This window comes from Ruditapes philippinarum, unplaced genomic scaffold, assembly GCF_026571515.1.
Source record: "Ruditapes philippinarum isolate M1 unplaced genomic scaffold, ASM2657151v2 ctg2215_1_1_1_1, whole genome shotgun sequence".
Classification (NCBI taxonomy): domain Eukaryota; kingdom Metazoa; phylum Mollusca; class Bivalvia; order Venerida; family Veneridae; genus Ruditapes; species Ruditapes philippinarum.
The window spans coordinates 111,871-256,049 of record NW_026862127.1 but is presented as its reverse complement, the minus strand read 5'-3'; the positions used below and the strand labels follow the sequence as shown (position 1 = coordinate 256,049).

Sequence of the window (144,179 nt, the reverse complement as noted above, 5' to 3'; positions counted from 1 at the left end):
TAAAATAATGGTGGCTGATTTACGCCATGTCGTATTTCGCTTTTCAGCCATGAAAATGTAAAAAAATCCAACAACAAAAAACAAAAACAAAAAAAACCCACTAAAATACGAAAAAGTATTATTCAAAACTTTGTATTTCGCATATGCAAAACAACGAAAGGACGATAAAATCATGGGTAAATAGGACGTATAGATGTGTCGTGTAATTTGTATTACTTCTGTCGTGTCATTTTTGTATTTTCTGATCGTAAGATCAGTAAATACATAGCTAACACCCACGGTCTAACACCAAATTTCCTAACAGTCCTAACAACGCAAAGTAGTTCTCACTCAAAACTGCTTAAAAACCAGCAATTTAAAAGAAAGAATAATTTTTAATGTAGGCATTTAACGAATTACAGTGCATTAAAAGTTTAGATTAGTCAATAGAAATATGAGGTTACAATCACAAATTTCGCGGATGAATATCTTTTTTACCCAATGAAAAATGTTCGGCTATTTCCGTTAAGCTTCGGATTATCATGAATATCATTTTAATCAATGAAAATGCTATTTTTAGCTATGCCAATAACCGAATACTCCAGAGCGTAGTACACAAATAAATCTGACTGTCGAGTAGTGGAATATATACATGTCGGACTGTTTTGGCGAGAAGATTTTCGATAAATTATTTTCATCAGTGTTAAACTGTAACAATATCAGATACTAGTCTAACCTGCATGATTATTTTACCTTGACCTTTATACTATCAGTACTATTCCATTAATGCTTGAATGGTCAGGCGATTCCCGCCACTAGCCACTTCTGAGATTAAACTTGAAAAGCTCACATAGATCTGTGTTCTTACTTCAATCTATTCACATTTGTGAATTACTGAACTCCGTATCCATAATAAATATACGTACATAAATTACACAAGAAATATTACAGTTAAACAACACGTTTATCGTGAACAAAATACCTCGTAATTAATAAGGATTACAAACACGAAATGGAAATTCTCAATTTAGAATTACATAATGTATTCGTTTTTATTCAAGGTTCATATGTATAACTTCGCCGTGGTGCAGAGGTAAGCGGTCTCGTTGAGGGTGTGAAAGGCCTATGGTTCAAATTCTAGTCGAGGCAATTCTATTATTTTTTTTTTCATGCAAAATTCCATATGTAAATCTCAAACTGTTATAGAAGAAAATCAAAACGCTGTCGCTGCGTAAGATGAATAATAGTATATAAAACTAAACGTATACAGGAAAGTACATACAGATAGTCAGTATGATTTAGATTGCAAAGATCAGAAAATACCATAGAGCTGCAGCCCTTTGATTTATTTCGCGGTGAAATTGAATCAATGATGCACGAAGATGCGCGTCTGACTTTTCGTGGCGATTACGACATGGTGTAAATCAGCCACCATATAATATAGATATTAGTCAACTGCCTGCAATTCTTTTTATAAAACCTTTTGATTTGAATGAATAAGACTTAAAATGCAACTTAAATGCTCGTTGAACAGACGCTTATTGTTTTAAATGCCATATTGTTAAAACTTCCTTTAATCCTATTCTTCCTTGATGATTTCTAAATTTGGCTGACTTCTAATTGGTGGGTTCTGTAACAAACATTTTTAGTTGTTTTGAATTGACATCACATATAACATGTTGTTAATTAACTTCTCTCTTAATAATTATTCCCATGAATATTCTACATTATATATGGTCACTGCATTGAAAATATCTATGTGACTTTTTACACTTGCTAGGTTATTGCTCGGAATACCGGCTTATTGAAGGGTACAAATCATACAAGGGTATATCATACGAGGGTATATTAGAAGTGAAATATAATCAGACATGGGTCAATGTTTGCTTTGAAAACGTAACTGACACGGATGCTGAACATATATGTAAACAAGTGTAAGTAGATATGTAAAAACGTGTATGAATATATATACACGTGTATGTATGTATGTATACATGTAATCACGTGTATGTATGTAGACATGTTAACACGTGTTTGTATGTACATATGTAAACACGTGTATGTATGTATGTATGTATGTATGTACGTATGTACGTATGTACGTATGTACGTATGTATGTATGTACGTACGTACGTACGTACGTATGTATGTACAAATGTATGTATGTATGTATGTACAAATGTCTGTCTGTCTGTCTGTCTGTCTGTCTGTCTGTCTGTCTGTCTGTCTGTCTGTCTGACTGTCTGTATGTCTGTCTGTATGTATGTATGTATGTATGTATGTCTGTTTTTTTTTGTTTTGGGTTTTACGTCACATCGACACAGTATAGGTCATATCGCGACGTTCCAGCTTTACTGGTGGAGGAAGACCTCAGGTGCCCTTCCGTGCATTATTTCAGGCACGAACGGGCACCTGAGTAGAACCACCGACGTTCCGTAAGCTAGCTGGATAGCTTCCTCACATGAAAGAATCCAAAGTCCCTGTCGGGATTCGAACCCACAGCGGTGAGGGGCAAATGGTATGTATGTCTGTATGTATGTATGTATGTATGTATGTATGTATGTATGTATGTATGTATGTATGTATGTATGTATGTATGTATGTATGTATGTATGTATGTATGTATGTATGTATGTATGTATGTATGTATGTATGTATGTATGTATGTATGTTTGTAAACACACGTATGTATGTAGATATTTAAACACGTGTATATGTATGTAGACATGTTAGCACGTGTATGTATATAGATATTTAAACACGTGTATGTATGTATGTAGACATGTTAGCACGTGTATGTATGCAGATATTTAAACACGTGTATGTATATAGATATGTAAACACGTGTATGTAAAGAACATTTTAAGCTTTCAGGGATAAAGTCTCCTAATATGAGACCATGAATTATGATGGCATATTTCTGTCAACAGACATCACTTAGTTATCACTTCAAATAGCAGTCTGACTTGTTCATAAGATTAATAACATAATTATATCGCGGTCTGTTTGCTATGATGTTGAAAATTTACAAAATTCCACTGATATTTGTTTAAATGGGTTAAAACAGATTTTCCGGAGTTTATCTGTTCACAAATTGATACGGAACTAATTTTTTTCCTTACCCTGCTTATTATCTTACATGAATTTGTCCAGCTTGTATTTTGGAGCTGCCGAGTAATGAAGCTAATATTTCTTTTTAAGGCTGTTTACCCAATAGGAGCCTACACACTGATTTCTTGCTTCGGAAATGAAGAAAGTATTTTAATTCTATATAAAGAAAACCCAACAAAAACATGGCGGCTGGCGTGCCCCGTAGGCGCCCCTTTTTGCGTCTTTTGTCGTCCATTTTATTATCATGTGGTATTAAGGTCTCCATTTTGATTGACAAGTCTTGAAAATTGTACATGTCGCCGTCCAGGAACAGTGACAATAATGATAGTTAGTTATAGTTGATCAACCAACAGAATAAAGTCTGACCCACCATTAATTCCATTAGTAAATTATTGATTTGACAAAATATTCTGAATCTTTAAGGCTTTTTTGTACGGTATAACGAAGGTTATTTTTAAAGAAAAAAATTGTTGATTTTTATTTTTTGAATATAATTTAAGTACACGAGAGGCAGTACAACTAAAAGAACACAAATACGGTGATGACGTGTTCAGGAAACGTGTACGTGAGAAAAGGAGCATATTTTACCGGCGTTGTCAAGAACGTATGTCTTCTGAAAATAGTGAAATTTACAACTACCAATGTAACAATGTATTAAGCATTTGTTGTTATAATGATGAGTACCCAGGTTTGTTTATTCTTATTTTGTTATCTTATCTAATAAATGATTAATACGACGAGTAAATGTTTTGTCACATAATGGGAGACCACCACCACCACTACCACCACCACCACCACCACTACCACCACCACTACCACCACCAATACCACTACCGCCACCACCACCACTACCACCACCACCACTACCACTATCACTACCACCACCACCACCATCACCACCACCACCACTACCACCACCACTAATAATAATAATAATAATAACGATAATAATAATAATGATGATGATGATAATAATAATATTAATAATAAATATTTTATTTCAAGAACTCAACATACAAGTGTACATAGTTAAAAAACTTGAATATATCTTATTTTCATATGGCCTTCCACAAAAGAAAAAAGGAGTTATTCAGGAGATATTTATCATATCTATGTATAACAAGAAAAAAAAAACATTAGACCTCTCTTTATTAATATATCGATTTAATGGTTTAATAAATAAATTGATAGTTATTTTATATAACTTTCTATGAGAACGACAGACACTCATGATTAATATAGACTATAATGACGTTTTATGAGCGTTTTTTTCTATGATGTTCTGTAAATAAACTGTGTGAAGTTGGCAAAACTTCGGCTGGTCGACATGAAAAAAACAAAAACAATTTTCAATATATCGAACGGCGAACGCTATACGCCATCATGTAATAACGCTCAAATACCAAATAGTATTCATATCAACAAGGTAATGTAAACATTGAAAATATCAGAGACATTTTATGTGAAAATATCAAAAAACGTTTATTTGGTGAGTAAAAGTTATAGTTAAAGTTAATTATTTAGTTTGATGCCATATTATTTTAGACCCATGTAGTAACAACTGGAGTGAAACTGTGGCGTCACCCTGGTTTAAAACAGCAAGACGCAAACGCAAAAGTGTACAGCCTGGATACGATCAACTTCTCAAATATAACTATACAGACATAAACATAATGAAATCATGGACAAAATCTGCTCTTAAAGGTATATATATTTATCATTCATGTATCCTGAACAAGTTATCTGTTAACACATGCGCGTGCATTTATGCAGATTCACGCTGTTGCAGAATAAAATGAATCGTTTGTTTTGTTGTTTTTTTTGTGTGTTTTTTTTCTTTTCTTTTTTTTATTGACGTTGATATCTTTAATAGCATAACCACAGCATGTAAGAATGTGTTAATTGCAGTATTCACACGTATGCTCAGGCGGAAGAAAACCAAAAATAAATTCTTATTAGATAACGAAGCTGTAAACAATTCCCGGTTATTTGATTTTACATTGCAGTATTTATTTTTTTATTAACTGTTAGCCAATTATAAAACAAACTGTAAATATAATCAAGGAATTCGTTAAGATATTTATATGTAGCATTATGTGTCAAGTTAGCTTGCTAAATGAACAAACGCATTATAAAATGCTAACATCACAAGTCAATTTCCTGTTATCACAAGAAAGATACAAATTAAAGGTTCCCAAGAAGGTACAGTGATCGAAATTTACACGTGCTTGTAACTGCATATATACATATTGAATTTTATAGCCTTACAAAGCACGACACAATGATTTTTTTGTATCTACTGTGCGAAAATTACCATGCAAAAAATGAATAACTTTGTACGAACGCTTTTGGTACAAAACCGGTTTTGTACGATTCGAGCTGTATATGTGGTATTTTCAAATCTAGCAAACCACTCTAGATAGGTAAAACTTCTAATGGTAGTTTTTGTAGTTTATACCCCGAATTTAACACAATTCAGCCACCGGCAGGGTGTCAAGCAGCTTACCACTAATGGTGCATTAACTTCCGCAAGGATATGGTATTCTGCTGTACATGAGCAGAGGTACAGTGCGAATGTTCATGATCAATCACAACGAAAATTACCTGCACCGTCCGGGAATTGGGACGCCCGATGCACGGTCATAGGCTCTATCAATTGTATAACTTCTTTGATGCACTGAGTATAGGTTAGAGTGCATATTGGGTGTTCTTCGTAAATAAGAAAGCTAAAAAGGAGCGGAGCTTGCGAAGCGACTGTAGCTTTCTTATATACGAAAAACACACAGTATGCACTCTAACCTATACTTAGTGCTCGCCATTTTTTTAAGTGATTGGCTTAAAAAAAATGGCGAGCACTAAGTTGATAAAGATATCGCAGTTCCGTATCGCAGTGTCACAGGTTTTCGTAGCTTCGCCACCATCTACTCACGGTCGATATCATGTGCTCATTTACCAAGTTGTTAAATATGGTTTAATATACTTTATGATAATGCACTTACATTGAACACATAATTTATACACACATACATACATAACCTATTTTTCAATTCCAGAGATTTGCTATCATCAAGAAACAAACAACAGTCATGAAGGAAACTTTAATTGTTCAAACACGTGCGACGTGATACAAGATCTGGTCTTCGTGATGATTAGCACACATAATGTAAGTGTTTGACATTTGAAATGTTTTTCCTTAAAGCTTCAAACTCCTGCTTGTAAATGCATGCACTATACTTTTTCAGATGGAATATTGTAATTCAAGACTCAAGCAATACAAAGTATGAGTAATTTCATATGTCAAGTTTCTGATTTAATAACTTCTAGAATAATTGTTTACATTATATGTTTACAAAAAAAAGTTTGTCAAATCTCAATTATCAATTTCAATTCAAGATTTCAGCTAATAATTAGGCTTTGATAGAAGTAGGAGATATTCCTTTTTATATGTCAAGATTCTGATTTGAATAAATCTAAATAAGTGACTGTATCACAGGCGTTCGCCTCTAATTGTCAAATTATCATGAAATAATCTCCCCTTAATTCTTCCTACTATGATACTTTGATAATGCATATGTCAAATAAGTAGAAGGCCCTCGCTGCTGTCATTTGATTTATTTATCCGATGATCATCTCAAATTCGCCAAAATTTATTTAACTTATTAAGATCATTATTGCGAACTGTGCACCCCCCACCCCCCCCCACCCCCAAAAAAAAAAAAAAAAAAAAAAAAAAAAAATGTTTTGTAACGTATTGACGATTTAATTGACATATATGCATTTTCAAAGAATTATTTGACGATTTTCAGCGGTATCTAAATATATTACAGACACAATTTACTGACATGAAGATTTTACTCTGCATTTATAAATTTTCATTCTCAGAAAACATGCTGCATGTCAGCCAAAGACTATGAAAACGTCAAAAGAAACGTTTGTTCGGTCAAAAACCTTACAGTTGTTGATGGACCAATTGCTGAGGATATACAATGTCTCCGTAAGTCATCTGAACCGTTTTAGTTTGAATCCAGTGCTATCAGTCATATTAAACTGGTACACAGCTGAACCCATGTCAATATAATCACGCGGCAATTTCTCGATATAGGATCACGTGTCCTGTCTCATAACATACGTCATATCACGTGTCTTATTTCGTGATTGAAAATTGGAAAAAAAAAAACGTCGATAGACAACTTTGCGACATTTATTCGACATACCGGTTATGTATATGTTAGAGTGCATATTGGGTGTTCTTCGTAAATAAGAAAGCTAAAAAGGAGCGGGGCTTGCGAAACGACTGTAGCTTTCTTATTTACGAAGAACATCCAATATGCACTCTAACCGGCTTAGTGCTCCGCCAACTTGCGTTTTATAATATAAAACGTCCAGTTTATATAAAATCTGTTCTATTAAGATTTGTAACATGAAAATTTGAAAAATCCTCGTCGGTGTGGCTTAAAAAAATTGGCGAGCACTAAATCTTTATTGCGTTTCTTTGCCATGTGTTCTTCTGAATTGTCAAAATGCATAGAGGATATTTGTTTGTTTTGCATGTAAGATTGAAATATAATTTCACTGAGTGAACACCAGATGCAATATTTTCACGAGTGGCGTAGCTACGAGTGAAAATATAATAGTAGGTGTTCACGAATAAAATATATTTCAATCTTATATGTAAAACAAATAAATTTTCTTTTTATTTCATGCTTTTTAAGTGATTTTAAGAATTTTTTTACTGATTATGCCGCGTAACGTCGGGCATTCTCCTTTTTGACATCATCACATTATGACGTCACATCATCAATTTTTAAATATAGTTCTGTTAAATTTCTCTAATTTTGTTACATTTTTAACATGATGTATGGTGACATCGACTTTATTTTCCTAAAGAAGCAAAAATTTACGCATGACGGCATTTATTTCAGCCTGTTATTCCATTTAGTTATGATTTTCTTTTCATTCGCATTCAGATATAGTTCGGCTACAGTGAAAATTATATTTTATAAATTTCACTAGTGGTTAATCAGAATACAATCATCTGATATATTACAATAAAACACTGGAAAGCATGAAATGCATTGAAATAAATATCACCGTTTCGTACCATACTGCTCCATATCAGGTCTTCGCCTCCACCAACTTGCGGCCGTGATCACGTCTTCAGTTAATACCATTATGTATACGTTATTACTATGTCCTTACGTTGCATACTTATTATATACAATAATCAATTACAGAGGAGAAATGTGATGAACGAGACACAACCAACAGCCACAAAGGAAGTTATAATTGTTCAAACATGTGCAATGTGACCCAAGAACTGGTCTCCGTGATGTTTAGCGCAGAAAATGTAAGTGTTTAACATTTGAAATGCTTTTCTATGAAGCTATAATTTCCTGCTTGTCTTAAGTAAATGTATACTCTATACTTTTTCAAACGGAATAATCTAAATTAATTATCTTAATTCAAGATTCAAGTATTAAGTTAATTTTATGACAAGTATGAGTAATTTCATATGTCAAGTGTCTGATTTAAATCAAGCTGATTTGAAGTAACTCGTCGTTGTTTCGTCCGCTGTGAATATATAACAGGCATTTTCAATAATTTCATATATTGCAATAGCTGTTGAAAGCGGCAATCTTTTTTCTATCTGCCAAAATATTAATCTTGCAAACTAAATATTAGAGCATGCATGCGCTTCTACGTAGACAAGCATGTATATTCTCGTTTCATGATTGAAACAGAAGCACCGCTTAGACGGGGCAATATTCGCCCGAATGCAAATTTGTCTGAGTAAACAAAAACGAAAAAAAAATAATAGAGAACAGGCTTATTCACGAAACTTGACCTAAAATGTTTTATCTTAATTATAATTGTAGTTTTAAGTTTTCACCACTAAATGGTCCCGCTGGTTGCAGCATGTTTTACCCTTGACACATGATTCTTTAAACTTTTGAAGAGGTATACTAGACATGCTACGTACCAGATAGCTTAGCTCTAGGCACTTTAAGTACATAGAAGAAGACTTGTTCATACAAATCAAGTGGATCGTGGGGTAACAAATACTAACCCGAAGGAAGTGATATACATGCATATCAGTTTATTGAGGTACTCAAGGCATTTCAACATGTAAATATTTAAGCGCAGGACATTTGAGAACGTCAAAATAACACTTCAATGTATTTTCTTATACGTGGAATCAAATGACCCCCGGGGCCAATATAAACTGAATGAGAATGATTATTTATATCAGATTTAATAACGCCCAAAATGAGTGTAATGCTACAAGCTAAATATCTCTACTCTTGGCATTTTAGTTTCACAAAATATAACTTAAAAATGTATGTCACTAAATAAGTCTATGCAATTCAAGGGACCCATGGGGTTGGATAGAAATGATTAACAGTATTTGTGTAGATATAAAACATGCCAAATGTATTTGCTATTGGCATTGTTGTTTCACACTTAAATGTATATTTCTATATAAGTCTAAAAATCAAATGACCCCCGGGTTAGGGCCAAAATTGGCCCAAGACATATGATTAATATCAATTTTGTGTAGTTTTACAAGGCAACGCTTTATGTCAAATATCTTATCTCCGGGCTTTGAAGAGTCACACAAGAAAGCTCAAACGGGTTGTCCTAAATAATGTTTCTATAAATCAAGTATCCCTCAGGAGGAGGGAAAGGATCAATTTATCACAGAAAGCCAAGACCTACGTTCTGCAAATTGCCAAATTTTAAGTAACAATTATGTCCAATAAATTTTATTGCCTTCTATCTGTTCAAAAGATACAGAGCGGACACGGAATTTTGAAATTCATTGTGATCTTGACTTTGACCGTGTGAAGTTCAAGCATTCGCTCTGCACATCTCATTATGGTCAACAATTCTGCCAAGTGGTTTCAATTTTCTAGGTACAGAGCAGGCACAAAAATGCTAACAGACGGACAGACGACCAGGTGCATAACTATTTACGCCGAAACTTTTCAGACACATAAAAACAACGGTACCTAAATATATAACTGACATATTTACTGACATGTATTTTTATAATTCATTCTTAGAAAACCTGCTGCATGTCAGCTCAAGAGTATGAAAAAGTAAAAAGAGGCGATTGTTCTGTCAAAAACCTTACAGTTGTAGATAGACATCCCACAAAGGATGTTACGACGGGATGTGTTCGTAAGTTATTATATGACGCAATATCTTATGAAATATTTTTGGAATTTATAAAGATAAAAATATATTATTGTTGATTCTCAAAGAGTTGTAATATATAACGTCTCTGTTAATTATGCATCATTTACTTTTAGGAAATATACAAACATATATGTTTTATACAACCAATTTTGAACTATTCTTTAAAAAAAATCTACCAATAATTTTGTAAACAACAGACAGCATAATATATAGATTTATACACTTTAAAAGTCCAATATACTCAAGAAACGCTTTTAGTTTCATTACTTTAAAGCTTTATATTTGGTTCACTTTTATAATTACAAAAAAAAGTCAACAGTTGCTAGAACCGTCTTTCTTTGTTGTTGCTTCTTGGCGATAAATACACTTATGTGATTATTTTGTATGAAAGTCAAAATACTATACTTTGCTTCCATTTTGCTACTGTTATGACAAGCTAGTGTAAATTTAGTACTACTTCCTTCGAGTAATTAGTCGATACAGTATTAATGTCGTAGTTTCGAATCAAGCCTTAACAATTTCGTTGCCATATTAGGCCTTCGCCACCATCAACTTACGGCCGTGATAACGCCGACAATTACTACTGTATACGTTATTATTAATATGTTACACATTGAGTTTATACACATATAACATAATAATCCATTACAGAGGAGAAATGTGACCAACAAGAAAAAACTGAAAGTCATACCGGAAGTTTTAATTGTTCAAACACGTGCAATGTGACACAAGATCTGGTCTTTGTGTTGTTTAGCACAAACAATGTAAGTGTTTTATATTTTTCCCTAAACCTTTTATTTCCTGTGTGCATACTAGTGTGTGTTTTCTATAATAAATACATTCACTTTTTCGTTATAAAAATATTAATAATTGAAATTATCTAAATTACAACAGTGTCTAAGTAAATAATCGGCGTGTAATGTTGATTTATTTTTTGTTTGTTTTATTTCTATCTCAGAAAACTTGCTGCATGTCAACAAAGGAATATGAACAAGCAAAGAAAGACAATTGTTCTGTCAGAAAACTTACAGTTGAAGATGGACCAGTTTCTAAGAACTTTACGCTACGATTTTGTTTAGCTGCTGAAGTGATTAATGGGACGTTGTCCGTGGCAATAGAAGAGTGTAGCCGCTACTATCAGTCGTTCAATATCTCGGTAGATCGGGGTACAGTCCGCTTGATTTTTTTTTACATAATTAGTTCTTGCGAACCCATACCTTTGACCCATAGACAACCAAATAAATTCGAAAAAGATGAAATATGAATAAACATTAGTCGGGGTTTACATTTCACTTTGATGTTTATTTATGTTGGAAAATATTAACTATACAAAAAGTTCCGCACATATATATTTGTTCAGACAAGGAAAGGAAAAAGGACTGCTAAAACAGATACATGATAAGGAATCTAAGTTAAATTGTAATAGTTTAAGTATGTTTCGACCACAGCTGCCTAGGTCTCGTGACGCGGATTTAACATTTCCTACAATACTTTTATATTAATTTGCTAATGCTTTGAAAACATTTTACTATACTTTTTTCTAGCTTTATTGGCCTCCCCATGAGAAAACCAACGTAATGCAAAAATTTCACATTTTAAGTTTTTACAATTTTATGGAAATACGATAATTCCACACCGACACCTGCCTTTTTATTTTATAACTTGTTTCACGTGATTTTTTGCAGCAGGAAGGCGCTAAAATTTTAAATAATCACACAACCATTGAATACTTTTTCAATTTCAGAAAAAAAGATTAGGACAAAAAGCAATACGACAGAGAGAAGGTAAGAACTGGTAATATATTATACTGTTCATTGATGCATCTGTCTTTGTGAATTAATAGAAATAATATTTTGTACGACTACTTCTTAAACAATATTTTGTTGTTCAATACGAAGGGTGCGTTACTTATGCAACCTCACCTTGCATTTCTAAATCGTATTGCACGTGTTAGAGTGCTTCTCAAAGGTGAATTCAATGTGGTAAGAGTGTAAAGCAGAACGTGCTATCATGTGGTTTGAGGGAGTGAAGAAGAAAACATGATCAATTTTAGGCCCATAAAATAGTCCTTGCAATTACGTTAGATCTCGGTCTTCAAGTCTTGTCCAGGCATTTTTACGGAATAACAAAGTATCGAGCTCACAAGTCCAGGAAATAAAAGCCCAGCAGTGTTTTACATAAACAAGAGACTGCTCTTTACAATGTTTATATCCCGTTTCTTATTTAAGCCTGTTCCAACCCATCATTTCTGATAAACGTTGCCATGTATCTTCATTAAGAAGGTACCGGTATATCACGGCCAACACAACGTGACATTAAATCTGTTTCAATCACATCGACAAAGCAAATTCGACTTTCCAGATTTACTGTTTGAAGAGGATCTCAACCGTCATTTGTCATTGTGCATTTTCCAAACATAAATGTGCACCTGAGTTTAACCACTAACCTTCCGTAAACTAGCTTTTTACGAGATATCTTGGACATTTTTACTTGTACAGAAAGAATGACGTTTTTCTTTGCAAACATTTATGTCACCACGAAGACTATGAATATATCATAAATATTTTCATGTCTGAAATATAATTTTATTTCCAGTAAAAGTATAACAACAGGGGAATCACAGCAAACAGACGCTGGTAGGTTTCTTACATGATGTCTAAGCCAAATGTTTATTGTATGTATTCAATTTCCGACGAAGGAAATAACTTTTTAATACACCTTTTGATACGATTGTAAAAAAACTGAAATGTAATGGTATCGCACCCGCTGGGCTTCATATGCACGGAGGAGTTTAAAAAATACTTGATACAAATGATCATAATGCGCGCATCTAACTCTAAAGGTAAAAGTTAGCACTTAGAGTTCACAGGGACACACTTGTTCGCAGCAAAACTAATCTTATAAGAGGGATTTTCTTAAAATATATTTTATAATAATTGTTCACCAGAATGAGCTAGAGTTTCGCACTAAATATTTGGGCCCTTTTGACGAAGTTCTCGGTAAATGTAACGGTAATGTCTAGGGTCAGATGAAAATATGAAAATGTATGTAGGTACAATGTTGCAGTCTTGAAGTGAAGCATTATATCACAAATGATCCTGAGACTGAATATCACCAACATAATCTAGGTAAACATTTGTAAGGTCAAGGTCTCCAGAGATGGTTAAATATGAAGATGTTGTACAGAGCATACCTTGCATTGAAGTATCTTAGTTAACTTCTCATTAAATTTCAACATCACGAGACGGAGTGTTGCACATAAGAAGCAGGTCTTATGGCCAGGTCACACTTAATGATAAGAGTAAAACACATGTCTATCTTGAAACTATAACATACATACATACATACATATATACATACGTACGTACGTACGTACGTTACGTACGTACGTCCGTACATACATACCCTAACCCTCTCTGATTTCCTTTCCTGAGGCATTGTTCAATTCAAACAAATAACAAGTTAACTACCTTATAAGAAGCAGGTCAAAAACAATATATAAATAACTGGTCCCTGCAACTTTCTAACTCATCGTGATAAATGTAGACCGCTCCACAAACAAATGAAAACTTCTGTAGCATAAGACGGGCACAGTAAAACCCTATGGTAACTAGATAAACAGACTGACGAAAAAAGATCTGTATCAACCAAAATGTGTCTAATAACTGTAAAGACCGCGAAAAAATGACTGAATTTAGAAAACAACTAAATCAGTGACCCGAAAAATACAAATACATAAAGAATGACCCAACAGGTTAACCAATAAAAATTTCTGTATTGTATCGGTAATTAATAGATTTTAGATAAATCGAAAATACTCTAAATGTTAAACATTCTGAGGTGCATAGTTGTGCGCAAAATTAAGGTCATTTTGGTCAAGGCCTAGGTCGTATGAAAGGTTTCCTGTATATTGATTAAAAAAAGTAATGTTAAAAGATTATCTTTGTCGATTTTTTGATATGCAATTTAAATATCACATTCAGAAAGTATTGTAGGCTCATCTTAAAGGAAATGTTTTAATTATCATTTTCAGATGCTGCAACTAAAATTGAGCCATTTAACACGGTGTTTATTGCGGTAATAGTTACTGTGTCTATTTTTGTTGGAGCGTGTGTGGTGTTCGGTGTTATAGTTTGTCGTAAATTCAAGTAAGTTTACAACAAAAAACCTTATTCAGGCATGTGTTGATCAAATAATATTCTTAATATTGAGATAATTTTGGCCAGATATTCTAATAAATCTTTGCTTTTGAATTGACCCGATATCACTTTGAAATGCTGATTCTTTTGTCCATTTGTTGTTTTCGCTTTGATCACATGAATACTGTATTATTTAAATATTAGCCATGCTTGATTACTGAATACTGGGGATTTCAAGCTTATGGAACAAATAGGTTCGCTTTACTATGTTACATAATGCTTGCTTGTTGTGAGTAGTCGACAAAAGTAGCTTCGTGACACAAAGCGCCCATTGTACGAGAATATCTGAAACAGGGAAAGGTTGTCGAGCTTCTTCGCCCTTCTTATCCGCCAGATCTTTCCCTTTGTGACTTTTTCCTATTTCCGAGGCTCAAAAAACACCTTGCTGGAAGAAAATATCAAACTCGAAAAAAACTCAGTTCGGCTATTTTCAGTGTCTGGACAGTTTACCTCGAAAAGATAATGAAAACGTATTCAAAAATTTGATTAAAGATTTAAAACTTTGTAAACCATATGGTGGTGATTATTTTGAAGGGTTGAGATAATTTTTTGGCACTGTTTGTTATGCACTTCTGGAAATTGACCAGTTGCGCATTCATATTTGAACACCCCTCGTATTATGCTGTGTAAACATAGTTGTTTTCTTAAAATACTATTTCATTAACAATTGCAATGGTTTATTGTTCAAGCTCCATTCAAATCGTTTGTAATTTAGCATTCTATTGTGAATCCTAATGCATATTTTTTATTTCTTGAAATGCAGAAAAATTGAAAAAGTTCGCGAGAAGCAGCGGCCAAATTCCGTTGTTAATCGAGGATATGCCATGGAGGTGTTTTCCAATCAGCCGCAGTTAGACGATGAAGAATACACTTTAATATCAGACATGGAAGTTCAAAATATTTCAGCTGAGCAATTCATTCCTAAACTTCCTGATCGCGTTGTTGAAACTGACAATAGAATGAGAGATAAAAAAGCCGTCAAAGAGTCGGACGTAATAACAATTGCAGAGTACGGTGTTCCTTCAGATAATATTAGAGCCGAGTGTAAGATCTCACAAACTTCAAACTATTACATGACAACGTATGACGATCCTATTCGACTTAAAAGAAAAGAAGAACTTGATAATAATGATAAGTATAGTTGTAAAGATGACAATATGCATTCTAATGGTTCAGAGTTCGACAAAAGGGAAAGTGAAACAAATGTAGTACATTTAAAGAGACATTCTTTCAACAGTAATGTAGTTGATATACATAATGATTCAGCAGCAGATGAAAAAAGGTCCCCAGAAACGCGTGCATTTAGCTTGACAGAGAATAACGTTATCAGTGGTAAACTTGACTCTACACAGTCTGTTAAATCAGTACGTTCAAAACAAGATGAGGATGGGTATGAAGATGGTTTTGCACCGTTGAAACAGATTCCAGTTACTGACGAATCTAAGAATGATGGTGATCTTGAACCTGAATTAGAGAATAATACGAGTAAGTGTGAACAGAACAACGCTCATGATGGCGATGACTATGAAGATCCAGGGCTGATTGATGGTAAATACCGCAGCAACTATCCACCTAGCAAATTATTTGAGGAGCATGTATGCCTATCATGTCTTAAGCCGGAGCATTTGACACAACTTGGTATTAAGATTATTACAGATGATATGTACGAGAAAAGTAAAAACGTGCAAAGGTGTTTATCCGACCCCGTGCCAAGATCCTACTCTCGAGAAATCGACATTGACGGTTCTTGCTTTAGTGAACCCGACCGAAGCAATCATCCTAAACAGAAAGATATTGCTGATGATGAACAAGCAGACACCTTACAACAATTACATGTTGAGAAGAGAAAAAGAACTGGTTTAAATACAAGACGATGTAGCGTCTGTCATACAATATATGACCAGCTCGGAAATGTTAAGCTAAATGTTTGGGCTAAATGTACAGATAATGTGTATGACCAGTTTGGTAATATAAAACATTTCCAACATCGGAAACAAATCGGCGGGAAAAGGATGAATTCAAATTGACGGAAACAAGTTTTAGAGAAATAATACTAACATAATTACTAATTTATCACTTTTATATTATCTAAAATGTTCATGTATTAAAATTGTTGTAAAAAATATACGGTAGGGGATAAACAATGTATGTATCTAAACGTGTCTTGTCTTCATAATATCAAAATCTATTTATGTCAATTAATGTGTTTGCTTCAATTATTTCAGATGTCTTTGTCATTCTGTTATCATTAACATCAGATTCATATATTTTAAATTCATATTTGCAATTGTCATGTTTTTTAACCAGAATAGATATTTGAAATTGTCATATTCTTTTTTAGGAATACACATTTAAAATTGTTACATTTCTTTCCAGAATACACATTTGTAATGGTTACTTTTTTCCGGACTATACGGAATATACATTGTAAAATTATGTGTAAAAACTGACTGCTGTATTTATACCGGAATACTAAGTTGTATAGTTCTACCCTTGTATCAACCACAACTGAGCAATGAGTGTAAAATAACTTGCTCAAGGAAACAACCGCGTGTGCATGACGGGGTTTGTCCACACTTGAATATCGATCCCTAGATTACTAGTCTGATGCACATGATCTAATATTATCCCCTACCTGTCCCTATTACCTTCAAAATTATTATCTAAAGTCAATACCCACATTTGATATTCATTACAACAATAAAATGACACTATTACACAATTTTCATTTTACCTCTACAGTATTAGTTATACAAGGGCAGTAAATCTTTCGCCCTTCTAATGCTTTGATTCTACCCAAGTTTACATTCAATGTCATCACTCAACCAAATCTCTATATATTTTTAAAAACTTGGTCTCGATCAATAGAGTGTAGATATGTATGCAATGACTCTTCCATATTAAGCAGTGTTAAGTATTTTGTTTTATACGAACTCTGAAACAGCCGGTAACATGAAATCTGACAGAATCTGATTCACGTAAACATTGAAATTTTTCACTCACTCACTCGGCCATGCCGACAACTTTTGAACATACACTGTATACATGGTAACATTATTTGCAAAATGTTCACACGTTTAAACCACTAAAAATGTCTAAACGACCACAAAACAAACACACAAATAACACATTTTAAAACTTTATTTATATAGATCTAGATGATTTTTTATGAACCAATAACAACAATCAACAACTGATAAACAACCGGAAGGCATGCGTTTAGTGCAGATGTGGAGGAAAAGATGGAAAAAAAAAGAGTTCGACTTTTCGTCATTTGGAAAAAATTACCACTCGTCATTGATAAAGGAGACAATTTATATATCCGACAATCATTATGAGAAGTAAAGACTATGATGTAAAACAAGAGGACCATGATGGTCCTAGATCGCTCACCTGACCCATCGAGCTCATTCGAACAATTACCTGGACAAGCATTCTGACCAAGTTTCATGACAGGTGAGTCAAAAATGTGACCACTAGAGTGTTAACAAGGATTATCCATATTTGAGCAGTGTGACCTAGTTTTTTACCAAGGTCACCCATATTCAAACTTGACCTAGAAATCATCAAAACAAACTTTCAGACCAATTTCCAGGATACTTGGATCTAAACAGTAGCCACTAGAGTGTTAACAAGATTGTTTTATTTTTAGCTCCGGTGACCTAGTTTTTCATGCGAGATGACCCATGCTGGAACTCATCCGAGCAATTACCTAGACAAGCATCCTGGTCAAGTTTGATGATAATTGAGTCAAAACAGTAGCCACTAGAGTGTTAACAAAGATTTTTCTATTTTTAGATTCGGTGACCTAGTTTTTCATCCGAGATGACCAATGTTCGAACTCATCCGAGCAATGACCTAGACAAGCACCCTGACCAAGTTTGATGATGACTGAGTAAAAAATGTGACCACTAGAATGTTAACAAGGTTTTTCCATATTTGGGCAGTGTGACCTAGTTTTTGACCCCAAGTGACCCATATTCAAAATTGACTTAGAAATAATCAAAACAAACTTTCAGACTAATTTACAGGATATTTGAATTAAAACAGTAGCCACTAGAGTGTTAACAAGATTTTTCTATTTTTAGCTCCGGTGATCTAGTTTTTCATCTGAGATGACCCATGTTCGAACTAATTTGAGCAATTACCTAGACAAGCATTCTGACCAAGTTTGATAACAGTTGAGTAAAAAATGTGACCACTGAGGTGTTAACAAGGTTTTTCTATGTTTAGCTCCTGTGACCTAGTTTTTTTCATTCGAGATGACCCACGTTCGAACATTTATCCGAGCTAACACCTAGACAAGCATCCTGACCAAGTTTGATGATTATTGAGGCAAAAATGTGACCGCTAGAGTGTTAACAAGGTTTTTTTCTATTTTTAGCTTCGTTGACCTTGTTTTTCATCCCAGATGACCCATGTTCGAACTTATCTAAGCTATCACCTAGACAAGCATCCTGACAAAGTTTGATGATGATTGAGACAAATATAGGACCGCTAGAGTGTTAACATGGTTATTCTATTTTTAGCTCCTGTGACCTAGTTTTTCATCCGAGATGACCCATGTTCGAACTCATCCGAGCTATTACCTAGACAAGCATCCTGACCATGTTTGATGATGATTGAGGCAAAAATGTGACCACTAGAGTGTTAACAAGGTTTTTTTATTTTTAGCTCCGGTGACCTAGTTTTCATTCGAGACAACCCATGTTCGAACAAATCCGAGCTATCAACTAGAAAAGCATCCTGACCAAGCTTGATGATGATTGAGGCAAAAATGTAATCGCTAGAGTGTTAACAAGGTTTTTCTTATTTAAGCTCCGGTGACCTAGTTTTTCACCTAGACAAGCATCCTGACCAAGTTTGATGATGACTGAGGCAAAAATGTGACCGCTAGAGTGTTAACGAACAAGTGTGGACGGACGACGGACGACAGACGACGGACATTCAACGATCCTAAAAGCTCACCCTGAGCTAGCTCAGGTGAGCTAAAAAGTAAAAACAATAACGAAAACATTATATTTTAATAATAACTTTCAATTTATGATTTGAGAGGAGCTTAATTCCTTCCCAAATGAAATGAATTATTCACCATTCAGTTAATGCCGAAATATATAAACATATTAGCAAATATTTTAGAATAATTCCTAGAAGTTTTGAAAATCTCTCAATTATGTAAAAATAGAATATAAGAATGCCGTAGCCCATTCATGGTGTAAAAGCCATAAAATATCTGAAAACAGCTTATAGCTCGAATTAGAAATATGTGCATTCCACCAAAATGCTATTTGATGTATCTTACATTTCATTCTTAAAACTTTACAAAAAAGTGAGATGCATATCGAAATAATGAGACTAAAAGTATAATTATTCAGCCTGCCGTATGAAAGTCTTAGTTTGGTGCGCTTTTGACCTTTTACACTTTCACCTTGCCATATGAAAACCTTATTTTAGATAAACTTCCCGAGTTTAAAAATAATTAGACATTATTGAAACAACATTTGGCAGAATATAATTAAAGCAATATTTAAAAACATAACAATATAAAGAAATAAATAATGCGATTTCACTAGACCCCAACATACGCTGAGCAATTACATCATTTCAAGAGTGTGGAGTAGCAATCTTTATTGCATTCATTTCATGAAAATAAAATGTACATGTGTGTGTGTGTGTGTGTGTGCGCGCGCGCACGCGCGTGCGTGCGCGCGTGCTTGCTTGCGTGTGTGTGTGCGCGTGTGCATGTGTGAGCGCGTGATGAGGCAAACTTTTCGTTATCAGCATAGACCCGAAATGAAACATCGTATATTATATTTTGAAGGCTATCATCAATAAATGTTGCAAAATATGGTCAAACAATTTCATTTTACATTTGTGGTTATGCTTTATTTTCGTCGAGCTCTTCGTAGTTGCCAAACACATCCGGTTTTGTGGTGCACTGAAAATATAATAAAGAAAACGAGAAATAAATGACACGCAATTATATTTTCATTTACATTCAAGGTAAAAAATGTGCACACACACTTTTAAATAGTTGTAAAGTATTGTATATAAGATAAACATTGGCTTTAAGTATTGAATATAAGATAAACATTGACATTTAGTATTGAATATAAGATAAACATTGACATTAAGTATTGTATAAAAGATAAACATTGACTTTAAGTATTGTATATAAGATAAACATTGACTTTAAGTATTGAATATAAGATAAACATTGACATTAAGTATTGCATAAAAGATAAACATTGACTTTAAATATTGTATATCAGATAAACATTGACATTAAGTATTGTATATAAGATAAACATTGGCATTAAGTATTGTATATAAGATAAACATTGACATTAAGTATTGTATATAAGATAAACATTGGCATTAAAGTATTGTATAAAAGATAAACATTGACATTAAGTATTGTATATAAGATAAACATTGACTTTAAGTATTGTATATAAGATAAACATTGACTTTAAGTATTGTATATAAGATAAACATTGACTTAAAATATTGTATATAAGATAAACATTGACATTCAGTATTGTATATAAGATAAACATTGACTTAAAGTATTTTTTATAAGATAAACATTGACTTAAAATATTGTATATAAGATAAACATTGACTTAAAGTATTGTATATAAGATAAACATTGACATTAAGTATTGTATATAAGATAAACATTGACTATAAGTATTGTATATAAGATAAACATTGACTATAAGTATTGTATATAAGATAAACATTGGCATTAAGTATTGAATATAAGATAAACATTGACTTTAAGTATTGTATAGAAGATAAACATTGACTATAAGTATTGTATAGAAGATAAACATTGACTATAAGTATTGTATAGAAGATAAACATTGACATTAAGAATTGTATATAAGATAAACATTGGCATTAAGTATTGTATATAAGATAAACATTGACTATAAGTATTGTATATAAGATAAACATTGACTATAAGTATTGTATAGAAGATAAACATTGACTATAAGTATTGTATATAAGATAAACATTGACATTAAGAATTGTATTTAAGATAAACATCGACTTTTAAAGGTTTACTTTAAGCATACTAGCACATTTTAAGCTCGGGCTATGCAACAGATTCTTAAAACTAACCAATATGGTCCTATATGGGGAATCATGGTGGTGAGGTGAGTAGGACTCGAACCTATGGCCACTTGGCTAACAGACTGACGCCTAAACAACTAGCTAATCACTAGTTTGATATTTTATTGTTTGTGTGTCATATTATTGAATACTGAATTATTAAAACGACACTAGAAATAAACTTTTTGATAATGATATATATGTGCCTTAATATATTTGTCTTCTACTGTGTAGATTTGTATGAACTTAATCATACCAAATAAAAAATGAAATTGAATGACATAATAAATAATACAGAAAATATTTTGCTACTTTTTTATATAGAAGTAAACAAAGTACAAATAACACGTCTTGCTTTTAAATGTGACATGAATTTAAATGTAAACACATTAAAACATACAGACAATTTCGTGTTCACTCATCTTTATTTGAACCCAGTAAAATATATTTATGATATTTGGTTCATCGCTTACTTGTATCTTATATGAACAGAGACGTAGACGGATTTTGTGCGTAACAAAAAGTTGGCACGCTAATAACTTATTGGGTTCTTGTGTGAATATATTTTCAAATGTGTTTGAGAATTCTAGTTTTGTAAATGTTCATGTATTTATTTGTGAATTTAGATACTATTAAGTAACAAGAGCTGGTTCGGGGAGCAGTGTGCTATACTTTTCTCATGTATGATAAAAAGAAAAGCACAAAAGGGGGCATAATTCTGATAAACTATTTGGTATTTGTTTTCCCTTGATTTAGTTTGAGTTGGATATCTCTGATAATTTTTTAAAAAAAGATGAAAACAGTAAAGGGAGATAATTTAGCAGAAATGTTCTTCAGAGCCATCTGCACTACAGAAATACATTCCAAATTTTATAGCAAACAAGTATTCAAAGTTTAAAGTGAATATCTTTGATAGTTTTTGAGAAGTAAAAAAGGTTAACCAGGGCAAAAAACTAACTCAAAAAAGAGGCATAACTTTGCAAAATATTACGTAAGGATTATCTGCCCATGTGTTATTACATCCCATGATGATAATGCACAAGTAAACCAAGTGAATTACTTTGAAAGTTTCGAAGAAAATATACCGTAACATTCTATCTATCAAAAGTCACAGTGACGACCTTTGACCTTCTGACCTCAAAATTGATATGACAGTACAGCAGCTCCATATATGAAGTTTCAATGTTAAAGCTTTATTAGCAGTGAAGTTAATGACCATTAACGAAAACTTAACAAAAAAGATTAACCATCGTTAATGCCGACACCGTCGAGTGGGTCATGACAATACCTCGGAAAGGGCCTTTAAAATAGTATAGGAATATTGTAAGCTAAGTCAAAAACTGTTCAAATAACAACTTTTATTGATAAAAAGTTAATTCCACAATTTCTTTATTCAACTCTGTTTAACAATAGAATGTGCCACAAAATGCTCTTGTCACTAGTTTTCACGACTGTCAGGATTTAAAGCCAAAATGCAAACCCAAAACAGCCTGTCATAGCTACTTATATAGACTCTGAAATGACCAGGACTGTCACAATTGGCCAATCATAACATTCCATTTGGCCTGGCAGTCTGGCAGGAAAGACAGGAATTTCTTAAAATGGCAGCCATATTGACAGGAATAATTTAGAAAATGTAAATTAACAAAGTTAACAAATAACAAAATATGCAATAAACATTTGGATTACATGCCTAACTTGATGCACTTAATATCTGTACAAAAAACAATCATGGTTATAGCTTAGAAAATGAACTATTGATATAAAAAGATTCCAAGTGCCAGGAATTTGAATTTTCCCTCCTGACAAACTTAGAGGTCATACTGGTCATCAACATTATTATGAAATACAGCAATGCCAGCTAAATATTTGGAAATTAACTTAAGTCTTAGGTAAATAAAGATTACATTCTTTGTTCTTACATGTAAAATGGTAAGTATTTGTATATGTTTATGAAAATAAGGTCATTTTAAGTTTTGAATCAAGGTAGACAACTCTTATCGGCCATTTTGATGCCAGGATAAACAAAGTAAGTATATAAATCATTTCTTAAAGTGTAAACCTTCTTATAGTGCCTCATATAGTCCTAGAGCCTCAGAATGTCCTATATTATGGTACAAATACCTTCATTTATCAGGAAATTATCTAAGCAAATAAAAGCAGCAAATATGAATAGCTGAGGCAAGTTCAGGAATCCTGACAAGTAAAGTTCGGGAATCCTGGCAGGTAAGTTTGAAGCATTGACTGAACAGTATTACCTCACTTGTCAATAAATTATGCTAGTTTGATGTTCAAATTGTCATAAAACATATTTTGTTTTAAACTGATATATGCATTACAAGGTCCTATAGGTAATTTAGTTGATAAATATTCACAGTCCCTTACACTCTCCCCCTCTTAAAAAAAAAAATACTTTTTAAATGTTTTCTGTCTGGTTTTCTAATTTTTTTCTTCTGTATGGTTGATTCTCTCTGTCACATTTTTTTTACGTTAGGACACCACTAGTAGAAACATCTTTGTTGTCAATAGCATGGATACAATGTCAGCATCATTTCCTTATTAAATGAATTCTTGCAGGCTTTAAAGTTTAGAAAAAGTCTTTTCATTCTTACAGTTTTGTTCGGATAAATAGAAGTTGTTTATAAATCTTCCTCAGATGTGGGTAACTGAATATCTCCTTATCAAGATTTATCTGCATTATTTCTCCAATGACTGTCACAAATTTGTCTAGTAATTCATATAAGCATTCACTCATTGTTAGTTTTAATTTCTTAAAAGTTTTACTTGATTCCAAAGGTATCCTTATTATTATGTTTGATAAAGTGTATTGTTCACAGCATTACAGCAAAATGAGATAACCATTTCCGCTGATAATACTAATTATCGTTTCCGAGTACAGTTCCAAAAGACCTAAGAGATAGATACTGAAACCACTAACCAGGAATTCACTCCTAACCATTGCCTGTCAATGGTTTTGAATTCCAATGGTTAAAGCGATGCAATGTATAATTGCAAAAAGGTTCGCAAATAACCATAATTCACATAGTGAAACATGGTTGATCAGGCCATTTCCAACTATGAATTTCAACAACACCACAGAGAGCTCTGTGATTCACTTCCAAAATTTCACATTAATCTTGTCATTTCAGTATCAATCCCATTGAACCATTGTACATGTATACAGTAATTATGTATTACAGCTAATTCAAATCTTTGCTTTACTTTACCCTGTTTCAATTTCATAGAACCATAGTTTATGTATAATTAGTTTTAATTACCATTGTTTTTGTATTTAAGCTGAATGAATTACTGTTCATGTCTTTCTGATGCTCTACTTTGTATTATTCCTATTGAACCATTGTATCAAAACATAATTAATCACTATTCTTTAATATTAATGTCTTTCTGGAGCTTCTGGTGCTTTTATTTAACAGTCATAAACTTATAACAAATCAACAGTTAACTTCAAAATATAACCAATAATAAAGTTTAACAATTTTAGTAGTCCATAAAATTATGTTTTCACTTCCCACTTGTGTTTTAAGCTTTCTTATCCAAGTTGGGAAAGTTTTCTACTTTAGGACATTACTGATTTATTTCTTTATGACCAGAACCAAAGATACCCTCAAATGTTTCGATTATCCCAACTGCATGCCCAACTGATTTGCAGTTTTCCACAGTACATTTGTACTTCAGGTCTTTACCTAAGCCTCTGTAAATTGTGTGAAGTGTCATCAGCTCCTGGGCGCAAGGGTCAAGATCAGGATATGCTTTCCTTATCATCTGCTGGATAGCATCAGCAAACTGAGATGCACTTTCACCTGGGATTCTAACCCGTGCCTCTAATAGTGACAACCATTTTGACCTTTGATTTATACCACCAAACCTCTGTTCAAGCCTTGATATAAGTGTATGATAGTGTTCCTTCATTTCAGTGGGTAGGTGGCTATAAAATTCAAGTGCCTTCCCTCTAAGAGAGCCTGCCAAAACTAGAGCCTTTGTGCGTTGATTCCAGTTCCCTAACTTTGCACATACTAGTACATCAAACTGAGTGTGAAATATCTCCTAATCATTTTCACCTGTGTAAAGGTCTGGCTTCATAGTTATTGAATTGTTCTCATTTCTATGATGTATAGGAGAGAATGAATAACTTCTATTATTAGGCATTTCAAGATGTCTCTGCCTTTGAGCTTGTGATGGGCTTCTACTATTATTTCTGTCACCCCCTGCTTCTGAGTCATAGTCACTCATTTGGCCTGTTAATTGTATATTTCGATTTTCTTCATCACATGAGGAAGACCTAATATTATTTTCTTCTGTATTTGTAAGAACAATTTCACTTCCAGAGTCTGACATTATTATTATATTCTTTCTTTTGTAATTTCTTAATGGTGATTAACTTTTGGGTAGTTGCAAGTCCTTTTTGGTATTTTATATAAGTCTTCAAGTTCAAGGTCAATTCCAGGAAAAATGTAAACAGTTCTTTTAATCCTCTAATTCTGACACCAATTGTAAGCTAAGTCAAAAACTGTTCAAATAACAACTTTTATTGATAAAAAGTTAATTCCACAATTTCTTTATTCAACTCTGTTTAACAATAGAATGTGCCACAAAATGCTCTTGTCACTAGTTTTCACGACTGTCAGGATTTAAAGCCAAAATGCAAACCCAAAACAGCCTGTCATAGCTACTTATATAGACTCTGAAATGACCAGGACTGTCACAATTGGCCAATCATAACATTCCATTTGGCCTGGCAGTCTGGCAGGAAAGACAGGAATTTCTTAAAATGGCAGCCATATTGACAGGAATAATTTAGAAAATGTAAATTAACAAAGTTAACAAATAACAAAATATGCAATAAACATTTGATTTACATGCCTAACTTGATGCACTTAATATCTGTACAAAAAACAATCATGGTTATAGCTTAGAAAATGAACTATTGATATTAAAAAGATTCCAAGTGCCAGGAATTTGAATTTTCCCTCCTGACAAACTTAGAGGTCATACTGGTCATCAACATTATTATGAAATACAGCAATGCCAGCTAAATATTTGGAAATTAACTTAAGTCATAGGTAAATAAAGATTACATTCTTTGTTCTTACATGTAAAATGGTAAGTATTTGTATATGTTTATGAAAATAAGGTCATTTTAAGTTTTGAATCAAGGTAGACAACTCTTATCGGCCATTTTGATGCCAGGATAAACAAAGTAAGTATATAAATCATTTCTTAAAGTGTAAACCTTCTTATAGTGCCTCATATAGTCCTAGAGCCTCAGAATGTCCTATATTATGGTACAAATACCTTCATTTATCAGGAAATTATCTAAGTAAATAAAAGCAGCAAATATGAATAGCTGAGGCAAGTTCAGGAATCCTGACAAGTAAAGTTCGGGAATCCTGGCAGGTAAGTTTGAAGCATTGACTGAACAGTATTACCTCACTTGTCAATAAATTATGCTAGTTTGATGTTCAAATTGTCATAAAACATATTTTGTTTTAAACTGATATATGCATTACAAGGTCCTATAGGTAATTTAGTTGATAAATATTCACAGTCCCTTACAATATTAAAGAACGAACAAACCAACAAACCAACAAACCAACTAACTAACAAACCAACCAACCAACTAACTAACTAACCAACCAACCAACCAAAAAAAACCAACTAACTAACTACTTGGAACTATTTTATAATATTTCACTTTATTTATCTATACTGATTATTAAATGAATGGGTTATGATTTTAATTGATATTTCATAACATTATCAATACCTATTATTATTTTTATAATCATTATTATTATTATTATTATTATTATTATTATTATTTCTAACATATATGACTTAAAACTTCATGAAAAAGACTATGAAACCATGATATGTTAATTGATGTAGCTTTGTTTGATTGCATTTGCATTTTTTTAAGAAATAGAGCAGTATAGTTAGACTATGCAGTAGGTTGGCGACTTTATAAGGGCATGTTAAATAAGGCCTTACTGGACGCTTCTGTGAATAATTGTATAACGTGTGGACAATATTTAACAACTATTTACATGAACACAAGGATGATGACAACTAAAATATACTGTAACAGTATTCAGTTCGCAATATGGCATTTAAGTTGAATTTGCCATTAATCGTTAACATAAGTATGACAGGTAATTACTTGAATATAAGCATCGTCGCCAGTGTTAAACAAGGAAATGTTCATTGCTACTTAGTTACTTGGCATGGAGAACATGTACAGCACGGTTTCATGTTACTTGCGTTCACCTGTGCTGTAATCCAAAACATCCAAGTATGAAGAGAAGTCAAATAAAGTTAATAAAATATTTCAACATAACTGACCGTTGTCGGTTCGACCCCCCCCCCCCGAATGATTTTAGATTCGCTTTTATATATAATAGTGATGGTATCCAGTGAGCTCGTTTAGTTCTAACAATCTTTACAATACTCGTATTTAAGGAATTTGTTCTTACCTTCTGTACAATAATGAATAAAAGCAAATTGAAAAATGATGCCCCGGCAAATATCCAGAATGTTACACGTGCACCAAGTGTTTCAACAGAAATTCCACCGATCATGTGACCTGTGCCGGACCCGAGACCCCAGTAAACTCCGTGCAGGAACCCTTGTAGGTCGCGCAAGATATCCGACAGGTAAACATTGGCCATAAATACTGTTGATAAAAACTGACCAAATAACCAGCGGAATGCTAAATAACCCGTGGCAGAAAAGAAAAAAATAGAAACTTCATTCAAATGTTCCTTCAATTTCAATTAATGGGAATTGGTCCGTTTATTCACGAAACAGAATTCTGTAGGTGTGTGTCACTGTATGTTGCTTTTAAACCTTTAAGTTATCATACAGGTCTATAGGCAACTTTTGATGTAAATAGCAGATGTTCCGTACTACGTTTGACGTACGTCACAAAATTAGTAAGGTCATCTTCCCATCGCATGGACGCAAGCTTTAGGAAGGTACTAGGATATCCCAAATGCGTTTTTGCTTTGGCTACAAGTCTTTAGGTTGTCAGTCACGGACGTTTGTCCTTGATCTTTACTCACGATTGGCAAAAGTCAACAAGCTCCTATGTGGCTGGTTAAAATTACAGGTCCAGCTAGCAGCGCAGTGGAAATGTTCGCTGTGCCAAGTTACATAAACTTCGAGTAGACAATAACTTTTTCTAAAAAGATCACGTTTTGCAATAATATACATACCTTGTAACATTCCAAAAGTGCAGGTACTAGCACGGGATTATCTATCACAGCAAGACACGATAAACTACAGTTAACCAACGCAGACCTATAGCCAAAATAAGAGACAGCCTGTCTCTCTAATAAGACGAAATACGAAGCAGGAACATACACATTCCTCGAAAAATAAACCAAACGCATTTGCTAAACCCCCACCCAGAAAAAAATAAAATTTGTCCACCTGAAAAAGAAAGGAAAAAACTTCGTCGGCAAGTGTTTTAACTAAATACATTTTACATTACAGTTTGTTGGTTGTTTACGGTCGCTAAACAACACAGTAGAGGTCATATTGCGACTTTCAAGCGTTACTGGTGGAGGGAGACCTCAAGTATTCCCTCGTGCGCTCTTTCAGGCATGAGCGCGAACCGCAGAACTACTGATGGTCAGTAAGCTAGCTGAACAGCTTCCTCACACGAAACAATTCTAAGTCCCTTGCGTGATTCGAACCCACAGAGTTGGGAAGCAGTTTGTTTGAAGTCAACGACTTTAACTATTTGGCCGCCGCCCCATCTAGTAAAAATTACGAACACTATCGATTTGATTTTTTTATAGAATGAGAAGATAACTTTGTTAACTTTTACTTTATTGAACGATAGTTGTTAGTTGTTTACACTAGTCCGCGTCTTTCGGCCAGTATTTAATTTGAACTGTCCATAATTGTATTACTGGCTTTCAACATCAAAATACAGACATTTGGGGCGTGGAACTCAATTTCTCAAACAATTGACCGTTGTATGCCTTTGCTTACATCAAACTAAAATACCGGTAACAAAGTTTATTCACTTAATTGTATCCAGTGTTCTAGATATTATATACATACGATGTATTAACGCTAATTTCATAAACAAAAACATAATAAAAGCAGCGTTCATTAACTTTTTTGACCTTTGGTTCACTAGGAAATATATGATAATGACTAAATTACAGAATAGTTTGGTGAAGGCATATTTCTTGTTGATTTTGTTATCTCATGAACAACTATTAAAGCAGTTAAACTGTACAAGATTTGCATAAGATATGCATTAAAAAGTAATTGCCTTAGGGACATTTTGCATACATGTTGATATAGTGTACATCATGTAAATCCGTTATTTAAGATATCAACACTAAACATGAAAGCAAGCTGGTGCATACTTTCATCATTATAAACATATATCTATATAAATTTCTGTAATGTATGACGATATGAATGTAATATGGTCACATCAAAACATCCGGATTTTTTATGTAATTAAAGTAATTCGATTCCTTACACTTTCGTAATAATTTGGTCAAGTTCGCCAATTTTCGTGTGTAACTGTTTTATGAGCTTAAATAAGTAGGAACACGGGCATTATCAACTTACTGTCTTAGAACTGAAATAAATATAAACATAATCATGACCAACTAACTGTCTTATGAACTCAAGTAAGCATAGACATTATCATGACTTACTTACTGTCTTATGAACTTAAGTAAACATAGACATTATTATACTTACTGCTTTATGAACTATAGTAAGCATAGACATTATCATGACCAACTTACTGTCTTATGTACTAAAGCAAGCATAGACTGTATCATGAACAACTTACTGTCTAATGAACTAATATAAGCATGGACATGGTCATGACCAACTGTTTATCTTATGAACTAAATTAGCATGGACACGGTCATGATCAACATACTGTTTTATGGACTAAAATAAGCATGGACACGGTCATGATAAGCTTACTGTCTTATGAACTAAAATAAGCATGGACACGGTCATGATCAACTTACTGTCTTATGAACTAAAATAAGCATGGACACGGTCATGATCAACTTACTGTCTTATGAACTAAAATAAGCATGGACACGGTCATGATCAACTTACTGTCTTATGAACTTGAATAAGCATGGACACGGTCATGATCAACTTACTGTCTTTTGAACTAAAATAAGCATGGACACGGTCATGATAAACTTACTGTCTTATGAACTAAAATAAGCATGGACACGGTCATGATCAACTTACTGTCTTATGAACTAAAATAAGCATGGACACGATCATGATCAACTTACTGTCTTATGAACTAAAATAAGCATTGACACAATCATTATCAACTTACTGTCTTATGAACTAAAATAAGCATGGACACGGCCATGATCAATTTACTGTCCTATGAACTTAAATAAGCATGAACACGACAATGACAATGACCAACTTACTGTCCTATGAACTTAAATAAGCATTGACACAATCATTATCAACTTACTGTCTTATGAACTAAAATAAGCATGGACACGGTCATGATCAACTTACTGTCTTATGAACTAATCTAAGCATGGACACGGTCATGATCAACTTACTGTCTTATGAACTAACATAAGCATGGACACGGTCATGATCAACTTACTGTCTTATGAACTAAAAAGCATGGACACGCTCATGATCAACTTACTGTCTTGAACAAGCATGGAAATTATCATGCTAAAACAAGCATGGAAATTATCATGACCAACTTAAACTGTCTTATGAACTAAAGAAAGCATTGAAATGGCCAAGGCTAACTTACTGTCTCATGAATTAAAATAAGCATGGACAGTAATAATGTACAAATTCCGTACAATAATACCAAAGATTTGGCTGTTAGAGATCAACATTTTTGACTACATAATGATGCGGGTCGAGTCCAAACTATAGAAATATAAGCATTACATATATATTCTATAAGATATAACGTTCCCAAATATCTATAAAAGGGAATACATGTATATTCAAAATGAATTACATCATTACCTAAATTTTCTAAATGCCAGAACAAAAATCCCCATATAACACCGTTGCAGATTCCCGTAAAGAACATACATAGCAGCCAGGAACCATAGTGTATTGTCAGAAACATTTTAAACACTTTAAACGGGTTGGGTTTCGGCTTGGAATTATTATGATCATCTACCTGTTTCTGTGAAAAGAAATGAGATTTAAAATAATAACAATAATAATAATAATAATATACAATAATAATAATAATAATATACATTTTTTTTGTTGTTAAAAAAAATTATGTGAGCTATTTTCCATATTGCATAAATTATGATTTTTTTGTTAAGTTACAAATTTCAATCGAACTATTCGGACAACTCCCGATGTAATTCATCTGTTGTGGGCGATATTATTTTCCGACCGGTGACTAGGCTTAAAGCACAGGGTATGGTTCAAACATTGACTTATACGCATGTTGAACTTATCACTGTACACCGTTCCCTATTATGTGAAGCAGATTGGCTTACAGAAACAATCTAGTAATCCAGCGTGGTTGTTACCTGGTATAACAATTTAACATAAGACCACTTTGTAAGCAGTGCCAATGGCTCAGTGTTTAGAGCGTCCACTTGAAACAACAAAGGTTAATTCTTAACCATCTATTGGATTTTTTTCTTTGTTTTTAGCTTTATGGACATTCAATTCATCCTTGTTGAAAATCGCAATTGTCAAGATTGATAATTGTATACATCAAGATGGCTAGGCATCATTAAGAAATATGTAAAGATCCGACGATGGTCTCTAGAAGAGATAACTTTAGAAACATGTCTAAGCTCTTGTAAGAAATTAAAAAAATATATCAGTTTGACAATGTTAACAGTAACTAACTAAATTGCTAAGAATTAAACAAATAAACAATAAAAAATAAAGAGAAAAAGAAAAACAACTGAAAACAAACATTCTGATTTATTTGTGAAATCCAAAATAGTTTATGCAAAATGTGGCATCAGACATCTCCACAGTGTTGAGAATGGTGCCTGGCGGATCCATTTTGCGTATCAAATTGAAGTTAATGAATCTCATTTAAAGCCTAAATCAGTCGGCCAGTTTACAAAAAATAATATGCCCATGCTCTTTCCAAAAACGACCCAACTCTTACTTAAACTAAAAAATTAACATCGTGGTGAACTAGACATAGCTTTATACTGAAGATTGTGGAATGTTTTGACAAGTTCTTTTCAACGAAGGATCCGTTTGACATACACATAGGCCTTCTATATGTGTATGTGTGCCCTGTCTATGGGAAATCTTGTCAGAGTATAGTCTTAAGCCCGTATGCAAGTGAAAAAAAATTCAGTTTGATATTTAGCAGTAAATGAAATGTTAACCAGTCAGCCAGACAATGAGAGAAAACCCTAAAATAAGATTTTTAAGATGATTTTATAAGAAATGTTTATATATACATAAACACTAGCAAGAGGTTTTACATTTATTTCAAATTCAACGTAAATAGTTATCGAAATAAACATTAACAAAGTTTGAGATGTTTATTTAAAACAAAATTGAATTATTAAAACTATCAAGATCTTTATTTTGATTTCTTGCGTTGTCCTAAAACTAACAATGGCAAATTGCTTTCTTCGACCTTTTTTTCTCCATATATTCAATCTTGTAACCCATTCTAATAGGTTGGACTCCCATTGACGTTTCCTTTCTCCAAACTGCTTCAGAGCTCCTTTCTTACTTTTCTTTTTCCAGGTGCTCTGATATTAAGTTCATGGTCTCTGAAAATATTTTATAAAAGCGAAAACATTTCAGGTAAGAAGGATACAAATTCAGACAGTGAAATAACAGATTTTTGAAAATTTTATTTTGCACTTCGATGCATAGAATTTGAAATAATTTTCGTCAATAACAAAATAGAAGAGAGAAAATCTGCAGAGTGAATAAAAAACTGATCACAAAATCTAAAGATCAAAGGGATATAATAATTGAGAATAATAAAGTGACGGGCATTATGGAGTATTAAATTAGTAAAGCAAAGAAATCGTCACAACAGAAAGAAGAAAGTTAAACCACCAAAAATTTAAGCAAAGACCTATCCATAAAAGTTAATATGTTATAATTTAAAGTAGTAATTAGCGACGGTAAAATTGTCTTTAATCTTTGTAGCGACAATAATCTGATCGAGACTGTCACCAAATCGTACACATAAGTATCGAGACAAACGCATTTATATTGCTGACAACTCATAATGTGAGTCTCTACGACAAGTTGTAAGTAAATATAGCAACTATCATTCACGATACGGGCTTTTTCACAGACACAAAATTAGTAACTGTCAATTAACCTTCAATAACTTTTCCACTATTGAACCTAAACTTTTATTATATCGAGAAAATATGTGTAGGTCAGAGCACCACATGATTAGTTGTAAAAGTAAATGACTAACATATTTATAAAATATACTCACTCGGGCTTGTGTTTACATCTAAAACAGCCATTACTTCCGAACTACCCATTGCACTCGCTAAAATATAATCGGAACTATTTAATAAACGTCGACCCCCGCTTGATCCAAGCACTTGGTTAAAAATGGTCAGAAACAGGTGTAATTTTGTGAGAAAACCGTTAAATTATGTCAGAATTGGTTACATTGTAGTCAGAAAATGGTTAGACTGCAGTCAAAAAATGGTCGGATTATGACTAAAATAGATGTCAGAAAATGACGTCTAAAAACCTTATATCAGACCACTTTTTCGGCTGTCATCCGATGTCGGAACCCGACTTTAGTCTGACGTTCAGCCGACGTCCATATGGTTGCTGGGTCGTTCTTACGGCAATACGGTATATTGCTCATCGGCGTTAATTTCTGCATTATTTTTACATGTTATTATATACCTATACATTTTCTCCCTAAAATACACGCAAATATTGAAGCGCAAATACGCTTCAACGGATAGAAATTTCCGTATTATGTTAGTGACAAATACGGTACCATATATGGAAGTGCCGGACTATTTTTGACGTTGGTTCCGATCTTAGCTTTGTATAACGTTGCATTTGGAAACGGGAACCAAAATTATTAAAGGCGTGGCCAGTTTGTAAGAATTACGTATTCATCCGTCAGTCATGAATTTATTTCTTGACAACTACATTTCATTTTCTGAATAAAAGGAAAAGGTATATAATAAAAGGAAAATTATGTTGTAGTAGCTTTCTGAGACTATGTATTTTTCTACTCGCATCGTTGGAAAATTGATATCTCGCTCGACCTTCGGTCTCGCAAGATATCAATTTTCCACCGCTGCTCGTAGCAAAATACAAAGCCTCAGAAAGCTACTACAACATAATATTCCGTATATATACACGGTATAATAATGATTTACAGAAAATGCAATTTAATTAAACTGAATAAATCTGTTGGAAATAATATTGCATTACTATCAAATATTTGAGAAATAAAATCTTAATCATTCTTAATTAATATATTAAACAATAATCCTTATACGGTGATTTATTCTATAGAGTATATTGAATACTCAATACTGTTCAATACTGAATTTATTGCACGAGTTGAATAAAAGGCCAGAGGCTCGCATAATATTATTTCATTCAACGAGTGCAATAAATTCAGTAATGAACTTACACGAATTTAATATTCTATTAATCACATACCCAAAACAAAGACCGTTTAATGTGAAATAAGAGGAGCCATTTTTCATTGACGCGCCTTTAGTATAACGCTAACATTTAGCGCGTCTTTACACTAAAATTTATAGATAATGGAATTATTAATGAAGCACAGATTGGGTTTCAACCCAATTCCAGAACATCTGATCACATGTTTGTAGTGAAAACATTAATAGATAAATTTTTCAGCAAGGGAGCTAAATTGTATACATGCTTTGTTGATTTTGCAAAGGCATTTGATAATGTTATTCACTCCCTTCTTTTGTATAAACTATGTAATACTGGTATATCTGGACCTTTTTTCAACGTTGTTAAAAATATGTATTGCTCAAATGTGATGCACATAAAAGTTGGTAATAAGTTAACAGAAACATTCTCTCCCCAGATGGGGGTGCGTCAAGGGGACAATCTTAGCCCAAATCTTTTTTAAGATGTTTATTAATGACTTGCCAGCTGTATTTAATAGTAGTGATGACCAAGTGTGTCTAAATGATGTAAAAATTAGTTGTTTGTTGTATGCAGATGATTTGTTATTGTTGTCAACTTCACCAAAAGGTTTACAGAATTGTTTGAATAAGTTATCAACATTTTGTGACAATAATGGTCTTATAGTAAATCTTAAAAAGACAAGTATTTTGACCTTTTGTAAAAGTGGAAGGCTTTCTAGTGAGAAATTCTACTTTAAGGGAACTGAAGTTAATCATGTTAAAAGTTATAAATATCTCGGAATTATTTTTGCATCATCTGGTACTTTCAGTTACTGCCAAGATGATCTTTATAAAAGAGCACTGAAAGCAAGTTTTAAGATTAGTAAGGTTTTTGGTCAGCTACACCAAAATGTTGACACTATCATCCATCTTTTTGATCATACTATTAAACCCATTCTTCTGTATGGTAGTGAGATTTGGGGTATACCAAATTTAGTAGTTCTATTGTTAAAAAAACAGATTATGTGTTGTTGAAATCCTTTGGAAATATGTCCTGTGATAAGATGCATGTGAAATTTTTAAAATATATTCTGGGTGTACACAAAAAACATCAAATGAGGCAGTATGCGGTGAACTAGGACGGTATCCACTATTTATTGATGTAATATGTAGTTATGTTAAGTTTTATCAAAGACTGCTAAGTGGAAATGTTAGCAAATTACTATCTGCTGCCTTTATTGAAAGTCAAACATTATTTACGGATAATAAAGTTTGCTGGTTTTCTGTGTACAACATTGTTTTAAGCATTTAGGTATATCTGATGCTGGTTTAACCAATAAGAACTCTTAGTAAATTTTGTTAAACTCAAGTTAGTGAAAATGTACCAAACCAACTGGTGTTTGAATATCTCAGGTACTGAAGGGAAACTTAGAACATACTCTTTGTTTAAACAAAGGTTTTGTAGAGAAGTGTACTTTAGACATATTAAGGACAAAGATATAAGAACTTTCTTCACCAAGTTTAGAGTAAGTGCACACAGATTGAATATAGAAACAGGCAGATATAAAAAGATCCCAGTAAATCAAAGATATTGTAACTGTTGCTCTTCCAATCTTGTAGAAGATGAAATTCATTTTTCCATGTGTTGTACAAAATTTGATAGTTATAGAGAAACTACTATTTAGACAAATTGAAATATCAAATAAGAACTTTTGTATGTTGAATAATAAGCAGAAATTTGTTTGGTTAATGTCCTCTGAAGACCCAAGAGTCTTGAATGTCTTTTCTAAATACCTACTCGAAATTTATAATAAAGAAATCTTATGTTAGGTAGTACTATTAGTAATAAAAATTGTCAGACCATTGAATGTATAGTATTGTACTTGAATATCGAATGAGTAATTAGTGTTTTTTGTTGATTGTTTTTGATTTTTTAATACTGTTTTATTTATTTACTTCTTATTTTAACATTACTATGCCTGTGTTATTTGTTTTTCCAATAATACGAATTAAGCTTTAGTTACTTTTTTGTCTTCATTTCTACCATACAATACACAATTTGTTGGTTGATATATTTTGTTTCATGCCTTATGTTTTATGCTTGTGATTATATATGTCATATAGTATGACCCTTGATTGGTGAAATAAAATTATTCTATTCTATTCTATTCTATTCTATTCTATTCCACTAATAACGTCACGTCAAAATATATGCACGGCCGTGCAATACCATTTTTACGGAGTCGCAAAATCGGCACGGGTGTGTGATAAAATTGTTTATGTAATTTGATTCGTTTTTTTTTATTAATCTAACCGGCTATGTGTATAGTTTTTTTCTCTCTAGTGGAAATGAATTTACATAAGTCACATCTTTGACTTGTTTTCCAATCCAATATAATTTCCACTGTATTTTGTATATACTTTTGTTGTACAAAATATATTTTGTAAATTAATAAAAATTAAACGTTTTAAATTATGACTGATCTATTTTCTTTAAACACAATGAATATTTTATAAATATAAATGCATATTAAACCACAAAATAGCAATAAAATCTTTTCGTGAAACACGTGACAATGTATATATTGACTTAACTTTTGCACACAGTTTCTAACAAATTATTGTATCGTTTCAGTGTAATTAAATGTGCAATCATCTGGAAAATAACAAAGATCAACAGAAAATATGTCCCATTTTCCTGTGAAAATTAAACATATACCTGAAATTTGAAGAAAAACGTTGTAATTGTGCAGCAAAACATGCATCCAGCAAAGAAATAAAATGCAATATGATAATTGCTGAAAACAACATCAATATCACAAATTTCTTTCTTCCTTCTCATTGTACTGATAATTCCCCCTACAACCACCGACCTGAAATATACCATTTATATAATATATAAAATATCTGACTCTTTTACACATATAGCGGTTGTCATGACATATATAGGGAATAACTTTTCCTCGTATAAAATCAGCCGACCTGTTAGCTTTGGGCTGTGAATCTGGCGACTCAATTTTGATCTGTAGCGGTGGTCTGTTACACTGGTAGCAATGCATGTTTCACATGTCACAGACTTCTTTTACATGTGTAGCGGTTGTCTGTTACACTGGTAGCAATGCATCTTTCACATGTCTCAGACTTCTTTTACATTTGTAGCGGTTGTCTGTTACACTGGTAGCAATGCATCTTTCACATGTCTCAGATTTCTTTTACATTTGTAGCGGTTGTCTGTTACACTGGTAGCATGCATCTTTCACATGTCTCAGACTTCTTTTACATTTGTAGCGGTTGTCTGTTACACTGGTAGCAATGCATGTTTCACATGTCTCAGACTTCTTTTACATTTGTAGCGGTTGTCTGTTACACTGGTAGCAATGCATGTTTCACATGTCTCAGACTTCTTTTACATTTGTAGCGGTTGTCTGTTACACCGGTAGCAATGCATCTTTTCACATGTCTCAGACTTCTTTTACATTTGTAGCGGTTGTCTGTTACACCGGTAGCAATGCATGTTTCACATGTCTCAGATTTCTTTTACATTTGTAGCGGTTGTCTGTTACACCGGTAGCAATGCATCTTTCACATGTCTCAGATTTTTTTTACATTTGTAGCGGTTGTCTGTTACAACTGGTAGCAATGCATCTTTCACATGTCTCAGATTTCTTTTACATTTGTAGCGGTTGTCTGTTACACTGGTAGCAATGCATCTTTCACATGTCTCAGACTTCTTTTACATTTGTAGCGGTTGTCTGTTACAAACTGGTAGCAAATGCATGTTTCACATGTCTCAGATTTCTTTTACATTTGTAGCGGTTGTCTGTTACAACTGGTAGCAATGCATGTTTCACATGTCTCAGACTTCTTTTACATTTGTAGCGGTTGTCTGTTACACTGGTAGCAATGCATGTTTCACATGTCACAGACTTCTTTTACATTTGTAGCGGTTGTCTGTTTACACTGGTAGCAATGCATGTTTCACATGTCTCAGATTTCTTTTACATTTGTAGCGGTTGTCTGTTACACTGGTAGCAATGCATGTTTCACATGTCTCAGATTTCTTTTACATTTGTAGCGGTTGTCTGTTACACTGGTAGCAATGCATGTTTCACATGTCTCAGATTTCTTTTACATTTGTAGCGGTTGTCTGTTACACTGGTAGCAATGCATGTTTCACATGTCTCAGATTTCTTTTACATTTGTAGCGGTTGTCTGTTACAACACTGGTAGCAATGCATGTTTCACATGTCTCAGATTTCTTTTACATTTGTAGCGGTTGTCTGTTACACTCTTAGCGGATACATGTTTCATATGTCTTGGATGTCTTTTACTTTTGTAGCGGTTGTCTGTTACACTGGTAGCAATGCATGGTTCACATGTCACAGACTTCTTTTACATTTGTAGCGGTTGTCTGTTACACTGGTAGCAATGCATGTTTCACATGTCTCAGATTTCTTTTACATTTGTAGCGGTTGTCTGTTACACTGGTAGCAATGCATGTTTCACATGTCTCAGATTTCTTTTACATTTGTAGCGGTTGTCTGTTACACTGGTAGCAATGCATGTTTCACATGTCTCAGATTTCTTTTACATTTGTAGCGGTTGTCTGTTACACTGGTAGCAATGCATGTTTCACATGTCTCAGATTTCTTTTACATTTGTAGCGGTTGTCTGTTACACTGGTAGCAATGCATGTTTCACATGTCTCAGATTTCTTTTACATTTGTAGCGGTTGTCTGTTACACTGGTAGCAATGCATGTTTCACATGTCTCAGATTTCTTTTACATTTGTAGCGGTTGTCTGTTACACTCTTAGCGGATATATGTTTCATATGTCTTGGATGTCTTTTACTTTTGTAGCGGTTGTCTGTTACACTGGTAGCAATGCATGGTTCACATGTCACAGACTTCTTTTACATTTGTAGCGGTTGTCTGTTACACTGGTAGCAATGCATGTTTCACATGTCTCAGATTTCTTTTACATTTGTAGCGGTTGTCTGTTACACTGGTAGCAATGCATGTTTCACATGTCTCAGATTTCTTTTACATTTGTAGCGGTTGTCTGTTACACTGGTAGCAATGCATGTTTCACATGTCTCAGATTTCTTTTACATTTGTAGCGGTTGTCTGTTACACTCTTAGCGGATATATGTTTCATATGTCTTGGATGTCTTTTACTTTTGTAGCGGTTTTCTATTACACTTGTACCGATTGTATGCTCACATGTCTTGGATATCTTACATTTGTATCGGCTGTTTGTTACATTGATAGCTTACGTACTCATATCGGATATATATTTCACAAGTCTCAGATGTCTGTTTCACATATAACGGCTGTACTTTACAGTGAAGAGGCTGTGTATTACACACACAGTGGATGTATGTTTCACGTGTCTTGCTCATCAGTTACATAAATATATAGCGGTTTTCTGATTTTCTGTGACACATCGATTTGTTTGTTACACCTGTATGTTACCCTAAGCGTTATATGTTTAGATGTTAGCTTTCTTTACTTCCAATATAACACACATGTTACTGCATGTGTCATTCCTTTCAGCGCTGTTCACGGAAACATAATGAACTATACATGGTTTTAATAGTACATAAGTCTATATGGAAAATATGGGGGGGGGGACGTGTAGTGTATGATCGCATGAAACATAATCATATAACACCATTCTGTCATATGTTGCGGTTCAGACCGGAATATCAATCCCGATGGGACCCGCCCATTAGCACTGATATTTCGATCCGAACCGCAACATATGACAGATATTAATATTATTATTTTTTCTATTATTATTATTATTATTATTATTATTATTATTATAGAAGACAATCTATTATCATTAAAGGGACTCCACTGAGGTTTTTTTTACATGAAGGGGCCGGAAATAAACTTGAAGATTAATGCTTCATTTGATGTAGGTCCAGACCAAAAACTTGTGAACAAAATCTCAGATCATTCGCTCACTCTGTTTTGCTAGAATAATTAATTTTATAATTGTGAAAAATGACTTAAAATTGATATAATGCTTTTCGCTGAAATCGGGTTAAATATAGCACAAAAATACGGATAGCAATTAATTTGTGAGTAAATTTCTTAAATATTTTTGTATATCTTTCTGATTTAAGTGCCCCAGCTGATCTATGTATACGAGGTTCAAATTATGTTTTTATGCCTTTTGGACCTCATTTGAGCTATGTGTTAGAAACAAGAATGATCCTTTTTTAATTTTGAAAACAATTAAATTTCAAATAAGCAGTATCCCACAACGTAACATACAAATCACTCGAATGAACCCTTTCAGTAATCTGAGGTACATTACATGAGGGATCTCAGCTCTTATAATAAATTAAAACCTTAATTACAACAAATGTATGAAAATATAAAATTTCTTGGTCTTTTCTTAAACATGTGTAACTTACAATAACAATTATATTTCTATACAGTTTGAGTACAAATCTTGTCAAAAAAGTAGAAAACTGTTGAGTAACCTCGCTGTATTCTTCAACACTTGTTTATGTCTTTGGTCAGAAATGTCTGCTCTTAAAGGTTTATTCATCTACAAAAATTCTTGTGTCATGTTACAGGAAATTAAATCCACAAAACGTATGGTGTCTTGTTACAGTATCAAAAACAGTTACTCTTTGGCATATACTTGAGTCATCTTTTGCTTCCTTTTCTTTTTGGAAATCAGTATAATAATAGTTTTTAAGTATTTTGTATTGAAGTCAAAATATCACCATGCTTTATATCATTTGAACATACATTCGGTGAAATTTTCTTCTGGAGGAAAGCATTTCATATATTTTAAATCCATTATTTCACATCATAAAACACATTTTTTCCATTTCCCATCCAAGGAAACATACATTCATTTTTGAGGCATTGTGTTCATTTTAAATAACAAATGACCATAATTGGACAACACACCAGTCCTGCAGATTATATTGTTATTTAAAATTCATTATAATATTATTTAAAATGTACTCAACAATATACATTCATGGCAATTTCGATAAAAATACAGAACAGTTTAATATATAACTCTATTTAGATTATTCTTTAAATAATCATAAAGGGCCATTATTAAAAAAAAAACCTTCCTTTAGATCAAATTTGATTGTGTAAATCATTTCCTTACTGAATATACACATTCACAACTATAATTAAATCTAGAACATTTATGGGGAAATTCCTTTAAAAAAATCATATGACCATAACTAAACAAGACAAAATGACCTCATGTTGGGCCCAGTCAATTGAACTTTTCGTCATTTTCCGTCAAACTTCGGAAAGAACTATTATGAATAATAACCGAGAAATTCCGACTGGGGCCCAGAAAAGGAACATGACATTTGACTTGTAAAAGAGCAAGATATATAATCAAAATAAAATTAAACTATAATTAGGATTATTGTTTTAAACACAAGGTTTCAATATATTTTCAACTTACATGATTCCTAGACCCAATGATCCCCATGCTCTCTGGTGCCCGTATTTGTGCATGTCTTTATTTCCAAGCGTCTCGATACACCCGGAGTCCGCCAGAGCGCCACATGGTGATTGCACGAGCTCCCCAAGCACTACAAGAATCATGATCACAGTATAAACTCTGTAAAGATCAGCACTATCGTAAATCCAACCACGTGACTCCATAAGACTTTCTTCTGCAGTAACGTCCACACGTAAACGGTGTAAATCATTAAAATCGGCACGTGTGACATCTGTTTCAGTTTTGACTGACACATTTGTTATATTTTTGGTGTTACCAACAAAATCTCTCACATAGGGGCATTGAGCATCTGATATTTCTGCCGGTGGGACAAAACCAATTGCGGTTATAAAAGCTAACCAGCCTAATGCACTAATAAACAACATAATACGTCGAACACGAAACCGGTCAGCAAGTGATCCCCATAAAGGACCACTGAAAAAACCAATGATTGGACGAAGTCCGGATATAATACCAATTTGATTGGGGCTTAATCCTAATTGTTTATAATAAACTGAAAAATAAGGGAACACAGATCCGATCGCGCCACCGAAAAAGAAGAAAAACGACTTGAATTTAATTAAATGCCGCTCAATTTTAAAAAATTCAAAACAAGTTTGTTGGGATTTCAAATCAACTTTTTCTCCTCCCTTATGGATGGGCGAACCCTCATTTTCCTCAGACTGTGTCGGCGTCATTTCTATGTCCGTCGTCGGCAACGGGGCGTTGTACTCGACAATCCCCGGACCAAAGTCAAGATCCATCTTTGCTCTACCCTATTGTCTGCCTAGACTGTTAAATAATCTGAAAAATAATACTTGGAATATTTACTTCATGTAAAACAATAGAATGTCTTCAAACCTATTAAGCAACATTCTAACATCTGCATTACAATATTAAACCGTTATAAATTAATTTCAACACTTTCATAAACACTGTAATTTATTAGTCCATTTATATGCAAATATTATATGCAAATATTTGCTTGAATGAATCCGAACATGACCTCCGTATGTGACACTGTGACCTTTTAACTTTTTGTACTACATGTAATGACTTACCTTTGAACTTTATTCAGAACATTTATGTCGACATGTGTATTGTAAATATACGTGTGTTTTCCATTGCTGATATTTTATATGATATTTTAAATAAGAACACATGAATTTCTGCGGAGTGACACGATTTATATTGCGTGTCGTCAGTAAAATCCAAGTACATAAACATATTCACATCCATCAGCTTTACACTTCGGGACCTATTTCAGATTTCTTGCTTTGTTGCAAAACAATTAATTATTGACATTTCAAATGGTGAGACAACGTTTTCTTATCTCCGTGCAGAAATTATCGACTGTACAACGTCGTGAAAAAATGAATAAATTAAATCATGCGTTAACATGTTGTTTTCTTCGAAAGCTGTTACATAAAAGTTTATAATGGGTTGAATTTTTCATTTATCCATTGGTTTGCCTTAACAGACTTGAAAACATGCTTCGTTTTGAAGAAATACAAATATTTATATATCATTTAAAGTCTTGTATTTTTCTTTTAGATGATTGGGATAGTGCTGTGCGGTCATAGTTCTGACTTCCCCCTTTTATATAGTAAAATGAGGTCAAAAGTGTGCTTTTTAAATTTTGGTTAGATTTGTTAACGAATCCGATGCCTTTAATACTTTAATTAATTAAGACATTACGCTCGAATAACAAACTACCTACAGCTCGTACTTGGTAATCCAATCCACTACCACCAGTAAAGGAGGGAACCTAGTTGGTATTATGCTTTACTTTTGTCAACATTTAAATTTAATGTACTGCAAATGACAATTATGATATTCTGCATGAATGTGAGTGGAGCCCTGTGTGAGTTTTGTGATACATGGTCTGTGAGCCATGTGTGTCAGGTTAGTGTTCTGTGTGTTATGTTCGCAGTGTCCTGTTTGTAAGATCTGTGTTTGAGGAATGTGTGCGTAGTGTGTTGCGAATAGTGTCCTGTATGACAGGTCTGTTTTAGTAGTGTCCTGTGTCTGTGTGTGACTAGTGTGCTATGCCTCTGTCAGTAATGCCTTATGTGTCAGTGGTTACTGTGTTTCCGAAGTGTCCCGTGTGTCATAACAATGTGTCAGTAGTGCCCTGTGTTCTGTGTGGCAGTTTGTTAGTAGTGTCCCGTGTCAGTGATGTCAGTGTGTCAGGATACTATGTCAAAAGTGTGTCCTTTGTCAGGATAGTGTGTCAGTAGTGTCCTGTGTCAGTGTTACAGTAGTGTCCCGTGTTTGTTTGCTTTGTCAGTGTGCCAGTAGTGTCCTGTGTCAGAAGTGTCCTGTGTTAGTAGTGTCCTGTGTCAGTAGTGTGCAGTGTCAGTGTGTCTGTAGTGTTCTGTGTCAGTAGTGTACTCTGTTAGTAGTGTACTCTGTCAGTGTGTCAGTAGTGTGCTGTGTCGTTGCGTCAGTAGTGTGCAGTGTCAGTGTGTCTGAAGTGTTCTGTGTCAGTAGTGTCCTGCGTCAGTAGTGTGATGTGTCATTGTGTCAGTAGTGTGCAGTGTCAGTGTGTCTGAAGTGTTCTGTGTCAGTAGTGTCCTGTGTCAGTAATGTGCTGTGTCAGTGTGTCTGTAGTGTTCTGTGTCAGTAGTGTGCAGTAGTGTTCTGTATCAGGTCAGTGTGTCAGTAGTGTTCTGTGTCAGGACAGTGTGTCAGTAGTGCCCTGTGTCAGGACAGTGTGTCAGTAGTATGTTGTGTGTCAGTAGTGTCCTGTGTGTCAGGTCAATGTTTGAGCAGTATCCTGTGTGCCCATTTGTGAGTAGTGACATGTTATTCATTTCAGCGTTTGAGTATCTCTTTTATTTATTAATTCTAATCTTTATCATTTTAGTACGAATAGTGTAAGTATTTTAGTGGAGTAGCGGGGTAACGAACTCGTAACCCCTGGACTTGTAGTCAGACAGTGTTACCACTGCACCACAGCGCCCGCTGTGATAAATGACTATTTTGAAAGTTCCTTTAAACATTATCACATTAGTAAACAAGAAAATGAGATATGCCATTGAATTTTTACACCTAAGTAGTTAATATAGCTGTGTTTTACATTGGCTGACATTCGTGTCCTTGCTCGAGGGGTTATGACAAAAAAAAACTTTACACAAACGAGTAGTAAAAGGAAAATAAGAAAGACTGTAGACAGGCAATAAAAACTTATTTCATGCTTTCCAGTGTTTTATTGTAATATATCAGATTTTTATATTCTGATAAACCACTAGTGAAATTTGTAAAATATAATTTTCACTGTAGCCGGACTATATCTAAATGCGGATGAAAAGAAAATCATAACTAAATGGAATAACAGGCAGAAATAAATGCCGTCTTGCGTAAATTTTGCTTCTTTAGGAAAAGAAAGTCGATGTCATCATACATCATGTTATAAATGTAACAAAATAAGAAAAATGTAACATACCTATATTCCAAAATTGATAATTTGATGTGATGACGTCACAAGGGAGAATGCACGACGTTACGCGGCAAAATTAGTTAAAAAGTACTGAAAATCACTTAAAAAAAAGCATGAAATAAAAAGAAAATTTATTTCTTTTACATATAAGATTGACATATATTTCATTTGTGAACACCAGCTATTATATTTTCACTTGTGGTTACGCCACTCGTGAAAATATTGCATCTGGTGTTCACTCAGTGAAATTATATTTCAATCTTACATGCAAAACAAACAAATATCCTCTATATAACCAGAAAAAAATATGATCCGTTATTCGAATATTGACAATAAGAAAGCTGAAACTAATACTTGTTGTAAAAGATAAATGATGGTTTGAGACAAGTTTATTTAATCTAGTTTCACTAGTTAAAAATGTTTCTTTTGGCGGAAAATAAGGTGAAAAAAGTATGTTTAAGAAGCAAACCTCATGCTTATTTTCATGAACATTTTGAAAATGTAATGTTAATTAAAGGTAAAATATTGTGAACAAAGAATGTAATTTACATAAATGCAGGCAACACTTTCAATTACAAAATAAACGTCGAAATAAGCAAAAAGTCTTAGTTTTAGTTTATCAAAATCTTAGTAAATTTTATCTAAAGTTGTAGTTCTTTTTTTTCAGAATAAAAGTAACAGATATAAGACAAGATAGATAAATTCTACTAAATGGTATCACCCCGCACTTTACGTCGACCTCGGGAGTCAGTTGGTTATTCGCGTGAATCCCCAACTACCTACCAGTATGTAGTTGGCAATTCGGATATTGCATGTACACGTTAAACAACTGTTACGTTTACATAACAAGATATGTGTTTTCTATAATATGGTAACATCCTCTTCACAATAAATCGACCAAGGGACTCGGATCTTCGCGTGAATCCCCATCTACCTACCAGAAGGTATAGTTTTCCGAAATAAATGTAACAGAAATAATTTTATGAAAAGTAGGATTGATTCTCAAACATAGCAGGGGACTCAGTGGGTGCTGGCGCGAATCCCCAACTATCAACCAGAAGGTAATTGGTAATTCGAATATTGCATGTTTTGACTCGAAACCGAAAGAACTTTAACGGAATAAATATAACGGATATATAACAAGAAAAAACATCAAAACACCCTGTCTTCTGGACTGAGTTTGTTATTAGCGTGAATTCCAACTAAAAGATAGTTGTTTATTCGAATTTAACATGAATTTCTATATCATTATTTTATATAAAAGACATATAAGGCATCAGTTACCATATCTAACTTAAAATAAAGTAGCACACGTGTGACCACGCTTTATTATATAAAAGACAGCCTGAAACCTGAACTATGTCCGCACAGCATTATCACATGCATCTCAAAAGAAACATGCAGCACTTTAAAAGATAACATTCTTCCAAACGAACTAGTTTCTGAAAGTCAAATTCAGTCAGGAAGTGTAAAGCTGGTGCATGTGAATATCTTTATGTACTCAGGTTTTTTTTCTAGGATTTTTTGGAATATGACCCATGGAATTGGGAATTTCAGCGATGTTTTGTTAGAAATCGGGGAAAATTTGCATGACATAAATTTTGCAGTGATTAAATGAATGCCAAGAATCACTGTCTATATAGGACGGCATCTTCAAACATTCAAGCACCATAACAGTAAATAAGTCCTTATTGTCAAAGATTTTAGAATTTGTTATTCAATATTTTTATTTTGTAACTTTCAATTGGAATTTCTTTTCCTGTAGATTTGGAATATAATATACTATTTTCAATTGGGAATATGACCGAATATCGGCTATAAAATAAGGCCAAAAAAAAAAATCCCTGATGTTACTGTACTTGTGTTTTTTTAACGACTCGCAAGCATTCCGAAGTAAATCATGCGTCTTATAAGACTATGGTTAGCTTCCTAACGTCATCGAGTACTTGAGTTTTGAAGTAATGGAATTTCCGAGTCGTAACGCATCCCCTTTCAATTCCATATTCAATCTAAACAGACATTCGTATCGCAGCCATGTTACGCTAGCGACACATATTTGACCTACCAATAAGATGAACTATGATATGCTAATGTATGATCTATGTGTGAATCAATTCAGTACATTGAATTGTTCGAAATATGATACAAACATAGATCATTGAGAGTAAATATTGTTACATGTATAAACTTTTTGTCATATACAGGCAGTTCTGTATGTATTTGCCTCTTGGACTTAAACGTAATGGATTTGAATGAAATAAAGGTTATAACTTTTAAACTTATGTTTTGAACATTTTAATAAACACTGTTAAAGTGTTTGCACTCAACCATCAACGTACGTATAGCTAAACTTTCAGCACGTTTTAATAATAAAATAAAAGAACAAAAGTCAAATGTTCCCTTTAACAAAAACAACTTTTGAGGCAGGCAATATTTACTTTACTATATTAAACAATGTGCGCCCGCGGTATTAATGTTTTAACTATTTACTTCAAGATTATTGTTATTTTTTTAATTTGAAGAAAGTGTATGTCGCAAAAATTCAACAGTAACCTAGAAGAATAATGTTGTACGTGGTGTCCTTCATTAGTGCGAGATGTTTGTTTTACCTTTATAATAAGATGTTGTTAGTCAAAATCATTAAACAAACGATTGCCTTTTCGTTAGATTTAAGAAATGTTTATTTACTACCATTCTTTAAAAAGATAGAAAAATAAGCGTTTACCTTTCTAGTAAAATATGTAATCCCAACTTTCGTCATAGTTTTAATCTTAAAGACATGAAAAAAGAAAACAGTCCATTTTGATTATACAGTATGTATGCCTATGTCATAAACATGTGTGGAAACCCGAGTGTGACGAGATGTCAAATCGTGCGCGACCTATTCGCATACGGTCACAAAAACATAATATTTACAAATAGCTGAGCCATTAACCTTGAGGGTTTAACATATAAAAAACTTATCGGTGACATAGTGAGGGGGAAAAGGTCATTAAAGATCTTAAATACAATAACATTTAGATTTGCGTATCTTATTATAACACATTATGCCTCAGAAACAAATGAATTTTTACTTCTTTAGAAAGGTAAAACATGATTTTCATACTGTTTAAAAATTGTTTTAAAGAATACAGAAAAAGGCAATTAATGTGAAACGATTTGTCATGAGTAGAAAAATGTAAGCAAGGTGGTATTTTGAATTCCATACAAAAAACGAATTCAATATAACTGCCAGTCTTCTTTCGTACAGATTCGAATCAAATGAACACATTCAGACTTTGAACGTGAAGTATATAAGCTACAAGTTGATGTATGAATATAAACTTCTAATAAATAACTTCTCAATAAGTGTTGATGGGAAAACCTTTCATCACATTAAATACACATATAAAGTCTATTTGGGAAATTCCGTGTGCCACTACTACCAGAACAAATGTACCTTGCTTTTCCTTATAAATGTATAATACATGTTCTTCCATTATACACGTATATAATGAGGACTACATCTGCGAGAATGTCTTATTGTATCTGTTATTCAAAATAGCATGTAACTAAGAGTCAGGAAAAAAGATTTTTGACATTTCAATTAATTACATGTAGATATAAAAGGAAACAGAAAAGATACTGATTTCTTGCGTTTGATTTCAACCTTTTTGTGTAATGGCAAATGGTTGTAACGTGTATCAATTTTTAATTTGAATCAATCAACTTGACAAAGCAATACATTTCGCTGAGTTAAATTACCACAAACAGTGAAACCAGAATTCTGCAATCAAGCGTGTAACACATTAATACATTATTGTAAACAAGTCAAATCTAGAATTACACTATATATTCAAGTAAAAGAATGTTGCATCAAGGTAATAATTGCATATATATAGTGTGAGGAGAAAAACGATAACAAACCTTAGGTAGAAAATCTATATCCTAGATTCCTCATATATGTAAATGTCGGAGATCAATATATCAATGTGTACCTTGTAAAGGTATTCTTCCAATAGTATCATTCCTAAGGTAAATGCTTTGAAAGTAACACACTTTGACTGTTGTTCACTGAGACGCGCTTGTAACTCGAAAGTCCTTTATAGTATAGTGATATATGTTTGATACAAATCTATATTCTTACTAACAATTATATTTTTTCCCCAGCTGTGACATGGAGAAATGCAATAACCAGTTGTTGTATATTATAACAAATATATAATGAACGAGATTACATGCTCAACAAATTGCCTTTCCGTTAGCCAGTTAGTTGAACCAATTTCAGAATAATGAAACGAAATTGACTACAAAATTATATATATTATTCCGACAAATTTTCTGATAATATGTTGATATTAGTATATTATTATAACAGTTCCTGTTTCGCTCCATTATCCACTTTATTGTAACTTTTATGTTATAGTATAGGGCACGTCTGATTTATTTCTATCAATTGATGACCCAGGTATTATGACAGACGTGGCAAATAGCAATAAAGAAATAGAAAAAACAATGATATTTTACTGTTTAAAGCTAGAAATAGTAAAATAAATTAATCACAAGCGGTTGCTTCTACGCGACTTAATACTCGTTAAGCTTAAATTGACTGCAATAAAATGAGTGAAATGTGTGGACACATACCATGGTACATTACAGCATTTTGTGCGACAGCTGGACGCATTACTTTCCCAGTTATCAGAGTTAAAAACACAGTCTGATGTAAACAGTCAGAACGTGACTCCGTTATTTCTATGGTAGTCATTATTACAAACGTAACGAGGTATAATGCAGTGCCGCCTGGTTAACGCAGTAGATAAAGCGTTGGACCGCGAATCGAGCGAGCCAGATTCGATTCCTTAATGAAACAGGTCACATTCGTAAAAATCCTTTCTAAAGCTACAGTGTCACTAACAACCCGGCAGAGCCACAGCAGAGCCCCGGTAGACATCCAGGGTGGTCCTGGAACGACCGGTGTACGACCGGGAACAACCGGAGTACATCCGTAACTCTGCCGGCAACGTCCGGGATGATCCGGGAACATCCGTCATTCGACCCCAAATGGAATAAAATATTTAATATCACCGACGTGGTCCGGGATGATCCGGGAAGGTATAGCTTTGCCGGCTTCATCCTTAGCTCTGCCGGGAACGACCGGGGTTATACCAGGGAAGCACCGTATCTCAGCCGGCACAAACCGGGGATGATCCGGGGTATGATTCAGCCGGTAGAGCTACGGTAGAGCCCCGGTATATGCCGCCAGAGCATCGGTTGATCCCGGTAGAGCTCCGGCAAAGCCCGGATCATTTCAAAAGAAAAACGACAATTTGCGATGATTGCACTTGTTTGTATTAAAACCCTTCCCATTTCCCTTCTATCCAGTATGGCATAAGGATTTTTCAGAAAATCATCATGAATTCCGGAACAATATATTATATTAAATAAAAATTATTTATCAGTGTTATCATTTTCGGGCGTTTTCAATCCACCGGGGTTCTCCCGGGGCTCTGCCTTGATCGTCCTGGGCTCTGCCGGGGCTCTGTCAAGGTCAAACGGGGCTCTTCCGGTGTCATCCGGGAACGACCGGGGAAGCACCGGCATAAACTGTAGTTTCACCTGGGCTCTGCCTGGATGATCCGGAGCGCATCCTTGGTGGTAAGTTTGGAACTACCGTAGTGCTGCCGGGGTAAGTGTGACCGCAACAATAATTTCACCCCGGATCATCCCGGTAACTTACGAATGGTCCTGGGCTCTGCCGGGAGTAAGTGAAACCGCAGCTTAAGGCCGTACCTTTGCTCCAACTAATTACAATTACATTAAACTTTGTGTAACATTTTACTTCAAACAGAGGGTGAGGGCTACTCAGAAAACGCAGATATTTACTCAAGGAGTGCCAAAAGAGCACTAGTCAGATATACAGCGAGTTAGAGGAAATCAAAGAATTAGGTTTTAAAGCACGATTCATGTATCGTGCTATCAATTATAAATGTGCAGGGATATGGCTACCCAAAAGTTTCAGAGTAAAGCTAGTTTCAATATAAGCGCGCTTCATTTCATATTTTCGATACTGTATAAGCAAATTTCATTACATTATTCGTAAAGATCATTTCGATATAAGTGCGTCAAAGCATAATCTTTATTTTTCCTAAAATAGCCTTAGCAAATACATAGCCAATATAAACAATTATAATTACATTTGAAAAAGGAAGATAATTATGTAACAAGAACAAAATACAATTAAATATTGAAACAGACATAAGACGAATGGCACATTTCAGAACTACAAAGTAATTTAAATAAAGTTTACAATATTACTGGTGCATATTTCTCTTGATATCTATGATACGGATGTCACTACTTTATTAATATATTTCTGTTTAATAGATGTCACTGTCAAAAATTGATATAGAATTTTTTCTGTTGATAGTAATAAAATAAAGACTTCGTTATTCAAATGATTATAAACATAGCACTTGAAACTAATCAAAATTTCAAAAATGTCCGATGTTTTTTACCTGTATAAAAATTTCAATAAGTCGTTTAACTTATATTCCAGTTTAAGTCCCCACTCAATGTCTTTTTTCTGAAATGAAAGGAATTTATTTTAGATAAACTTGTCAGTCGGACTGGAGACATGTGTAAATAGATTTCTTCTAATTTAAAAGGAAGTGCCGGTTTATCTAAATTTATTAAGTCTATTGATACTAGTACCATAACCACGATAACGCTAGGTGGACGCATTAAGTACGGTGTTCTGATGGGGTCATTGTTTCTAATCTAGGCGATCTATTACAAACACAGAATACCAAAGCGACGAGACGATACACGGAAGCGACAAGACAATACACGGAAGCGACGAGACGATACACGGAAGCGACGAGACGATACACGGAAGCGACGAGATGATACACGGAAGCGACGAGAATATACACCGAAGCGACGATGAAAAACACCGAAGCGACGAGACGATAAACGGAAGCGACCAGACGATTCAGAGAAGCGACGAGACGATCCACGGAAGCGACCAAACGATACACGGAAGCGACCAAACGATACACAGAAGCGACGAGACGATACACGGAAGCAACCAGACGATACACAGAAGCGACAAAACGATACACCGAAGCGACGAGACGAAACGTAAACACAAACTCGCATCGTCTAATGGTATATCATATCTTTTTTCTGATGTAAAGAAAGACAGAGGGTGTAATCTTTCACTAACAAATACCGAATGCACTTTTTGACATCCAAAGGAAAGTAAAGTCTTTTACGTTTAAATCATTATTGAGGCATATGCATGACAGAGAATAAATTTGAAAATGCCATTTGGAGTACAATTATCGTCATAAGTAAAACACTTCCTACAAAAAGAATAATAAACATAAAGATAATACATTGTATATTGTTTACTATGGTAGCTGATTTTGTACGCTTTTATGTGTTTTGTTGGCGCTAGCGTTGTCGCCCTGTCTCAAGCGCAGTGTGATGCGGCTTGTTGTCGCGATGTCATATTGTTGCTCGGTTAGAGACAGGACGACAAGACAGCGCACCATTTGGCGCTTTATCGTGTTTTTGCTAGCGACAGGACGACAATACGAAAGTCCGACAACGCGCCGTTGGCGCTTTGTCGCTAACACCAACACGACACACCAAAGCGTATCAAATCAGCCGTTATAGTTTACCCTATATTGAATTTAATTAAATAAACTTAGTTTACAATCAGTATTACTATTGTTTAGGTTAGTAGCGTACGTTAGAACTAAATATCTGTTCTGTGTCTTCATAATTTTGTGAAAGAGGTCCTTCTCCGAAGATTGGCGGAAAGAGCAGCGAATTTGCGATTGTTAGACACTTTGTCCCATCGCGTTATTGAGTTATAATTTCTTCGCGTAAGAGCATCATCATATCATATTCTCACATTAATTTGTCGTGGCTTCATAGCATCGTCATGTCGTGTTCTCATATTATATTGTCGTCGCCTCGGAGTATCGTCATCTCGTGTTCTCATGATAACAGTTGTTTGTGTTGTTTCATAAGAGGATGGGAAAAATTGAAAAATGCGAGCCTCGTTTCAGGGAACTCGCAGTCATTGGGTGTTTTGGTCCTTGAATTCATTAAAATTATCGTAGCGGGTAGGTCTACAAAGGTTATCATTCACTGTTGGCTGATTACTTTTTGTCTCTCGTTTACCTGGCACTTTCAGCTCTCCTGAAATCTGACTGGATCATTGATTTCTTCTATTGTTTGTTCAACTCAACTGCACAGAAGTGTCTTAGTGACACCAATACCTTGATGTTTTTTAGCAGTTATTGCAATAATGTATTTGTACTTCAGTGAACACTTTGCATAGCCTACAATCTCCATTGCTGACATTTTCTTATATATCGGCACGGATTACAACCCCTCTTCACGTAAAAATTCACCTAAAGCCCCAGTCACATTAGAGCTTACGACCAGTGAAGACCAGTTCACGATCACCAGTGACCTCTGGTCGCGGACAATCTTTAAAACGTCTTACGACGGTCATCGATGATCTTTGACAGTCGCAGGTTATCTTATTTAGGTCCCACGACCAATTTCAGTCGTAGAGAGGTTTTTGAGCTTGCATAAAAACCTCCTTGCGACCAAACAGGTCGCTAGTGATCTTATAAGGTCTTAAGGCTTTCGCACGATGGTCGTTCGGAGGTGCGACAATCTAACGACAGTCTTGACAAATTGCCACTAGTCACTGATAATCTTAAGTAGTCTTTAGTTATCGTGTGATGGTCGCACGACAAGTTGTAGGTGATCGCATGTTAAGTCACGGGTAGTTGTAAGTAATCCCAGGCAATCTTGAGACCATCGCACGTTTACTTATGACCTGTCGTGCGATTGTCAATGATGACTTGTCTTACGATACTCGCGAAAGTACATTTATATGTGCAAAAATGGTTTCGGTCGCAGACAATCGCTGATGATCGTCAGTTTTACAAGTCGCCGGTGGTCGCAAGTAATCGTAAGCTCTAATGTGACTGGGGTTTAAGGGAAACACATAGTTAATACAAGTCCTATCTTGGCTTTCTTGCATTCCTCTACATATGAAAGCAGTGAGAGCTGTAATTCGTTGCTCTTCGATCGACGGATAAAGAAAAATTGAGACGTACAAGAAAGTGTTACAATAAAAAAAATTCAATCAGACAGGCACACCGTATTAAAGGAAATACCAAAATACACAAGCCACAGGGCAGATACCGAAATTAAAGGGTCAAGGTAGGTTGTTAGGGGCTGGGTTGACGCAAATGGAAAACAATGGGGTTTACAAAGATACTACAAATCGATGACGAAAAATACCAACATCTATAGGGCATCATCATAACACAACATATAACAATACATAAGACAAACGCAGAAGAAAGACAAACGGACACTTCCTCGGAACTGCCAGTTCATGTTCATGAGGTTTGAACCACTCTGCCGCCAGTTCCGTCTTGATTATATGTGATCTGGAGTTGGCTACATTGTACATGCATGTGCTTTCAAATTGAAGGTGTCAGGAAATCCACGGTAAGATGGTTGATAAATTGCTGAGAAACCAGGAACTTCTCCTGCATGGGCTGAGGTGTTGATGTCTTTCATGTTGAGAGACCGGTGTTAATATTGTTTGGACAGCACAAACGTTAAGCAGCTAGATTGTGAGAAAATGGTTGACGGTTTGGAGTTCGTTTTTTAATATTTCTTGTTCTTATTGTTACGCTTCTCGAACATATACTTTCTTCCAGACTTATTTGAGGATATATACTTTTGCTTAGAACATAATTTTTTGCGATTGCCGCTTTATTTTTATTCAATTTAGAACTGATCAAAAGTTAAATCGGTCAGCGCACCAAACATAACTGACATGATAACTGCTATTATTACCCCTCACTTTTTTCGTAATGCTAATTTCCCATAGGCATCTGAGAGTTATTTTTCCTGTTAATGCAAGTGTACCACGTGACTAAGGATTTTGTACTGTTACATAGGTAACAGTATTTTAAACAGTATAAAATCTGGTCACGTGGTCTATTTTCTAAATGAAATGAAATAAAATGGCCGCCATTTTTTTTCTCGATTTCAACGTTAACCCCGATAGGACATCAATTTCTTCTCTGAAGTAAGTATGAAACTCATAAAATTTAGTTGTTTGCAACCTGGTGTGCTTTTCGGGTATAAAATATCTTTTTATTGAATAGTCAAAAAGTGAACATCCGTTTTCAACAGAACTAATTGCAATGTAAATAATTATGTGTCAAATTGGAACATGCAGACGATTTAAGCATGCAACAAAGGATTATTTAACAATTTTAATCAGTGAAACGTTACAGATATGATGGACAGACACAGAATATCATATTTTTGTTACAGTTAGATTTAGTTGACAATTTCAGATCATCACAGTATTTTTGTTCGGGGTAATAAAATAAATAGCACATGGGTTTGTGAGTACGAGTAACAGTAAAAATATCAAAAGGGATGATATATACTGCAGTTCTAAAGCTATAACCTTATAATATACTAAGAATTGTTTCTTTTAATTTTGAAGATACATTATTGCTTAAAGTATACTTAGCTATCAACAAGATATAATAATTTGGAATTTTAGAAAGTGTAGCACGTTAAAATCGAAAAAGTTTTTTTTTCATGAGGTTACATCTTAAAACGATTGCCTTGTGTTGATTTCGAAATTTCCTTAATTTAAATGAATTTCGAGAGCCTAATTAAAGGGAAGTAAACGAAAATAAAAGAATTATACTAAATATCGTGAAGTTATAACACTTAACATAGTATTTTTATTTTTATTGTTGACTTTCAACTTAAAGCTGTCGTTTCATCTTCGGAACTGATGCTGCGATCTTTTAGGCGTATATACTGTAGTACATTTTTTACGAAGGAAGTGAGACGAATAAAGTTTTTTTTCTACTTTATATGGCATATGCATTAAAAAAAATATATATTTGAAAATATGAGAGTGGAGTTCTGAACGCTGTGTTTGTTTGTTTGTTTCAAAAATTGAAGAACTGACCTTCTGTGACATCAAATGTGATATTAATGGAGTCATATTAAGACTTCTAAGTGAATAAGTAAAAGAGAGAGCATCTAAACACAAAGCTATGTGATTTGTACGAGGGGGCATAGCTTCGAGTATGAATCAGATTGCCAAGTGTTTTGATGTTCTTTCTCTTTTGTATCATAGTCAAACATAAAAACATGTTCCCTGTAGTCACAATAGGAAACCCAAGAAAAAAGGAACCAATGATAGAGCATCTGAAAATGATATTTCTGTCGCTTTCCCACAATAAGTAAACCCCAGCAAAAATGAGCCAATCAATGGGCGTGCTCTGGAGTGCGGGTAACTAATACCTGCACTCCAGTTAACGCACCGTGCATGTATATGTATACGATTTAACTGACACATTTTCAACAGAAAGGTCCCTAAACTTTGATACAACAATCATTATATTCAATTCATTCTTTACATTGTTCTTGCACACTCATTGAAAGGCTTTACACCATGTGTCCAGTTGAAAAAACAATCCTGTGATTTTTTTACTTGAAAGACTTCCCTCTAACTTCCTCCCTGGCTTTTACTGCACATAAAATAAACAGTCTGCTGACAGCTTATATGACGAGTGCATGTTGGTTCATGAAACTAATCATGGCCAGCACTTTTACTCTTTAGCCCGTACTTGTCCCTAACAATAATGAATGGTTTTGTCCAGATTAAAGACTGGACAAGTCCATGTAAGACATAAAGTGTGAATAGGTTGTAAATAATGACAACTTTAATCATATGGGAAAATGTACTACAAATGTTTCTTTGATATTTTCACACAAACATGGAAATACACTATAAAATGATCAGGTCAAAATACGAACTGACCACACCACGCAAACACATTGAAAATAATGATGATGATAATGATAATAGTAAAATAAAGATAAAAAAAAAACAATGCCAACAGTTTGTCACATATAAAATTGTGATAGTAAAACATTAGCTTTTCGCATATGCCAGGGAAAAAACTGACATTAAAATTAAGTAGAATAGCACATTAAAATTTAAAAAAAAAACAACTGCGAAAGATCAAAAATACAATTTTCATCCCACAATTTTTTTGACAGTTTTTTCTTCGATTTTTTTAAGTGATTTTAAAATTGTTTTCCTTTGCTGTCTGGTGAATCATGTATAGAAATGTTTTGGCAGTTTTTTGTCTTTCTAAAAGTTCAACATACACTTTCATAAAAGTTCAAGATACAATACACCCACGTTCTTCATTTTTCTTCAGCTCCTCAATTTTATCAGATGCAAAGTACATGATTTGTCTGAGGGCAATTAAGATATGCGTGCTTGCTGCGTCATCAATCTCTATGTCCACTTCATAATTTCTGACCGGATGTATGTTTCCTTCCGGAATTCCAAACATGTTCGCTGCTGATATAACAGCATAGTGAACTTTGACGCTCCAAAATGTTTTCTCGGCGTCCTCGCGCACTTCTTGACAGAGTTCATCAATCTTGGTCAGAATCAAATTACACGGTATATCTAATAAAATAAATTACTCAAAATAAATCGATTATCCTAATTTATCCTATTCATAACATTTAAAATAGCTTTTAAAATCGATAAACCTTTAACTGTACATAATATTAGTTGTTTTGTTGACAAAGATTCGTTTCGCTACCCGTGGTCATACTTTATACTGCAGTAATACGATTTCCAATGCCACTGAAAGTGATGTATTCAAAGTTCATGAAATCAGAATGGATGTGAAAGAAATAAATATAAACCTAACCCTTGAAATGACAAAATAATTTCTTGAATAAAACATACAATGTAATCGACTCAGCAATTCACAAGCCAACCATATTTCATACAGACGGACGGGTGAACTGATAATCCAATTATAGATTTCCCATTTCTATGGTCAGTTTTCAAATGTGGTTTTACGTGTAAAAAATAATTCACATTTTAAAATTAAAAGCAAAATCAGAGATGGATTGTAAAAATAGGCGAAAAACAGATTTTTTTTGCACTTTGATTTTTTTATAACGTCACGTAAAGAGATCAACCAGTATTCGCTTAAACAGTCAGCAAGGATTTCTATAACTGTGGTTCTCTGTGACAAACACAGCTAAAAATGAAAAGAATCACTTACTGAGAGAATGTGCTCGTTCCTGGAGAGATGCGATCTTTGACATGTATGGCTTCATAATGGCTTCATCAACCATGCCAGCGTCTAGGACAAACACAACACAATGTATCTGGTCTTCTATTCGAGGCTTGGTGCGAAAGAACGGATCAGTCTCGGATATTTTCGATCGTGGATTGAACTGGAACAAGAGTGATCCGTCATGGAAACAATATAGAACTGTGACAAACATACAAATGAGGTATTTTAGATGGAATATTTAATTGTGATTAATCTATTCTATTTTAAGATTCTTATCACAGAACTAATAGTTTGTATTGCAGTTCGCGGTTCGTGCCCGAAATACTGGTAATGCGCGGAGGGGATAGTATAATAAAGTGCAACCACACTATATATTATGGTCTTGATGTTTCTATACTGCTTATTCAACATTTATGTTTGAGATACCTTGTATCCCCTTTTTATATGACCTTTAAGTAGATATACAAGGTCGTCGAGTAAAAGTCCACCTTCCAGCACGTGTTCTATACCCATACTGTCCCATAAACAACAATGTTGTACAATACCTTCGTCCATATACCTTTCGTACTAAAATAAAAAATAAGTGTGTTTTAGTCTTTATCAAACACAAAAATATACATTTGTTTAGACCTATCGGTGCACGTCAAGGGATATATATATAATCTTTTTTATTTTCATGTAGAATCGAACATAATTTTCTAAGACACAACAAGAATTTTCAGGATTCCTGATTCATTTACGTACTTTTTGTGTTATCTCTGGTACGGTTACATGTTTATAAAAATATTACTGTTTAACTTACGGTTGTAGTAAAACTTGTCTCTTTGTTTCCAGTGTACGCCTTGTTCACACGACGTCCCTTGGCGGTTGTAAGTATTGAGTTTATGAAGGAAGACTTACCAGCCCCGGTAGGACCAAGTAACAACACATTAGCCGGACATTGGGGCTTTATACTAATTATTTCGTCGACAAGGTTTTGGTAAGTCTGAAAAAAAAATATAAAAGAATAAGAATTCGTTTCAATTGATACATCTGATGTTACGATGACGAACAACAGTCATAAATGTGAGAGGCATTTCTCTAAAACATTCTCGGTAAGTCAGAGACCATTTATTCAAATGAAGTTATCAGAGTCTATTCGACCTATTGGGCTAACATCTATATCAAAACTGATTATATAAAAATACTGCTACAACAATATGACTGACAACACCCAGTTTAAATGCGACTGTAAAAGCATACAGTATCTAATTAAATGAAAAGAAAATGAATCTCTTAAAATAAATACCAATGGAAACTTTAACATTAATTTAAATTAACTCGATATATTAATAAGTAAAGAATGTTTATTGTTAAATACAAGATTTTTTTCAATAAAAGGGGGCGTTCACAATTTGACTGACAACACCCAGTTTAAATGCGACTGTAAAAGCATACAGTATCTAATTAAATGAAAAGAAAATGAATCTCTTAAAATAAATACCAATGGAAACTTTAACATTAATTTAAATTAACTCGATATATTAATAAGTAAAGAATGTTTATTGTTAAATACAAGATTTTTTTCAATAAAAGGGGGCGTTCACAATTTGAAGATCACCTCTTTAAAATAATGCCAGCTTCATAAATGAAAGAAATGCTACTTCAACAATTGAAAAGTTCATTTTAATTACTACCGTCAACGAATCTGAACGTTTATTCCTACATATTCAAAGTAATAAATAGAGGATATGCAAGATTTTTCTATAAATACATGGTTTATTTTCATCGAGTGGTATGAAAATAAATATTTCATGAGTGGCGGTAGCCACGAGTGAAATATGGTAATTTCCATGCCACAAGATGAAAATAAATCGTGTATTTATAGAAAAAACTTGAATTTTCTGTTTATTATATACATTTTTCTCTTTTTTGACATTAAAATTTGAAAGACTTTCCCTTAAATTTCGTGTACTGGCAGAATTTAAAAGAAAGTAGTCCAGCAAGACACCAGTGAAAATATGGAAAATATGTTTCACTGCAGTGAAAAATAAATTTTTACAGTGAAAATACGGAAAATGAAAATATGCATTTTATTTCATCAATATTTCTAAATATTTCATTTATAAGTATATAATAAACAAGTTGAATTATTTTAACATAATTTCGTGCTGAAATATCTTAAATAAATGTTGAGCGTAAAGAAAAATGTGGATTATATTTTTTTTCTTTTTATCTTCCTTTGTTTTCAAATTTCACAAATGTCGACAGCACGCTTCTTCTTTTCGGTAAAACTTCACAATTTCAATAATTAAAATGGCGCATATCTTTTATGAATCATGTAAGCCTAGATTATTCTACCAGGATCCTGAATACGTACAAATTGAGTTTTTCTCCATGGACTTTTGGTCAACGTTGGAGCGGACAGGTTGTTTGGTGTCCTAGATGATGAGGAACTAGCCGCTTGCGTTCCTGTATATTTAAATAAATTTATAGATAAAAACGCTTTATCTATCACAAACTGACAGTATTTTACATCTTAACCATTTCGTTTATTTAAAAAGGCAATTAGTTATTAGTATTTAATTCAGTCGAATATACTAGTATTATAGCTTCATCATGATATGCGCTACATATGTAGTAATTATGTAACTTAAAATAGAAAATGGAAATAACCCCGTTTTATTAATTGAAGTGAAAGTAGATTTTCTGGTCTAATTCCATGCAAGTATGCGTGCTTTACTTTTTTCTCTGTCCAAAATATATATTCATGGCTTTGTTTTTCATTTTCATAAAATCATACTTTCATCTTTATTAACTACCATATTATAACCTAGATCTGTTAATACAGTTTTGCAGTTTCGCCTTTAAATAGCCACGTAGGATTTTCTTTGATAGTACTGCATGCCGTAAAGCAAAGTAATTTAATCGATTCATGAGTATATATATGTAGAACTTAGTCAATAACCATTCTATCGAAGCCTTATTAAGCAATTAATTTTAAAAAAAAGTTAAATAAATTTAAACATAACTTTACCTTGAGCGATCCCCATGTTTTGAAATTGGTGTATCGTTCAATTCTGCATTTCCGGTTAATGATTTCCGTATGTGTAACAAGGTTAGCTTTTAAAAAAGCTAGTAGCGACTCGCTTCGTAATTTTTTTCAAGGGGTGTGTTTAAATGTAAAAATGACAGTTCTGTTAGCTGAAGAGACTTCAGCGAACATCAAAATAAAAGTGAAGTCAACACTGGCCCGGTGCCCGATGGCCAGTGTATATAAGTTCAGGCCAGTGTAAATTTAAGAAAATGTTGTTAATTATTTAGTAGAATAAATTCAAAACTGGAATTTGGGCCAGTAAATTCAAAATCTTAAACTCATTGACTGAAAGTGACATATAAAGTTCTCTCAGTTTAAACAAGATGAGTATGAGTATATATGAAGGTGCATGTAAACAGATAGAATGAAGAACCTATGTCTATGCACATTTACTATATGGCCTGTTGACCTTGACCACAAAATGTTAGATAGGTAGATTTCATAAAGATGTCTCTTTATACAAAATTAAGTTGTAATACATGTATGTTATTTAGTATTGGAATGAGAGGCACAAGTCCTAAAGTAAACACAAGGTGTCAATCAATTCAGCCAGAAAAGCCGGGATCCTATTAAAAAAATATAGGGATCCCGGAAATTGACCAGTCTAAGAAGATGTTTTTCAGATAAGCCGGGATCCTATTAAAACATATAGGGATCCCGGGAATTGACCAGTTCAAGAATATAGTTTTCAGAAAAGCCGGGATCGTATTAAAATGTAAATAGATCTCACGGATTGGCCAGTTCAAGTATATAGTTTTCAGAAAAGCTGGGATCGTTTTAAAACAAATAGGGATCCCGGGATTTGACCAATTCAAGAAAATAGTCTTTGATTTTTCCAATTAATTAGGCATATAATTATAAGTATTGTGATTTCCGCATTTTAAGTTTGTTAATAAATAGCTCTAAATATATCTATATTCTAAGTTAAATTAATTTAACGTTCATTATATACAATAAAAAAATTAACGTTTAATGGCCTTTCATTACGACAACAATCAACACAAATATAGTTCATTAGGTTTTTCCTCCATATCTTATACGATCCCGGATCCCGGGCGTTCCGGATCCCGGCCAGTAAATACATACACTAAATACAGGAAAGGATAAAATGACCGGAAAAAGGGAAAAATAAAAAATGCACAGAACCAGATGTACACTTATGTTAATTAACCAAACGAAAACTTACTACAGAGAAAACAGGTGAAATCGCTAAATCAGAAGTCAGTGTAAATATGATTTATTGAAAAGAATTCATAAAGACAAACATTTTAATCATCATTATATCTTTGCGCTCAAAACAATACTTGCTGATTTTTAAAAATGGCGTGAAAATTGAAGGTTTTTTGACGCTATGTAAGATTAAATTTGATTGGCTAAATAATTTTGGATCCTAGCCCTGATAGATAAATTTTGTAGAACGCTGGAAGCCAAGCGTCGATTAAATCTTTGGATGGCTTCGGAGTTTTAGGTTGTTTCTCAGTAAAATCCTACCGTAATACCGGCTCGCCGTGGCGAGCCGGCAAAATGATTGTATCATGGTAAATGGCATATTAAGATATATATAATTCTGAGTAATATAATATTATATATCAAATATAAATGCACCTTAGACGTCTTAAAACACCACTTTAAGTCAGAATTAACCTTATTCATAATTGGAATACAACGTATGAACTGAACAGTACAATATTTATATATGTAAATTACATCATTCATTTTCAGAAAACTTTGAATCGAAAGTAGGGTACCTATATTGTTGGACTTCCTGGCAAAATAATTATTTACACAAATGGATAAAAACTATGAAGATATTTTAGAGACTTTGAAGGTATGTAGGTTTAAGAACTTCCATAAACCAAATGATTCATTTATTGTTATTGCATTGACCTATAAATTTACTTTAGTTTTTACTAAAACTTTTCGTAAACTATGTCAGGTGATTGGAGTAGATCAATGTACTAGAAAAATATAACTATTTCTGGTGCTACATATAAAAACGTATTTACGTGTATACATACATACGAGAATACCATATAATAATGATAGGCTAGCAAAGAAGAAAATTAAAACCGGAAGTAAGTCAAACTACAATGTACTTTTACTACGAGTTGAGTGAGATATTGTGGTATTTTGTGTACTGTACTGTATGGCTATATATAGCCCAACAAAGTGGGCTTTTTTAGATAGACGATGGTCGCCCTTCGCGCCAGTATATTACATGTATGTGATCATGTATACTAGTATTTCATTGCATTTATGTGCTCCAATATACTGGTATTTCATTAATTGCACCATGTTCTCCTGTATGCTGGTACTTCAGTACACGTATGTTCTCCATTAAGCTGCTATTTTATTGCACGTTTTTACACCAGTATACTGGTATCTCAATGCATGTTCGTTGCCATACGAACTGACACTGCATTGTTCGTATGTGCTCTAGTAAACTGGACCTGATTGCACTTATTTGCCGTGCTCAAATATACAGGCATTGTATTGCACGTACTAGTATGTGCACCAGTATAACAGACAGACACTGCATAGTCTGCATTGTACTTATGTGCTCCTGTATACTGGCATTTCATTGCAAGTATGCACTCCAGTATACCGGCACAACATTGCACGTATGTCTTCAAATGCACTACAGTACACTAACACTACATTGCTCGTACGTGCTGCAGTAAACTGGCTTTTCATTGCACATATCGTCACCTTAGTGCAATAACTAGTTAACTCCTATTAAATTAAGAAGGACTTAACCCTACTGCACTAAGGTGACGGTATGTGCTCCAGTATACTGACATTGCATTACACGTATGTGCTTCAGTATATTGATATTTCATTGCACGTATACACTCTAGTATACTGGCCCTGCATTGCACGTATGTGCTTCAGTATATTGGTATGTCATTGCACTTATGCAATCTAGTATACTGGCCCTTCATTGTGCACGTATGTGCTTCAGTATATTGGTATTTCATTGCACGTATACACTCTAGTATACTGGCCCTGCATTACACGTATGTGCTTCAGTATACTAATGCAGTATTGCAGGTATGTGCTCAAGTATTCTGGCATTACATTGTATGTTTGTGCTCTGGTATTCTGGCATTGCAATGCATGTATGTGCCCTCACATATCCTTGCACATTTATGTATCCCCACACTGCATGTAATGCGCTTCCATATACACTGGCATAGCACTTCATGTATGTGCGTATAACATTTCAGGAATATTTATAACGAATTTATAATACTGCAAACTTCATTTGAAAAGAAAAAGGTGAGATGTCTTTATAAATTGACAGCAGTCGTGCATATTATTTATTATTAGTTATAAAGATTATTACCAAGTTATATGGCCCTATATAAACGGTTGTTTGGAAATATAACCCGAGCCGCTAGGATTATCATGTCGTTTATATAGTTTTTTTATAATACTGCACTTTGACCTTTCAACATATATTTAACAATGAACACAAAAGTGTTTCAAAGTGTTTACTAGTAGTAGTATATATATATATATATAATTGGACCGCTAAGATAAATTAATACATTTTTACATGCACGGAAACAGAATAATATTAAGCTCACTGAACAAGAGTTCGATTTGAAAATATAAATTTTGCTAAATCCTGTTGATAATTGTGAACCAGTTTCTGTAAATGAAGGTATAATGCAAGTGACTGGGCAATGGGACTTAGGGTTTGAACTTTTGAAGTTAAGTATGAACTGGGGAAACATTTTCCCAGATAGCCTAGGGTTCACTGAAATAGAGCCCACTTATGATCTGTAGATCTTTAAAAAATTACAGATAATGATTAGGCTCCATATTCCAGTAAGTTCTGGTATGGATTACTACTATCGTGTCATTTAAAAGAAATGTTTAATTATGATCACTTTAAAAAAATAAGTGATTTTCAGCTTACTGTACACTTTTTTTGTTTAAAAGGAAATATCCCATAGATTGTTGTAAATTAAATATTTTGTTAAGTTTTGTATGCATTACAAGTAGGGTAGATCTACCTTCAAATGATTTCATTTTTAAAAATAAAAAGTTGCTCCAAGTCCATGACAGGATGTGTAATATCCAAATTTATTGTTTCCAATTTTTACACTGAAATGTCCGATTCTTTTCTTCTCTGTGTGTATTGATTTTTTTTTAAGTTTTGACATCTGTCACATCAAAGGCACTCACCGCATACAGCAGTCATCTAGACTACAGTAGTTCAGAACACTGATTGGCTGAAAGAACTGTCAGATGAAATATACGTCATTTGGTGTATGTTTCACCTAAGGATTTTTCTATTTTTTGTCGGTAAATTATGCGTGACCTTGATTGACCTTAGAACACTTCAGACTTTAGTTAGACAATATTTTTTAGCATTTTAAAGGCTGTAGAGTTTCAAAAAGGATTTTAAACTGAAAAGTATGGATTATTTGTATTCTGTTTATTAATCATACTTTTGCTGTACTGCAGGGAGAAAAAATAATACATCAGTAATATTTTTTTTTTTTCACTATCTTTTACGAAAATTTACAATGATCACAAATACCGAATTTTGGCACAAAATAAAACAACAAACACTTGTTGACTTTGTAGCTATCGCCGGCAACGCCAATCAGCACATATTTGAAGTACACACCGCTGGTGTAATAATTATACGATAATTGCATTTCTTTTTTGAATTTTCACAACTTAATACTATGAAGTCAATGCATGATATAAAATTATTCAAGAATGTTTCTTCAGCCAAAATATTTTTCATTATATATCGCAAATGAGTTGATAGCAGTCACTGCACAAAGGAAAACTGGCGTACATGATACAAGAGCGTAGATTTTACCGGCGTGATTATTCTTTTCTTTCTTGAACCTTGCAGTTGTGCCAGTCTTTTTTAACACTTTTCTTGAATATTAAGTGATTCAATGATATTAATTCAGACAATTAAAAAAATTTACACAGCAATTTTTCAAGGATCCCAACGGAATCCCCAGCTAGGAATCACAGAGATTCCTCCCGACTTTTTGGGATCCTCGGAATCCCGGGATCCCGTTAATGTCGAACCCTGACTTCAACATATCATTATTTATGTAATGCTGTGTTAGATTAAATATAATTTTATTCATATATAATTCCAGAGTCACTCAGAAAGGAACAGTCATTTCATTACACAACTTAAGCAGCTGGATCCTAGTAACCAAGGTTATATGCGCTATTGGAATAGTATACAGAATAGATTGGGTAGACCAAAAAAGCCGACATTAAAACAGCATGATACATCGACAAACCCTGATTCTCCTCAATCCAATCAGACTGAGGAAGTAAATACTGTTCATGACATCATCCAGGTAGTGTTTTGTATTTTAAAAGTTTTCTTTCGAAATGAATGTTATAGTCTGAAAAAAGATATAACACAGGTCGGACTTGTATTTGTTACTAGACGGAAAAATATCGGTTTTGAGGATTTGGTATTAATATCATTAAATGTTAGGTGATACTGACTGTCGTAGGAACAAGCCTTGCTTTAATATATACTATACTGAATCTATTTAGAAAATGCAGGGTAAACTTAATACACGACCAAATTTTAACTTTACACCCAGACCATTTATGACATAATTTTTTGGTTTGATGTTTATATTCATATGTAATTATGTATACATGCACCTTTTATAAAGACTATTTGTTAAGCTTATAGTTTATATTCATATTTGTATTGCCAAAGGATATAAGACAAAGAATACAGATTCTTGATACGGAAACAGAACAAGTGGTTCAAAGGTTATCAGATTATGCACGTGTTGTATCAGAGAAAGCTGGAGGTAAGTGTTGAGCTTATTTTTGAATGATGTGTGAATATTTAAATACATAGCTGTAAAACAATTGATTCAACAAGAAGATTGTATTATTATTCTAGCTCGACTTTTTTGAAGAAAAAAAATCTATTGCAATAGTCATTGTATCGTTGACGTTTAAAAACTTTTTTTTTTTTGTTTTGTTTTGGGTTTTACGTCACATCGACACAGTATAGGTCATATCGCGACGTTCCAGCTTTACTGGTGGAGGAAGACCTCAGGTGCCCTTCCGTGCATTATTTCAGGCACGAACGGGCACCTGAGTAGAACCACCGACGTTCCGTAAGCTAGCTGGATAGCTTCCTCACATGAAAGAATCCAAAGTCCCTGTCGGGATTCGAACCCACAGCGGTGAGGGGCAAGTGGTTTGAAGTCAACGACCTTAACCACTCGGCCACGGACGCCCCTTTAAAAACTTTAACGTTGGTCAAATTTTGTTATTTCTATAGACTGCCTTTATACTTTTTTTGTTATTTCTATAGACTGCCTTTATACATGAACATAACAATCCTTGGATTGGAGCGAAAGTTAGACCAGACTGAACTTGACCTTCACTCTCAAATGAACTTGGCCTTCATGGTCATATATTTGAATTTTTCTTGATTTTAGCTATAATTGGTTTTATGAATGAGGTGTCTTCATACTGGAACACAACAATCCTTTGGACAAGACCTTCAACTAGACTAAAATGATTATGAGCCTTACCTAGCAATGATCTTAACTTGAAGGTCAGATAATTGAAATCTGCTGAATGTTTTGCTATAATTCGCTATAACTTTATTATTTGTGAATGGATTGACTTCATATTTGAAAGACAATGTCTTTAAGAAAATCAACTCCGTTTGACCTTTACTCTTTTTGACTTAAGAAGTAAGAAAAAGTCCAACGTGGTCACCGCTTTGTTAACTATTCCACTGAAGATTAAATTTTTAAGACTTAAACACAAATGCTAGTATTACTCCTGTTTTTATTTGATGATCTAGAGTCTACAGTCGTACAAGTGTATGAACGAGATGGGAATACGGCAGAATTTGTAACTGCATTGAAAAATAGACTACCTAAAAGATGTATACCTGATGTGATAGAGAAAGTGTCTGAAATTGACGTCAATAAACCGCTAATAATATTATGTCAGAGAAGATCTAGATTGATGCCAGATATAAACTACTCACTGGAACTTTTTGATGGTAAATTATAATATTCTGGTCGATTTGGTCTTAAAGGCACATTATGTCTCAGAAATGCTTTTATTTCTATTTTTTATGTCGGGTTATATTTTCTTAAATGTTACTCATTAGCCAGTTTACTGAGCCATCTTTTTCTTCCGTTGCTTTTTGGCAATAAGTACAGTAACAGTGATTTAGTATTTTATGGAAGTCAGAATACTACTTTGTTTACATTTTGCTACTTTCTTTACCAATAATTTAATCAGCACTACTTTTTCCAGGAAATATGCATCTCACATGCTTTTAAACCATTACCTAGACGTTATAAAACACATTTATGACCTTTTTACAAAAGGAAACTATTTATTCGTTTCTGATGCATAATGTGTCTTTAATATAACTGTCCTATTACTTGTTTTACTCTTGGTCTGTTTTAAAGGTCAGTTAAAGTAATTTTTTTCGTGTGATTCACTGTTTAAATGATCGTGTTTTTTCCACAGTCATTCTCATTCTAGAGGCTCATGTTTTATATACATGTACACAGTTCAAAATGAAAGAATTTAATTCATGGAAATTCTTATGAGCATTTTCAGAGGCCTTTATTGCATATACATTTTGTAGTTCTCATTTTAAACCATCCATAAACTTTGCTAAACGCCATCATATTAATACTCATATTTTATTATTGCCTATTTTGTCTCGAAATTGAATTAATTAGTTGATGTTTAATTGGATCTATTTCAGACCTGAATTCCTTTACTCGACTGGCTATTGTGATTATACACAGTAAAGAAGGGCACGCATTACCTACAAATTCGTCGCAGGGTAAACTCGACGATGACGAAAAGTTCAAGAATATATGGATTATAGACGTTGCATTCACGAATGTTTTGAAATTTTATGATTGTAAGATGAACAATGAGGCTATTACTGCGTTAGAAAACTTTATTAAAAATGATACACCCATTTAACTGTGATTTAGTGATTATGATAGCTTTCTTATTAAAATAGTGTTTATTGTCAGAGATAGTCAAACAAAACTACAATCAGAAATGAATGAATAATGTAGATCTTCAAAGTGTTGAGTAGAATATTGGTCTGGATTGTATATTGATAGATAATTAGTAAATGGATTTTAATTGGAATGATAAGCCACCGAAAGTGTGCACATATTGTACTTACAACGGTCGTCCATCTAGATAACCATTATCCACTCGCTGTTTATTTTAATTAAACTAACGCCTGTTTGTAATTGCAATTTTAGAAATGACTTTGAAATTTACAAAAATATCAGGCAAAGCGGATATAAAGAATAAATCTTTCATAGACTTGAAAGAAAAAACTTAAGATAGTAGTACTGAAAAAACTAAGATAGTAGCACTGAAAAAACTAAGATAGTAGTATCAAAGTTTTGTCTTTTTCTTTTGTTGTTACAAATAAAAATTGGTTGACGGTAGAGCCCGACTTGTCTTATAACATTTGCAGCGTCGGCGTGATTTAGAAACATACCTGAAAATTGTAAGCACCACTTCGAAGAAAAAAATACAGTTATTGTGGGGATCCTGTCAGTTTACATTTTTATGCCCCCCCGGGCATATAGTAATTGAACCGTCTGTCCGTCCGTCTGTCCGTACGAGGTTAACCTAGAACGGCAAGTTGGATTTTTCTTAAGTTCTACCTGTACCAATGGCTTCATATTTTACACACTTACTAATCCATACAAAGTATATGATCTGGGCAAGTTACATAACTATGGCTTTCATTTGCACCAAGTTATGGCCCTTTTCAGCACTTAGAAAATGAATAATGGTTAACCTTAACCGGCAAGTTGGAAATATCTTATGTTCTATCTGAACTAATGGCTTAATAATTTTCACACTTACTTATCAATACAATGTACATGATATTGCCAAGTTATATAAATGTGCCATCCTTTTTCCAAGTAATTTCCCTTTTTATCACTTTGAAAATAGGGCCTTGTATGGTTAACCTATTCCGCCAAGTTGGATTTATCAAAAAATTAACCTAATTACTTAATTTATTTAATGATATCTTTCATATTTGGTTGGTTGATACCTTTAACGGTCCTCTATTTTTTGTGGCGTTAGGCGTCTCTAGGTCAAGGTCAAGGTCACTTGTGTAAAAAAAATAAATCTAAACATTTCTGCTCATACAGCCTTTATTTTTAAGTTAATGTCTTTCATGTTTATAATAGTCATACCAAGGGAGGTCCTCTTCCTTTTCCTTTAGTAAGGGGTCATTTGGGTCAAGGTCAACAATGTCAAAAATATTATTTTACACTTTTACAGGTGTATTAACCTTATTCTATCGACAGATGTCTTGTATATTTTGTAGGAACATAAAATTGAGGTATTCTCATTTGGATTGAGGTAGGTGTCAGTTGGGTCAAGGTCACTAGTGCTAAAAATAGATTTTTACACTTTTGCTCATACAGCCTTTATTTATTGACAGGTTTGTATTATAATTGGTAGGAAGATAACTTACATGGTATTATTCCTTTGGATGGAGTTAGGGGTCAGTTGGGTCAAGGTCACCAGTGCTAAATAAGATTTTTTACACTTTTGCCCATACAGCCTTTATTTATTGACATATTTATTTAATATTTGGTAGGAAAATAACTTGCATGATATTCTTCCTTTTGATAGAGGTAGGGGTCAGTTGGTCAAGGGTGCCAATTACAGATTTCTACACATGATTGGTCTTCTTCATGAACTGCGATAATTTGCTTCCATCTGTTAGTAACAAATTGTTCTTTCTTATCATTTAAAAGTGTTAACAATTAATGAAGGCATTTACTTACCGAGTTTAATAGCTAAAGGCTTTTGAGAGAAATAATCAAGATGGAAAGGCTAAGATGGAAAAGAAACTGAAGGATTGAGTAAAACATGCTCAGGTGAGGAGACACATACAAATTAGCTACTTCACTCTCTAAAGTTAAATTATTGACAACAGTGAGCGCGGGGGCATTTGTGTTAATCAAACACAGATTCTTGTTTAATTTTTTTTGTTAAGGTCCTTTATCTCAGAAACTATAAAAGCTTTTTTAAACTTGATATATTTATGTTTATTGTCATTAAAGGAAGCCGTTCTAAACGGGCAAACAATCCTAAAATTATTTTTTTTTATTTTATAAGTGATGCTTATATTTTTTGTCCTGTTAAACCGTTTTGTTGAGGTCGATTTCCACAGAAACAGATGTCGATTTCCACAGAAACAGACGTTAAATTCACTTCCAACTTTGTATACATGTCTCGCACTATTTCAGAATAATCCTGAAATTTATTTTGCATATCTTGCTTACTTTTTTAAACGTCATTTTATCAAAGACTGTATGTCAAAGTTAATCGCAATAATTACAATAGACTTCGAGTACAATTGTACTTCAATTTTTTAAGTGTAATTCATTCCGTAAGGGCGAGTGAACTTAGTATGTAATTTATTTTTGCTATGAAAGATGTTATTTTGAAATTAGAGTTCTTGTTCACTATCAAATTTGGAATGCGGGTCAGACTTTGCATAATTATTTCCGTTTTTCGATTCAGAATATTCGCCGTTTTCAAAAACCATAAAAGCATTAATGCAACCTTGAAATAGAATCTGTGTTGAATACCAAGGGCATGTAAAGTCTTTCAAACACTTTTGCTTTGCTTAATTATTCCCCTTTTCTTTGTTGCTTTCATGTAAATTCCAGCACTGAGAAAAGCGCAGTTTGATGTCTGCAGGACATGTCTAAATTATCTATTTCATCTTTCAAGAAATAGATATAAAGAAGTGTATACATACAAATAAATATAAGAATTAAAACAATACCATCTAGATCTAGGTGGCTTTTATAAACAAAATAGATGTGATTATTTGGCAGTTTGTTTACAATATCAATAAAAACTCAACAAAGATCTACATGGGTTAATGGATCTACAGATCTATATAAAGAACATGAATCACAAAAGATACATACTATAGTATTCATATCTAGAAGTACACCTGTAATATCATCTATTAAAGCACCATATATTTACATCTAGATAAAATATCTTGTTGATTAATGAAGATAATGTTTTAGATTTTACAGTATTAAATTTTCTTAAGACGAATAGATATGATCTTAGGATGAAAATAAACATAGATCTACATTCAATAATCTAGATTAGTCAAGATTAAGAGTCTAGATATGTAAGTTAGATCTACTAAATTTTTTATGAGTAGGCATACTATATTCACACTCAAGTTTTGCTGTCCATTTCAGCGTCAAACTTGCAGTAAGTTGATTAATCACTATATAAGGTAGAGTATGTAACCAGATTATTACCATACTGTAGTCTTCATAAGTACATATAGATCTATATTCTAAAATGTCTTTGACAAAGCTTTCCTATCGCCATAAGGCGCACGGGTTTCATAAAACATTGTAAACTTCATTCCTCCTTTTTCTGGAATGAAAACTGCATCATCCGGATATGACGTAATTGATAACGAATTGGGTGACGTCATTTTACGGTGAGAAGACAGCGAAGTTGGTAACGACCTTTGACAGTGGCAAGTCTCAGAATACCTTCTCCTATGTGATGTCTTTCGTCGTGCACGGCGTGATTTTGGTATCTTACTTGGCACAACAAAGTCTGGATTTCGTTTAACTGTCTTTCCGTCAGTTGGCAAGGGTCTGGATTTTGGTGGATGGTAAATATCATCATCTATATAACTATAAAATACGTAAAACAAACACTCATTACTGTAATTTTAGGACTAAAACTACATATTTTTTGGTAGATCTTTATTAATATAGATATTGGTGCTACTTAAATTTATCAAACTTTATATTAAGTCATCTTGAGAAAACTATTAAAAATCTGTCGCGTAAATGTCTCATAATCGGTCTAGATCGAGATACAAGCAACAAAAGCTGTCCTCATATACCTGATTTCTGGCACATTCTAAGAGATAGTTGGACAGGTATTAGAATATAAGTAGAATCTATTAGATATGTCTAGATTTCTTTTCTTCCCTCTTTCATTCGTAAATATTGCACTGGATGAAATATAACATGATGCATATCCATAGAACCTAGATCTAATATATTAAGACTACGAGCTGGAGAGGTATGTGGCTTTTAAGTTGAAATGAAATCATAAAAATTTGTGTTCACATTCATTTATATTATCTAAATTTAGTCTGACATTTCCAATACGTGTTAATTAAATGACATAAAATTCAACAGAATATATTTCATTACTGTGGCGGTTAAAGCTGTCTTAATTGGTTACATTTACAAGAATAGTACATTGCTATGAATGAATGAATGATTGATTGATTGATTGATTGATTGATGTACTTAACAGAATTGACAGAATAAAGCATCTAAAAGCACCTAGACTGATGGCCTAAAATACAGTAGATCTACTTAAAAAATAAAATAAAAAAATGAGAGAAAATCGAAAAATGCAGATTAATTGTTAATAATTTAAAACATAACATGGGTTCTAATTTATAAAATAGAAAGTAAAGTGCATGTAAATATATACCGACACAATATTATAGATATAACAAATGTCCAGTGCATAGTATATTATCGAAAGATGAAAATAAAAGTTCTATATGAGAGAAATCGTCAGGTCTTGGCAATTTTAATGGTCAGTTATTTCCTTTCTTCCCCAATAATACTGATGGTCTGGTAAAACGCAACTTACATAATTGGTTCTTTTTCCACATAACGGCGTTTCCTGCTTTTAAAGGACTGTTCCATCGCTGCGTCTGTGTACTGTCGTAAACTAAAATAAACCATATGATAAATATTACAGATAAATAGCTAACTATACTCATAGTTAAATGACCTATCTTGTCGAAGCTAGCTTGAAGAAATGTCTCATCAATGTGTATATGTGTCCACACATCTGTGAAATAACTTCCCATAGAATGTTACTTCGTGGAAGGACCAACTCGCGAATGGACCTATAGAACAAAGAAAAAGCTGGTCTATGTCTTTTACAAATTAAATTATAACGATTTATACAGTTCATTAAGTCCAGAGCAACTTCCATCTTATATTGACAAATTTTAAATATTGTAAAACAATAAATCTGCCAAACACAGATAATATACCTTTCCGGTGTTGTATAAATGTCCGGGAAATACGGGAGCACCTGCTCTTCCCTGTTTCCTATGTACCCTGAAAATAATATAAGAGACAATGGTTGAGCAAACTTTTCAAACTATATACACATACATAATTACGGAGACATAATTATTATACTGTTACATTTGTATTTAAATCATTAATTTCTAGTCCTTGACAAGAAAGCATTTTAATAGTTACATAATTATGATATACACTGACAAGATTTAAACAGTAATATACCAATCTAGCATAATTATTTACCTTTTTGGTAAAGAATACACAGAACTACGGTCATAACAATAAGTATTAGCAATAAACACCCTAGTATGATAGCGGCCACAGCTCCGTCGTCTAATCCGCCCTCATCATCTTGTGCCGGTGGCCTAGTTAGCGTCCCTAACAATAGAAAAAAATTGACATTTTTTTAGTATTATGACGTGAAAGTGTTTAAAATAATCTTTTGGGGGCAATGAATTGTAATTCAGTGTTTGTGCATGAATTTATCCATGGTTTGACAAAAAAAATGTTCTCTCCTCAACGTAACATAATTCGCAAGATAAATATTCAAGTCACGACTTTGGACAATCTGTTTAAGTATAGCATGGTACCGGGCAAATTCATTGTTTACATTTACCAAAAACAAAATATTTGAGCCGCGTCACGACAAAACCAACATAATGGGTTTGCGACCGGCATGGATCAATACCAGCCTGCGCGTCCGCGCAGTCTGATCAGGATCCATGCTGTTCGCTTACAAACCCTATAACAAGTTGAGAAACTAATAGCGAACAGCATGGATCCTGATCAGACTGCGCGGACGCGCAGGCTGGTCTGGATCCATGCTGGTCGCAAACCCATTATGTTGGTTTTATCATGACGCGGCTCATTTTTCTTTTATATGTATATTTTTTACAAAATAGACCTCTAAAAGAACTAAAGGAATACGAATTAATTAACAAGTGAAGCCGACATTCATGATGTTTATATCAAAAGTATTTTTGAAGGCTTGTGAACTTTTTAAAGTGAATAAAACAAATGTATTAAAAAGGCAACATGAGGAAACAGGAAGTGGTATATAGCGTTTTAAATATTCACCTTCTGTCGTTGTTGCAGACTGACATATAGACGCGAGTGACGTCAGAATCATCAACGCCAACAACGGATACATTATGTGCCGTCTTACTCTGTCATCGGAGAGTTCTGAAGATATACACGGTACATGTTTGAATATTATTCAATTTCAGGAACCCCACTGAGGGTTTTATTGTTTTTTACATAAGGGGGTTCAAATGTGACTTCTGTATGTCTGTATGTAGGTCTGGTCTAATATGTGCAAATTTTTAGATCATTGCCCTACTCCGTTTTCCCAGAATAATTATTTGTTTTGCAATGACTAAAATTTATAAACGTTACAAAGCTTTTCACTCAAACCGGGCAAGATAAATCATGCAAAACATGGACTTTAAATTAAACTCTGAGTATATTTCTTTATTATCTATTGCAATCTTCTCCATTTAAAGGCATCACTTGAACTATGCAATAATTTGACCTCAGTGAGGCTCCGTTGAAACATATTTGAGCCGCGTCACGACAAAACCAACATAGTGCGTTTGCGACCAGCATGGATCCAGACCAGCCGGCGCATCCGCGCAGTCTGATCAGGATCCATGCTGTTCGCTATCAGTTTATCTACTTGTAATAGGGTTGGCAGATGCGCAGACTGGTCTGGATCGATGCTGGTCGCAAACCCATTATGTTGGTTTTGTCATGGCACGGCTCATTTTTTTTTATTAATTTATCAAAAGTTTGAAATCATACTATAATAATAAAGCATTTTTGAATATTTTTTATAGAGTAATAATTATTTTCTGTAATTTCTACAAATATTGAAGGCCATTCGTTCATTACAAGTTCGTAAACAGTTACTATAGTTCGCTATTTTCCTTAGGCAACTGTTAAGGAACAATACAAAATAATGTACGCGATATTCAAGGTTAATATACATGAGTTAACTTCGGTGTTTTGCCATTTTCCTCACCAAATAGATAATTTTTCTGTCGGGAACTTCACAATGTATACGATAACGTACGGAAACTTGCAAAGTTTGTCGAAAATTTACGATCAAAGTGCTTATTTTTTAAGACAGAATCACAAGATTACTTTATAGGAAGAGGACAGTTTTGAAAAGATACACCCAATAAATTTTCCTTAATAACAGTGAAGTGTATTATTAAAAAACAGTGAATTGTGTTAAATGAAATATCATTGAAACAGTGAATTGTTTTAAATGAAATTTTAAAATGGACTTATTCACCTGTATGATATTCGAGAGTACACTTACCAGATTTCATATTACCGACATATATAATATTTTATATGTCAGAAAGAAAATTAAATCAATCAATTTTCAGTGGAACCTATTCCATGTTTTCTAAACTCAATTTCTACTTATTCAGTCATTCAACAAAGGAACAAAAAAATATACTTACAAACTTATTGTTTTTTTCTCGGAAACACACACAAGACACGTCAAATTTTAAATTTTATCCGTCTACGGTTCTTTATCCTTTTGGTTTAATCTTGACGTTCCTTTTTTCGCAGACGCTATCGTATTTAAATATTTCTATCACTTTAAAATCCATTTAAAGTTCATTCCAACTGCAGTTGATATGATAGATCCGTATCTTATACCGTCAGTTTAACCACTCTAATAAATTTGCATAGACACTTTATAAGTTATTGAATACTTATACAATTTTAAAAAGACAATACATCGGCCATACTACAATTGAAAATATCATTATTGGTAATTCAAACCTTAAGTCACGTGGCTAACTTAATATATTTTAAACAAAAAGGGCGCGATTAAATTTTGGCAATGGTAGGTATTTTATTATATAAGATCGCCTTTAACTTTATCTCTGTATTAGAGTGATGCCCTGACTATACGGAATACCGTTAGGGCCATCGTGGTTATACTTTATTTTCCAAAGGGCGACAGTGCGATAGCGCGATGACGACAATACGACAGTGCAATGACGACATTCAAATAGTTCGATGGCGACAATACGACAGTGCGATGACGACATTTAAACAGTGCGATGGCGACAATACGACAGTTCGATGACGACAATGCGATGGTGACAGTACGATAATGTGACAGTGTGATGACGACAATACGATAGTGTGGTGACGACAATGTGATAATGCGATGGCGACAGTGCAATAACACTATCGCCGTGTCGTCATCCCACTATCACTTTATCACATTGTCGCCATCGCATGATCGTCATCGCACTATCGTATTGTCGTCATCGCACTGTTGCATTGTCGTCATATCACTATCGGATTGTCGTCATCGCACTGTCGCATTATCGCATTGTCGCACTCTATATTTTAATGTATAACCACGATGGCCCTAACGGTAGTCCGTACCTGACTGCTTGTTACATAAGATGTAACTAATTGCAAGTGATGATGAACAGTTCGTATGTTTGCGTTTATTTAGTCAAAAAAGTAAATTTACGAGTAAAAGTGGCTAAGCTGATGTAAACTTCGAAACACTCTTCGTAAATGTGAAAAAACAAATCTAACAAACACAGGTCTTGCATTTTCTTTTTTTTTTCATTTTCATCAAAATTTCGTTATTACACAATTATATAATCAACCTAGTTTACTTGACTGCTTAGATATATATCTATAATAAATAAAAAAAAAGACTGTATGATTAAAAATGGGTAATCTTGATGTTGAATAAGATGCACATAACATAACTATTCTAGATTCACTTTATTTCAGTCAATTCTAATAATTATGATAATTGTTTTCCTGATCATTTTTTTCAATCATTATAAAACAGTAGTTGTTGTAGTTTTTTAATATGTGAATTAGGAGAAAACGATTAAAGATATAGACAAAAGATAACAACAATGGTTTTCTGTATTACTCATCAAAATTCATATTAGATAATAAATTTAAAGTAAATCACAGGTAACGCGTTTATCTTGCTTACATTTTAAAGATATATATATATATTTATGTATAGTATGAATTCCCTGGTAATGAAGAATGTACATAATTATATATAGGAAAAACAGCTGCTCGACGGGAATATTGTACTCGTGTATCGATTTGTCTTTACATATAAACATGTACATCCTAGATTTATATAGATATATATATATATATTATGATAGATTTGTTCTCAATAAACATTTCAAAAACGGCAACTAAAATAATTAAAAATATTGACAAACTTTCATAGATTTTTACTTGCGCATGAGAGATAAGGTTTTAATAAAAAAAATAATGGAAATAATATATGTATATTTCAATGAAAGAAAAACAATGGAACAGAAGTACAGAAAAAATGTTGTTTTAATGTATTTACGATACACATGTATATTTGAAAACTTAAAAGTAATTTAACTGCAGATCATTATGTATATAAATATAATGCAAGCATTGATTTGATTTAACGATACGGTTGCCTCCCTTTAATCAATGCGGTTTAAAAATTTCAAAAAAGTTTTAGCGGCAGGAATTAAATGGTTTTATGGTTTATTAACAATTATAAGAGTAGTTATATACATGGACATTCAATATTCATTCATGAAACACGAATCAAATGACATAAATAATTTTACTAAATGTATTATAAATATGCTGTTATAGGTCTTCAATTTGTAATAGTTTTCATTTAAATAAACCAGTTGTCTCAGAAACGAATAATTTGCTCTGCGGTACAGCGCTTGTCTGTGAATCTGGCGACCTGAGTTTGATTCCTGGACGACGAAGGTCCATTTCGTTGTGATTGATCATGAAATCCTATCTACGGTCATTCGCATTGTACCTCTGCTCTGGCATGTACAGAATTAAACAGTTCCTTGCAAAAGTGCAATCAACTAGTACTGGTACTGGTAAACAGCTTAACAGTCTGCCCAGGAAACGATGCAGAGGCTGAACTGTGCTCTGGTAAATTTAATGTGGCTTACTGCCGTGATCCGGAGTGAAAGCTACAAACACAAAATTAATAATTTTATACTAAAAAGGGCAAAAATGAGTTTATAACGTTAACATAAAGGTTTTAGAGCATATTAGATGCTTATCACATGAAAAAGTAGCGCAAATGTGAAAGTATTTGTCATTAAAGTAGCAAAATGTAAGTATTTTGACTTCCATATAAAATACTAAATCACTATAACTGTACTAATAACCAAAAGCAACAGAAGCAAAAGATGATTCAGGTAATTGGCCAATGAGTAACTTTCGGAAAACTATAAGTAGACACCAAAACCAAAAACTTTTGAGAAATAAAAGCATTTCTGGGGCATAATAGGCATTTAATAGCAATCGTAAGGAGTTAGTTAAATTATCAGATATGACCAGGATTGACCCATAAATATTCGGACTTTTTCTAGTGTGTCTTCATCCTGCTATAGCTATGTATCCACGTGCCATTTCTTATGCAGGTCTTCGTTGACTGCCAGGGACGAGTCCGTATAGTGGCTTTAGAACTCGTGCGCTTTCTGTATACGTGTCTGTGTCGCGCAGGATTTTTAACATTTTCATGTGTTTCTTAAACATCACGTGCATTTTACATTCACACCAGAAACTAACTGACCAAGTCACAGACAATTGTTTTCATTGAACTATTGTATGCTTTGTTAACAACTTAACACTTTTGTTGTCCCTATCGAGACTCCGGAATGATCAGAAAACACGTGCGTGTTTATGCTCCAGTCTCGACTTGTGCATCTCATTTGCATACCACAGTATACATTGTCGTTCAACGTTGACATGCATAATTATTCGATTTTCTATTCTAGCTAAAGGTCTATTCTCGCCAGATAACAATCATTTTGCCGACATATACATTGAATATATTTATTAAAGTATGCAATACACTCTTATAATAGAAAGAATGTTATATATCATTTGTGAAGATATTCGACAGGGTTTCTAGGTTAAGTTAACTGCTGATGGTAAATGATTATTCCCAATGCAGACCTAGATCCTCCGACTTCTCCCTCTGCACTGTTCGCTATGCAGTCCGAACTTATTTGAAAATTTCCTTAAAATCATGAATGGTTTGTCAATAAACAAGCCCACTTAAAGATGCACGCCTCCAGATGAGCAAAAGTATTACGATAAAATCAATCCTGAGAAAAATGTACTAAGACTTTAGGAAAAGCATGAAGATTCAAAATTCTGGTAATAATTTACATGTTATGTGCCATTAATGACCGATTTTTCAGTATTTATAACTACATTTCTATTGCATTACTAACGCAGTAAGGGCTATTTCTGCATATTTTGACCTCTTTATGGTAATTTACATAGGCTGAAAGTGCCATTGATAATGTGTAAATTGCATTCTTTTGATAACTCCACAATATTATACTTTTAAATACATTTTCAAATTTTCATGAAAATTAGTATCAACCTGGAGGCGTGCTGCTTTAAAGTGAGAGTAGAAAAAAAATACGACAAAAGTATCAAACACTATGGTTTAGTTTATTTGTTTTGGGGTTACAGTAAAATTAGTACAAATTTTAAGACCCCATTTATTGAACAGTAAGAAGTTATTTTTACTTTACTTCACCAAATTAGATCTTAAACAAGTTGATGTAAAGTGAACGTCAATAAACGTAAATATCCGGGTATATATATTTATCCATTTTATACACGATACGCATGAATGAAGAAGAAAGAAATATTTCGATAAAGTAGTAAGATTTCAGTGTATATACTCTTCACTGTTAAAAGGGAAATATATTATAAACAATATATTTACATGACAAGATTTTATACTGATTGGACTTAAACAGCCATATGTTTCAGCTGTGTCGTCTGTACATGTTAGTATAAATTTTCTATCTCTTGTTTAAATGAATATAATGTATGAATTATAACAATTTTCAACAATTTTCAGTCATTTGTTGTTGTAATGGCAGGAGATAAAAGTGGATATCGAGGATAAAGTCATTTTAGGGGTATGTATTCATGTATAATGTTTTCAACTATAGTTGTCGGATAAACATGTATATAAATATAAAACTTTGTGGTTATTTATGCTTTTGCGTTCATGTTTTTGTCTGTTTATATGTTCTTATACATATATATTTCATTGTGTCCGTCTGTCTTTCTGTATGTTTGTCTGTCCGACTAGTTCAGTATTTGTCTTGTAATATAGACATCCGGCTTAAATACAAAGTACAACAATACAGTCAAACAATAGAGAGATAAATTGCAAATACACTTGTTGCTAAATGTGATGGATTGAATTATCAAATGATAATACAGTAATAAGCTCCTCCTTTCTTGTACTGATTGCATAATGTAACTATTTAGCTATTGACATTACTTTATCTGTTATTGTTGATGACACGAGGGAATGAAATAAATGATGGGAATGTCGATATAACCATTATCTTAAAAAAACAGCTATAATATTGTTATATAGGGAACAAAAAGAAAATGATAAGGCTTTCCGTAATTGTATCTGACTTTTTCAAGTTTGCTGATCCTCTTCTAGAGCATATATACTAGCGCAGATAACTCAAAATCAAGCAAATCGATACCTTACTTAATTTCAAATTATTTTTGTTATTTCAGACATCAACTATTTTTGTTATTTCAGTCCTCATAAACAACTCTCTCTACAGAATACAGTTTGCTATGCTTAAATGAGCAAATTTTCTTCAAAAACTTGTTCCAACATTTCACATCATTTACCCCGGGGTTCTATGATATCACGGTACTTAACGTTTTTATTCGAAAAATATTCAAATATAAACATCATACATGAATGAGATTTTTCTTCTTTTGGGTAATATCAGAGGAGGTTACTATGGTATTACGGTTATCCCCAAAAAATGCAAGTATGGAAGGATAGACGGGTCAAAATCTTATAATAAAGTTGTACAAAACTTCCAACAGTTAACTTGCTATAAAATTCAAACTAAATGAACAGACGATATGTCAGTATATGTGATTATAACATATTTTAATTGACTGTGTAAAACAATTACGGGAAATAGTAGTCAAATATTAAGTTTTATAAAATAGTTTTCTTGCCACAAATACATTCATTATTCCCCAAATTAAATTTATGGCAGATGAAAATGAATTTAGTGTGCCAGTTTTAAAAATATTAGCATCATCGTGTGTTGCTTTTACTCGCAGTCACATACCGTGATATCATAGATAGGAACTGGGTATACTATAATGGAATGTGTTGCATAAAATTTTAGTAAATTTTGCCCCATGACATCTTCACTGAAGTAATAAATAGAAATTTGCAATCAAATCAGGTGTTGCTTGCTAAAGCTTTATCTGCTCTTGACAAAGACCTAAAAAAATCACTTTCATGGCTGCTAGCTCAAAAAGTAGGAAGTTAAACCTCCCCCCCCCCCCCCCCCCCCCCCCCACGCAGAAGAAAATATTATAATAAAAAGATCAACATTTGCTTAAGTTATGATTATATGATTCCATTTAATCATGCAAAGTTTAAGAAAATTAAATTCATTAGTTTCGAATTTTATTCGTTGTCTATGAAACTAAAGGGAACAACCACAACATTAATGTTTATTTCAGTCATATCCGCTATTGCGCTGTTGATTGCAGTTTCTGTATTTGTAATAATTAAAGTTCGGAATAATATGAAGCAAACATTAACATAATAATATATAATTACAATTCATTCCTTTTTATTTGTCAGTATATATTTTTACAAAGGTACTTATGCGATTTTTTTTTACTTATTTGATAAAACACGGTTTAGATATTTCTTCGTGACATTTATATTTATAAATATGTTAAACCTAATTTAACTTTTTTACATGAATAAGTGCGTCTCATTTTTCTGTGACGTTTTACAATCAATAAATTGTTAACAAAACAATTCCTGAAAGACCGTTATCAAAATATTTATACGGAAGCGTGAACGGGACATGGTATTATTAATTTTGTCACGAGAATTCTTAATATTCTCAGATTTTCATTTAAAAGCTTCGGGTTTGTTCTGATGACAAGGAATTCGTGTTCTGATGAAGGATACTGGACCATACTGGCAATAAAGTAATAATTACAGATGTTTTGTCGTAGATTTGCTTACATTTCTATGTTAAATTAGCTCAATATAGACAAAACAAACATTACTCGCCAATTTACATAGTGAAAAGTTTTGTTAATACTTTCTTTCTTTCTTTCTGTACACAATGGCCCGAAAATGAAGCGTTGAAAGCTTTTCGCTCAAATCTGAAGAAAAAATCGATATTCAATTTAATTCTGATTATATTCCTTTTTCATTTGAAGATTTTTCAGTTTTAAGTGCTTAACATGATCTGTGTAAGAATTTCAAACTTTTTTAGGCTTTTTGAACTCAGTTGAGCTCCTTTAAGAAAATAAAATGTTATGACAGAGTTTGCTTGTTTCAAGCCTCTCTTAAAACATTTTTTACGAATATTTGAACGAGCATGTATCCATGGCGTTACGTGTTACGTCATTGTGAGATGTTCACGTGATTCATGTTATTCTTTGATATATTTTTTTTTTCAAGAAATGTTGTAAAGAAAAGATAAACTGGTTAAATGTAGGTGATAATGCCGAAATGTTATATAACAATATTCTATATTTGTACGAAGAATTTAAAAATTTGAATATTAACATAGAAGTAGTCCACATCTCACCAGAGGGTTTCGTAACAAACATAAACCATGAGTTTTTTCCCCTTTAAAATAGCAGTAGGAATTGCCTTAGGTTCTAAAAAAATGTTGGCATGGAAAATGTTAAGGACTTCATTCGGATAACAAATCTATAGATAAACTGTTATCATAGCGATGCCCTGTGATAATGCAGAGTTTTAAAATATCTAATATTTACAATATCATTGTTACAGGCTGCATCCCCACAGAGACGTATTATCTCAGCACATGTCGCCTTATTTTTCCGTTCAAAAAATTAGTTGTAAAATAACTTTTCAGGTGACTAGGAATAAAATGATTACGAAGGATGCAGGACCACGGCTTCTCTATATGGCGGCGGCCCTAGCATTATTTGTCAGAGGGGTCAATACCAAGGGTCATGATTTTGACGCACGTGCAATGATCGAGAAAATGAGCGCGCTACAGACTTACATGGAAGACCTCGAATTCATTGAAGCAAAAGAAGAGAGTCACGGTATAAGAGGTAACATATAACTTCTGTAATTTCTTATAAATGCTAAAAATACTCAAGATGATGCTAATTACGATCCTATGCGATATGAGTGTAAAAAGTTTTCTTTACAAGGCACTATATACAATATGATTTTTTTTCCGTTTATATTATTGTCGTTATGGTCTAGTAAAGTGCGGTGTAATGTAAAAAATGGCACACAGTACTTTGGATAGAAACCTCCCCAGTCAGCCCCAAACATTAAGCCGACTTGGCCCTCGGCTTCGGTGCGGTAAATGTTTGCGGTCAGACTGATCGATCACTTTATACCCGTAATGCTACGAGGACTTCAATGCTGTGTAGTATTTCTTAAAATGATTAACTCGGACCTTTTAAATTATATCAAGCTTTAAGCATACGTCATTTGAAATCTAAATGCCAGTAATTTTAGAAGTGTGCTTTCATTAAAATTTTGTTTTGTCAACATAAACCACTTATTGTCAGCTGAATCCTCATTTTCTGCAACGAAAGAAAAAAAAAAAGAAAATTTGGGATGAGGCATAATTTACTAACAGGCAGGTGATATGTCTGGTAACCATTATTTCTCACTGTACGTTCATGTATGGATACATCAGGCATCCTAATTAACATGTTAATTAATGTTGTTGTTTTACGTTTTCCTTTTGGTTGATTTAAAGGTACAGAGTCGGTTGCAGAAGAAACGCAGCGCAAAATTTGTATGAAGTTAAATGAGGATGGAATAAAGGTCAACAGCTTTGACGACTATCATGGGGAAGTCAAGGTCGACGTCCAAAACTGGGACAACTGTCTACGATTGTTGACCAATAGACTGACCATTGCTGACTGGAATTTTCAGACAGACATAACGGAAAAGAACGAAAAAAATGTCAGTACATCCTTTAACATTACTTTAAGGTTATTTTCTCTTCAGGAGCGTCCAAGTGGTTAAGGTTGTTGACTTCAAACCATTTGCCCCTCACCCATGTGGGTCCAAATCCCAACAGGAAATTTGGATTCTTTCATGTCATAAAGCTGTCCAGGTAGCTAACGGAACGTCGTTGGTTCTACTCCGGTGCCCATTTGTGCCTGAAATATTTCATGAAAGGGCACCTGAGGTCTTCCTCCACCATTAAACCTGGAAAGTTGTCATATGACATATAATGTATTCATAGTGTATAAACGAAATCTCTGTACCATGTCTTCCGGACCTATACAATTCGACATGTAGTAAGAGCGCCTTGTAGGAGCACATTTGTCTCGGAGCACATTTGTCTCACGAAGTGTGACCGATGTGTTCGTAAACATTCATATTTGCGACAAATTGGAAATGAGACAGATGTGTTCGACACACAATAGAAAGGACACTCGAAGCACATTTGTCTCACATTTATCCATAAAATTCTTAAAAGGTAATAATTATGCCCATCTGTATACCGGCTACCAGCCATTGTTCTGTGTTTTCTGTATTTATAATACCGTTTTTAGGTCACTTCCGGTCAGTCAAAAACTTCATGCCGCTGCATAGGAGTCATGTATTAAATTTAAGAATATCCATTTTCTGCATTTTCTACAAGTGCAGCATCTAGAACCTTAACACACATGCAGCAAGTCTATTCTTATCGTTATTAATTGTGATACGTTTATTTTCAATGCTTAAAGATTTATAAATAATTTATGGCACTAGAAATATTCTTAGCAAAAACAAGGTAGTATCTACGGTGGCATAAATGGGACATAGAATTTTCTTATTTATTGCGTGCGCACACGATAGCTTTTACGTGGCCACGCGATACTATTACGTGCGCACTCGATAGCTATTACGTTCGCACGCGTATATATGTATTCCGACTTTTGACCCTGACCGGGATCCTCACATGAATAGTTCGACGCCCCTTGTATGTGTCGAACCTACAGCGGTTAGGGGCAAGTGGTTTTTGAAATCACTCGACCACGGAGGCCCTTAAATGATCTACGAAAGAAAATAAGAAGACCATTTCACACGTATTTTGTTTTCATCAGAAATGTATGTATAATCAAAGTGCTGCAGCACTGAATGCGACGGACATGCAACTGGAGAGACATTTAGGCTTTTTTTAGAAAAAAACAAACAAAAATAAAACACAAAATATATAACAGAGAAAATTTGTTCCATACAAGTTCGAGATTTTTAGAGCAATATATTTTGTGTCCCAATCTGATATAATTCAGACTTTCTACTTTCAAGCATTTAAATACAGAATGAAATTTATGCCTAAAAACTCTGGTCAAACTTGTAAATCAGTGTCCTTATCGATTTATTCCAAGAAATGATATGTAAATAGAAAAAAAAACTGTCAACGAAATATTTCTAAAATAAAACCATGCAAATAAACTTCAAGCATAATATATTATACATGTGAGAATGTTATTTAGAATTGCTTCGTGTTATAACATAGTGGGCATATAGACAATAAAATATAAGTCATTTGTTTTTTTTTTATTTCTCTTGGATATGTCTCATTAAAAATATTTTTGGTTAAAATCATCAGCAATTAATAGTGTATTTTTAAAAAAAAAATGTATTTACAAGGGCCAGCTAGAGCACATCGTTTTTATTTTAATTAAATGTCACTTGTATTGCATGTAAACAAAGTAAGTATCCGCTGGTTTATTACATGCACTAATCGCCTGTCCGAAAATCAGCACAGGTGCAGCAGAATCTATTTTTAGAATAGCGAAGGTTAACTCATATCGTGACCTAGAAAAATATGTAAACAAACCACAAGAATCGGAAGTAGAACTGATATTATAACTTCCTTCATGAAAGACTACATGGTGGTAAAGTGTTGAAAAACCCTCTTGTTACATGCATTTTCAAAAATAGATATTTATACTAACCATTGTACTGTATCTAATTTATTAATAACTGCTGAATATTCAGCTAAACCCGCGGTATGAGTCACGAAAATAGTTCTTCTTTTATTAATGCGCGAGTTATTCTAGAGTCACGAAAAACTTTTGATTTGTTAATAATAATGTTTTGTATAATGTAGAAATATTTATTTCCTACTAATAATTTCTTGGAACTCAGAGCTTACACCTTTATTATAGTATAATTTGCTGTCCTACTTTTTCGACAGCGGTAAATCGTTTCGGCAGTAATTTGCATATTGCGCAATAATACTACGGGACTACAACGTTTTTATCAATCATTTGCGTTCATATTTTAACTTGGATAACTTAATTTGAAATTGAAAAGGCTAAATATGGAAGATTTTAAGATATCCCGACAAAGTATGGGAGTTTTAAAGGATAAAATTCATGTACTTTTTCTTGGGCTGTTAATCGGTTGAGGACACTGCGCGATTGTAGCAGACGAAATCCCATGTGTAGATGACTTAGCTCTGAACGCGCCTGAGGGCGCGTCCGTCGCAAAAAATCGTCATTTTCCAAGAATTTACAGATCCGCAATTGCAAAAGCACTTACAACATGCATGAATTCCTAAAATAATCCGGGTAATGACATAATTATGTAAAATCGGGCCACTCAGAATCGGGCGAGACGCGACATTCCGATGAGACACTAAGCGAGGCACGATAATGTAACACGAGATCTCACAATGTCGAAGAATTCTATACCATGAGATTTCAGAAAGGAATAAATTTTTACTTCTTTAGATAGGGCAAGTATGAATTTATTAATATTCAAATAATGATTTCTGAGGAAGTTAGATGCTTGTAACCTTTTGACTTCATACAAAATTCTAAATCACAATCTAAACTGTACAATCTGCAAAAAGCAGCAGATGAAAAATGCTTCAGGTACTTAGCCAATGAATAACTTTTTGGAGCTATAAACGTGTCATCAAAAGTTTTGTATCATCGAGCCTTCGTTGTTGCACCATCGTACAATCTTTGTTTCACCATCGTACAATCGTTGTTTCACGTTCGCACCATCGCGTTTTCATCAACGTATCATCGTGCCATCGCGCTGTCACCATTGTACCATCGAGAACGGGATTAAGTATGTTTCAGCGTTCGTCTTTAGGTTAAGCCAATCAATTTCTTGAATTAGAGATTATATAATTTATAAGTTCACTTTAGGTTTTCATAAAGAAAGTATAAGCAAACCTATTGATGATTACACTTGACATGAGTTAAAACGGCGAACCTCGATTCTAAAACGGAATTTCTGCCGCGGGGAAATATGTGACAAATAATTCATAAAAAATGACATGAGACAAATGTGCTTTCTTGTCCCTTAAAAACACATGAGACAAATGTGCTTTCATGTCCCTTAAAAAACTTGATCGGAGCACATTTGTCACACAAATGAGTTTTTTGGGGTAGACATTTGAGGTCCCATTTGTCTCATGTGGGACAAATGCGACCGCATCGGTCTAACGTAAGACAAATGTGCTCCGAGACAAATGTGCTCCTACAGCGCCTGCTACTTCCTGTCGCTGCAAGCCTATATATTTAAATAGTGTATCCTTGCGAAAACAGGAGATGGACTCGTTTATGTTTATATACTTTGATGTTGGTGCGACGTTAAACCCAACAATTATTTTCTCCTTTCATGTGTATCTCTAGATATTTGCGTAGTCTGTTCTCATCTACAACTTGTAGTTATATAATATACTTGTTATTTATGTAAACGGAATTAAGTTTATACTGGACTTTATTGTGAAATGGTCGTAGAACAAGATCCGTGTAAAAACCATACTTTACATACAGTCGGCATAATGTATGATTGTTAAACGTACACATATCAGGGCTAACCATATAAAGAAAGCAAGAAAATCCAAAAATATTCTTAATTCCTATATCTATCACCTTATGGTTGTCTATATTATAAATGTAATCAATAGTTTATCTGTTTTGTTTTTTTCTGTTTCAGTTAAAAGATGAAACTTTAGAATATTCAAAATGGAGCAAAGGCCTGGCCCGAGATGCCCAGCGTTATATCAATGACAAAAGATATTCATCTTTGAACCATGACCTTCAAAGAAAGCTCCGTTTCATGGCTTTTAATACGGACCCCATTGATGAAGATGAGATGAAGTTAGTACCTCACATTTTGGAAAATGAAAGTTCATACATGAACATGTAAAAATTAGACACATCAATTGTATAAAAAAAATATTAATATGAATTATTTTTTTATTTACAATAACTTTATTTTTATTGATTTAAAAAAAAATACTCTAAACGGTAAGCCAAACCACTGTTATTTCAAGTCAGGTGTTAGCAACTAATATGTGGGCGATTCTATGTAAATCAAATCATGTATCACATTTAGCTTTTTGTGCCCCCACGTTAGTGGCGGGCATTTAGATTTACCCTTGTCCGTCCGTGTCCGTCCGTCTGTCCGTCCGTCCTTCCGTCCGTCCGTCCTTCCGTCCGTCCGTCCGTCCGTTCACTTTTATGTCGCACGTAACTCAAAAAGTATTTGACCTAGAGTCATGAAACTTTACAGGAATGTTGATCAGCATGTGTAGTTGTGCACCTGGGTATTTTCGTCTGGATATTTTTAGTATTTTCAGAGTTATTGCCCTTGACTTAGTAAAATTTTGCAATTTTCAACTTGTGTCGCACGTAACTCAAAAAGTATTTGACCTACAGTCATGAAACTTTACAGGAATGTTGATCAGCATGTGTAGTTGTGCACCTGGGTATTTTCGTCTGGATATTTTTAGTATTTTCAGAGTTATTGCCCTTGAGTTAGTAAATTTGGCAATTTTCAACATGTGTCGCACGTAACTCAAAAAGTATTTGACCTAGAGTCATGTAACTTTACAGGAATATTGATCAGCATGTGCAGTTGTGCACCAGGTATTTTCGTCTGGATTATTTAGTATTTTTTAGAGTTATTGCCCTTCACTTAGAAAATTTTTGCAATTTTCAACTTAAGTCGCAAGTTTCTCAAAAAGGATTTGACATAGTCATTAAACCTTATGGGCAGGTTGCTCAGCATATTTTAGATTTGCACCTGGGGTTTCGCTTGTGGATTTATCTAGTATTTGTAGAGTTATTTCCCTTGACTTAGTAAAAAGATTGACAGAACAGTGGCGCGGTGGGGGCACCCGTGTCCTATGGACACATTTCTAGTTTATACAAAGATGATAAGATTTTCTGATTTTATCATTTTAGAGAACATGTTGACGCTCAATCAAACCTTCAACAGATTTACAGCAAAGCAACGGTTGAAGCTGATCAAAATGGTGCAGGTGTAAAGAAACTTAATCTAGAGCCAGAGTTAACAGAAATAATGGCGAAGTCGAGAGACTCGAACTTGTTGTTAGCGGCATGGTGGGGTTGGCGTAATGCTACTGGGCCATCAATGAGGGATGATTACTCCACTTTAGTTCGTTTGTTGAACAAAGGAGCTAGAGACCACAGTAAGTAATCTTAAGAACAATTCAATTTGTCTTATAAACGTTTATGTATGTCTTACAAGTATTAGCAACATATTATCTTATACAATAAGCAAACAGCATCCAGTAACGCCTTATTTTAACGTCATTATTAATATCAGAATAAAAATATTAATTTTGATAAAGAAAGGAAACGGATTTAAATGCAAGTCATGTCTTCACAGTCACCTCTCTTTATTGACTTTATAAAGATATCATAGAACTTCGTACGAGAGTTTTATTAGACATTATAATGATGCCACGTTACAGAGTTCAAGAATTACGCCGAGGCATGGATACAATCTCAATTCGATGATACTCCACACCTTGAGTCAATCACAGAAGAACTCTGGACCAGCATGCTTCCTTTGTACGAACAACTTCACGCGTACATACGAACAAAACTGCAGCAGAAGTACCCGGAATACAATCACATTTTTGAAAAAGGCGGTATTCCTGCCCATCTTTCCGGTAAGGAATACAGTTTATCAATAATTTGTAACACTCTGTATACCTTATGTTAGTTCCTTTTGATAGTATTTGATCTAACACTCGTGTTTCATATTACCTTCTATATTTGGAAATCACGTAAAACTAAACCTTGCTGAACTAAATGTGAAACATCTTAGGTCTTTACTGAGCGCATTTAACTTGAAATTGTGGCACAAGTAATGTATCAAACTTAAAAAACATCAAGAACAACTATAACTGAATTTTAAGAAGATGTCATCGGTGTCTATTATGCAGTAAGCCACATTGAATTTACCAGAGCACAGTTCAGCCACTGCATTGTTCCTGGGCAGGCTGTCAAGCAGTTTCCCAGTACTAGTTGCCTTCACTTTCGCAAGGAACTGGTACTTCTCATACACTCAATTTTTTTCTTTATTAATTTTAGGAAACATGTGGGCACAGAATTGGGAAAACATTTATGACCTTGTTGCACCATTTCCAGAGATGGAAGAACCTGATTACGACGCCGAATTAAAATCTCAGGGATATACTGTCGACAAAATGTTCCAAACTGCGGAGCAATTCTACAAATCTATCGGCCTTTACCCTATGTCACGTGAATTTAATGAGTTATCAATGAAGGAACGACCTGAAAACAAAGATGTAGTTTGTCATGCTTCAGCTAGTGATTTCTTCTCTGAGAAACCGAAGAAAGATTTTAGGTAAAATATAACTTTCTTGGACAAGAACCGATGAAAGCATTAAAACGAGAAAATTTTGCATTTGTTAAACTGAGCTTGTAAGCCAGTATATGCCCATTATGCCTCCGAAATGGTTTTATTTGTATTTCTCAAAAACTATTTTATTTTTTGATGCCCTTTTATAGTTTCCAAAAAGTTGCCCATTGGCCAATTGTTTCTGTTGCTTTCTGGAAATAAGTACAATTATAGTGATTTATATTAATATTCACGGAAGTCAAACTGCTATTTTGCAACTATAATGTGTATATAAGTGACGAATAAGTTCACTGTCATTTTTATTTTTTTCAGGTTATAAGCATCTTACATGCTCTAACCATTGTTTAAACATTATGGTCCCCATGTAAGCTTTTACTAAAGAAGAATGAATGTATTCGTTTCTGAGACAAATTACCGTCATGCCTCAGAAGAAGAAAGGGCTTTTAAGTATTTATATACAAAACTGTATTTGTACTCTTGTGTATATTTTCTGTTTGCCTGAGTGTATTTATAAGAAAGCATAAAATGTTCTCTATTTTGTTGTGTCAGGATAAAAATGTGCACGGTGATAGACATGGACTCGTTTGAGACGATTCACCACGAGATGGGTCATATAGAATACTTCATGGCTTATCAGGACCAACCGGCTATTTATAGAAATGGCGCTAATTCGGCGTTTCATGAAGCAATTGGTGATACAATCAGTTTGTCTGTCAGGTCAACAAAACATCTTAAAGCTATAGGTCTTTACGGAAATAAGGGCAAAAGTAGACGGTCGATATATAAAAATGAACGGAAAAGATTGATACATCTATTACGAGAACTAGAAGATAAAGAAAAAAGTTAGTGATTTTGAATTTGGTTACTTTCAATATAAACTTCTATGTTAGTGCTTTTGGTGTAATTTCCGTTATTGCTGATATATTCTTTATAAATATGTTATTTTCCATGTGTATATAATACGTCGTGATGATAATATATAAGTGATTCAAAATATGATAAAAAATCAAGAAATATTGAGAGAAAAAAAGGTTCATCAAGATTCTAGCCTTGAACGTTTAACATGAAACTGTAAGTCTAAATCCTTGTAAATGAGGCTAATGAGGTTAGTAAGGCAAGTTCAATGCTAGTATTTTGAAGTTATACAAATACCGTTATGCCATACTTTAAAGACCGGTTTTTATCGATTAAAGTTATTGAATATTCAAATGTCTCGGGTCAATATTGCCAAATAATACTGTCCGAATTGATAGGTCCCTACTCTGACCTTTGATTTGAATAACAATAGATTTAACCGAAAACATGAACACACAAATATGTTGTGGTGAAATTCTTAAGGATCTATGTATTGAAATTTCCGTTATTATTCGTATTGAAATTTCCGTTATTGCTCGTATTATAATTTCCGTTATTGTTCCTAGTATAATATTCGTGCTGTTCGTATGATAATTTCCACTTGTGCTATATTGATGGTCTAGTAACATTGCTCGTTATTTTGTCTAAGGCCTTCGTCGTCAATTCTTACGGCCGGTGAAATAGCCGATATACAACGCTGAAACCGATATTTTTTCTTAATTACACCATTGCTACCATGCAAATTCCCCTTTCGCCCCATTTCTATTTTTTCCTTTACATTTATAGTAATTTTCGTAATATTTTTTACTCAGTTTATTACAGACATGAACAGAATTATAACACCCTCATTTACATGGAAGATTTAAGGAAGACTTAATTGCTTTCAATTTCATTCAACTAATTTGCATAATAAATTTTACCATTTATATTTCCAGGAAACATTAAAATACTTTCTCAAAAAAGGCTTTATTTAAAATCAAAGTTTCTCCGTTTGGGATATATTTATAGACAAATGGGTTTGGGGGGTTTTTTTGAGGAAAAAAATTCGGGAAAAAAAATTTTCAACCAACAATGGTTGGGGAAAATTTTAGGTTAATTTTAATTTTTTTTTTCAAAGGGGATTTTTAATCATCTAAATGGCGCATATATGAATCAATTTAGCTTATCAAAACATTAGGTTATTACTGCCGCATGACTGATATAGATCTCTTTTAAAGGTAATGTTTTGAAATATTATATCAACTTCTTTTTATTAACATCCACTACGAGAACTGTTGTTTCAATTATATATGTATTGAGAGGAGTGAGATGTTGTGTAAAAGACATTCTTGACTGGGACATTGTTGTTATCTTAATGTTAGAACACGCTCGACTGTGTATGCCTAAGACATTTGAAGTTTATAAGTCGCTATGTCTCCGTGTATGGCGGTCCCAGTGTTCCGTTATCACGGGTTCGGAAATTGCGGTCCCGGGCATGGCACCGTTGAACACTGTAATTATATATATAAATAGACTTCACTGAATTTTGTTGTATTAAACTTATTTGCGGATAGTTGACAGGTATAACTTGATTCTTGTGATTATTTTATCGTTCAGATTGAAGTATCAGGGGATTGTTGCACCAGTAACACGTAGTGAGGCAGATTTTGATCCGGGGGCAAAATATCATATACCGTCGAACAGTCCATATATCTGGTTTGTATAGTTAACTTTTTACCGAATTGTTTACATTTAAATTGACATCTATTGTCTAGTATACATAAACTTGTTTTCAGAAGGAATACATGATGTACGATGTATGAATATGGAAACAATTTTTTTATACAGTGCGAATTTACAAATAGTAAGTATAGGGATAGCGATATGAAATTTATAATTTCTCGGTGTTCATATAATATTGATTTCCACCACATGTCGTCATTTTCTATGTGACTTGTTATACGTAACATTACTTTTTAAAAAGATCTCAGACATTTGTATTCAGTTAGAAAAAAATTATTAAAAAGTGTTTGTCTGGTTTGTTTGTGTATGCACCCATTTATTTATTTACCCATTGTGTTGTTAAAATATGATATTTTAATGAGATATTTAGAAAAATATCAAGTGCAGCACAAAAAGCATTTAAATATTTTTTTGTATATGAACGTACTAGTTAGCGACGGTAATATTCATGCCAACAGTATTGTGTACGATTATCCTGCACACCTTACTTACATAGTCCACTCACATTATTGAAAGTTCTAGAAGTAACAATGTATACAATGGTGGCTTCCGAGGCAGAGTGCTTATAGTTAATGACTTTGAACTACTGGTCCAGTTCAAATCCCGCCAGGCGGTACTTTGTGTAATTACATATAAATATTATAAGCTATCCAGCAAACTTAGGAAATACCGGTCACTTTACTCAGGTGTTCGCCTGTGCCTTAAAATAATAAATGGAGGGACGCCTGGGATCTTCGACCAGTAAACTTGAAAGTCTAGAAGTTTACAGTGTTTATATGCCTTTAAACACAACCAAGAACAACAAAAGGAAGAATAGGCAAACAAACAATGTGCAATTTAATTTTCAAAACGAGACAATCTGTCCGTAAATATAGAATAAGGAACATTTACATCTTACATAATCATATATTGCTTTCGTTTGATGTAGTATGTATATATATACTGGGCTGATAATATGTTTGAAGAAAATCTTTGATTTTGTAAACTTTATAGTGTTTTGTTTTACATTTGCAGTTATTTTATAAGCTTCGTAGTACAGTTCCAGTTTTACAAGGCAATGTGCGAGGAAAGTGGACATGAAGGACCATTGTTTGAGTGTGATTTCTATAACTCCGAGAGAGCTGGCAGGAAATTACTGTACGAAGAAACTCAAAGATAACTCTGTTCATTAATATTATTTCTAAGTTTACCTAAGTTGCGTCCCTTGAAAGCAAAATTTATTGTCATACACATTAATGTTTATGAAATTTACTTAGAAGCTAAAACAAATTAATGAATGCAATAATTTCTACAAAGCGTTACAAATTTAATAAGAGACAAGAAATAGCTTACGGTTTTCAATATAACTTTAAAGATGTCATTTTTATGTCGGAATACATGTTTAACTTATTATTCTCTTCATATTATACGTTGTTATACTTTTTTTCTTTGCAATAGTATGTTACTGTCGGACCAGCGGAACATTTAAGATCTTCATGTCACCTATATTTGCATAGGTTATTCAAACCATGCTTCACCATTCTACACTAATCTAAATAAAGGTGACAGAGTCGTACAAAGGATTTTGTTTATTAATGTTTTACGACAAACTATGATTTTTTTTCTTTTAGAGAAATGATGAAACTGGGTAATTCTAAACCTTGGCCGGAAGCGATGAAAAAACTCACAGGAAGTGAGACAATTAAACCGGATGCCATTTTGGAATACTTCGAACCTCTAAGGCAATGGCTGGAAAAAGAAAACCGACGTACAGGTGCACAAATAGGATGGAAAAATGCGGAAATAAATTGGAAAAGCGGATCATAGTGCTACTCACATAAATTCATAGGAACTTTTTTTCAGTACTTTTCTGTCTTGTTTTACTCCAATTATGTCATTATACTCAACACTTCCGGTTAAGTGATTGAAAATATAGAATAGAATAGCGTATTTTATTTTTCTATTTTGTAAATCCATGAAGATATCTCTGATAATTCCAAATATGTTTTATGATAATTCTACACATTGTCTTCAATGCAACACTATAAACATGATGTTTAAATAGTATAGCATTAATAAGACGGGCTTTCATAATTGTTTGATAGGTGGTGGGTATTTGCCTTTTGATAACAGTTCTGTAAAAATAGCATACATTCTATCCCTTTTTCTGTTCTTTTTAGTACATATATTTTAAAACGATACAATCTGAATTGGTATTAGATAATAACCTTTTGTGAAAATGTTAACATCTCGGTTTAACCATCATATCAGCATTGTAACGTTATAAGCATTGTGAAAATATTTGACTTCGGTAAATATATATAGTGGTCGATTTTAATTGAATTGCACCTCATCAAAAGACTTTTGATTAAAATTGAAAATATGTCTGAATTTTCAGCATGAGTGTTAGACCATATATGATGGGATGATTTTGTTACTGATATATGCATGTAGAAATGTTGTGAAGAGCACATATTTTGTCATTTTTTTGTTGAAATCAAATCCGTGCATTGCGATTTAATATAATTATGCATTTTTCTAGTTATTATTTATTAACTTATCATTTTATTACATGTATATGCGATTTGTTAGTTGTTATAAAGTTTAAGTTTACAGATAAAACTACACATGATTCTTAAGTCAAAAATTATACCGTCGTTGAAATAAACTTCTTACACTGACCTAGTTGTGTCTTATTAAATAATAAAGATGATGAACCGAGACACATCAGTGTCGCTCACATAAGCCGTGCAAATAATACACACTGATTGACCATGCCTCGGACAAATTGCTGAAAAGGGCAATGAAATAGTGATGTGCAAAAATTTGCCATTCTTTAAACCTGTCTTGTGTGGAAGAGAAATGCTGAAGCAAAGAATGTTATGGTTTAGTTTTCTATCAGTGCAAAAATTCGAAAACGAGAAAGATCGAACATAACATGTGTCCATGACTAATGGTGAAGCTCGTACTTGACTGCAAAACTGTCTGGTGAGCGGATAAGCGATGACAAACGTAAGCAGGGGGGCGTCCGTGTGGTTTAGGCCGTTTGCTGCAGTCTACTTGTCAAACCTCATCGCTGTGGGTTCGAATCCAGACAGGGACTTTGGATTCTTTCATGTAAGGAAGCTATCCAGCTAGCTTACGGAACGTCGGTAGTTCTACTCAGGCGCCTGTTCGTGCCTGAAATAATGCACGGAAGGGCATCTGGCCCCGTGTTCACAAAGATTTAAGGATCAGGATCAAGATCAGGATCAAATTTAAAAACTCTAATATTCTTCATTGTTAACCCTCATAGATAAAATATATAATATTAATTTGATAAAGCTTGACTTGAAATAGCAAGTTTATGAAATTTTAGAATAAATTTATAGTTATTTTTGCAAGATACAGGCATTTTACAGTTGATCCAAATATTGATCCTGATCCTAAAATTGATCCTTATTTTGATCAGATTATTTTTGCATTTGTTTTGTTATTTGTTGATTTTATCCCAAAATTGTTTGGTTTCTATGCAAATCAGCAGTTTTTTACATTTTGAATATTTACAATTTAATTCAACAAAACACAATTAATTTTAGTAACATTAAGCAATGAAAATAAAATCAGGATCACTCGATCCTGATCCTGATCTTTTCTTAGTGAACACGGGGCCTGAGGTCTTCCTCCACCAGTAAAGATGGAACGTCGCAATATGACATATATTCTGTGTCGGTATGACGTAAAACCCAAACAAACAAACAAACAAAACCTTCGCGGAGCCAGGTGAACTGGTTGAATTCCTTCAGAATATCAAGCGTTTTATTATTTATATACAAACTAGCTGTTATTAAATATCAGCATCGTATTTATTTACTTTATATGGTGTAAGAAAAAATACAATCCTAAACTTTATACTATTTAAGGAATTCCGAAATTTGTGTTTTTTTGTCTGATAACCTGTAAGTTATCAAAATACACAGAAAACTATTTTACTGGGGTAATCTTTGGATGTTAAAATGTGTAAAATATCTGTACCCACGTTTATATTACTCTGATCAGAAACAAAAACATTCCTGTAAATGTGCTGAAATGAGCACATGTATACATGTTTGGTATTTCCCACACATGTTAGTTTGATGAATTCATTAAAACATTCCCTTTCATTAAACTAAGACCGGCAGCTGTTAGAGGTCACGTGGAGAGGGGTCAAGACTGGCCATAGGGGTCATTAAAATGTCCATCATCATTAGACCAGCACGCTTCATCAAACATTAATGATACGCCCGGTAAACTGACCGAAATAAATACCCCACGGAATACAAAACTGTTGCTATAGAAAGTCACCCAAATTCGGATAAAGATTTTCATTAAGCATTATAACAATCAATGATGGATATTTTGATGTGAAAAATTGGATTTAAAAAAGAGCGTGGTTTTGATTTTATGTTTTGATATATACCAATGGAAACTGAATGGTTTAAAAGTACAAAATGACGAACACATTTCGGATTCTTTTGCAACATCTGTAACTGTTGAAACTTAATTTACGTGCCTTGCGTGTTTTAAACTTCTGTATTGACGAGGATGTAGTTTTAAACATTTTGTCGAGAAACGAAGGAAAAAAACGGAGCGGAAGACAAAAACACAGTCAACCGCCTCCCGTTGATTGAATGTAACTTAGTTAAACATTAGACGTGATTGTTATTAAACCTCCAAACCTAAAGTCAAAAGTATTGTGTTTCGTTATCGTAAAGAGAGCGCGAAAGAAAGAAAATTGAAACAAAAAACCGCACGCAAATATAACACATTGTTATAGTTGTAACTCCTAAATACTTTCATTATAAAAAGGTGTTTCAAGGCCGTTGTTTCATGTGTACATAGTATTATAATAAGACGTAATTTGTTCAAGTTTCGGACTTTCTATTGTTAAATATTTGAAGAATTCAACAACTCTTACTTCTTCATTTATTTGGATTTACACAACGTGTTATTGCGTTGACTTATATAGACTTAATAAAGAATCACTCCACTCAACCAAAAGTGTAATTTGTATCAGAAGATGAACCGTTCAACAGCTCATGTGTTTGAAGGTTGGACTTTCTACATCTTTTTCACTAGTTCTTTTGAAGTTTTCGTTTAAGTGCGCAGTTTTCGTATTTTGGTGGAGTTTATTTAATTCCGTATTATACTGTGTTTTATTTTCGTACCGTTTTTCCACGTGGTTGCAAAAATGTAGCTAATCCTACAGATTACAGGACTAATCTGAAATAGGTCATAGAAATTGTTGGTGTATTGCACATTGTTTTCAAATGAGATTAACGCATTTACAATAGAGAAAAGATAACAAAATACGCATTAGATAAAAGACAAAGAATTCTTTCTTCTTACGAATTCCACATTATGATACAGCGATGACATTTTAAGAATTTTAATCATGCTTTAGAAAAATGTCCCTTTATTCGACAAAATACTTTGAAATATCTGCTGATCATTTAAATATCTACCTGGGAGCTTATTAAATGCCGGAGATGTGAAATTGATAGGGAAACTAATGAGCACGTGTTTTATTTATCTTACTAGACAAATCGTGTACACTAAATCATAAATATTTGTTTCGCTGTTCACGTGGTTAAGACTAAATTCATTTTGTGCAAATTAATTTTACCATTTGTTGTTTTCACTGACGCGGATCGCTAATCAAGGCGCGTTCCTGGTTTACCTTATACAAATAATTGCTGTACAGGGTCACTGTAAAAGAACAACAACCAAACACAGCTTTGATGTTAAGACAAAATAAAACAAAAGTGAAAGTATGTTGACGACATTTATGGATTTAAAATTATGACATGTATCCGTATAAATTGAGAATGTTGACAATTCATAGATGTTAAACTGGATTATATTTTCTTCAATTAAACAATGGCAACAACAACAAATATGAGTAATCAGTTTATAATGAACAATCTAAACAATGGTCGCTCTCGGCAGGATCACAACACATCCATGGTTGCTGGTAAACCACCTTCGCGGCTCTCACCCAGGGTCATGGTGGGATTCGAACTCAATATTTTGAAATCGCAAAGTGGTTCGAGTAGTGCAGGGTCATCTAGACATGTTTCCCCGGTGTTATCAATGTCGGGACTGGCGAGTTTGAGATCACCTACATACGGATCGGATACATCATTGTCTCCTCCAAGACTCAGTTCCGGAAGTCGATCCGGAAAGATTTCATCAAGAATTGAGGTAATGTTTAAAATTACAAACAACATATTTATGATAAGTGCGTGACGAAGTGGAACGGACTTTTTTGAGTACCAATGAGTCTGGGTTCTATATGAGTTTGTTAATAAAAATATGCAGTAATATACTGACATAAAGAGTAAATACGGATTCTAATTCTTATATACTGAAGACCTGAATACGATCACTTATTCTTATATACTGACATAAAGACCAGGATACGATCACTTATTCTTATATATACTGGCATAAAAACCAGGATACTATCACTTATTCTTATATACCGAAATAAAGACCAGAATACGATCACTTATTCTTATATACGGACATAAAGACCGGGATACGATCATTTATTCTTATATACTGGCATAAAAACCAGGATACGATCACTTATTCTTATATACCGACATAAAGACCAGAATACGATCACTTATTCTTATATATACTGACATATAAACCAGGATACATGTACTATCACTTATTCTTATATACTGACATAAAGACCAGAATACGATCACTTATTCTTATATACAGACATAAAGACCAGGATATGATCATATACTGACATAAAGACCAGGATACGATCACTTATTCTTATATACTGACATAAAGACCAGGATACTATCACTTATTCTTATATATACTGGCATATAAACCAGGATACATGTACTATCACTTATTCTTATATACTGACATAAAGACCAGAATACGATCACTTATTCTTATATACAGACATAAAGACCAGGATACGATCACTCATTCTTGTATACAGACATAAAAACCAGGATACGATCACTTATTCTTATATACTGACATAAAAACCAGGATACGATCACTTTTTGTTTTTTACTGGCATAAAAACCAGAATACGATCACTAGCTTATTCTTATATACTGGCATAAAAAACAACAGAAAACGATCACTTATTCTTATAAACTGGCATAAAGACCAGAATACGATCACTTATTCTTATATACTGGCATAAAAACCAGAATACGATTACTTATTCTTATATACTGGCATAAAGACCAGAATTCGATTACTTATTCTTATGGCATAATAACCAGAATACAATCACTTATTCACAAAGTCACAAAGTCATTATAAACTTTAAAACGTACGGTTAGATATATAGCCATCCAAGTTAATACATTTATGGGTAAAATGCTATTTTAATTTAATTAATGAATTATATTAAAATTAAATATGGTAAGTATAATTAATTCAATGGTGATTAACCGCACTACAAGGACAACGAAGTGTGTAGGAGGGTTATTAAAGTCGTTATTTATATAATGGGATTAAAAGTTGTTAAATTTCATTAAAGTAATTAATCGTATTCGGAATGTAATTCTTTTTTGTTCTTCTGAAAAACATGATTAAAATACTGTGTTGTTCTATAGTACCTACACTGTACAATCCTTTTCTAAGGAAATGTTCGATTCTTGTCGAGTCATACTTGTATGTTTCCTTGATAAAGACGGTATAATATTAATGTCATTTTCTGTGTGAAATATGGCTCTGGAGTTTCAGCTACCTAGCTGGCTGAGATCAAGCTATTTAGTTTTGATAATGTGATATAACTTAATTAGCATGTTTCAATAAAGTCAAGTATCCGTTTTACCATAAACATAAATTCGATAGTCCGGTTAATAGGGGGTCGTAACTAAAAAAAGAATGAAATTTGCTTTCCCGATAAGTGAAAATTGCAGGGTATAGTGAATAATTGATGGTTGCGTTTCGGTAGCCTTTAATTCAACTATTTGAACTCGTAATTGGACAGGTGGCGTTTGTTACAGAATGTAATTAATATTGTTTACATTGACAATGACTAAATTAATTACCTAGGAAATGTAACCTCTTGATAACACTATAAAGTAGTGTACATGCATCATGTTTTTATGTGACCTCTCACAAGAGCACGAGACAGGTTTAAACGGATGTATATCCATCAACACGGAAAAAACATAAACGAGAAATAAATAAAAACAACAGTAAAAAATCAACAACAAAGTAATCATTTTACAGGCTTTTTGCAATTAGAGGTAAATAATATATATATTATTATCAACAACTATTGTTCAATGTATTTCTAACCAAAATTCTTCGGACATAAATAGACTTAAATATCTTTTAAAAAAATGAATCCTTACAGAAACAGCTATATTCGCCTTCCCAGATTTCATTTAACTTTTGTTTATTCTTTTAATGATATTTGGCATAATGTCTGTCTGAAATCATCGTGCATAATGAACATTTTTTTAATGCGTTTATTTAAGGTCGCCGCCGGAAAGCCCATATGGGCGACCGTACACTCAAGTCGGGCCATCCTAGAGCGTCCCGCCGAGATTTTTTCGTCGATTTTTTTCCAGCTTTATTGGTGGAGGAAGACCCCAGGTGCCCCTTCGGGCATTATTTCAGGCACGAGCGGGCACTTGGGTAGAACCACCGACCTTCCGTAAGCCATCTGGATGGCTTTCTTACATGAAAGATTTCGACCCGAGTGAAAATTTAACCTACAACGGTGTGGGACCTCTGTAGGTTCGATAATGAACATGCAGACTATGCCGATATTTATATCTTGTCGTAATTTGTTTAGTCAGGACTTCTAGCTCGAGCAGAAACTTAATACTACACCGATGTAGTCTCAAATACAAACTGATATTTGATATATGTATTCCGATTTCTTAAAGAAACCTACATTCAAGAGTACAAAAATCAACTTTGATATTGATATCAAATATCACAAAGTGCTTATCTATGAAATTTTTTATGTATATGAAAACAAAAATTATATCTTGTTTTAAGATTAGAGATTAAACTTCGCCGTAATGGTTCCGTTTGTGCAAATATTTCCTGAATTTCCAAATATTTTGGCTAATTACAGAAAGATGATAATATCTATGGTGATAAAACAGTGATGGTGAATAATTTGCATTTAATTACGTTGAATTTGCATTTTTAATGCTTGTTTATATATTTTATTTCTAACTTTTTAGCCGTTACCAATGTCAACTTTATATTCAACAAGTTGTTTCTTCATAATTAAATTATTGGCAAGTAAGGTTAGGAATAATGTTAAAACAATATCAGTAATAATGTCAATATTGAAGGTTAGTAACTTTAATAAGCTTATTTTGATATACGGCATATGCAATAATTGTAAGCTAGTAAATATGTTGCACCCTACATTATAATTAATTATTTTAATTTAATTTGATTTATAAATCTATATGGTTTGTATCTTCAACACAGGCAATGGCATCATCACCAGTAAAATCACCTGACACAGATAGCTCAAGTCACTCAAGCGGGTCTTGGGTGTCATGGAATGTAAGGAATTAATCTAAAACATTTTTTTCTACCAATTCTCCTCACTTATCACACCAGTACCCTTCTGCAAACTTGGAATTTGCAAATGTACTTTTGCAGTGACCTGGTACTTTTACCAAAGTGCCTGAATCTGAATGTATACACTGCAGAACCTTCCGGTATGTACGCAGCGGGAGAGAGGAGCTAAGTAATTTAGTAGCACTGTTGGAGAGCTGTTTAAAAGCTCTGTACTGACTCTGCGCACACAACGGCACTGTCTAAGTTATTCCAATCACTAATAGTCTTAGGAAAGAATGAATGTTCAAATTGGTCACTTTTTGAGATAATAGGTTTATAGCACTTATGATGGTTTATAGCTTGGTTTTCTACAATGTTTTTAGTTATGTAATTGTCTAGTTTCTGACATCTTAGGTTTAATTAGGCGTTTACCACGAATAGGGGTCAGATAGGTATCGGTGGGCATAGCTGGCCTCTTACCACTTTTAGTTTGAATCTCACTTAGGACGTAGATTCTTTCATATGAGGAAGCTTATTGATGTTTTTCTGTTTAGGTATAGTAAATTAGTATACTACTGTACTGTAAATTGTAAAAATTAATGGGAATGCTACAGTTTGTATTCAATTTTATATAAAATAAAGCACTAGAAAAAACCCAAATTAATCATTATCATAATATGAAATTAGGTGCTACCAATGGCGCGGAAAGCTCTTATGAATTATGATGTTTACTTTAGTGTACATGTAAACCAGATCTTTCTTACAGGTATTTTGTACCGTAAACAAAACGAATAAATTGGTGGTGTTCGACCTATCATCAGAGCGCTCAGAATATTCCCTAAATCTCCGAACGTAAAAGGGGATCACTGAGCATGCGTAGGCATTTGGAAAATCCCGTCCGCCATTTTTGTTAATCTCTTATCACAGTTGTTGTTTTAACGTTATTTTTTAAATTAATGTGCTAATTTATCAAAAAGGATATGTTAAAGTAACTTTTAAATTTATAAATTAATTAATTGTTACTATAGTTTTTATCAATAAAATGCATGTTTATATTCTGATTTTGTACATCATTCTTTCACCGGAAGTGTTATTTAGCATGCGTCTGCTAGCAATAGTCTGGATTATGTAGACGCTCATTAAAAGCGCTCTGATATCTATATTTAGCTCAAAAGGATTTCAAAATGGCGGCGCCCACTTAACTAAGGATTTTTTCATAATCATTTACTTTAAATTTGATTCATTTGAATTGATACGCGTCATACATGTTATCTAAGAGTGCTACAGCCCGCGGGGCCTTTGGCCCCCCTCAGACTTTCCGCGTATAATTAGATTATAGAAACATGGACAAAATGTTTTAATTTCTTAATATCTAAGTGTATGATCAAATTATTTCTGTCTTGGTGCATAATTAAAGAATATATGAAAGACCTGACAGTGACAGTACTTAGCACTTAACTGACCAGTAGGCGTTTCAAAGGATATACATGCAGAACTCTTTCTACATTTATTATGTATTGATATCTTTAGTTTATCCAAGAACAAATATGTGAATGGTACTCTAATGAACTTGTCAGTTATAAGCATAATAACATGTATATACATTTAAATTGTTACTTGTTTAATTATTTTGATATTTATTTTTAACCCTTACACTAAAATTTGTCTCTGTCAAATTAGTCTGACCAGGGTCTGTTCTGTTGGCTGACTGAATTCAATTTTTTATCCCCTGCCAGTAAAATTGGAAGGGGAATAATGAAATGATGTTGTCTGACAGTCGGTAGAAACATGTAGATATCAAATTAATTTCCTCTCATTTTCTGAGGTAAAAAATTCTAAGAAGTTTCCATCAAGTGAATTGTATTACACAGCAGGAGTAATTTGCTTGTTTATCTTGATATCACTAAAGTTCATAACAAACAGAAACTGTGCAAGTTCATTTAAGAAATTTAGCAGGTTTTGGGTGAAGTACTGATTTGTTAATTTTCACAAGGAGAAGGCAAAATTTAATTGTTATTAATATAATATTAATGTTAATTTGTAAAAAAATTTATATACCTTTTTCAAGTTATTAATCACAAGTTTAAATTGACAGAATCAACTAGATGCCTATATGAAATGGATAAATTCACAGTTGAAGAAGAAGCCTGGGGCAAGATTAGTAGAGGACCTCCGTTATGACACACGGGATGGTGTTGCTTTTATACACTTAATTAGTGTTATAGGTATGTAGACTTTTTAAATTTTATTTGATTTAAACATGCATATACCCAAAGTATATATATATGTATATTTTCATATTTGTGAACATACATAATTTAACTGTAACATATTGTAATAAAAATCTAAAATTTTTTTTAAAAAAAAAAAGGTTTTTTTTTTTGGTTTTTTTAAATTCCTTTTAAAAAAATTTAAAAATTTTAAAAAAAAACGTTTTTCTAAAAATTTTTTTAAAAAAAAAATTTTTTATTTAAAAATTTTTTTAAGAAAAAGGCCAAAAAATGAATTTTAAATAAACCCCTAATGATTTTTAAATGAAGCCGTTTAAAATAATACCTTGGTAAATCTTAAAACCTTTAGGGAAAACTTTTTTTTTGGAAAAAGGGACCATTTTTGGGGAAATTTTTTTTTCTTACAAAATTTACAAATTTTAAATGTTTTTTTTTTAAGGTGTGAAAAGGCGTTCGGAAAAAAAAATTTGAAGCCCCTTTTAAAAACCACAGTCATATACCTAAATAGCGTAAAAAGGGGGGGTCTAAAAGTTTATTCGCATTTTCACGGGAGTGAATAAACCAAATTTTAAAAAAATCTCTTTTTAACCTGGTGCTTTTTTAAGTTAAATTTTTAAATACTCCCCCCTAAATTTTTTTTGTAAAAATTTTTGTCGCAAAATCCTAATCCTTTTAAAAAAACCCCGGGTGGAAGTAATTGTCAGTGGACTGGGGTTTAAATTTAAAATTAAAAAACTTTTAAATCTAAGATTTTTAAAAAATAATTTTTTTAAAAATTTTAAAATTTAAAAGAAAATAGGCCTTTTTTTAAAATGGGTTTTAAAAAGTTTTTTTAAAAAAACATATAAGAAATTTTGTTTAAAAATAAATTTTTGAAAATTTTTAAAAATTTGAAAATTTTAAGTTTTAAATTTAAAAAAAAATTTTTTTTGGTAATATTTGTTGTTATTATGAATTTAAAAAAAAGGAACCGGAAAAAAAATTTTATATTGAAACCAAAAATGTTTAATTTTTTTTAATTTTTATGGGAGAAATATTTTTTGTTAAAAACTACCTTTTTGGGTAAGAAAATTAAGAACCTTTTTTTCAAGAAAATAGATGGTATATAAGGCCAAAGGGGTATTTTTTTTAAGGATTTAGTTATTCGAAAAATTTTTTTTTAGGGTTTTTTTTTTAAAAGTTATAACTTTATAATTGATTTTTTTTTTAAAAATTTAAAAGCCGATTAAAAAATTTTCAAATTTCAAAAAATTGATAAAAAGAAAGGGTTTTTTTTTTGGAATTTTTAATTTTTTTAAAATTTATTTATAAAAAAGATTTCTTAAAAGGGTTTTTTCACTGGGGTTTTTTTTATTTATTAGAAATTAAAATATTTTATTTTTTTTAAATTAAATTTTAAAACCAATTTTAAAAAGGGAGTTTTTTTTGGATTTTTTTTAATATTTTAAAGGAATTAAAAATTTATGGGGGAATTTTTTGGGGCCCCTATAAGGGGGTTAAAAAATTCCCCTTAAAAAAAGGGGTTTTATTAAAACAGGATCAAAATTTTGGAAAAGGGGCTAAAAATTTCCCTTTTTAATTAAAATTCTTTTGGGATTTAAAGAAAGCTTTTTCTGTTTCAAAATAGGTTTTAACCTTTTAAAATTTTCAATTAAAAAACTTAAAAAGAAAATAATAGTTTAAAAACAAAAATGTTTACTTTAAAACTTTTTCCCTTAAAAAAAAAAATTACTTTCAAATTTTTTTAGAAAAAAAAACATGGTTTTAATTTTTTAAAAAATTTTTTAACTTTATTTTATATTTTGTATAAAAGATGGCTTTTGCGTAAACCCATTTTATCCAGGGTTTTTTTAATAGGGGTTAATAAAAGGCTAAAAAGGTCACCCGTAAAAATTTTAAATTATGGGAGATACCTTAAAAATTTGAAAAATTTTTTTTAAAAAAAATTAAAAAAGATTTACTTAATAAAAAAAATACCATTATCATTTGGAAAGTTGTAAGGTTTTTTAAATTTTAGTTTAGTTCTGTTTTTTTTGAGAAAGATTTTTAAATGTTTTTTTTTTTGCAAGGTTTTTTAAAAATGTTAAAATTAAATTTATTTAAAATTTTCTTTAAAAAGAAAATTCCCTAAAATATTTTTATACGGATAAAATTTAAAATTTACCCCCCCCATTTTTACAGGGGTTGGTTAGTAAATTTTAGAGGAAATCCAATTTTTAATTTTTTCCCCCCAAAAAATTTCTTTCCCCATGAAATTTGTTTATTTATTTCCCTTTTCTACTTAAAAAATAGGTTATGATGGGCAAAAAACGAATTTTTTTTTTTCAATGGGTTTATATAAAATAAGTTTAGTTTACCCCTTTAATTTTTTTTTTACTTTTTAAAAATTTTAATTTGCAACCAAAAGTTTTAAAAAGGTTTTATTTTTTTTTAAATTCAAAATTTTTTAAAAAAGAAGCCGGGGGTTTCTATTTTAAGAAATTCAGCCATTTATGGGTAAATTATGTGGTATAGAATCTCATAGTATTCAATTCATTGTATTGCCACCTGTGAAAGTAAGATATGAAAACTGATATGTCATACATATCTTGTTCTTGTTTAAGTTAGTAAATGAGGCACCACAAGTTCATACATTTCATCAGCTTTGTTAAAACTGATATTTTTGACATAATGTTACATATCAGCACATAGAATTGAATGATATATGTTTTACAGATAAAGATAGTGGTACAGAGTTAGAAGACACTGTGTTTACCCCAGGGCGTGGGGACATGGTTAAGAAGGCACAGTATGATGATCTAATGTCAGAATATTTAAAACTTGCGGAGGATATGACTGTGATAAAAAAAGATTTGTCCCAATTACAGGACCTGGTAAGATTAATAAAACTGATAAACTAGGTCTGATAGTCCAGTGATTAAAATATTTCTCCTGTATGTCAAAGGTCGTATATTTGTACCTCATAACACAGAAAAATAGATGCAGCTTTTAATGATATAACCAAAAGTTACTAGTTTTTATGCCCCGATAACTTCGGGGGGAAAAGGGATGAATATAGATTTAGCCTCATCTGTCAAGCTTTCTTTTGTAAACTGATAAAATAGTGAATTGTTAGTGTATCAGTGACCTTTGGAAATATTTCTAGTTATTATTGTTCTAACACGAAGTTTAGGTGATGTTTAACTTTACTTGTTATTTACTTGTGAAAATGGGGGAAAAAAACATACACATACTTGTTGAAAAGTATTTAAAAGTTAAAAAAGTATATTATATGTGATAAATACAAATTCTAACACATGTTCACCGGTAATGATACTTGTGTTGAATATTTCAGTTATTGAGTGGTCAACCACCGGTAATGATACTTGTGGTGAATATTTCAGTTATTGAGTGGTCCACCACCAGTAATGATACTTGTGGTGAATATTTCAGTTATTGAGTGGTCCACCACCAGTAATGATACTTGTGGTTCAGATATTGAGTGGTCAACCACCAGTAATGATACTTGTGGTGACTATTTCAGTTATTGAGTGGTCAACCACCTGTAATGATACTTGTGGTGAATATTTCAGTTATTGAGTGGTCAACCACCAGTAATGATACTTGTGGTGAATATTTCAGTTATTGAGTGGTCAACCACTGGTTATGATATTTGTGGTGAATATTTCAGTTATTGAGTGGTCAACCACCAGTAATGATACTTGTGGTGAATATTTCAGTTATTGAGTGGTCCACCACCAGTAATGATACTTGTGGTTCAGATATTGAGTGGTCAACCACCAGTAATGATACTTGTGGTGAATATTTCAGTTATTGAGTGGTCAACCACCGGTAATGATACTTGTGGTGACTATTTCAGTTATTGAGTGGTCAACCACTGGTTATGATATTTGTAGTGAATATTTCAGTTATTGAGTGGTCAACCACTGGTAATGATACTTGTGGTGACTATTTCAGTTATTGAGTGGTCCACCACCAGTAATGATACTTGTGGTGAATATTTCAGTTATTGAGTGGTCCACCACCAGTAATGATACTTGTGGTTCAGATATTGACAACCACCAGTAATTATTCAGTTATGAGTGTTATGATATATATTTCAGTTATTGAGTGGTCAACCACGGTAATGATACTTGTGGTGACTATTTCAGTTATTGATGGTCAACCACCGAATGATACTTGTGGTGAATTTCAGTTATTGAGTGGTCACCACCAGTATAGTAATGATACTTGTGGTGACTATTTCAGTTATTGAGTGGTCAACCCACCAGTAATGATACTTGTGGTGACTATTTCAGATATTGAGTGGTCAAAATATTTCACCAGTAATGATACTTGTGTGGTTATTTCAGATATTGAGTGGTCAAACCACCAGTAATGATACTTGTGGGTGATATTTCAAGTTATTGAGTGGTCAACCACCGGTAATGATACTTGTGGTGAATATTTCAGTTATTGAGTGGTCAACCACCAGTAATGATACTTGTGGTGAATATTTCAGTTATTGAGTGGTCAACCACCAGTAATGATACTTGTGGTTCAGATATTGAGTGGTCAACCACCAGTAATGATACTTGTGGTGAATATTTCAGATATTGAGTGGTCAACCACCAGTAATGATACTTGTGGTGAATATTTCAGTTATTGAGTGGCCAGCCACCAGATGGGGAGGAATCTTCTACACCTGTTGATATTGTTGAAGGAACTACATTAGAGCAACAAATTGTGAGTTACCAACATTATAGTGCAATATACAGCACAGCTGAAAAATAATTTCATAATTTTGCAACTGGACTTTTGAGAAAGTAGAAATTTATTCTAAGTTGAAGAATTTTTGGACATCTATGATATGTCTGTTGGAAACTAACCAATGAAAATGATAAAATACTTCAGAAAAAAAATATTGTGAAAATGTTTATTTTTCCGTATTTCAATGTGATTATTTACAGAATGGGGAAATATTTACTGTGAAGTCATACTTTAAATTTAAACTTTGAATAGATTTTGACTGACAAATAGGTTAGTAAGACCTGTTGTAATGATAAAAAAATTACAGACCGTTAATCAAAAGTATTCAGAATGTAAAGATGGTTTATTTCTTTATTTCTTTTATAGGTGATATTACGCAGTCAGTTACAGCAAACCAAAGAAGTCAATAGTAGTTTACGAGAAGAATTATCTAAAAATAAATTAGACTTGATGCAGATACAAGGTGTCAAGGTATGGCATTGTTTTTTCTACGTAACAAAAAAAAATTGTCATCCATAGCTAGCCTTTATTTACCTGTGTAAGCCATTGAAGAAATAATGGCTTTCTTTGCCATTGATCACTTGCCAGATCATCTTGCATATTCTTGTTGTTTGACCAGACGCAATATATAGATGGCTAAATAATCTTTGTATATTGAAATTTCTTCATTTTATCAAGTACAGTTCCTCTCACTTATTTATTATTTCATTGACAGGCTGGCCTTCAGCAGAGAATAACTGATCAGGAAACTACCATCTCCCAGTTAAAAGCAGAATTATTACGCAGAGATTTCCAGAAACAAAATTTTGATTCTGAACAGGTATTTTTGTTATACAATAGCTTTACAAATGTAATTTTCACTAATGATATTCAAATAATACAAGAAAAAGCAGTTTTCAGGATTTCACATTAAATATTTATCCCCCGTTTTTGCCTCCTAAAAGAAGACATGATAAAAAAAATCCACCTATTTGATAAGATACAGTCCGTTCAGATATAACATCAATTTATGTGACATAAAGGGTACATAAATATAGATATAGATCAAAATGATTTCTATACTGAAATACAATAATTTTTATTTTTACAATCCTATTTATTTACTATACATTTATACTTTTATATTTCAGACTAATGTATCTAAACAGTTGCGAGACAAAGACAAGATAATCTCAGACCTTAAAGTAAGTTGTTCTTCCCATGTTTACCCGTACCCTGCTGGAACTTTAAGTAAAAAATAGCCTTTGCCACAAGTATAAACAGGTCATCCTGCACATCCATCCTGTCTAACCAGGCTCTATACTGGTGGCTGATCAACTTCAAAATTTCATCAAGACTTACTTTAAATTTTCATCTTGTTATCCCCAAATTTGCAGTGAACAGTTCCATAAATGGAAGCTGGACAAGTTCATTCACATTCAAGAAATTAAGTAGGTTTGGGGTTGAAGTAACCAATCTTATGTTGGACGTTTTAAACAAATTCAGCAGATCTTTTCATGTGGGGTTTGTTAGATAATATTTGATATGATTCTAATATTTAAATTTAGTGATATCCACTTTCAGGAATACTGCTTAGAAATAAGTCACCATGTCCTGTTTTCTTATACCTTTTTCTTCTAGAAACATTTGTAACTGTCATGAAATAGACATCTCTTGTTAAAACACATTTGTGAAAGCAAAAAAAGAAAACCTGGGCTGCGTTTCATGGAGAGTCTTAAGTTAATCCTAAATCCTAGGACTTATGACCAACTTTAGGAGAAAAAGTTTTTGCACTTAAGACCGTTTCAAGTAACTGTCCTATCTTTTGTCTTAAACTTAAGACTTATGACCAATTCGCTCTCCTGAAAAAAGTTACAAAATACAATGGCACGCGCATAATCCCGGATTGGATTTACTATGTAATTGATTATAGCAAGTATAAAAAGTAATGTATTTCCCTCTTATCATGTTGAGTGAAAATATATACCATATTTCACGAAAAACGATAAAATAACCGTTTTATTTAATTTCATAGTAAAAAATGTTTACGAACCCCCCTTGCTTGCTACGCAACTGCAATTATACATCGCACAGTAATATTATTTATAGATGTGTCTTGTTTTGCACGCGATATTTGGCGCTAAATTGTGATGTCATGTAAACAACTCTTTAAACGTCTTTACAGCGTTAATAACTGAATTAAAGATATTGGTGTTCGGATTTATTTTCTTAGTTAGACCATTGTCTATCATTCTAGATAGTTTTCAAAACCAAATTCAACAAAAAGTTGTTTGATTTTGGAGTGGTTTTGACTTAGGACAATCTTAAGATACCTTTACAACACTCCTAGACTTAGGACTGTTTTTGGTCATAAATATAGAAGTCATAAATTAGGACCTTTTTAGCTCACCTGTCACAAAGTGACAGGGTGAGCTTTTGTGATCACTTTTCGTCCGGCGTCCGTCCGTCGTCCGTAAACTTTTATTTTAAATGACATCTTCTCATAAACCACTAAGCCAATTTCAACCAAACTTCACAGGAATGTTCCTATGGTGGTCACCTTTGAAAATTGTTCAAAGAATTTAATTCCATGCAGAACTCTGGTTGCCATGGCAACCAAAAGAAAAAACTTTAAATATCTTCTTCTAAAAAACCCAAAGAGCTAGAGCTTAGATATTTGGCATGAAACATCTTCTAGTGAGTGTCTACCAAGTTTGTTCAAATAAAAGCCCTGGGGTCAAAATTGGCCCCGCCCCAGGGGGTCATTGATTTTCCCTATATGCATATAGTAAAAACTTAAAAAATCTTCTTTTAAAGAACCCAAAGACCTAGAGCTAAGATATTTAGCATGAAACATCCTCTAATGGGTGTCTACCAAGTTTGTTCAAATAAAAGCCCTGGGGTCAAAATTGGCCCCGCCCCAGGGGGTCATTGATTTTCCCTATATGCATATAGTAAAAACTTATAAAATCTTCTTTTAAAGAACCCAAAGAGCTAGAGCTAAGATATTTAGCATGAAACATCCTCTAATGGGTGTCTACCAAGTTTGTTCAAATAAAAGCCCTGGGGTCAAAATTGGCCCCGCCCCAGGGGGTCATTGATTTTCCCTATATGCATATAGTAAAAACTTAAAAAATCTTCTTTTAAAGAACCCAAAGAGCTAGAGCTAAGATATTTAGCATGAAACATCCTCTAATGGGTGTCTACCAAGTTTGTTCAAATAAAAGCCCTGGGGTCAAAATTGGCCCCGCCCCAGGGGGTCATTGATTTTCCCTATATGCATATAGTAAAAACTTAAAAAAATCTTCTTTTAAAGAACCCAAAGAGCTAGAGCTAAGATATTTAGCATGAAACATGTTCTAATGGATGTCTACCAAGTTTGTTTAAATAAAAGCCCTGGGGTCAAAATTGGCCCCGCCCCGGGGGTCATTGATTTTCCTTATATGTGTATAGCAAAAACTTAAAAAGTCTTCTTTGAAAAAAAAACAAATAGCTAGAGTTTAGATACTAAGCATGAAACATCTTCTAGTGAGTGTCTACCAAGTTTGTTCTTATAAAAGCCCTGGGGTTAAAATTGGTCCCGCCTCGGGGGTCATTTATTTTCCTTATATGTGTATAACAAAAACTTAAAAAATCTTCTTTAAAAAAACTCAAATAGCTAGAGTTTAAATATTAAGCATGAAGCATCTTCTAGTGAGTGTCTACAAAGTTTGTTCAAATGAAAGCCCTTGGGTCAAAATTGGCCCCGCCCCGGGGGACATTCATTTTCCTTATATGTGTATAGCAAAAACTTAAAAATCTTCTTTGAAAAAACCCGAATAGCTAGAGTTTAGATATTAAGCATGAAACATTTTCTAGTAAGTGTCTACAAAGATTGTTCAAATAAAAGCCCTTGGGTCAAAACTGGCCCTGTCCCAGGTGTGTCATTGTTTTTAACTATATGTGTAAAGGAAAAACTTGACCAGCTTGACCTTAGATGTTTAGCATGAAACATCTTCTAATGGGTGTCTACCAAGTTTGTTCAAATAAAAGTCCTGGGATTTAAACTGGCCCCGCTCCGGGGGCCTATATACAGGTGAGCGACTTCAGGGCCATCATGGCCCTCTTGTTTAAGACTTTCTTTGAAACACAAAATTGTCACAGTTTTTATCTTAAGACAAACTTAAGACTTAGGACTCTCCATGAAACGCAGCCCAGAAATATATTTTGAATTTGTTTTAAAGAAAATCTATATTCTTCATTTATTTTACAAAACTTCACAACTACAAATTATATATGAAGGTGCCTGGATTATGCTGTAAGTTAATGTAATAAATATCCTTTTATCAATGCTGAATCACAAACTTTTTTTACCACCATTGTAAACCCAGGCCTGTACAACTCTGCAATCTGACCAGTCTCTATACGCTTTGCTGACCAACTATTAAATTGTAATCATATATCCTTACAATTACATGCTGTTTCAAAATGAAAGTGTTACAAGTCCATTCAGGTAATTTAGCATGTTAAGTTCTTTATCAACATATTTAATGTTTGTATTTTACAGAAAGATTTAGCAAGAAGAGAACAAAAGATAGACCATATTCGTCATGACTTTCAAATGCAGTTATCAGAAAAGGAAAATTCTAATCAGACATTGAAACAACAAATGAAAGAATTAAATGATAGATTTAAAGTAGTAGATGAAACAGGGGTAAGACATAATATATCTTTTATCATCTCACTCATTATATTGAGTAAACTAGATTATTTTAACTATAAAGGAATTGCAATTTAGAATGCCATGTTCTGATCTCTTTATCTTGTCAATTACTGTTCTATAATTACAAATATTTACTTTAGTTCAATCACCTGTGTCTGTGATGTAATATAGTCTGTTATATGACAGATTAAGCTCATAGCTTGCATGCTAAAGCTTAGAGAGAATAAAATTCTAGTGTATTAAGGCCATTATAATTTAGTTCTTTCCCGCATATTTTGTCAATTTTGAAAATGATACGAATGAACCATAGTTTGAACAGTCTTTCAACTGTTAACTAATTACTTTCTGAAATATTGACTTGTGAATTAAGTAAGTTTTTGTACAAAATACTGTTAAATGCCTTAAAATTGATGGATCTTCTTGAACTATAAGTTATATTTGTCTAGCATATGTATCATTTCTTTTAAGTAGACTTCAGTGATACCAAGTACATGTAGTTTGAAATTAAATCACCATATGTGATATTCTTGTTTGATAACGTGTAACTGTATTATATATACCTACCCTTCAGCATGACAGCTCTTAATCTATCATTTAGTTATATATTGTTTGCTTTATTTTATTACATTTTCTCTCTACCTTTCACTAATCAGGCATCTTTGAAGGCTCGTGTAGCTACACAAGATAAACAGATGGCTCGACTAGCAGGACGTATCCTACATACAAAGAATGAACAAGTGCGACCCCCTCCTGTAAGATTTACTTTAAACATATCATTTTATACTCGGTTGTGAAACAGGTATTTGCAGATCACATTATGCTAGAGTCAGCTACCTTTAACAGAGCAGTACTTAGTGTTGTACCAGGTTGTATGTTTGTGAAATAACTTATATAAATCATATTCTAGTCAGTTTTCTTGGATAAACTATTACTGATGCTTAAAAAAAATCACCTGATATAGAGCTCAAGAGCCCCAGTATGATAGGCTGACACCTGTACAACTTGGTCGCCACTCCCCTCCAGATTTTCTTCTCTGAAACCTATATTGTACTGTCAGTTCTTCTCATCAATTCAGTATTTATCAAACTTTTTTTCTTCATTCTTTCAGTCAAAACTGTTATTGTCCTTATCTTCATCTCTGTACTGATTACAGCTTTTATTATAGGATAGATAAATCTTATCTTTAATGCAAGTAATTTGATGTGATTATTATTATTAATTGCTGTGACGTCAATGGTATGAATTCCATGAGGGACATTAAAATTTGTCATGCGAGGAAGATATGGTAGCTTGATTGTGTTACTTAAATATCAAGCAGAATATTATTATAAAAACAATCATGCATGGACATACAATCTCTCAGTTTATATAAAAATTACCTCTCTATCACTTATATTTAATGATTTGCTTCAGAAATTTCATTATGGTGACATGCTTTCTGAAGATGGTTCAACTTATTTTGACTGGTTCACTGTATTTCACATATTTTGTAGACTGGTGCTGATGAATATGGTGTTTTACGAGAATCTTTATCCAGTCTACGTCAGTGCTTCCATAATACAGACCCCCAGCAACATACATTAGATACTATAGAACAGTGGATATCTACAATTACAGAACGTCTCTCAAATCTCAGTAATACCTCGTCTAAAACAGATGCACATTCCTTAAATGTAAGTTATAATATTATTGCACATCATCATTTTGCCATAATTTCTGCTTTGAATAAATTGCTTGTTGTTTGATCAACTTAAGAAACCTGATACAATAATTTATTTTTGATAGACCGGTTTAAGCATGTTGTATGGGGGGCATAAGACAAACAACTTTTCCTACTTACCATTGTGATTTCAGTGTCACTTTAAGGGAAGCTATCCAGCATTCATTTTGTGTCAGTGACTTTAGAAATGTACTGAAATAGGAGTACTTTGTCTACAAATCCAAGTAGAAATCTTTGTACATACAGTGCATTAAGGTTATGATTATGCTATGTAACTTTGATAGGTTACTGTGAAACAAAGAAATGAATAAGAAAATTGATTTGATTTCAGAGTTCGTATGAGCAGCACGTATCTCGTAAGTTAAACTTTGATGGTACGGGTGACATACGTAGAAACTTTGACGGTACTGGAGATGTACGTCGGTCACCTATTACAGCAATACCAGGTAGTAAACAATCAAGTGAGTGTTGTGGCGCACGGTTTGTAACCATTTTATCCTCTCACATTTATAATCTAATCATATATCCACCACTAGCATGGTTTATTTGTAATACTTAATTCTTCAACCAGATTTGATAAACTCCCGTGTGCAATTATCGGTAGTAGACATTTTTATTTTGTGGTGCATTTCATTAATATTACTTTTTGGTAATTATTTAAAGCTGTGGTAAAAGGAGAATAGTATACATGTACATGTATATCAGACTGGGACACACAATTTGTCTTCAACAGACTGATTCAAAGTGTATGTACTTTGTCATTATGTAGAAAATAAGACTTAAGTGATTGTCACAGGTACACAAGTTCTCACTCAAGACAGGCAGAGAGTTAGTCACACAAGTAAATAATGTATAAATGAAAAAAAAACACCATTCTGTTTTACTTGACATAATATACATGTACATAAAGATATCAAAGTCATTTATTTAGCCATGAAACACCTGGCAAGATATGTGTAGAAACAAATTCCAAATTATAAAATCAGTATAGAGGACACAGCTCTCCACATAAGATTCTCTTTTTTTAGTGCATGCTTAGAAGTTAATTTGATTGAAATCATATATGAATAGGATGAGGCCCATCAATGCGTTTCTTGGTGAAAAATGATTTGATTAATATTTGAGTGAATAATACGATGCATAAGTGAAGTGGAGACAAGGGAAATCACAATATTTCATCAAAGACATGATGTCTCTGTGACATACAGCTTAATGCTGATCTCTTGTCGCAAACACTTAGCTATGATGATACATTTAGTCAAAAAATTACTGCCATTTTCTACAGTCTGGGAAAGTCTGTGTTACACCTAGATGTATAAAAAAATGTAGGACATTCTTTCCCAATTTAAAGTAAAATGAAAATTGATAAAAAAAGTTGTGTGTACATTGTTGTGTTGTGTTGTTTGAATGTTTGTTGTGTTCTTGTATAGTTTATAGTGTTGTGGGATACCATTGTAAGAGGTGTAAGCAAAATTAAAATAACAAACAATTTTTTTCTATGTACTTGAAAAGCAAGAGTATGAGTTTGTGATAGTATATATTGTCATATAATACATGTATGTAGACATTATGTGACATAGATATATAGACATAACATTCTGATGTAAACTATACATTGTTTTTCAACTGAAATGTTTTTTTATGATTTAGAATGCATTTAATTATAACTGATACAAAAGCAAGACCTTTATGAGATTTATCAACTGGTTGTATTGTTGTGTATGTTCAGTCCCCATGTTTGAAAATTATTTATTGTATCCTAACATGTTATTTTGTTACTGTCCTTGTCATTCCTCATGTTAACGCCTGCATGAACAATTTTGTTAGAGAAAAACCCTTCTATGATTGAAATGCTATATTTCCAGGTTTTAACCCCAGCAAGTTAGATAGTCCCCCAAACCAAAACTACACCAAAGTCCTATACTTTACTGAAAGTGCCACAACTCCTTCCATGCTAACAATTTACAAACGGTAAGTTAAATTTTAATTATTTTGTGTATATATTATTATATACACAAATAAGAACAGTTACATGAAAACTACAGTAGAACTTCTATGAGTCGAACTTCGATTAGTCGATTTTCTCGATGGGTCGAAGTAAAATGAAAGTCCCGATTTTTTTCCCTCATATATTCCTTATAAAAACCTATTGATGAGTCGAGATTTTATGTGTCGAGTTTTTCGATGTGTCGAAGTTTTTTCGTGGTCCGTATAGAATAAATCTAGTACAATTTACCACAAATAAGTCGAAGTTCTTCGGTTATTTTGACACCTTCGACCTCGAGACATTTTCACACCTTTTTGGTCGCGAAGACAATTTCCGATCAACTTTTTAGCGACAGGTGTTAATTACACAGTCGAGTGTTCCAAACAGCCTTTGTATGCGTTTAAATGTGTGAAAAAATGCTTGAATCATTACTATTTTAATTGCCGTAGTGGTATTTGAAAGTACATGTAAACAGTAAGAACATTTTTTTGAGTTCTTCCGTGACCCGGTGTCGCGTGATAATCACACGCGAAATATTTACTATAAGCTGGTTAAGTTATTGCCCTTTCGTATTGTTAAGCCTTTTGTAACTTCATTGTATACGTCAACAGGGAGTCCAAATCATTAGCCGTGAAAAGTTAATTAACATGTCATATTTATCATTGTATAATGTGAAATATCAGATTAATGAATGAAAGAAAAACATGAAATAGGTTACGTTATATATCTTATAATTAGGGCTAGTCACGGGTGGAAACTTGTCATGAAATTCAGACCGATTCATGAGTCGAAGTCCCGATGTGTCGAAGTTTTTACGCAAGTCCCTCCAACTTCGACTTACCGAAGTTCTACTGTAGTAGTTAAAGTGTAGAGGGAGCTATTATTGACTAGTTTTATAATAATGATAAATTTCACAGTAATACAACTTAATAAGCATTCATTTTGATTCAATCTGAAGTCATTTAGTAACATATACTGAAGTTATGCCTAAATTCTAAAAATATTTTTGTAAAAATATTTTTTTGCAGCCATTTGTTTTCTGATAGTATATGTGTGGGGAAAAAGTGTAATAATTTAAATTTTGGGGGAGAATATCATGTGTTTGTTTATTTTTCAGATTGGGAGAGATAACTCTACATGATTTTAAAGGGTCATTTGACAGACCAGGTCAATATAGATACCATTTTAAAGCATTGGATCCAGAATTTGGAACTGTAAAAGAAGAGGTAAGATTAATATTATTGATGAGGCAGTAATTTGTTGTTTTAGAGCTGTTTTCATATGGTGGTTATAGTGGAAAAGTGGTTACGTATTTAATGAAAGAGGTCAAAATGGTAAACCTACGGTACCTGCTAAGAATCAGGCCAGTGTGTATACCCATGCAATTTAAGCTATTACTTTCAGCCTAAACTTTGCATTTTCCTATCCAAACCCTCATAATTGAACATTTTTATACTCAAAGCTTGACAAATCTATTAACAAATGACAAGGATTTAAAATGAGTTTTTAGAGATTTGTAAATTTGCTATGTGATAAAAAAAAATAAGATGTTCATGTAGGTTAATTACTAAATTATTTAACTTGTACAAAACAATATTATGCTGGCCAGAGTTTTGCTTTACATAATTTAATTAAACATATTCAAGAAATTTAGTTTTGAATCTACTTTTTTTAAATTAAATATCTGCTATTATGTAATGTTTTAAAATGATGTTAAATCTGACCTGCTTAAATATAATTGAACACTACTAGTTTACTTCATACTATGTAAATGTGATTATTTTATATTTTAGATATCAAATGAGGAGAGTGTAATACCTGGATGGGAAGGGAAAATTGTTGCATGGATTGAGAAAGACACTGGACAGTAGTGATTACTGTTATAGAACTTAACAAATTGTTAATATGAGTTTTAATGCTTGTTATTGTAATATAAACATTATGCCATATTTGTTCTAATACATGTAATTGTTTCAAGTTGCGGATGTTTGAAGAGATAAAAAAAAATAGTAATTGGAAATTTTAACTTCTGCATTTTGCTCTGTGAAATATAAAGGTATATAATCTAAAGAAACTTTTTTTTCAAGTACTTTTTAAATTGTAAATCAAGTAAAATTTGTCAAGGTGGACTTTTTATTTTAACCTTATGCATCTTAAAAAAAACTTTACACCAACAAATGCTTGAAATTCCTAGCAAAATATTACAAAGTCCATTTAAATCAATTTTAGCTATTTTCACATTTATAAATGATGTGCTTATGTTAAAGTTATTAGTGCTTTCTGTCTGGAAATGCCAGATTTTATAAGTCCAATATAAAACATTGCTCACAATAGAAGTTTATTGACTTTCCAGAGAATGTCAGATCTATATTGAAGCTAAACCTGTCTGTTGTGTTTGGATACTTTTTACATTTGCTTTTGCATTCAATGTACGGTATATATAGTTTCTGCATTTATTTAGAATATAACAGCTGATATGTACATTTGTCTGTGTACACAGCTGTTACACTTGTCTGTGCACACAGCTGTTACACTTGTTTGTGTACACAGCTGGAACACTTGTCTGTGTACACAGCTGTTACACTTGTTTGTGTACACAGCTGTTACACTTGTTTGTGTACACAGCTGGTACACTTGTCTGTGTACACATCTGGTATATTTGTCTGTGTACACAGCTGATATACTTGTCTGTGTACACAGCTGGTACACTTGTCTGTGTACACATATGGTACACATGTATGAATATACATCTTGTACACTTGTCTGTGTACACAGCTGGAACACTTGTCTGTGCACACAGCTGTTACACTTGTTTGTGTACACAGCTGGAACACTTGTCTGTGTACACAGCTGTTACACTTGTCTGTGTACACATCTGGTACACTTGTCTGTGTACACAGCTGGTACACTTGTCTGTGTACACATCTGGTACACTTGTCTGTGTACACATCTGATATACTTGTCTGTGTACACAGCTGGTACACTTGTCTGTGTACACATCTGGTACACATGTATGAATATACATCTTGTACACTTGTCTGTGAACACATCTGGTACACTTGTATGTGTACACAGGTAGTACACTTGTTTTTGTACACACATGACATAGTACAATTGTTTGTGAACATGAATAGTCACAATCATATATAAATATTGTAACAAAAAGTTTTATGTTAAGTGTGAAAATATGAATCTCAGTATGTATTTAGCTTTCGATATACACATGCCTTTTTCATTGCATCATATATACAAGAACTTGCAAAAATATTGTATTTTAAGTACATTCCTTGTTTTTCATTTTTGTGACAGTATTAATTTAGACATTCCTGTGATTCTATTCCTTCAGTTTTGATCAAGAATTAATCAGTATCTTTTTGACAAAACCATTAATCAATATTATAACTGATTCATTAATTTGCATAAGTGATTAAAATTTATTTGCATAATTAATTTACATTTTATAAGCTTATGTAATCATGTCATTATATAATCAAATTTTATGCTGCCATTCCATGTATTAATGATACAATTGAACAATGTTATAATAATATTAACATTTATAAACGGGTCTTTAAGGACATTCCAGAATTCCCCATATATCTAAATGTTTTTTTTCCATATCTGTAGTGTTAAATAAACGCCTGGACTTATTTCTCAGGATCTATTCAAGGAGATTGCCAGTTTCATCTAAGTTTTTTTTTATCACTTGTACATCTCGGATTTATACTGTTCTAAGTGATGCCCATTCAACTTTCTGTGACACTTATTACCACTGGTAGCCAAGATCAATCCTTGTTTAACCTTGACCTGCTAGAACCAAAGGTTATTTCCCTTTGCCACCAGTATAGAGCCGGACCAGTCTGTACATCTGTGCAGTCTGACCAGCCTCTATACTGGTGGTAGCTCAACTTTAATTTTTGATATATTGAAATCCCCTTGCTCTAAAATCAAAGCAGGGCAAGTCCATTATACAAATTCAGCAGAAGTTTGTTAGTATGATGTTTAAAACATTGTTGTTTCCATTATACATGTGTTGTTGTGTGCCTTTACCATTACACATCTGGTGTTTTCTCGAAGGTTTCATGTTTGGAGGTGCCTCGGTTTTTATGTTTGGAGGAGCCTCGGTTTTCCTTGTTATAATCCTGGTGATCAAATATTTATGCGGGTAATTTGGTGTGCTAATCTTTTCTGCAACAGTAAAATGTAATGTTTGTTTACATTTTGCAAGTATTTTGTTTGCAGCAGTACAAAATCGTTGCCTTAGCATGATTTTTCTTTTTTTGGATTTTCATTTTTTTTTTTAAATTTTTTTCTTTTTTTAAATATTTAATTTGTAACCATTTTTTTTTTTTTTTTTTGCGCGTGCTATTTGGTCCACTTGGTTTAGTTTTCGTACCACCCCACTTTATTTCAGAAGTATTACAAGTATGGCTTTGAAACTTACCATACTTGTTCACCATCATAACCTCCATCTACAGACAAGAGTACATAACTCTGTCAAGGTTTTTGACAGAATTATGGCCCTTTTTTGACTTAGAAAGTGTATTGAGCTTGGTTAAGTTTTTTGTACCACCTCACTTTATTTCAAAACCATTGGAGGTATTGCTTTGAAACTGACCATACTTGTTTACCATCACGACCTTCATCAACAGACAAGAGGACATAACTCTGTCAAGGTTTTTGACAGAATTATGCCCCTTTTTGACTTAGAAAATACATTGAATATGGGTAAAATCCACTTATTGCCTTAACCCTTTGAGATATTGCTTTGAAACTTTTAATGCTATTTCACATCATTACCCCCATCTGTACGCAAGAGAAGGTAACTCTGTCAAGGATTTGTTTTAAAAATTAAGGCCTTTTATCGACTTAGAATCTTGGTTAAGTTTTTAGTACCAGTCCACTTTTTGACTGAACTGTTTGAGATATTAATTTGAAAGTTGGAATACTTGTTTACAATCATGATTCCCAAACATGTCCAGGAGAAGGTAATTCTGTCAAAGATTTTATTTGAATTATGGCCCTTAACTGTCAATGTTTTGTATTACTGCAAAAACTTTTTTTATTGGCAAGCAATAAAAAAGTCGAGCGCGCTGTCTTACGGACAGCTCTTGTTTGTTATGTTATGTAAACCAGTTTGATACTATTTCTATGCCAGTTTTGTGTTTTGTTAATGTAAACTAATTTGTACAATATCTTTGCCAGTGTGGTTATAGTCAACTGGTTTTTCTTTAGTATACAGGTTTTACTTGTTGATGTTAACTGGTTTTGTATGGTTTCAGGCTTTTTAAGACTGAAAATGTTTACATTGTTTGAACAAGTATACATGTGGAACAGCAACATTGGGGTGAGAAAAAGTAAATTAACTATTTACTATGTAAAATTTACACAGTAGGATTTTACAAATACAGTCTCATAGTATAACTTATTGTATATTCATACATGTATTAACAATATTGTTTACATTTTTCACGCTAAATTATCCAGACAATGTGTGAATATAAAAATACAAATAAATGACCTTGATATAAAGTTTGAATAGGGAAGTTTTTTATACTAAGTACAAAATTAAGTATGTACATGAATATGCATAATAATAATAAAGTTTAAATTGTAGCAATGTGTACCATAATATATAATGTAGTATTTAACATTTAACAGTTTAATTCTTAAAAAACATTTATAAAAGTAGATCTGAATCTTTATTTTTTGTAAAATTGTTTTGTAAAATACAAGGTAACTTGGTTACTCTGATGTCCTTTTTTTCTTGAATTGTATGACATTTAGAATTTGAGTTGTATTTGATAGATATTGATGATGTATTCTGTAACAGGCATGTGAGGTTTTGGATTTTATATAGAATGATTTATATCATTATATACTGTATGTCTTCCATTCATTGTTGAATGCCTTTTGACCTGTTTGGGGCTTTAGACAATATATTTCAAGGATGTACATGTAAGTGAAATTCCTGCATTGTAACACATTGTAAAGTTATAGTATACTGTAAATGTAATTTGAAAGTGGTCTCCTTTTGTTTTTAACACCTTCCAAAGAAACTGTTCCAATCATAACACATAAAAGCCACACATTTAGAAATATTGATATACCATGTTTCAAAGATAAATTTCTAATTAAACCTGACCTTGCTGGAACCAACTGTAATATCAGTGTTGAGTGATATAGCCTTGGTCACCAGTATAGAGCTAGACCAGCCGACTCTCATTTGTGATGTTTGACCAAGCTCTATATGGTTGGCTGACTGACTTGAAATTTTTATCTTAATATTCCTGACATTGATAATGAACATTTCCGAAAATGGAGAGCTAGACAAAATCATTTCAGAAATCTCAGCAGAATATGTTATGAAAATATGAATGCATTTTTGTCTGTGTTCTTTATTGTTCTCAATATAACATATATAAATAATGTTTACTTGAAAATCTAAAGCCCAATACAGAATTTTACCATGGAATATATAGTTAAGGTTAGGGTAAGAATTGATGGATATTTGCTCATATTTATTAATTTATTGTGCCATTTCCAACATACTAACAGTCATTTTTTCTGATTATTTAACTATCACATACAATTCACTTTATTTCTGGTAGTAAAGTTTTTCATTATAACTAATGGACACTATTTGGACATTTTTAATATGTATGTAGATTTTATTATTATTACATTTTATGTATGTTTTGTTGTTATAAATTAAAATGATCAATAAGAGCAGCTGTAGCAACCATTATGTGTTGAAGTATATAAATGATTTAACTATCACTTTTGAACAAAATAGCACTTTGTATCAATGATTTATTTTCCATGTATCTTCTGAATTTTGTCATGAACAATTTGTTAGGTGTCTTTTTTTTCTCTTGTTAAACTGTGTACAAAGGCTTGTCAAAAAAGTTGGTTTGTTTCTATTGTGTAATTTTAGTCCCATTACATTTTGAACAGTGTTGGCCATAGTATTATCATAATTGTTTGTTAGACGAAAAACATATTTGTTTTCATTGATTTTGCATTATTTATTTGCTTTAGTTTTGTTGAAATAGTTGCAATAGGAGAAAAAATGCTTGACTTGTAGATGGTGTTTAATTGCCCGAGAGAATCTTGCCCAAAATTATCAAATCATGTTTGTTGAAATGAATATAATTTCTTTGCGCTTTTAAAATACCTATCCTTTGTATTTATTCTGCATTTAGCTTCATAAATTTGAAATCCATATATAATTCCACACATAACATATCTGTCATGGGAAAAATCACGCAATTCTGGACCCGTGACTGTCATATGTCTGTTCTCTGGACCCGTGACTGTCATATGTCTGTTCTCTGGACCCGTGACTGTCATATATCTGTTCTCTGGACCAGTGACTGTCATATGTCTGTTCTCTGGACCCATGACTGTCATATGTCTGTTGACCCGTGACTGTCATATGTCTGTTCTCTGGACCCATGACTGTCATATGTCTGTTGACCCGTGACTGTCATATGTCTGTTCTCTGGACCCATGACTGTCATATGTCTGTTCTCTGGACCCGTGACTGTCATATGTCTGTTGACCCGTGACTGTCATATATCTGTTCTCTGGACCTGTGACTGTCATATGTCTGTTCTCTGGACCCGTGACTGTCATATGTCTGTTGACCCATGACTGTCATATGTCTGTTCTCTGGACCTGTGACTGTCATATGTCTGTTCTCTGGACACATGACTGTCATATGTCTGTTCTCTGGACCCGTGACTGTCATATGTCTGTTCTCAAAACAAAATACCTGTCATCATGCTTACAATAAAGAAACAAACCAACTTTTGTCAAGTTTTATCATTCCCTGAATATATACCTCTCAATTATATATTATTTAAATGTATATAAGTTCATTAATTTAATTATTTAATCTGTCTCACCTTGCATTATTTATATCTAGTCAGACTTAATATTTGTAATTATACAGTTAACTAACCGTCACAACCTTCATCCAAATTGTCTGTACAACTTCATATTGTCTGTTTACGTTTGTTGTGTGTTTTTTTTTGTTCCAATTGACATTGATAATCAAGATAAAATTGTTGAAAATTATTTGATTAATTATTTAATTATAATAAATATGGTATTGACCATGAATTATTTGACAATGTTAAGACTAGTACAGTTCCCATGATTTGTTTGTACGATCACTAAAATTTTAATCACTGACATTACTACATTGGGGTTTCATTAAGTGATTTTTGTATTCAAAGGTGTTATTCTTAAGACATGCATTTATTGAGCAGCTATGGCTATACCCTTATTTTTGTAAATTTATGTAATGGATTTGTTAAGCTTGTAGAACTGGGACAGTTCAATGTTAATCAAAGGGATTTCAGTGTAAAATATATGTCAAGTCAATCTACATAAATGTTACCGTGGCCCAGGATGTATACTGGTAACATTAGCAGTTGTTAAAATTTTAAGATTAAAAAGTTCAAATTCATTTTGTTTTTTAGATTTTCTTTATGATTTAAAAAAATATTATTAATATTGTTTTCTCTCTTGATTATTACTTCAAATGTTTGAAACTTAATACAGGATGGAAATTTTCATAAAGAATAAAGTACCAAAATTTGATAAGGAATAAAGTACAATGTACCAAATTTGATAAGGAATAATGTACCATATTTGACAAGGAATAAAGTACCAAAAACTTAATAAGGAATAAAGTACCAAATCTTGTTGAAGAATGAAGTACCAAATCTTGATAAGGAATAAGGTACCAAATCTTGATAAGGAATAAGGTACCAAATCTTGTTGAAGAATGAAGTACCAAATCTTGATAAGGAATAAAGTACCAAATCTTGATAAGGAATAAGGTACCAAATCTTGATATGGAATAAAGTACCAAATCTTGACATGGAATAAAGTATGCTGTGTACCAAATTTGGTGGGAATAAAGTACCAATTCTTGATAAGGAATAAAGTACCAAAAGCTGACTACATTACAATCATCTTGGAAAGGAACACATAGTAATTTACAAGCATGCAAGATTTATTTCACCTGCTAAGGAAACTGGCAAAGGATACAGAAAATCCCAGTAACATATATGGTGATATCTTCTGCATTTATAATAGATTATCAATGCCTGAAGTAATGATGCCAAGTTTATTTTATGAATTCATTGAATTTGATCATTGTATAGTAAAAGAGATATAGATATTTTCATTTCAATTTTCATAGCATAATTACATAGACAGGGTAAAAGTTTATATCTTCCTTTTTTTGTAGCTGCATTTTCATATATTGTACGAACAAAAAACACTGTTATCACATTTAAAACATAAAAATAGTATAGGATGAAAACACAGATATGGACAATGCATATAAACATTAACTAATGACAAAATATGATAAGATATTTGCCATTCTAGCAGTTAATATAAAGAATTCCGGAAGAAGATTTAAAGTATATTTTTTATCAGATGAAACTGGGAGAAAATTTTAATTTTCAATAGCGTTTTTGAACAATTTGTTAATTGACACATTGAAAAAAGGACTTTTGTTGCAAGTAATTAGAAATTTTTTATACAAATATGTGTCAAATTTTTATTCATCAAGAAAAAATAGACCAAAATGTTTCGTTTCTTTCATCAGCAATTCATGAGGTAATATATTTTTGCCTGATTTTGTTGGTATTATTTTTGTTGGCCAAATTAATGCTGGCATACATGTAGGTATTATATGAATATTGTGCAATTATTTTTGAGTGATATATTATTTGTAATTGGCTTATCATTTCTATAGAAATGGCATATTATTTCTGTTCTTTTTTTTTCCGAGTTTTTACTTTTGTAGTCCCTTTGACAATTGTTTGTAGCTGCAGCTAAAGTAAGTTAATTACGTATAGTTGAACTTGTGTGTTTATCTGCTTGTTACACTGTAGTTTGTTTTATCATTTTTAAATGCTCTATCATTAACATTTAAATCCCAAAGGTTATAAATATTGAGACCAGAGACCAGTTTTAATTCAAGCTTTTGATTACCATTGGTTTTAAGCAAAGATTCTAATATTGACCAATGAGAAGTATTCTTTTTATAGCCTGGTTTTTGGCTCGGTTTTATAACCTTGAATGCTGTATCTAATTCTTGGTAGAATCATATTCTCATTTTCTGTGTATATTATGATTCATTGCTGTAATGTTCTAGTACCATGTTTTCCCTGCTGTTACTTCACTCATAGATTATTCACTGTGTATATACTGTAACACTGACATGCGGTGATACTGTAGTCTCTTGCACATAAATGAAATGTTTAATAATGCAAAGCTATTGTGGATAATATAAATTCAGAAAATATTTATTTAAAGATAGCTTTATCTTCTGCCAAATCCGGTATCTTTTAATGAACAATAATAATTATAACAATTACTTATCAAAAGAACATCTTTAAGATCTCTACTATTTTGAAATTTGAAGATTTTTAAAATGGTTTTTGAAATGTCTGGAGTAATAATACTATATCGAGCACAAAATTTATTAAAATGCATAAAAGAATACATGTATCTTGTGTTGTATTTCATGGTGCAAATGGACTTTAATATTCAGCATGTCAGTGTAACAGATTATACACTGTGATTTCATTATTATGTTATGCTTTATAAGTACATGCTTTAATACAAAATAAATGTTTTGAAACCTTGATATTGTTGATTATTATGTCCTCTCTTATGTGAAATGTTTGAGCTCTATAAGTTTAACTAGAAATTTGTCTGTGGGAGACAGATGTCCCCACAGTCTACTGTTTTGTCAGTCTAAGGTCAGTCTGACCGACAGACAAGGGCAATTCTATATACCCCTACCCCTAAGAGGCGAGTAATAAATAAACATACAATATGATGATAGCTAAAAGGTATTTCATATACTTGTCTTAATATGTTTGTGATTCAAAACAAAGTCATGAATCTGTAAGGCACTTTATTTTGGAAAAATATCAACAAATATCAAATCAAAAACATTATTACATTAAATACTTATATACAATTGGAAGAGTTTTCTTAAACATATATATATATATATATTGCATAATAATTTATTTTATCAATACAAAGCCTGGAAGCACTCTATTTTCTGTTGGTTGCTCAATTTTCGTATTCTTACATTCCTCTACATTTATAATGAACAGTTCCAAATAAAAAGCAGGACATCTTACCATTTATCAAATAACATAGAGATGTGTTAATAAAAAAAATCAAACAACCACATCTGATAAAACAGGAAATTTTAATGTACTGTCCCAAATTTTGACTGAAGGTCACTGGGTGGTATGTTACGTCAAAATATACAGAATGGCGCCCTCAGTAACTCAGGGGTACTTGTTCAGTGCACACTTAATTTGTGATGAAAGTAGTTAAGGGAATAGGCATCTACATGTTCCTAGGGCAATGGAATGATGATGATAGAAACCAATATTACAACAGTCCATGGACAGTCATGACTAAGAAACAACATGCCCCCCTTTACCTCATGAACATAACTATCTCACTACCTTACTATTTCAAAGTGAGACATTATATAGAGGATATTTGTTTGTTTTGCATGTAAGATTAAAATAGAAATTTCACTGAGTGAACACCAGATGCTATATTTTCACGAGTGGCGTAGCCACTCGTGAAAATATAATAGCTGGTGTTCACGAATGAAATATATTTCAATCTTATATGTAAAACAAATAAATTTTCTTTTTATTTCATGCTTTTAAGTGATTTTAAGTACTTTTAACTGATTTTTCCGCGTAACGTTGCGCATTCTCCTTTGAGACGTCATCACATCATGACGTCTCATCATCAGTTTTGAAATTTAGTTCTATTAAATTACTGTAATTTTGTTACATTTTTAACATGATGTATGGTGACATGGACTTTCTTTTCCTAAAGAAGCAAAATTTACGTATGACGGCATTTATTTCTGCCTGTTATTCCATTTAGTTATGATTTTCTTTTCATCCGCATTCAGATATAGTTCGGCTACAGTGAAAATTATATTTTATAAATTTCACTCGTGGTTTATCAGAATATAATTATCTGATATATTACAATAAAACACTGGAAAGCATGAAATAAATTATATGTGTAAATATGTGTAATAAATAACAAAAGATCTTAAAACAAAACAATAAAAAACAAACAAACAACACCATACCCTCATGTAAGAATAAAATTACAAATTAACAAATCATTCTATTATGTAGAGGACTCTATTATACCTCACATGCTTCATTTACTATATAAGCCATATGTGATGACAGAGGGTAACAGTCCATATTATCACCCCTCATGATTTTCGTAATGTTAATTTACCATTGTTCAAGTGTACCATGTAACTAAAAATTTTGTACTGTTACATAGGTAACATTACTTTTTTTACAGTAAAAATCTGAAAATCTGAAAAATAAAACCTAAAGAAACAGTGTACCAATGAAGTATTTGTTTGGGGCAAAAAAATAAATCACACATTGGTTTGTGAGTAACATCAAAAATAACATCTCTCATTAATATACTGTTAACAGTATTTTCCACGGCCAGTCGGGATGATATATCTACTGTTAACTCGCACACCTATGCATTATTCATGTAACGTCACATGGTTACATGACGTTTCGGCCCGCTGACATTACCATGTATAGATAGGTTGTGACTAAAATATTATTTCATATCATTCATACACAATTTGTCATGCAAAAATCTTTTTTCTCACAAAGATTGATCAATAACTATAAATCTCTTTAACACAACTATGACTATAAGCATATTAGATATATAAAATTTGTACCTTAGAATATTTCGCCTAGGTGAAAAAATCAAATTATTTTCACAGAAATAAAGATATTTTATGAGAACATTTGACTGTTTGTACCAAATACATAACCAAAACATTTATGATTTTCATGTTCAAAGTACAAACTGCTGACAAAGTTAATTACAATCAAACTTGTGTTATACACCATCTTATTTCCCATTTCTAGTGGTGATTCAAGGAAATGTATTTTTTGAGAACGCTACTGACCCATAAGTTAAATCTTGATCAATTCAATCTTAACAAGCAATTATCATAGTATTGCAAGCAATCCATAAGTCCCCTACCGGTTAGAACCCCAGCAACATTCTGATTTCAATTTTACCAGTGAATGAATGACATGAATGAACTTAAATCTTTTGAGTTCTAAGTTTGTCTATTTCACAGTAATGTGTTAAGTTTCCCTGCCTAGTAAGGCAATTATGTTCATACAACCTTGTCATATTATTACGATGTGGGATTTTAAAGTAAATCCTATAAGGAATGAAGAAGTTTGAGTAAAAAATACCAATTTCTCGAAAAAAATCTAAGTTCAAGGGGGACATAATTCTGGAAATAGTCTTGCTAGAGTATTTAACCTCCTCAAAAATGTTGAGTGATAATAAGAAACATACCGTAAAATTCCTATTAAATGCCCCAGGGGGCTAAACATTTTCCAAAAGGGGGGCTATTATTACAACACAGTTTTTCCTAAATCATTGTAAATACATTTAGTGTTAGCAAGTGTTGGTTATAATATTAAAAAGTGTTAAGATTTTAAATGGATTCTGAATGATTTGAATAAAATTATGGATTTACTCATGAGTTCAGCACTAATGTGTAGATTGTTTTTCATATCAAAAGGCCTGGGGGCCTTTATAAGGGGAGGGGCATTTATTAGGAATTTTACGGTATATATGAAGTTTGAAGTAGATACATGTACATTAGGAAATAAAGAAGTTATTTAAAAAAGACAACATTTTTTTTCATAAAAATTCTAAGTTCAAGGGAGGTAATACTGATAATTTTTGTGCTAGAGTTGTAAACCTTGTCACATATGATGTGGTTGATGACCAGAAACTTATATTTAAAGTTTGAAGTAAACACCTTAAGAAATAAAGAACTTATAGTGAAAAAGCTGAAAAAATTAAATCAGAAATCTTGAAATCTAGGCTATTTGTTGCCATAGCAACCAGAATTTTCAACATAGGAAGAAAAGAAAAAGATGTGCATAATCTGCAGACTGCCATCTACCCATATTTTATGTTTCATAAAAATATTTTCAGTACTTTTTGAGTTATAACTGGATCCAGTTTATGTGTTAAATTTGCCATATTTTCAGACTATTTGTTGCCATAGCAACCAAAATTTTCAACATAGGAAGAAAAGAAAAAGACGTGCATAATCTCCATACTGCCATCTATCCATATATCAAGTTTCATAAAAATATTTTCAGTACTTTTTGCGTTATCGCGGGATCCAGTTTTGTGGACGGACGGACTGACGGACTGACAGACAGACGGACGGAGGGTAAACCTAAAGTCCCCTCCGGTTAAACCGGTAGGGGACTAATAAATACTTCATAAAACAATACTGAATAGGCTGACTTAGTTAACAAAAGTCATCATATAAAATCACGTATAATAAATAACAATCCCTTATTTTGTCACACTTGATTATTCAATAGTAACATACTCTTATCAGTCTTCCATTATGTAGTTCACATTTTACTACTATTCTATGAACATTTATTGATATAATTTTTGTTTACACCACAATTGTAAAGATACAGTAAAGACTTACTACACTAAACCTATAGGCAAACCTATATATTTTATTCCTTTAGAAAAAAAAGTCAAAAGGTGTAATACACATGACTAATTTCTGGTAGCAAAAGGAATCCTACAAGATAATAATATTGATGACACTATTCAAAGATAAATGAAAAATACAGCAAAAAACCTTTAACAAACTAACAATGTATGAACAAAATGACAAGTAAATATCATGATTTCTGAAAATCAAAAATTTCTAAGTTCTTCGAAATTGTGAAAGTATAATTATGTTTATTGTAGCTATTGTACTTTGCTAAGTAAATGTTAATTATCAAAATCTTGTATCTGAGATAGATTTGATGTCTGTATTGTAACTAGCAAATAAAGTCCTGTCTCAAAGTTATTTAGTAAAGTAATGCTTATTTTACATCATAAGAAAAATAGAGTCTTATTAAGATAAATGCTAAAATGGAACAGATTTTCTTTTTCTAAAAAAGTCTCACTATGCCACCTTACCAGACACATATATTATAAACAAGAGCAATTAGTGATCAAATGTCGCCTGATCATAGCCAATTAATTAAACAGTTGTATTGAGGGGTAATGAACAGTTTGTTCTGCTACTGTGTAGCATGTTGCAGCTATTGTGTAGCAGGCCAAACAAAAATCATTAAAGGGCCAAAATGTCTTTTTTATTCAAGATCCATAACTTAGCCAAAATCACTTAAGTGGAGAAAATATGATTACGTACTTGAAATACCAATCAGTCCTGTAAAGTTTAATTCTAATTGCATTAGTAGTATAAGAGTAGTAGTCTGGACAAACTTTAAAAATCATTAAGGGACCATAATCTGACAAAAATCATATAAACGGAAAATTCTGATAATATGCATAACTCGACTTGGTACTAATCATTTCTGATGTTTAAATAAAAATGCACCTGTAGTTTTTTGAGGAGTAGTTCAGACAAATTTTGTGATGGACAGACTGGATGCTTAAGTGGCTACTCTATTGTTCTCTCAATTTTTCTTTTAACCACATAAGAGAAAACATGGGGAATGAATGACATCAAAGAAAAGTACAGTTATCTGTTGTTTATGTAGCCACCTACATTTTGTAAGTATTTAGATGTAACCAAAGACAGAACAGGTGGACATGCAATCAAATTGGGACAAGTGTCCATTTATTTTATTGTTACAGAATAAACTCTATTGTTCACTTTTGTTCTGCTGACAGTAAGATGGCCCCCTCCTTATTCGGTAGTACAGACAGATGACGGAGAAGTGATCTCTATATGTTGCCACTATTCTGCTGCAGACGACACAAAAATTAACCTTGAATAATGTATAACTGTGACAGGAACCTCTAAAATCAAATTGTAACTCCTATTAGTATTATATATCATTGTGTAGAATATAAGGACATATTTACATGCAATAACAATGGTATAATTAACAACAACAAGTACTGGTATACTACTGATTAAAAAGGTTTTGTAATCTATAACCCTGCCCGTGCATATTTGGAATACTTGGTTCAACTGCATCCTGAATTATTCTTTCCTGGTCAGCTGTTAAAACAGTATTAGTATTAAGTGTTAAATTTCCTGCCGTCTGATCTAGTCCTGTCACCCCTGTGTTCATCACATTCAGTGCTATTCTCTGAACATCGCTCATTCCTGGAAACACTGTTCCGGTTGATACAGGGTTGCCTGGCTGGTTTACAATTCCTCGGCCATTGTTTATATTCATACCTGGTGTATTTGTGCCAACATTAAACACCTGCTGTGTAAGATTGTTTAGAGACAAGGAACCAGTTGGCAAATTTGACTGGGAACCATTCCCAAGGTCAGAGACAGATGTTGGCAAGATTCCTGCCACACTCATACTCAGGTTAAGTGTGTCAATAGTATTTGATGGCTGGGCAGATAACCCTAAATGACCATCTTCAGAAGAACTTGTGCCTTTTATTGGATCAATCAGATTTTGTAAAGAATGCTCCGCAAGAGATCGTCTGGATTTTACCTCCTTTACTGGAGAATTTGCAATGGCATTGAGCATGGGAACCATGTCACGAGTAATGCCATGGTTCTTCTCCATATGGTTATAGAAATATGTCTCGTCTTGAAATTTTTCTTTACATATCTGACATGTGTGCTTTCGCTGATTAATATGAAATTGTTCGTGCTCGAGAAGTGGCTGGCGATCACGGAACTTCTTTTTACAGAAGCTACACTGTAGTGTTGCTTCATAGTGGCACATCTTATGTCGTTCAAGATTGTCCTTACGTGAAAATTTACTCTCACATTGGTCACATTGGAATTTCTGGTCAGAAACGTGTGTGACCTCATGACGACGTAAACTCTTTGCATGCTTGAACGATTTCCCACAGAACCTAAAAATGAAAACACTTTAATTATCATGATTTATTTTTATGGAAATGAAGAATCTAATGGCTATGAAATTTTTTTATATAATTGGCTGAATTGTTAAAAGTTTTCTATTGATCTAATGGTCTCAAGTTACAACTAGTTATGGAAACATACATGCACCAGTTAGTTGACATTTTATATTTCAAGACATTGTTTTCTAGGTTTACGAAAGTTACGTGAAACTGCTTTTTGAGGTTTTCAAAACATTTATTCTCCAACTTCATACTAAAGAGGAGGAACCCCTGTTCAGTATCATCATCATGGATAAAGAAGAAGAAAAAAAATGGTTCTACAAGAAGATCAATAATCTGAATGAAACAAACCAGAACATCAAACAAGTTTTTTTATACAATTTTTTAAAAAACTTAAAACACAAGAAAACCTTTAGATAATAATTCTGCTATGTAACACAATACTTGTATATCATTATAAAAGAATATTCTAATGGCATTACAGAACAATGGTCATACTTGCAAGTCTGTGTCCTTTCACTGGAATGACTGAACATATGTTCTTCAAGTTGTGACTTTTTACCGTACCTTCCACCACATATAGTACACTCAAACCTCTTGTCTCCCAGGTGTACTGTACGGTTATGGTGCAGCAGTGATGTACTATTATTGAACTCTGCTCCGCATACTGAACACAAGTATGGTTTGTGGCCTGTGAAACAATTATAGTTATAAATTTTTTGTGTTTCTAACACTGCTGAAGCCAAAAAACCTGTAACAAAGTTAACCAATGACCATGATGATTGCATATAGCGTACTAGTACTTTACTGTGACATACTGATAAAGTTAAGTATGTAATATGCACCAGGGATAATTAATAGAGTGTGCATGTATGTAATTTATGATATTTTTATATCTTGTGTAAACAGTTCACAAAAACTGCTGAACTTAAATATATCACTTGATGAAACAGAACAATAACAGATTTCTACAAAAAATTATATGATAGCATATAATCAAATGTGGTATAATGAAAAATTTAGTAAAATCAAGTAAAATATTAAATTGATTAAAAAACTTGCACATAAGGTTCTTTATCAATTACTCTAGAAAAATTATATATAAATCTCATGACAAAAACATAATTATAGGAAACAGTATAAACTTACCTGTATGTATAAACATGTGTGTTCGTAGTTTGTATTTCATAGAGAAACCCTGTCCACAAACATCACATGTGTGACGCTGGATCTCAGAATGTATCAACAGATGGCGCTTCAGCTTCTTTTCACTGATAAGCCCCTTACCACAAACATGGCAAATAAACGGACGTTCACCTGAAAAATAAACCCACGTTTAGAAGCAAAACTTACGTCTCAAATAAATGTGTTATCTTTTTATATGCCCGAAAAAATTTCGGGCATATTATGTTATACCCCCTGGCGTCCGTCCGTCTATCCGTCCGTCCGTTAGCAATTTGGTTTCCGGAGCATAACTTAAGTTCCATTTGGCCAATAACATTCAAACTTTATAGGATGATTGCCCATATTGGGTAGAAGACCCCTATTGATTTTGGGGTCACAAGGTCAAAGGTCAAGGTCACTATCACCTTATAACTGAAAACAGTTTCCGGAGCATAACTTAAGTTTCATGTGGCCCACAACATTCAAACTTCATAGGATGATTGTCCATATTGGGTAGAAGACCCCTATTGATTTTGGGGTCACAAGGTCAAAGGTCAAGGTCACTATCACCTTAAAACTGAAAACAGTTTCCGGAGCATAACTTAAGTTCCATTTGGCCCACAGTGTTCAAACTTCATAAGATGATTGTCCATATTGGGTAGAAGACTCCTATTGATTTTGGGGTCACAAGGTGAAAGGTCAAGGTCACTATTACCTTAAAACTGAAAACAGTTTCCAGAGCATAACTTAAGTTCCATGTGGCCCACAGTGTTCAAACTTCATAGGCTGAATGTCCATATTGGGTAGGAGACCCATTTTGATTTTGGGGTCACAAGGTCAAAGTTACTATTACCTTAAAACTGAAAACAGTTTCCGGAGCATAACTTAAGTTCCATTTGGCCCACAATATTCAAACTTCATAGGATGATTGTACATATTCGGAAGGAGACCCCTATTGATTTTGTGGTCACACGGTCAAAGGTCAAGGTCACTATTATTTTAAAACTGAGAACAGTTTTCGGAGCATAACTTAAGGTCTATTTGGCCCACAATATTCAAACTTCATAGGATGAATGTCCATATTGGGTAGAATACCCCTATTGATTTTGGGGTCACAAGGTTAAAGGTCAAGGTCACTATTACTTTAAAACTGAAAACAGTTTCCGGAGCATAACTTAATTTCTATTTGGCCCACAATATTCAAACTTTATAGGAGGATTGCTATTGGAAGGAGATAATATTTTATTTAATTTATGTAATGTCTTACAAATGCTTCATCCTTAATATAAAAAAAAAAAACACTTTCGAGCATATAATGCTCTGCCTAGCGGTGCTCTTGTTTTACATGGACGGCTCAAGTTGATCTACATACACACTTCATATTGCCACAAATCTTTGTTGTATATACACTGTCAGTACACTTACTAGTAGCTGGCAAAAGTCCTAATAAAGCAACGCTATAAAAAATTGTTTTGTTCAGTCAATTATGTTGAAATGTTTATTGATGTTACAAATAATTGGCAGCTAAAATACGATGGGCTATCTATATACATAATGCTTGCCAATGTAAATAAAAATCAATGGCAGTAATTTTTAAACTCCCTGCTAGCAGTAACTGACTATATCCATGAGAACAGAGTAGTAGATCGTTATGCTCTGCACTGTTCAGTATTTAGTCAGTACTTAGTTTGAAAATATCTAAAAATAATTATTATGAAAATACCTGTGTGTAAACGAATGTGGATATCAAGCTTGGATGAGGGTACATCAACACCACATATTTCACAAGGAGTGTCGGCATCTGGTAATTTTTCCTGTGGTCTTCGTCCCAGTTTTTTCTTTTCTCGATAAATTCCTTTCTTCTGTTGTATTAACTTTGACTTGCCTTCTGTATGAGCACAGAGTTTATGCCTCTCTAAGTTATATTCTCTCATGAATTTCTGGTCACACTTATCACAATCAAATTTCATCTGGTCCGCGTGTTTCTCTTGCTCGTGCCGTATTAGACCACGTGTATACTGAAACTTACTTGGACAAAATTCACATGTTATCTTCATTTCTGGTTTCACTCTGCTGTTCACAATTTTTCCTCCATCTGATTCTTCACTAACAGTTATTTTTCTCGGAACGCTACTTTTCCTTTTACGAGCTTTCTTTTTCTCTTTCTCGGGATCTTCTACCTCAGCTTGAGCAATTGTATTAACATCATGATCATCATCTAGTTCTTTCAGATAATTATCAACAAAACTACTTGTTGTGTTGGTATTATCTTCCATATTTTCAGTACTGTCTTTAACTGTATCAAATGTGTCCTCTGGAATTATTTCTGAAGTATCAAAAAGTGTTCCATCAATATTATATCCAATAGGCTCTTCTTTTACAGTCACATTTTTGTTAATGTCAGATTGATCACCTAGAATTTCCATATCATTCTCATCAAAATCAGTATTGTCTTCGACAACTTGAATCTTTCTGGGTCTTCCTCTCTTTCTTTTTCCAGTAAAAGAGGCAGATCCCTTTAAAACTGATGGTTTGGCTGTCTTAAATTTCAATTTCAGTTTACTTTTCTTTGGTTTTAAGATTTTCAGAGTGTTTTCTTTATCAAAATCAAAACCTGTCTGTGTATAGGAACAAGTTGTGTCATATTTTGGAAAAGCGGTCTTTAAAAGATGGTCATAGTGATAAGAACCACCAAAACAATGGTCATGCAAATGATCATGTAGCTTACATATAGTCATAAACTTCTTTGCACACGAGCCACATCTGTAACAGCCCGGTTTATGTGTATGACCTAACAACAGACCAGTTTCATCCATATCAACATCATTACTTTTATTTTCATCCTTTCTATTGACGACACTTGGAAAAGAAACTGGTTCAACGGTTGCAGTTAGAGTTCCGAGTTCGAAACTTTTACGAGTCCGCACCCCTTTCGTAGCATTCTTGGCCCTCTCTGCAATGATCTTTGTTTCACTGTCAGCAGGAATAAGACCAAGGTTTTCTGAAAACATGGTTTTCTCCTGTGTTATCATTTCTTCTGTTTTTTGCTTCTTCACTTGCCTTGTGTCATCAGCCATAAAATCAATATCAGTGTTTGTTCCAGCTTCAGCACAATTGGCTAGTGAACTCACTTGTGAAATTTTCACATTTCCAATAGAGTCAGTAGAAAAATTTGCTGACACACTCTTACTATTGTGTAAACTGCCTACTTTCTGAGACAAATTTGTCTGTTCTCTTACACCAGTCACTTTCATTCTACGGAACTCTAGGTTCTCAGTCTCCTTTCTATTCAAATGCTCTTTTAATTGTTCTCGAACTTCATTTAATGTCACAGATCTCCTGTTGTCATCAGCTTGTTTTGACTCAGCATAATTTGATGATTTCTGTATATCTATTACAGGAACTGTTAATATTGTTTCTTTTCTTATACTTCTTGAATCAGTAACTTTTGTTTTCATCTCAGCAGAAGATGTCACAACATTTGATTCAGTGCTAACAAAAATTTCAAAACTATTGGCAGTATTTGGTGGGGCAACTTTATCCAATGTACTAGGAGGAGTCTTTTCTTCTGCAAGTCCTAAACTGGATAACATTTCAGGACTTGAAAAGTCTGCATAATTATGAAGTGATATAGGATCTTCAACAATTACATAATGGGGAGTTAGTATTTGTCCTTCTGGTAAATGAATTGTATTGGAATCAGATACATTGTTGCGATAGGCCATCAGCTCATCAGTGGATATAGAATCTTCCGTATTACTTTCTGATGAGACTGGATGACTGTTACTTTCACTGCTGTGGTGGATACTAGCAACATTTTGTTGTGAAGAGATTTGTTTACTTGCAGCAGAGGTAGCAGCCTCATGAAGTTGTGTCAACTCGTCAATTGTTTGCGAGATACATGATGACTCTAATGTCTCCTGTGAGAAATCACCCTCCATTTTTCTACCTATAAAATGATTAAATCAAGTTAGTCAATATATTTATTAAAAAAATATAATTTGTTTTGTTTTCATGCCAATTATTTAAAAACATATTTGGACATATCTATGTTATCCGTCTTACCCTGTTTCCTGGATATCAAACCAGTAATAATTACCAATTACACTGCAAGTGTCAGCAACTTCTTACCCCATGTCATTTCTGAATCAGCCGTAAGATACAAATAAGCATGGACTCAATGTCTAAGATTAAATGTTGTGGAGAAATTTCACCTCACCCAAAGACTGAACCACAGACCCCTGGATTACATATCAGATGCTCTCCCTATTGAGCTAATAGTGAGGAAAAAGGAATCAGGAATATTTGAGACAGTGACTGAAAACATACTATCATATTATTAAATTCAATGTCCAAAACAGAATACAAATTCAAAGCATAAGAAGGCATTTAAACTGTAAAGCATAAGAAGACATTTAGACTATCAGTGGAATTACTGACACCGAACATGACAATCACTATATACAAGAGAGCTGTGATGGTATTTTATTGCTCACTTTAATAAAGTCTGCAACTAATATATCTGATGTTTGGATGACTGTAACTCTATACTATAAATGTATAAAGTAGGCTAGAAGTAAAAAAGGTTTTCTTAGTTTACAAACCCTTGATACTCTGAAGTCCACTAGGTTACCAGTAGGCCACATTCTAGTCAGATTGTTTAAAACCTCAGTTTAATTGGAACTTATCAGTCAGTTACTCACATAGGCAATTCTAACAATCAGACACTTCACACTAAATGAGTTACAAAATGCAGAAAAGTGGAAAGATACAATATTCATAAACTTACAAGAGACTGTCATCAAACAACAGTTTTATCTTCCTTTTTAATTTGGACTTAAATCTGAAACTGCCAAAAGATATCTAGCACTGCCAGGACTAGCACTGGCAAATTTTTTCTGTACAGGCTTAATCAAGACAATATAAGGCGAGAGTTTCTACAAAAAAGCTTGTAGCTTTCTACTCAATCCTTTTTTCCTTTTGAATGTAATCACATCGCGTATATGTATGTTTAATTGAAATAAGATATTGTTTTAACTAATTAATTAATGAAACTCTTGATAAAGGTCTATCATCTTATTTTGTACAAAATCAATATTAGTTTTTTTTATTTTGAGATATTTGCAAAATTTAAAATCTTTCTGCAAGATATCTTTTTTTAGAGAATAATTTATTATTTCAAGTTCAGTTTGTGCACGGATTTATATTACATATAAATCCGTGGT

At 33.0% G+C, this 144,179-nt stretch overlaps 9 protein-coding genes across 13 annotated transcripts in view; 5 read left to right on the top strand and 4 right to left on the bottom strand.

The window, feature by feature from the left end:
- Positions 1-16,816, top strand: part of LOC132718050 (uncharacterized) — a 17,477-nt gene extending 661 nt beyond the window's left edge. For both annotated transcript variants that reach the window (XM_060701658.1, XM_060701659.1), the window contains 13 exons: positions 1,760-1,913; positions 3,592-3,779; positions 4,637-4,795; positions 6,145-6,254; positions 6,974-7,085; positions 8,326-8,438; positions 10,156-10,273; positions 10,943-11,055; positions 11,250-11,457; positions 12,036-12,075; positions 12,887-12,927; positions 14,325-14,439; positions 15,254-16,816. In XM_060701658.1, coding sequence (XP_060557641.1) covers positions 1,760-1,913; positions 3,592-3,779; positions 4,637-4,795; positions 6,145-6,254; positions 6,974-7,085; positions 8,326-8,438; positions 10,156-10,273; positions 10,943-11,055; positions 11,250-11,457; positions 12,036-12,075; positions 12,887-12,927; positions 14,325-14,439; positions 15,254-16,517 — 2,735 coding nt within the window. In that variant the 3' untranslated portion in view covers positions 16,518-16,816. The remainder of the gene's footprint in view (positions 1-1,759; positions 1,914-3,591; positions 3,780-4,636; positions 4,796-6,144; positions 6,255-6,973; positions 7,086-8,325; positions 8,439-10,155; positions 10,274-10,942; positions 11,056-11,249; positions 11,458-12,035; positions 12,076-12,886; positions 12,928-14,324; positions 14,440-15,253) is intronic.
- Positions 16,817-19,012: 2,196 nt separating this feature from the next.
- Positions 19,013-49,049, bottom strand: LOC132718033 (major facilitator superfamily domain-containing protein 6-like). The gene is made up of 6 exons (XM_060701637.1): positions 48,894-49,049; positions 42,688-43,530; positions 37,948-38,101; positions 31,612-31,807; positions 28,104-28,303; positions 19,013-20,428 (listed from the first exon to the last, which is right to left on the bottom strand). Exons 2-6 carry the CDS (start codon positions 43,488-43,490, stop codon positions 20,369-20,371), a joined length of 1,413 nt encoding a protein of 470 aa, XP_060557620.1. The 5' UTR covers positions 43,491-43,530; positions 48,894-49,049; the 3' UTR covers positions 19,013-20,368.
- Positions 49,050-57,074: 8,025 nt separating this feature from the next.
- Positions 57,075-62,438, bottom strand: LOC132718046 (interferon-induced protein 44-like). The gene is made up of 6 exons (XM_060701655.1): positions 62,357-62,438; positions 61,700-61,791; positions 60,143-60,325; positions 59,767-59,907; positions 59,326-59,500; positions 57,075-58,712 (listed from the first exon to the last, which is right to left on the bottom strand). The coding sequence occupies exons 1-6, from the start codon at positions 62,370-62,372 to the stop codon at positions 58,417-58,419; spliced, it is 903 nt and encodes a 300-aa protein (XP_060557638.1). The 5' UTR covers positions 62,373-62,438; the 3' UTR covers positions 57,075-58,416.
- A 1,694-nt stretch (positions 62,439-64,132) lies between these two features.
- LOC132718047 (uncharacterized) lies at positions 64,133-70,895 on the top strand. Its single transcript, XM_060701656.1, has 5 exons — positions 64,133-64,244; positions 67,555-67,764; positions 68,142-68,238; positions 69,255-69,458; positions 70,182-70,895. Exons 1-5 carry the CDS (start codon positions 64,206-64,208, stop codon positions 70,406-70,408), a joined length of 777 nt encoding a protein of 258 aa, XP_060557639.1. The 5' UTR covers positions 64,133-64,205; the 3' UTR covers positions 70,409-70,895.
- A 2,483-nt stretch (positions 70,896-73,378) lies between these two features.
- On the bottom strand, positions 73,379-76,779 carry LOC132718048 (uncharacterized). The gene is made up of 5 exons (XM_060701657.1): positions 76,666-76,779; positions 75,832-75,966; positions 75,555-75,621; positions 75,143-75,223; positions 73,379-74,157 (listed from the first exon to the last, which is right to left on the bottom strand). The coding sequence occupies exons 1-5, from the start codon at positions 76,736-76,738 to the stop codon at positions 73,806-73,808; spliced, it is 708 nt and encodes a 235-aa protein (XP_060557640.1). The 5' UTR covers positions 76,739-76,779; the 3' UTR covers positions 73,379-73,805.
- On the top strand, positions 74,045-94,193 carry LOC132718045 (angiotensin-converting enzyme-like). Of its 4 annotated transcripts, XM_060701652.1 has the most exons (10): positions 74,102-74,135; positions 76,684-76,785; positions 82,505-82,565; positions 85,557-85,761; positions 86,427-86,635; positions 90,629-90,792; positions 91,882-92,129; positions 92,415-92,615; positions 93,040-93,316; positions 93,881-94,193. In XM_060701652.1, the coding sequence occupies exons 4-10, from the start codon at positions 85,572-85,574 to the stop codon at positions 94,176-94,178; spliced, it is 1,587 nt and encodes a 528-aa protein (XP_060557635.1). In that variant the 5' UTR covers positions 74,102-74,135; positions 76,684-76,785; positions 82,505-82,565; positions 85,557-85,571; the 3' UTR covers positions 94,179-94,193. The 4 variants fall into 4 exon arrangements, with proteins under 4 accessions (XP_060557637.1, XP_060557635.1, XP_060557634.1 ...); XM_060701654.1 differs by lacking the exon at positions 76,684-76,785 and having other exon boundaries at positions 74,045-74,135; XM_060701651.1 differs by lacking the exons at positions 74,102-74,135; positions 76,684-76,785; positions 82,505-82,565 and adding an exon at positions 82,273-82,430.
- A 1,536-nt stretch (positions 94,194-95,729) lies between these two features.
- Positions 95,730-98,568, top strand: LOC132718044 (angiotensin-converting enzyme-like protein Ace3). The gene is made up of 3 exons (XM_060701650.1): positions 95,730-95,881; positions 96,923-97,045; positions 97,519-98,568. The coding sequence occupies exons 2-3, from the start codon at positions 96,966-96,968 to the stop codon at positions 97,712-97,714; spliced, it is 276 nt and encodes a 91-aa protein (XP_060557633.1). The 5' UTR covers positions 95,730-95,881; positions 96,923-96,965; the 3' UTR covers positions 97,715-98,568.
- Positions 98,569-101,509: 2,941 nt separating this feature from the next.
- On the top strand, positions 101,510-123,346 carry LOC132718032 (dixin-like). Its single transcript, XM_060701636.1, has 14 exons — positions 101,510-102,109; positions 107,532-107,661; positions 110,359-110,540; positions 112,309-112,392; positions 112,783-112,887; positions 113,132-113,236; positions 113,547-113,600; positions 116,942-117,088; positions 117,751-117,849; positions 118,591-118,770; positions 119,149-119,278; positions 120,683-120,788; positions 121,922-122,030; positions 122,598-123,346. Exons 1-14 carry the CDS (start codon positions 101,786-101,788, stop codon positions 122,673-122,675), a joined length of 1,833 nt encoding a protein of 610 aa, XP_060557619.1. The 5' UTR covers positions 101,510-101,785; the 3' UTR covers positions 122,676-123,346.
- Positions 123,347-136,441: 13,095 nt separating this feature from the next.
- The window catches only part of LOC132718042 (uncharacterized), an 8,485-nt gene continuing 747 nt past the window's right edge, over positions 136,442-144,179 (bottom strand). Inside the window, exons 2-5 of the mRNA XM_060701649.1 lie at positions 140,678-142,903; positions 138,940-139,107; positions 138,289-138,481; positions 136,442-137,781 (exon numbers count right to left, since the gene is read on the bottom strand). Of these exons, the coding sequence (XP_060557632.1) occupies positions 136,863-137,781; positions 138,289-138,481; positions 138,940-139,107; positions 140,678-142,895 (3,498 nt within the window). The 5' untranslated portion in view covers positions 142,896-142,903 and the 3' untranslated portion in view covers positions 136,442-136,862. The remainder of the gene's footprint in view (positions 137,782-138,288; positions 138,482-138,939; positions 139,108-140,677; positions 142,904-144,179) is intronic.

Excerpts from the sequence above, each read along its gene's own strand:
- LOC132718033 (XM_060701637.1), bottom strand. The coding sequence starts at position 43,490 with ATGGATCTTGACTTTGGTCCGGGGATTGTCGAGTACAACGCCCCGTTG. Across the intron at positions 31,808-37,947 it reads CGTTTTTCTTCAAATTTCAG|AAACAGGTAGATGATCATAA; the intron begins GTATATGTTTAA and ends TTCTTTTCACAG. Across the intron at positions 20,429-28,103 it reads TATTCATTATTGTACAGAAG|TGCACCACAAAACCGGATGT; the intron begins GTAAGAACAAAT and ends TTATATTTTCAG.
- LOC132718045 (XM_060701654.1), top strand. The coding sequence starts at position 85,572 with ATGATTACGAAGGATGCAGGACCACGGCTTCTCTATATGGCGGCGGCC. Across the intron at positions 85,762-86,426 it reads AGAGAGTCACGGTATAAGAG|GTACAGAGTCGGTTGCAGAA; the intron begins GTAACATATAAC and ends GTTGATTTAAAG. Across the intron at positions 92,130-92,414 it reads CAAAGGAGCTAGAGACCACA|AGTTCAAGAATTACGCCGAG; the intron begins GTAAGTAATCTT and ends GCCACGTTACAG.
- LOC132718046 (XM_060701655.1), bottom strand. Across the intron at positions 60,326-61,699 it reads CATGGAGAAAAACTCAATTT|ACTTACCAAAACCTTGTCGA; the intron begins GTACGTATTCAG and ends TTTTTTTTTCAG. Across the intron at positions 59,501-59,766 it reads ATATAAAAAGGGGATACAAG|TTCAATCCACGATCGAAAAT; the intron begins GTATCTCAAACA and ends CTCTTGTTCCAG.
- LOC132718048 (XM_060701657.1), bottom strand. The coding sequence starts at position 76,738 with ATGTATCCGTTGTTGGCGTTGATGATTCTGACGTCACTCGCGTCTATA. Across the intron at positions 75,224-75,554 it reads ATTTATACAACACCGGAAAG|TTTACGACAGTACACAGACG; the intron begins GTATATTATCTG and ends GGTTTATTTTAG. Across the intron at positions 74,158-75,142 it reads GTGGAAAAAGAACCAATTAT|TTATATAGATGATGATATTT; the intron begins GTAAGTTGCGTT and ends CGTATTTTATAG.
- LOC132718044 (XM_060701650.1), top strand. The coding sequence starts at position 96,966 with ATGTGCGAGGAAAGTGGACATGAAGGACCATTGTTTGAGTGTGATTTC. Across the intron at positions 97,046-97,518 it reads AGAGCTGGCAGGAAATTACT|AGAAATGATGAAACTGGGTA; the intron begins GTACGAAGAAAC and ends TTTTTCTTTTAG.
- LOC132718047 (XM_060701656.1), top strand. The coding sequence starts at position 64,206 with ATGGATAAAAACTATGAAGATATTTTAGAGACTTTGAAG. Across the intron at positions 64,245-67,554 it reads ATATTTTAGAGACTTTGAAG|AGTCACTCAGAAAGGAACAG; the intron begins GTATGTAGGTTT and ends ATATAATTCCAG. Across the intron at positions 67,765-68,141 it reads CTGTTCATGACATCATCCAG|GATATAAGACAAAGAATACA; the intron begins GTAGTGTTTTGT and ends GTATTGCCAAAG.
- LOC132718032 (XM_060701636.1), top strand. The coding sequence starts at position 101,786 with ATGGCAACAACAACAAATATGAGTAATCAGTTTATAATGAACAATCTA. Across the intron at positions 117,850-118,590 it reads AACAAGTGCGACCCCCTCCT|ACTGGTGCTGATGAATATGG; the intron begins GTAAGATTTACT and ends CATATTTTGTAG. Across the intron at positions 119,279-120,682 it reads ACCAGGTAGTAAACAATCAA|GTTTTAACCCCAGCAAGTTA; the intron begins GTGAGTGTTGTG and ends CTATATTTCCAG.